The sequence below is a fragment of the Phymastichus coffea genome, unplaced genomic scaffold (genome assembly GCF_024137745.1).
Source record: "Phymastichus coffea isolate CEN01 unplaced genomic scaffold, Cenicafe_Pcof_1.1 PCOF00190, whole genome shotgun sequence".
Taxonomy (NCBI): Eukaryota; Metazoa; Arthropoda; class Insecta; order Hymenoptera; family Eulophidae; genus Phymastichus; species Phymastichus coffea.
In genome coordinates, this window is record NW_026707001.1 from 133044 (window position 1) to 271678 (window position 138635).

Consider the following 138635-nt stretch of genomic DNA (forward strand, 5'->3'; position numbering starts at 1 on the left):
GTGCCGACAGTGGGATCTGACTAAAAATTTTGTTTGTAGAAATTGAAAGCCGCCAATCTGCCTCTGTCATCGAAATTATAATACCATCGAGAAAGAAGCAAAGAACAACATGCTCGTTATATTAAAAGCACGTCAAGCGTACGGCAGTTACAATTACTCTGTTGCACGGACTCATCAAAATGCTGCTAACGAGTGCGCGTTCGAAGAACAACAAAAGCTCACGCGTACGCAACGAATGCAGTGTGCGTGTGCGGAGAAGATATTAGCGATTGATGCATTGCGCATTAACGGCTGCGTCAACAAGTAATTTTGCTTTCGCCTGGCTATCAACGTTCATAATGGGTCAAGAGATCGTTGACGCACGGTAAACATAATTGTCTCTTTTCTTTCTATTTATGACGACCCAAGCGCGCACGCGCACACTTTGAATCCTTTGGCTGCTCATATTATGCGGAAGTTTATATGCTCGCGTGTCGTTCGTGCGGCTTCAACTGGAACAAATGCGAATTGCAAATTAGCAGGCCCGATGCCTAAGGGGACGATGATCCTCACACGACGCATTGTCATTGTAATTTTTGGCATGCGTTATTGGCTACGTCTTCTTCCTCTCTTTTTTCCTTGCGGCTTTGCGGTACGACATTAATGGAATAATCACAACATGGCTGTGCTTTCGTGTTTTTTTATTGCTCATTTCTTTTTATTGATGATTTCAGAGAATGTAATGGTGTGTTGAATATTGAAAAGGAAATTTAATTTACAGTTATCGCACTTTCAAAACGGAATTTACGTAGGTCCGACAAATCTTGATTCTATCAGAAAGACGCGGTACAGTGAGATAAGCGAATATAAGTCGAATGACCTGTGAAACAATAGCTGCTAGATATTGGATTTTCAGCAAAGACAAATGAACAAAGCCGGTTCAATCTTCGTCATTTGCATGTGTAGTACGTATGTGCTGCGCATAGCGTTAACGGTAAGTTCGCCAATGACCTTTCTTTCGCCGTTGACTTTTCCGTCAAATACAATAACATTTTCTAAAACTCAATCCTCCTCGCGCTCGAAGCACCAAAAATGCAAATCGAAATCGAAACACGCATGCTTGTAGGAATTTTACCTAAGTCGATACTTGTTACCATGTCTGGCTCCACGAAAATAAACAACCGTTAATTATGGCCTATTCGGATGTAAACTGTTTTTTTTCGTGCGTGCACCACGATGATTATTAGCATTCGTCGTCGACAGTATATTGCTACCGCAGACAGTTGACTGACTTCTTTGTAGAGCTTTGTGTCATCTTGAAATATTCGTTTAATTTTTTTTCTGAATTTTCGTTGATTTTTGATTGAATACAAATTTTTATGATTATGCGTGATACTCATGGACGGATGAGTGATACGCAAATAGGCGCAGGCATTGTGTTATTTATATATCATAAATTTTTATTGAAGTCAATTGTACTTATATCGTTTTACTTTCCATTAATTTATTCGGCAGTCATAGGCAAAGGGCCGCTAGAATTACTTAAATCCCGCGTGCTGGCTGTGTTATTTCATGATCGCAGATGGAATCATTCCCACAATTAAAAGCCCCGAAATACTGGAACAATTGGAAAGGCATCGCTAAAGTTGATTTTGCGAAGCAATCTTCTGATGAAAAATGTAATGGACTGAAATCAGCGCAATTGGGACTTAATGAAGTGAAAAGTTGAGGTGTGTATTACTTAACGGTAAAGCATTAGGAAGTGTCTTACACGCGGCGAAAACACGCTCGCGCTGATTAAGCGAATTTCCCAAAGACTCCAATCGCGCTCTTTTCTCTCGATTAATTTAGGCCAACTCTATTATACAAAGTGAGAATTTACGCGAGAGAATGTTGTTTACCTATCCCTCGCCAATACTAATTTACAGTTAGACGCGGCTACATCGTTGCTTGCAAAGTTTCGAGAAAGAAGTACGTGTTCAAGAAATAATACTACATTTATCTTGTGATCGAACTCGATCACTGTACCAGGACATCATCATCAATACCTTTGCAACCAACCATTTGCATGACTTGTAGTCATCTAATGAGAATTAGTTTCAGACCAAAATCTACAGTTGTGTCTAATGAAATTTCCATGTAACTGAAATATTGCCTTGTCTGAAAAAGAACTACGGTATCTAAAAATGGTTTTGAAAATAAATTTGAAAGGTTAGATATGAAAATGCACCTTTATCATCGTTTTCTTAAAATACAAAGTTATAAAATTCTAGATACAATAATGAAACACCTTCAGATTGCATGTTATTTTATAATTGCATCCACTATAGCGGTACCAAGTAAAAATATTGATTCTACATTTTATGTTTCTACTATAAATAAAAATAACGGAAAAAAATCATTAATTTACATTTTCCAAGAAAGCTCAATAAATTTTCTAAAGTTGATACTTTATAGGGCTTGTAGTTAAAATTTGAATATGAACCAAAACGTTTTATTACCTGAAATAAAGTAGTTTTATTTTAAATAAATTTATAAAACTGTTTATTTAATTTTGCAAAATAATACTTGGTTTATTCGTAAACTTGTTTAATACGTCTGCAAGATTTCAATAGTAAGTATATTTTTTAGGTCTGAAAAATTTCCTGTAGGATCCTAATTTGCAATAAAAAGTAAGGGTTTCTATTAGAAAGTATTTAATTGGATCCAATTTAGGACCATATTTAGCATTGGGTGCAAAAGCTGAATACTCTATTTGACAGAATGGAAAAAATTACAAAAGAAACATTATTAAAGTTTACAAAACTCTACTTTCCGCACAAAATCTTCAGGTGTTTCCATCTTTGTTTCCCCATCCTGTATGTATGAGTGCGTGTGTGTGTGCGCGCGTGTACACCATGTAGTTTTATTACTACTCGAGGCTGCAAGTGTTTAATAAAATGTCAATCACGATAAATCAACTAATGTTGGCGATTAATTTTTACAAGCTTACAGTGTAGGCAGAATGTGCCTCGTAAAAGACAAAAAGAAAAAACAAAAATGACGCCTTCTTCGATCTTTTTTTTCGGAGGATCTCGTTACGTTGTTATAGCATAACGAGGCTTAAGAATTAATTCGCGCGTGTCGCGTCGCCGGTGAGCTAATAAATTAGCCAATTACGCGTCTTTTATTTTCGCGCCGCACAAGTGGCGGAAAAGGCGGTCTGTATGGGTTCATTAACGCCATTGAATTAGTAACAGTTGCGTGAGTGACCAACCCGGTACGATCGTTTCTTTTTACTATGTGCGTCCATTAGGCGAGTCATAAACGCGTGGTCAATCGACGAGAAAGAATTACGCGCGCGTTATCCATCAGCTTACCGCCGCCACGCATAATCCTACGCAGTTACGGTGTGCGCGCGCGCTCACTTTCGCGCTGAGGCAAGCAAACGACATTATTAATGAACTCGCGCGCTCGAGCCTCTCTCGGGTCAGAGTACAAAAGCCCTATTTGTGCAATAAAAGCTGGGGAGGGAAAGAGCAAGGCGTTAGGCTGTTCTTCAAGCAAACACCGTCCAAACATTTGTCTATTAATCAACGTTGTGCGCCTTCTCTTCTCCAGCGCGGCTGGCATGAATGAACCATCTCGAGTTTTTTCTTCATCTCTTCTTGTTTACGTGTTAATATTTTCTTTTGCGCTTTTCCCGGGCATCCGTTTGGCGGGAATAGCCAGAGATAAGACAATTCGCTGCGTTTCCGGAGGGCTGTTTCGAACGCCGATTTGATTAAATTGTTGGTCTCTCGAGCGTATTCACCATTGGAAATGTCAGATGAAAGGGCGCATCGACGTCGCTTATCAAAAATTGGCACTTGACGCGGTTAGCGCGCTCGGCATGGCAAGTTCTCTCTCTCTCTCTCTCTCTCTCTCTCTCTCTCTCTCTCTCATTCTCTTTCTCTCGCATCGCTTTGCCGACGATATCTCAAAGATTCCATCATGATGTGGTGGACATAAATCGCATAGTCACAGAACAGAGTGCATAGTCGCACAGCGGCAGCGGCGATTTGTCGCTGTGCCGCGCAATAGAGTCATAGGTGGGTCACTGGCTGCTGCTCGTTTTTCCCGGAATTGCTGCTATACGTTCGGCTTGCACCGCTGCGCTATTATATTTCTCTCTCTCTCTCTCTCTCTCTCTCTCTCTCTCTCTCTCTCTCTCTCTCTCTCTCTCCATCGCTTCTTCGCACTCGTTCCAAGAGAGAGAGAGAGAGAGAGAGAGAGAGAGAGAGAGAGAGAGAGAGAGAGAGAGAGAGAGAGAGCACCGCTAACCGGAATGCGACGACGACGACGACGCGGACGCGAACCAGCAGCGCTTATAAGACGAGCTCACGCAGACAACTGAAAAATGCAGGCTTCGATCGTGCGTTCACTCGCTGCTCAAACTCTCCTTTCTTCTTTTTTTGTCTTGCTTTTCGAACGCATGCGTGGGAATTCGCGCGCTCTTGCTCTGGATTTTCAAACCAATTTCTTCTCTCGCCAACTTTTTTTACTTGTTTCTTCCGACGTTGGAAATCGTATGATTGAATTTATGGTCTTTCTTTCGTTATATTTTCATAGAAGTATGTCAAGCTGCAAGATGCGTCGATAAGGCTTTTCAATACGTGAACGAGTAACGAATCACGAATCATCGACACGTCTGACCAAACCGTTCGCACCTACGTACAATCTGAGGGGCAAGCCTCGTGCACACTCGACTGGTTTATCTTGCATCAGTTGGAACGATGACAGGATGCCTAGCTGCGGCTAAATATGCAGCTTGCAGCAAAAGTTCTCAAAGAAACGAGCTGTGCCCCGCGAAAGGGAATCGCCAAACAAATGCAGTTAATTATTTGTTCGAGCAAAGAGATTATCCCTCGTCGTGGTCTGGCGTCGCTGCCGTTGTCGTTTTTCCACGGCGCGCGGGGTCGACAAATGGAATCCTTTGACGCGGCGAGGAGGTCACGATTGTTCTCCGCGATGGATTATGAGATATATTGCTAGACAGGCGAGACGCTGAAAAATTGAAAAAGGCTGGAATTGGCGTCGATTAGACGCGAGAGAGAATCGATTCATAAATCTTATCCGGCGATTGTGCGCGAGACTTGACTCTTGGAGAAAAAGTGATGTAACTGTAAAGAAAAAGCACAATTCGATGTAAGCTTGTATCAGATTTTCTCATCTCTCACACTTCTCCCTTCTTACTCGCGATATATTATACTTTCTCGATCTCACAACCAAAAATTATACCACTCCGCCTCGTAATCTCGACTCGATATCGCTCGGCAACTCGAGAAAAAAGAAACCTGTTCGAGTCTTTTCATGGCCTATTAATGCATTCTCTCGTCGTTTTTCCATGAAAATTGGCGCGTCGTCGCGCACTATTGTATTGTTAAATCGGAATGTCTCTTCGAGATCACACGTGAAATGTAATTAATTGTACTACACGGACTACCTAACTACCTAAGAAGCGAGATCGAGGCTCGTCGATAAGCTTAGGGGAGGCCCCTTCCTTCATTGGGTACACTCGCAGAGGAGATTTATTTCCATATTATACTCAATATGCCCTCGGCGAGTGTTTAGGGCAAAGAGATCGCTCAGCGATACAGGAAGTCTTAGTTCTCACGCTCAATTACATTAGACGGTGCTGCAGTACAGATACATCGTCAAGCAGGAGAAGAAGAAGCCGGTCCCGCCTGCGCGAAATTTCGAGAGACGAGTACCCCGACCACATTCCCTCCCCACCCCTTAATTTCTCTCTCTGCTGCATATCTCGCCGCGGCGTAGCTTCACTCTCGTTCTGCGGAATTTTAGGGCGAAATCTTGCCCCCTGTGCCTTGGATGATTAATCGTCATTGCCGATGAATTAATACCCCGACACAGACGGAGAGCGATGCAATTTGGAGCGCGCGCATGCCATGCGCGCACGCGACTCTTCGGATTTCATTTACGTGGGCAACGCGAAGGATAACCGAGGACAAGTATTGCTTAGGGGTCCCTTGACGTAGGAACTCGACAAGTAGATTGAATCGAAGTTGACTAGCCGCGCGAGATAGAGGTCGATGACCCGATCAAATTTCAAATGACACACGCGAGTGATTTTCCTCCATTGTTCTAATCAAGACGTGTAACGTCCAAATGTCCTTATAAGGTTGTGTAAGGCCTTACAAACTAGCGTCAATCGTTATCCGCGACACCAGAGCTCCACGGAATTATAACCACGTGCGCGCGGCGCGACTCCTCCTTTTTTCGCGCCTTCTGTCGCAGCAGCGCACGTGTGTACCGTTGAACGAGAGGGGAACACAGCCATCCTTGATGAGAAAAACATGAAGCCGACAGCGGGCTTATGAAGCTAATCTTCGCCGGTCATTCACAACTCTAGGCGCGCTCTTTCCCACCTTACTTTTTTGCTCGTGTGTTTATTAGCTGATTATAGTAATTTGCCTTCTTTGTAATGGACACTATGGAAAAAAAGAGTGAGAGAGGAGCGCTCGCTATTGAGTGGATTTTAAGTGATTCAGAAACGGCTGAATAAGCTTCTTTCGATTATGCGCTCGTCGGACTATTATAGGCGCAGCTCAATCTTTTCGTTTGTCAACATTTGATTAAGTTGTATACCCGCGAACGTCGAAAAGCGTGTAGCTACGAGCGCGGCCCTTCGCGGATAAGAATTCAAGCACGATGAAAAAAAAACCTGACATCTGCTTGCTGGTTATTAAAGTCATTAGGGTCCCAATGGAATACATCTAACGCGAAGCGCGGATTCGCGCGAGTTGAACAATCGTGGAAATAATAAGCGTGAAAAGCCTGTTAAAGCACGCGCTCGAGTTCATGGAGCGAAAAAATATTTCTTCTTCTTTTGCTATTTTTCGCCCGCTCTCTGCGCTTATAATTATCCGTGCAGGCACATGCACCTCTAATTGCCGTACTCGCGGATTTATTTAGATCCCGATTGCATCCCCATTGTCTTTGCAATTTTGTGCGTCCGTCTTTTTGTCGTAGAATTAACTAGCTACAGTACCAGCAAAAAAAGTGCTAGCGGTATATAAGTTCGGCCGCGAATTGATATGAAAACACTCGGCATAAATCAGTCACGCATAGAGAGAGAGAGAGAGAGAGAGAGAGAGAGAGAGAGAGAGAGAGAGAGAGAGAGAGAGCTCATTGTTGCACAGGCGCCCGTGTGAAGAACCAAAAGAAGAAGACGTACGCCACTCGCGATGATTCTAATGAGAAATTCCCACGTTACGCTGCAGAGGCATTCCCGCGCGGGGAGGAAAATCATCAACGAGACAACGTGAGCGCCGCGCGGCGACCAGCACAGGAGATTCGGATCAGCTGATCGGCCTGTACATGCATAAGCGTAATGAGAAAAAGCGACGCGGCGGCGCGAGCTTTAACTTTGCGCCGCAGCGCGATACAGGGGATTGATTGCAGCGCGCGCCTTTGCGGCGATGCGGCATTATGCTGCAAAAGCACCGGGAAATCCGTGAAATAATTGGACGCCCGAGGATTCTCGGAGCGGAGCGTGCCGGTCGCCCGAGAAATTGCACAATTGCACTGACCTGGCGATCTAGTCGCGCGCCTCCCTGTGCGTTAGCTGGAGCCGGTGATGGCCTCCTCCTGCGGCATCCCGGCCGCTGGCTCGGTTCAGCAGCAAACCAGAGGCTTCACCAACAAAATTAACAACAAAACCAACCGACCGCTGCTCTGCCCTTTGCCGTGCGTACGCCCTACTATGTGGCTAGTGGCTTCGTACTACACTCAATGAATTTTACAATAGATCAATGATTCACTGCACTGAAAAAAAAAACTTTATCCGGGTGGCACACGTGCCGCGACAAACTGCACTTATTGTACACTGTATATCGGGCGCTCTCTCTCTCTCTCTCTCTCTCTCTCCCTGCTCGGTTTGGCGGCGTCCGCGAGCGAGATGTTGCGTCTACTGATAACCCGTCCACTTAGGCTCTACCGCCGCCGCAGCAGCAGCAGGCAACACGCGCGAGAGAGGGAACAGGTGCCTCCTGCCTCCTTTTTCCCTCTCCTTTTACTTGACTGCCCCTTCCATCTCGCCCTCGTACTTTTCTTGCCAGACAAAACTGCCAGCCGCAGACGAGGCCGCGCACTGTCTGTCGTTGGAAAAAAAAAACGAGCAAGGGTTTCATTCAAATTTCTCGAGAGACGAAAGTGCATTGGCTCTGGCGACCACTCGCTCTGGTCAATTAGCGCCGAGCTGTGGTTTATCGCGCCATGCGATTGCCCGACGCGGCGCGAGCGCGTGTCGAGTAACAGCACTTTTATGGCTTGTAAAAGTCTTCTTTTTTTTCTTCATTCTTTCACCAAGTGAGAGGCTTTAATTCGTGCCTCCGGGCCGAGCACGCTCGACGATATTGTTGTTGCTATGTCCGATGAGTAATGAGCGCCGATTGACGACTTTTTTTCTTCGTCGTTAGCGAATCCTGATGACTTGTCTGCGAACAGAGATAACCATTGGCATTTTCAAGTAAACGTTTATGCGACACTTCGGATTACTCCATTATAGAGTTTTTTCTCCTACACTTTAACCCGATCGCGATCGGCTGTTTTTCATACGCCAAAGAAAAAAAATCATCGTCGTAATCGATGAACAACAATTGCCTCGCGTGCTGTCGTAAACAATCTGCGTACGTGCATCGTTGGAAATCAATGGACATATCTCGTAATAACCGCAGGGCAGTGCGAGATTCCCGAAAAGTCATCGTATAATATATACACATACAACTGACACGCTTACACCGATTCCAATGCGACCGAGAGAGGGCAATGACACCGACAAGCGCCTCTTCTTCTTCGCGTATACACCAAAATCGATTCCGTGCTCTATGTTTTGTTTGTTGTTGCACGCGCGAGTTTTGCATTTTTTAATTTAATATACTCACAGAGCTTAGCCGATTCAGTGCTTAAACTTTGTTAATCTTTTTTTTTACGTTCATGGTCGTTTTTTCTGACTGAAGTAGGGTCTACACTGCAGCGCGGCGAGAAGAGAGAAAATTTGTTGAAAGTTATGATGGAAATACGAGCGAGTGTAAATTGAATGGGCGATCGTTGTGGGGATTTATTATTCCTTCCTGCAGTGTAACGATAATATATAGTGCCGTTTTTCAAAGTTACCAAAACGTTACTTCTTTTTCTAACGATCGCCTTTCAATTTTCTACGCGTCGAAGTCTATTCTTTGCCACGATAGGATTATGTTGTTATACCCGCGTGATAAAAAAGTCAATAGTGTAGTAGCGTTTGAACAACTCATCATAGACGACGTTGAGGTATAAAAAAAGAGCTCGAAGTACACTCATAATTCCCAGGGCCGAAAAAAGGAAGGAGAAAAAAAGAGAAGGAGCGAATCGCTTCGGAATAAAGCCAAAAAGCGACGGTATAAGATAATTGACGAGGCAAAAATGTGGCGCGACGGAGAAACCAATAGTGCGAGTCGCGCTCATGAAGGTGAGCCTTTTAGGGCAAAACCTGCTAGACTCAAGACAGAGGGAGAGGAGAGTTAAACGCTTGACGAGTGACCGACGTACGGACGGATGGACGGACGGACGGACGGACGTATAACTGCGCTGGCTGCTGCTGCCACGGGGAATTCATTTCGGCTTACGTATTTTGTCGGCGATAGATTTATCGCGGCTCTGCGCACGCCTGTTACACTTGGGTGGTATTGTTCCGCCGCCACCGCCGTTGTGTCTGTTTGTGTCGACATTCAATTGATTACATTTAGTTGTATACGACTTAGCCCTGCGATCTGTTTTTATTTCTTCCTGTTGTTGTCAACAGCCTCCGCGAGCTTTTTGCAAGTGTGATTTCGCTTACGTTGACACACACTCTGTCCCGTACCGTTAGTTGCACGATCAACAAGTTGTACGTTTCTTTTCATTGCTATTTTATCCGATTTTTTTTATTCATGTCTTCGGCAGTATGTTTTTTTTAACGTAAGAAGTGTAACAAGGTAATAAATTTCAAGTTGACAAGAAAAAAAATCACCCTCGTGGAAAATTGTAAATTAAAAAACTTGACTGATCATTCTTCCGGAAGCTGAGATAAAGTTGAACCAAATTAAGGCAGAATCACGTATCGGTATACCCCCCACGCGTTTGATTTTCCAGTTGGCCAACTATCAAACGAAACGGACAGAGAACAGCCGATCAGATACCAGCCTCCTCCTGAACGCTCGCAGGATTAAACCTATTGGTTTATAAATGCACGCGCGCGAGGTGGAAAGATGGCAAACAGAGATATACAAGCGTGCGATTATACGTTACGTAATCCTGGCGATTTGCTTTTTTAAAGGGCAGCAGGAGGAAAGGAATATAGTTACGTTGAAGATAATGGACGTAAAGGAATATAGGCAGGACGAAAAATACGCAAGCTGGGAGATACGCAAAAAACAGTGCAGTGCAGCGGACGAGCTCGAGAAGCGAGAAGAGGAGAAGTGACTGTGGCCCCTTCTCAGAAAGGGACTTGCACGGCAGCTTTTTCTCTCTCTCTCTCTCTCTCCCCTCTCTCTCTCTCTCTCTCCGGCTTACTCTGGCCGCTATATCTTGAAAATGGAAAATGTCTTTTTCGATGAGTTGCGGGAGCGAGCATTTCCGCTGTGCCGCTATTTGCAGATACCACCCGATTATCGTGGCTTTTAAAACTGTTATATCCGATGGCCGTTTCCGCAAATTTTCCAACGTATGCTAATGGCAATTTAGGTCAGGTGATTGCTTGACTTTTCACATGCACGTGCAGACGTACGCGCACTCCGTGAAATTAATCAAAGCTCCGGTGAATTAGCTTTGTTGCAAACGCATTTTCAAACGTGAGAGAGCACGCGGCAACAAGCTGCGAAAAATAAAATAAAGCCTCTCAAAGGAAGCTTTTTTATTTTCCTTTTTCGCTCGTAGCTTAAGCCGCACGAAAAACATTGGCATCGTTAGACAATTTCATAATTCGTTTCAAAGTGAACGCCAAGTAATTAGCTTCAAATTTACGCTTGTGTTTGCAAAGGGGACGCACGAGCTTCACTTCAGTTATTACGTAGCTTGGAAGCTACACTCGATTAATATAAGCAGCTAATTTCCTGTTGCATAATTAGAGCTCCCCTTTTAAGAGCAACGCCGTTTACTCGTTAAATTTCCTTTTTGTTCTCAGTTTCATACAGTGCACAACAAAGTGTTTAGTATGTTTCATTTTATATTAATTAATCGATAGTCTTTCATTTTGAGTCGAACAAAACTTTGTGAAAAGCGAATAGCTGTACATTCTGTGAGATTTCACAGGCACATCAATATCAGCGGTTGTCCGCGGATTCGACTAACAATAAAGAGCTAAAAAGATCGATGTAATGAATGACAAATAAATCTTCATCGTACGAGGAAATCCGATGAGTGCTCTCTCGCAAAAAGTCCCATAGCACGCGTGCGAAGAATCGAACACTCATAAACGAAATGAAAAAAGAACAAAACAAAGCCAATCGATCAGGAGAAATATGAAAAACAATTGCAACATTGCGCGGGCCGTGTAATTTAAACGTGCTACTATCGGCTGACATTTACATTGCGAATCTGCGATATACATAAAGTGAGCCACGCAGTAACGCGTCAACTCGGCGAAAACTCATTCGTTAGCTGTATCCAAGGAGAGGAGGGAATGCGCGCACGAATCCGATCGGAATTTCATGCATCGAGCAATCCATTATAAAGCCATCACGCAAATTCTGCCTCACACGAATTCGTTTGCTCGCCGACATCGAGAGAGCGAGAGAGAGTGAGAGAGAGAGAAAGAGAATCAGGAAAAACTCATGCTTGGACAATTAAAGTCTCGTTAATATTTTTTCTCTCGTTCTGGCCCTGTTGATTTCTGCGTGCATTTCATTAGGAAGAGAAACGTGTTCATACGTTTTTTATTGTTATTTGATTAATGTTATCGTTAGTGATTGATTGCCATGAGGATCAATCATTAAGAAGGGAACACTTCGACGAAGAACAATTTCGGGAAAGGTACCATGAAAAACTTACAAACGTCGCGTGCTTGCACTCTCGTACGCAGGTAAGACTTCAAAAGTCTATCAAGATGATTATGCATGTATAATGCCAACGTTTCATATATAACGAGGATGTAATTTTCCTTTGATGCAAAACTGACAGAGAAAAAAAATCTTTCCTTTTCGGCGCTGGATTTTCGGTACTCCGGTATACTCGTTTTTAATATATATAAAGAAGAGCGATGGTAATTATATAATGATCGACTTGGATATCCAAGCGGAAATGAGCGCGAAGAACCTGCACGAGAGCGAGGGAGAATCGAGCCAAGATCGCACGATATGTCGTAATTATGAGTTTCGCTGTGATTCTTCTTAACTAAACAAGCTTTTTTCGGGTAATAATCATGTAACATTATACTTTAATTTCAGCACATTAAAATTTTTAAATCTACGATCAATTTTATATTTTCTTTTTGCAATTTAGTTCTTTATTCGCGTTGATACTTTTTTTTTTTTTAAATATCTTACCTAGAAATGCAATATTATTTAAATGGTTTATGTCCGTACAAAAGAAACAGAAATAATAACATGTGCGAGTATGCGATTCTTCCCTTTAATTCCCATCGCCTGCGGAGGCCACGAGATCGTGCGTTACATTTCCTGTCAAATTGAATTGGATTCTATCACTCGTACATTTTCTTTGCTGCCTTCTTACAGTGCACCTTATCAAAAATTACTTTTTTCCACCCTGGCTCTACTGTTTTCTTGTTATTTTTTGCGTTCTATCATCCGGAACGTCAGGTTGAATGTAGGCGAAAAAATATTGCGATCGTTGTTACAAAAGTGCAAACGCTAATGAACGATGTACAGAAAATGTTTAGAACAATCGCCTCCCCCTCTCTTACATGAAATTTATAATTTGGCTGACTCATCCGGCAAGGTGCAATATATCTCGAACAAACGAAATTAAAATAATCTCTGGAATAGCTCGCGCACGAGAAAATGCATTTTCATCGAGGCACAGCGCACAAGAGCGCAAGATAATTATCGTGCGAGAGCATGCATGCTATATGGCAGCAGCGCATATAGCACTTAACCACCATACGCGAAGATGATGGGTCCGAGAGTGAGAGATGAGCGATGATTGAATAATTGCTCTGAAATTAATCAACGCCGTTATTACTGGATGACGACGCGCGCTCGCACAGCTTGAATTTAATTAAGATGCATCCGGCACTTTCATCTTTCTCCGCGTGGCTTTCAAACTCGCACGCTGACAAACATTTCACGGACTTGTACGTGATTTGCGAGAAAAAGTAACAGCAATGTGGAGCAGGTCGTTAGATTTGTTTTTCACGGAGCGCGCGGTCGACCTCTTCGACTTCTACGCTTCGGCGCCAGTGTCGTTATCGCGGGTCAAGCAAGCGCCCCGACCGCCGCTCAAACTTGACTTACCGGAGACAAAGACGTATACGCGTTGCATTTAATCCGACTGATAAAATATTCATTGAATTGAAGTGTCAGGCTCCTCTTCAGGAAGAAGCGCTTTCCGTAATGCAAGACGAGACAAGGAGAAAAGACCACCGAGAGAACGACCTGGAAAAAAGGAAGCGAGCCTCGGCGTGGTCGAGAAAGAAAATAAAGACGCGGGCAAGACCGGGGATTTCCGTTAAAACAGTCTTTACGTATGCATTTCATTCCCAGACTGTGTAGCTTCTCTCTCATAGTCGCCGCCGCCAGTTCAGTAGTCGCCTAGCCGAACAAGCCGAAACACCTTTTCCTCTCTTGCTATGCCCTCTCTTTCTGACTCTATATTTTTGTCAGCGTTTGTCTTATCTTGCGTATAGCTGCGGGCGAAGGTTTCTTAGACACCGTACGTGGTGTATATGCAAAAAGCTGCCCGTACCGCGTAGCGTATATGCCTTAGAGCCTGTAATAACAAATCTTTGTGCGCGTAAAAATGGAAAACGTGTACGGCGATGATGGCTTGTTAGAATCACGCGTGTGTGCCGCTGGAATTTCAACGAGGGTTAATGCTCTTTGCGAGTACTTTTTTTGCTCCGTGAGCTTGATTGCACAAAGTTACTTTTAAATTTCATTGTATCCGCGACACAAAAATAAAAAAGAAAGAGAGAGAGAGAGAGAGAGAGAGAGACGCACGAAAGATTCGTCGAACGTAATATTCGCTACAAAGAAATCGATCGAAATATAAAATCAAATTAAGGTATGCTGGTGTTAATCGACCAGCAATATAATCGGTCAAATCGTGCTCGTTAACAAATAGGCATATAGTACGTCTACATTGTCCATCAAAGGGGGGAGAGACAGAGAGGTCCGGTCAGCAGTCAGCATAGCGTCCCACTTGACGGATTCATTGTTGCCCGAGTGCAAACACAATCGGACGCTCCGCTCTCGGCCGCACGCGCGTCAGAGTTACTGTTAGTTTCCTACAACTCTGTATGTGTATGGAGTGGAGGTCAGGTATCACAAATTGCTATTTGTTAAGAAACATTTGTTAGTGCTTACTGCGATAGTCGTCGAGATAATCAGGATTGATAAAAAAGGAAAGAAACGCGAGCTGTATTTGTTGTTTGTTACGACGTACGCGCAAGGTGCGCTATTGAAAAACATCAGCGGGTGTTTTGTGTTTTGTCAAAAGATCTTATGTATGCCGGCAGGCAAGCTACTGAAAAACGAATTGTCAAGGGTACGAGCACTGCACGCACCACAAATATATTCACTCGCAACTTTTCTCACCGTCTACGCATGCAGTCCATTGCTTTCGTTTCGCGGATTGAACAAATGCTTAATATAAATAAATAAAATTGTCGGCGATATCAATCTTCTCTTTGTCGATTGACACTAATCACGTACGAGAGCTTAAATTTGATAGGTGAAAAAAATGAAAGTGTCATTGTATCTCACTAGTGACGAAGAAATTATTTCTCGCAGAATATGTATATGTGTCATCGAGATAATTAACGTTCGTTGTACGCGAGAAAAAACAATACTGCACATGATATTATTCGCAATTAAATAGTTCATTTAATATTGAACTCGGATATAAAGCGAAAAACATAGAAATGCAAATTTATCAGTGAAAAAAAATACCACACACCCACCTTACCTTTGTCCCATTAAGCAAACGAGCATGTATGTCTCTCTCTCCCTTAGGAGACATCTAAAGCAGACAGGAGAGAGAGCACGCGAAAAACACACCACCACATTTCTCATGACAAACGCTCGGTTAAATCAGCGTCAAGTTAAGATGAGCTAATTAAACGGTTGACGCCTACATAATTAAGAGTACCTCGCGCGAGCATTGATTACAATTACGTCGATGATTATCTTCTCTCTGTCTTTCTTTTTCTCCGCCTGCTCGCGGGCAGAGAAAGGCAACCCGCGGCTCGCAAATACCAAAGCGATTATCGATTTACGGACGTAACAGATCTTCGGCTTTCTCGGTATGCTCCTTTTCTTCTTCTTTCGTTGATCAATAAAACTGATAAAGTTGGAAGGTGTTATAACCACCGATGTAGACAGCTAATCTTTTCTTTTCTGTGGCAACGTTATAGATGTTCGCCGCGTAATGAATCAGTTACTTTGTTTTACTGTCACATTTATTGTTTTGAACCGTATTTGATTACGCACGGTGAGTTTTACGACAAAGGAGAATGACGTAAACTTTCAATTTGTTATTTATAATTGCAATCAAGAAATATCTGAATTACTGTTATTATATTTATAGATATGGAAAAAATAAATATTCCCATAAAAGTTATCGCAGCAGATCGTGCTATATTATTTTGGTTTGGCAAATAGCTATCGATGTGAAATATAAACCGCTCTGCGCGCGCGCGCGCGTGTGTATGTGTGTGTAACTGCGCTCGCGCGCGCGCGTGTGCGAAGGCTGAAAGAGCACAGTAGAGAGTTAAATGGCAATCGACACTAGCTAAAAGCAGGGTCAGTTAAGATGGGCAAATATACACTCAAGATAGAAAGCTTGGTTGAGTTCTCGGAAAATCGTCTATGAGGTAGAACATAGGTGTGAGCGTAGTCAGTATATCGCTGTGAATATAAAAAAGAATTTAAAAAATAAAAAGAGCGAACGCTTGAGCACAAAATATACACAGTTGTCTCTCCCTTACTTGTAAGAAGGCGAAAAAAATGCAACTGAGCGCGCGGCGCTAAAAGATAATTATTCCATGCGCTGTTTGGGAGCGCTCTCTTCTAAAAGCCGCGCTCGCACCGATTCCGTTATTACAGCTGCCGTCTATGTTTGCTTATTCCTCAGCACGCGCGACTTTTTAACGTCCATCGAGGCGCACATTTTTTTCTATTTTTTCGGTTTCTTTACACTTTAGTCACATGCGATATTTTGGCCAACGTAATGAGAGAACGGTGTGATTTCGTGTTGAGCATTATAATTATCTACTCTACTCAGTGGATTAACATTGCCGAATTATTTTGGAGGAACGCTCGGATTCATTTATAACACACTTATGATTCGCGCGTCAATTATGCAATCGTCTTTTTTTCATTGCCCAAAAGATACATATCGCGCAAGTTAATTAATTACGTACATTTTATTTTCTTCTTGACTGCAACAAAAAATCCGTTCACTCGTGTCACTTCTCTAAATAAATTGTCTTCAATTTTTTATTTTTCCTGTGCTCTCAAAAATGTATTACCTGGCTTCGTTTCAACATATTTTGACAACGTACTTTGTAACGTTCGGTCGATTTTGATTTTTACAAGCTCTTAAGCAAAGAGCTATCTGTCAACATGGCATATCGCGAAAATAAGTTTATTGTAACTGGAGTGCAAAGTCAAATGCAAAGTCGCACAATTAGTCGTCAAAGCTGAATTTCTCGAAGGCAATTAGCTACGCCTGCGTGCGGGCATTTAAAGGATAAACGTCCGGGCGTGCAAGTGCACATCCTGTGCGAAAAACATCTTAAAAGTGCGCCTTTTAAAAGCTACGGGAAAGAGAGAAAACAAAGCGTATTCGAAGTGCAGCTAATTCAATTACCTGCTACATATATACACTGTATATGTGGCCCTAAAACATTGACTTATATATTATGTGTGCACTTGTCGGAAACGCCTACGCCTTTTTCTTTATTCAAACGGCTGAACAGTTCGGCATGGGAACACTCATAATGCGATGAATGCGCGAACACGCCACGAATGCGCTAATTTTCTTTGATAGTTTCGGTTTCACGGAAAAAGTGAGCGGAAATCGTAACTTACTCGCAATCCCACATTCGTCTATACTTAGACATTCAAATTGTAACGAGAAGTCATAGGAATGAAAAATATTTTTATATATACTCATTTTTTTACATAATGTAATTCCAACATCATAGCTTAGTTTCAGTTGAAATGACGTTGCGCTGCAATGCTTTCGTATTTTATCTATTGTTATCGACAAATACATAAAAGTATACGAAACGAAAACGCTGCAGGCCTTAACATCAACAAGTTTCCTTTTACACAAGTCATAAATCATTTCAAAAATAATTAACACGTTGACTGAGTAATGACGTCATGCGGTATAAAGTCGTTGGGAATGGTTTGGTACACACAAAGCTTATGATTGGCACTGCAACGTGATGTAAAATACGAGTTGGTATACGTATAATGTTGATCTTTCTGACAGCTTATGTGAAGTCCCCCTTGGCGCATGACCTTTTCATTATAGAAAGTCCAGAACAGTAAGGTCTCATTGCCATCGCAAAACTGTTGAATACAACCTTGCGATATGATTATATGTATACTTTCACTACACACCGAAAGCGCATAGGAAAGAAGACAACAATCTAATCGCTATGCGCGATCTAAAAAGACCAGTGACCACGGTTAACCGGTTTTTTTTGTTGACCGCTCGCGCAAATAACCTTTGCGTAATTGCAGGAGCTGCAAAATTCGATCGTTGACGAGGACTAAGGATGGTTGGGGTTTAGACTGATATAAAAGAGCCGAGCAACGAGGACTCAACACGGTATTCAGTCTTTCCAACTCGAAGAGATCAAAGCTAGCAAATTACACAAGATGTTCAAATTCGTGATCCTGGTCGCCTTGTGCTTGACTGCCACTAGTGCCGGACACATTGGTTTTCCTCTGGCGTACAGTAGTTACGCCGCTGCACCAGCGGTCACCTACTCCAGCCCAGCTATCGTCAAGACGGCAGCAGTGCCAGCGGCTGTGTCGTACAGCAATTTCGCGTCAGCTCCAGTCGCCTATTCGAGCCCAGCCATCGTCAAGACCGCTGTTCCTGCAGCTTACTCCGCTTTCTCAGCGCATCCAGTTCCTCTGGCTTACAGTGCACCTGCGTGGTAAAGAGCTCGTCGATGATGCCAGATCGATACAATCAATTACTTTTGCATTTTCAAGAGTAACCACGCTGTTCAGTTACCTAAATACAATAAATTCATTTTTACTCATATTTTCTCGTTTTTCAATTACTTCCCACGTACACTCCACACCTTCTTGTCGTATTTTAATTCTTTAACTGGTGACTATTCAGCACGGTCTTAGTTTAGAAAAAAGCGTTAATGAAAGCATTAATGTGTATGAAAACGAATCTTTCGCTTCAAGACTTTCTTATGTTTTGAAATTTTTTTTTATGAATATAAATTTTAATTATATTTATTTCTCAGTCACAATATTTATATAGCAGATATACATATAAATAAATGCAGTCTTATAGTCATTAAGTTTTTGAATCTAATATCTGTGATAACTATAACTCCCTAACATTTTGTAGTAGTTGGAATTGGAGAATAATTTATGCTCTCTTTGATGTTTAACGACGACGAAACATACTTTTACTGCCGCAAACAGATGCATTGGAGCCCAACGAAATAAAAATTATTTGAATGTCAAAATTAGTTATTACTCTACAATTAGAAGTTGAACGTACATATGAATACTAAAAATAGCACTTGCAAAAGTATGACTACAGAAGAATGCCATACACATATCGTGCATACGCAAGTTCATGCGTGTGATCAGATTATACTAATGAACATGAAATGTTTGTTAGTGCTTATTTTAGGCTGTCGTTAAGTGCCTCTAATTATGTAATTAATAAACTATTAATCAATCAATCATTAATTAATAAGCTGTAATCAATAAAATCATGTAATAATAACCTGCAACTTTAACATCAATGCAAATTTAACTTTAACTAAATTTATTCGTCCAACCGTACACATTTTAAATTATTTTGAAGTTGTGTTTCTTGCGATAGGTAGCGTTCATTTTTCAGCAGTCTAATTGTTACTTGAAACTATTATCTGTATAATAGATGGCTTGAATATCATTATTATTCAAATTATAATAACTATAGTATTATATACTTTTGAATAGTTATTACATCCTAAATATTCACATAGAATTTATATAAATTTATTAGACTGAATACAAGTCTTTTTAATTTTGCTAACGTTGCTCAGTTATGATGTGGGACTACATTCATAAACAACTTTAATAAATTTTAATTTTTCCAAGAAAAAATAATGTTAATAAAAATATACGTATTATTGTCATTGCACATGATTGACAAAGTTAATGATTCGCAATGCACGTTAATATGTATGATAAATACAGATTAATGACAAAGACATTGTTTATAGAGGTCTGATCGTCAAATCAATTAGGAATATAAATTGAACAAATAAAGATGAAGTAACTGTTGTCATGAAAAATTGTTTGAACAAATCTTTGATTATTAAACAATGTATGAAAATATTTATACACATATCGTCTTGAAAATTGACGTTTGTAGAATAAAGAAATGAATACAAATAGTGAATGGAGTTCCAATTTTAGCAAAATCATTCCTGCATGTATAAACCCTTTGACGTTATGGTATTGAGTAGGCTTATCAAGGTTATGTCTAGACGCCTATTTGACATTGATAAGATGTTTGTAGAGAGATTGAATATAGTAGCTCACATTCTATGAGCTGCTATTTGGCTTTTGAATTTAAAAATCATAGAGGGAATCTACATACACCGCATGAATACGTCCGTTAGCCATTTTTCATTGATTCTCGAACATGAAATAGCTACTGTAGCTTAGTGTGATACGTGCAATTATGGCATTAGAAATAATTAAAGTAATGGTTTGAATAAATACAATGATCGAATATGTTTATTGATAAAAAAAACAATCTTTTATTAAAGAGATGATGAATTGAACTATGTGTTAAAGTTTTGATACAAGCAATATATAAATTTATTGCTAATGTGATTTTACGGAACATATAAAAATGATTTTTTGCGTATCATCTAATTAATGTATTTTTTCAAAGTTAACTATTCATTTAACGTTATTCAGATCTATTAACGTATTTTTTATAAGTAATGAATATTAAAATTAGACAAGAATAAATTATAACTTGAAAATTTGTGATAAAAAGGGTTTCCATATCGAATAGTCGGATTCTATGCTAAGCAGGATATGAGAATTTCGACACTAAGTGTACAAGAAAAAATATAATCCGAATACGATCTAGAGAAACCCGCATACTTAACAACTTTTTTAGCGCAAGTGACCTTAACTCGGTGTTTTCGTAACTGAAAGAAGTTGGCGTTCGTAGGACGTTTTACCTTGTGCCGAATATGTACTACTTGGTCTCGATTAGTATAAAAGAACCAAGCAGCGGCAAGTCGACACCGCAGTCAGTCTTCTCATTTCAAAGACATCAAAGCTAGGAAATTATCCAAGATGTTCAAATTCGTGATCCTCGTTGCCTCGTGCTTGGCTGCTGCCACTGCCGGACACCTTGGTCTTCCTTTGGCGTACAGCAGTTACGCCGCTGCACCAGCAGTCGCCTACTCAAGCCCAGCAATTGTCAAGACTGCCGTTCCAGCCGTGACCTATGCTGCTGCCGCCCCAGTCGCCTACTCCAGCTCAACAGTTGTCAAGTCTGCTCCTGCGGTGGCCTACGTTGCCGCTCCAGTTGCTCCAGTTGCATACGCGAGCCCAACTGTCGTCAAAACTGCTGCTCCTGTGGCTTACTCCTCTTACTCGGCCCACCCAGCTCCGGTAGCTTACAGTGCACCTGTGTGGTAAATTCGGATGCCGAATTTTATCAGCTCAACGAAACTTAACACAGCAATTGTTAAATTACAGTTTAAGTTTTGTTACAATATTGAATTAATATCACTTCATTAATTCAATTTAATTATTCATTCATTCTTAATTATTACATACAATAAATGTGATTTTCAACTTACCATTCAAATTATGTTTATTATATTTTATTGAAATTTTCCTGTTTCTCGACACATTTTACAGATATACATTAGGAAGTGATATTTAAGATAATATCAATCTGTTGTAATTGACAGGTTATTAGAATAACTTATGCACGTTCATATATACTTTTACGAAGTAAAAGAAAGAGCGCGCAGTGTTTGAAATAGTATATGAATAATTTCATTAATATTTTATACTTTCTGTCACCGAATAAATATTATATCGTTGTTGTCAAAGAACTTCAAATCGTATTGATATTCTAGATAATGTTTTTCAAGCATAGTAAGATATAGTCCTCAAATCCACTTCCTTTGCTAAAATCGGTAATGCAGTCCCACTCTGAGTCATATGTTTCATTGACATTTCCTCGAAATGTTTTTGGTAGTTGACGCTTGGAGCCTTTAGTGATTACTTCGCAGCTTGGCAATTGGATCATATCCAGCAACAAATTTTGAAAGAATTTTGTCGAAAAAATTATGTCTGTTATTTAATAAATGTATTTCTATTAATATTAAGACATAAGATGTGAACAGTTGATGCACATAAAATCAAACCTGAGAATAGAATAGAACGGTCTTGTGATGTAAAGATTGGGTAAGCTAATCAAAACCATAACAGATGTTGACGTTTTACGACGTACTTATACGAAGGATCAATGTGCTTGCTATTTTGAAAAAAATATTACTGCTTTCATTGGCAAAAGGGAACTGGTAGATAGCTCGCACAGAATATGAAAACGTCGGCAGTTGGAGGAACCATCTTGGAGAATAAGTTCACTGCCAATGGGCTACTATGGCCCTTCATACTTGAACTATATTTTTGGAAAAATCTATTATGTACCTGTTTTATATCTCATCTATTTTATCAGCTAAGTAAGGCTACTAGTTAAATTACAGTTTAACTTTTATATTATTAATTCATAATAATTATCAATTCATTCTTAATTACAATGTGCAATGAATTTTGGAATGAATGAATGTGGCAATTGAATTTTCAACTTATCATTTTAATTACGTCTATTATATTGAAATGTTTATTAAAATTTATATATTAAAATGTTCTTATCTCTCGACATACATATGTACATTATATATGTACATTTGAAAGTTATATTTGAAATAATCTCAATCTGCTGTGACTATTAGTTTATTAGGAAAATTTTTAAATGCTCGTATACATTTTGACAAAGTAAAAGAATGAGAAAATAATTTTTGAAAATGTGTATATTAATAAAAATTATTGACGTTATCTTTTACTCTTTTTGTCTTCGGACAAATATTGGCTTGCCATTTTCAAGTAATTTCAAATCGAATTTTCTAAAGTCAGCGAAGTTCCTAAATATATAGTGATACAGTTCCATACTTTTTTCATATAAAGCAGGTAGAGGCTCAAACCTGCCCTGCTTAGCAAGATCAGCACAGTAGTCCCACTCTGGGTCGTGTGTCAGATTTTCATTTCCTCGAGGTGTTTTTGGTGGTGGACGTTTAGATTCCTCCATCATTATCTCATAGCTTGGCAATTTGATTTTGCCTAGCAACAAATTTCGAAAGAATTTTATCTGAAAAAAAATTTATTTTTTTCAATAATAAGAGATGAAAATAGTAGATGTATATGTAGATGTAAATACGTCACCACACCTGAGAATAGTAATACACTCCTTTGACGTAAAAATCGGGTAATCCAATTAAGGCCATCGACAAGTGTTCGACGTTTATGAAGTCCTTATACAAAGGACGCACGTGCTTTCTCTTTTCAAAAAATAGATTACTACTCTCATCCAAAAATGCGAATTCGTAAAGATAGCCTGTGCAAAACATAAAAACGTCGACGGTTATTTTAGAACCATCTTGGAGGGTGAGTTCACTTCCGTTCGCTGCCACGATACCTCGCACTTGAATCAAGTTTTTTGGAAAATCTAATTTATACCTGTTTTATTAAAAAAATCAATTAGAAAAATTAATTAATATTTTTATTCAGTAGAAACGTCATTTTCATCAGTATACTTAGATATGTACATGAGTTAATATTGATGATTATTATTATAAAAATAATTATCATTATTAAAACTAGTATTGCGATTTATACTAACTTGTCGTGTCTATGGCTTAAATAAACCGTTTTGGCATATGAACTGATTTGGATGCCAATATCCATACCAGATGCTGAAGCTCCCAAAAGAACAACTATCTTATCTTTAAACTCTTCTGGATGTCTGTAAGTATGACTGTGTAATATTCGCCCAGAAAAACTTTCTATTCCAGGAATTTTCGGGATGTGTGGTTTAAAAAAGTGCCTTAAACATACAACCCCATTTTAGCACAATTAACTTGTATAACTAGCAACATACAATTTAACAATTTGTGAATCGATCAATCTCACCCATTGCAAATCATGACTGCATCGCAGATAGTTTCATCAGTTTCATTTGTATCCAAGTTTCGCGACATGATGCTCCAATTTTGTTGTTTTGTTGTTTGCCAATTATTATTGTCTGATATTGGTATCACTTTTTCGACAAATGTTTCAAACTATGAAAGAAATTGTAAGTCAATCCTTATTTTCGACTTTTTGTGCAATTCTTTCGATAAGTCTTTATTACCTTAATATTTTCGCGAAGATTAAAGTGTTCTGTGTAATTTCTCAAATACTCTAGAACCATTTCATGAGACACGTAGCTTCGATCCTCTTGGCCAATAAAATCTTGATAATCTGGATATGCCATCAATTCTTTCGGCAAGTTAACTCTTGAAAATCAGTGTCAATTAATATGGAATTGTTGTAAGAATATCTTTCAGATACAAAATAACGGTGTTTCATTGAAAAATACTACCTCAATTCGCGGTACAAACTACTGATTATAGGTATACCGTGTTCATCAACATCAGTGCTGTTGGTATAAATCCACATACCGCCGACATCGGCATTCTTGTCAAAGGCGATTGGTTCAAAATCATGAGGATAATCACGTAACAATTTAATGGCAGCTAATCCAGACATACCCGCGCCAATCACGCACACGCGCTGTTTAGCTTCAGCGACATTGTAAAGCATTACTAAAGAAAGTAAAATAATATTCACCCTGTAACATTGAATTCAAGTGAGTGTGAATAAGCGTCCTGGAAGTAGATTATTATTGGCTAATGTTTTAGAGTCTACGAAATGTACAATGATACAATATAGATACAAAAAGAACGATCTAAATAATAAAAGATTATTATATAAAATTGAAAAAACAAAAATAATATTACGTAAAAAAATAATTATTACATTTTATTACAATTTTATATTGTTGGTATAAAAAAGTTACTATTGATTCATATTTTTATAACGATAAACTTACACGAAAGTGGCCATCATCGATGTTAATTTAATTATTTAATCCTTTGAAATTAAATTCCCAAACCTTCAACGAGATATTTCATATTCAGTACAAAAGGTTATTCTTCTCTCATGCAACGATTTTGAAGAACTGTCGAGTATGCGATAATGAGTAGAATATCAATCGCATCGAAAGATTAGTAATGAGGAGCTAATAAATCTTCATAAGTGAAAGATGCTTTGTTACCAATTATAAATCGCATGTGTGTTTGTATTACTGATAGCATTTGTATACTAGGCCTATGGATTTCCAAAGAGGAATTTTTTTAATGATCTGTATTATTTCAACTGGCATCATACTGATCAGAAAATGATAATGAAATAAAGAAATCTTTTCTTTTTTATGATATTTTTTTATGATAAGAATAGGCCATTTCTTAATGAGAGAGATCATACGTTGTTTTTATTTTTGTTTATGCATCTAATTCATACACTCTATCCTCTCAAAGTAATGAATGAGATATAAATATCTTAGATTTTGTACATACTACTAGTTATAAATAGATCGAATAAATTGACAAATCTCAAATATCGTAGTTTTATCGTACTGGCTGTTTCTACAACGTTTTAGAAACGTTCAGTATAATTACAAAAGTTCACTTTATTCAAAATTTCTCATTTATGAATTAAAAATTTCCGAAGTAAAATTAACATACCGAAATGCAGAAAAGAAACTGCTATCATATTCAATAAGAGTGACTAAATAAGCAATGTGTGTTTAATTCTCAGTAAGTTATTGGTATAAGCACATCAAGTTCATAAAGTTTAAAACGTAAATATTATTTTGTCATTTTCCATTGAAGCTGTGATAATGAGTTTCTTTGAAAATATACACGGACAAGACAGTACGTTAGATTTAGAATTAAATCAATAGACGACGTTAACTCTCTAAGTATATGAATAAATAAATCAAGTTGTACAATTTTATTATCATTGATTATCAAGACAAACATTATTTAATTTATATAATCAAATCATTATCTATAAAAAAAGGTTTTCTATACAAGAAATTACGTAGTTAATTAAATAATGATGAAAAACCAATCTTCAAATGTTCAATACAAATTATTTAAAAAAAAAATAAATCCGACTCTTTTACATTTATAATCGAGAACCAGTACATGGTCCGGATATCATATCTGCTAGCCTAAAAACATCTTTGCAACTCTACATAATCATCTACACCTTTATCCCACGACAGATGAAAACTAAAAATTTTCCCTTATTTTCTGGGGATCGCCTTGCAAAGCCTGGGGAGAAGAGAAGGTTTGTAATCGATCTTGCGTTTAGGAGAAGAGCGTCTAATACCTTCGTAATCGGCTTACGGGACAGCTATTTGATCGAAACGCTCTCAACTGTTGGGAGAGGACTCGCCGTGAGTCAATCTTTTCCCAACGTCAAATGGGTCGTACCGATACGCTTCCTTTTTTAAATTCTTTTTTCAACTCGCTGATGACACTTGGGAGAGCAATCCTTTTTTTCAGGCTCACTTTGACGGACCGTCTCTAAATTGAGAGCGAAAGGTCTACGTACTCTTTGTGGGAATCGCAAGGATTTACGAGCTACTAAGTTGGTTAACATGGCTTTTATTTTGTATCATGCATGGCCGGGGATTCATGACAAAAGCCTGTAAACTTTTGAAAAAATTTTGACAAAGATTTTTCTGGTACAGTATTATTGTCGCAAATGTACGTTATGAAGTGAAGACTCATTTTTGTCACTACAGTCTATGTAGGATCAACGTTGCGACAATTGTGAAATTTATTCAAATTTATTCTATTTTAAGATTACCAGTATTGCAAGATCTATAAAAATAACGTTTTTACATGAAATGTAAGAATTGTCGACTGTACTAAAAAATATGAAGTTTCGAAACAGACACCTTGTCACATCGAGATAGTGTCAACTCGATGCGACATCCCCACGGTTACTGTTACAGCTGAGAATTTTTCGAGATCGCGAAATCGGATAATAGGATTAAACTAGTTATCTCGGAATTGGTAAACTTCAGCCAGACGATTGACACTTTTTATTCTATAGAATTGGACCACGGATTAATATCGCGGAACTGTTTTCCAGTTGTAACATTCGTAGGTCAGTATTTAATTTTTATTTGATACCTGATAAATCAAAGTTAAAATCTCATTTTAAACTAATAACATAAAAGAATGATTCATAATTAGGTTTAGTAGAATCAAACTTAAGTTTAAAATTCAGATCGAGCGTACATCGATAACAAGAATCAACTGCAATTACAGATAGAAGATAAGAATAAAGAGAGTAGGCGAGCGTACTTTTCATCCAACGAAAAAAGGAGAAGTAGGAAAGAAGGGCGATTCGGTGCAGATTGCAAAAAGTTCCTTGAGCACGCAGAGCAGATTAGACTAATCAATAGGCGTGCGGGTAAGGTAGCTCCATTTGCACCTCTATCGCGCAGCAAAAAAAGGGAACAGAATCGCAGCCGAAAAATTTTGGCGCGCATGGTAAAAAGAGCATTCGATTTGCATAAGGGACGATTCCTTTGCAAATGCGCTGCCCGCGTAAAAAGAGAGCTGTTCAGCCGATTATATAATGCGGTAGCGTAGCCACGCAGTCGCCAATTTGACGAGAAAGAGAAAAGGAAATTCTTTTTCCCTCTAGCCTCTCACGGGTAATTGGAAACGGGTATGGGGGGGGGAGGCTGGATTAGCCTTTGAAAGAAAGATATTTTACGCTTTTCTCGTCGAATTAATTCGCGCGGATATTTTCCGTGGCACATGCGTATTTGTTTGTCGACGCGGGCACGAGGCAATGTGGCATAAGCGTTATAATGCGCGGTTAATCGGGCGATAAATTTTCGCGCTTTAAAAGCCCAAAGCTATTTTGTGTGCGAGAGCCAACACATTCCGAAATACGCGCTACATTGTTTTACCGTGTCATTTCTGCCGAGCGTTGGCGCGTCCGTACAAACAGGCATATATTTCAGTTTAATGGCTATTTTTCAAGCTGCAAAATACTTGTACGGGTTGCGCGCTGCGCTATAGTCCAAGCTGCAGCGTGTCGATGACGTAACATTATATTTATTCAATTTTCGTTCTGAAAATCCTCCAAAACGCTTATCATGCATTACAGTTTTGCGTTCCACTCGTGCGACATTACCATACGGATTACAATCCCGAACAATTTTCCGATACTCTCTACTTTGCCGCCGCTCCCTATCTTCCGTAATTTTCCATGAGTTGTCCAAGAAAAGAATGAGTCTGCTGTGATCATCGTGCGCTTCTGGCTAGAGAATTATTGAGTCAACGTGCGCTATCGTGAGCTGCAATTTTTAATTAACTTATCCTATCATCAGTCAATGTTCTCTCTCTCTTTCTGTTGCTCAGCGCTCGCAGCTGTTTTATGTATAGTACGCGCGTCCGTCCTGCGTGTCCCTTCTTCGATCCGCCGCGAGCACGACGCTCGTGTTCACGCTGCAGTATTCGAGCGCTTTGCGTTATTCTTCCATCACATATTGCAAGTATACGCGATCGACTGGACGCGCGCGCCTAGTTTCTCAGAATCTAGTCTGCCGCCCGGCACACCAACGTATAGTGAAGTTTTAGGACGAACGGCTCTTTTTTCTCTACTTGTTTGCGCGCTCGCGCCTTGAACCTAACGGTCGCCGTTTGGTTTTCACTCGCGCAGATGTATACACCGCCCGAGACTTGAAACGTGCCCAAAAGCAAAGTGGCCGCGGCTGAAATGCGAACGTGCTCGAATTCCATCGAAAGCAGCCCGCGACTTTACTCTGCGAATCAAAGAGAAGTCGAAAGTTTTAGTAGAAGAAATCGGCCAATCGGCCTCGTACGGACGTCGAGCCAGAAACCGCGAGCAAAAGCCCCATCCGCAGAGCGCTCGAGATACTCAGCGTTCAATTAAGCAGACATCGGGCAAACACGTCGCCGGCGCATAATCGCAATAATCGATGACGCGCGCGCGCGCATCTTAAAGAGGGGCGCGCGAAGCGCAAACGTCCGCGTACTCAAGACACCTTTAAGAGAGAGAGAGAGAGAGAGAGAGAGAGAGAGAGAGAGAGAGAGAGAAAGAGAGCGCGGCAGATAGCGAGGCAGAGTATGAGTGGTCGCGCGCTCGCGTTTTACCGGGAATTCATTAGCGATGAGCCGTTCGCTGCCTGGCTTAACAAGGCCGCAGCGGCGGCATTCCGCACTCTCTGCCGCTGCTCCTGCTCCTGCTTCTGCTCTTGGTGCGCACGAGTCTGCAAAAATGCAGCTGCGCGTGCGAGTCGAGGGAGCCTCCCTGTATCATCTCCATTCTTTAGATGCGCGCGATTACGTCGAACGCCGATACGTTTATGCCTGGCTGACAAATTGATTTTCTCACGAGGCGACCAGCGCGCCGACGAAAGGCCCTTGCCGCGGAACGTGCGCTCGGCCTGGACGTCTGCGAGGGCCGCTGTGGCTTCTCACCGGAGCGCTCGTCTGTAAATGGACTTTTGTTAATTGTCGTTCCGATCGATCTTCCTCGCAGCCGCTTCAAGTCACGGACGACCGGCGCTGCTGCAGGCGCATAAACACAGAGTCGAACGGGCGCCGTGCGAGGTGTAACGATGCGCCGTCGGCCTCCGATTATTCCTCGCAGTTGCTCTTGTTGCGCATCGCGTCCTCATTACGCAAGCAAATGATCGTCGGGGCGCAAAACAGGAATAAATCAAAGCTGCGTGTGTCGCGACGACGACCGTGCACTCATCGATGCATCATCATGGCTTTAATGCTGCGAAGATTCGGCCTTTGCAGGATCAAATTGAATCCTTGGGAAATCAATTCAATCACGAACCTCTTTGCCTTGAGCGTTGTTGCGTTATTTTATCCTTTCTTATCTCGCTCGCGCGCACATACGTGTCCCGTAAAAGGACATCGATTATACGCGCTCCTCTCTCGCTCACTCTCTCTCTCTCTCTCTCTCTCTCTCTGTCTCGCGAAATAATTTCCAATAAATCCTTCAAAGCGTGCTTGCGCGTACGCGACATTCCTACGCGCGGCGAAAAATCTGCTGTGCTGTGTGTGTGTGCGTGTGTGCGCCGTAGGCGCGTGAGAAAACGAATGCGCGCATCGCCGGCGAGGGACGATGGACGGCTCGACGATTCATGGGCGTGCTATTGTTGTGGGAAGATGACGTATAAGGGAGTAGGCTGTTTTGCTGCTCGCTATGGGCAATCGTGCGCGCGCGCGCGCGCGTCTGCGGACGCGTACGGCATTTGCCGTTTGATTTGACAGCGATTTACGCCGAGGATATCCTCGCGAGAACGCTTTGATATATTATCGGCGAGATAGGCCGCTTTTGTTTTATTTGACCGATATATTTGCGAAACGCTGGTTTTTGTCTCGTCCAAATAGGCACTTGACTCGAGTCCCGTGCGAGGCAGTTAATCAGCCGAGCGTTCGCAGCTCGAGCAATCTTATCGAAAGCAGCTAATGCGATAATCAGCGCGCGGATAATAAATAGCATTAGCAACAGCTGCAGACGCGATAATGCCTGTTTTGGAACGGCAGCGCTTAGACGGGCGCACAGGATAAGAATTGTCTTGAAAATGAGCATGCGCTATATATGTAAGATAGGTATGGCATGCAGCGGCGAGCACGCATCGGTACGCGAGTGCACTTCCTCGGCTTGTGTCTGGCGCACACACGCGCGCTGCCACGGAAAAAGAGACGAGTCGTCGCTGAGGTGCATTGTGGATATGTGCGCGCGTGTGTCGTCTGGCAACGTCTGGCTTTGATTTCTTGCGCGCCTCGGCCAGCAGCAGTAGCAGCACACGTCTCCAGTTTTTCCCGCGTTTCCCCGGACGAGCACTTGAGAGTACGTCGCACCTGCCGACCAACTAGTCGAACCTGATTAAACACACTGACCTCGCTTCCCTGCCGTCTCTTTCTTCGAGCGACCGCATAGAGGCGCAACACACAAAGAGCCGGTCCTTACCCTTCCCGCTCTGCCGCTGCTGCAAAAAATATTATCAGAGAAATTGCGCTCGCGCGCGACTACTGCTCCCTTGACTTTGAGAAACTACGTTCCAAGCTACCTACGCGCGCGCCGCCAATCTTGGCAAAACTCGCGCGCGCACGCGGCGAAAGGAGTTGCGGACGAAAATTCTTTGTATTCCGCGCGCACACGCAACTCGAGACCTCTCTCTCTCTCTCTCTCTCTCTCTCCCTTTTTTTCGACTAACGAGAAACTTTGTAGTTTCTTTTGTACGAGCGCGCGAGTCTTTTTTTTTTGCCTTGCTCGCCTGCTCAGGCGGGAAGTGCAAATTGGCTTTAATGACTGATCTCTTACGCCGAGGTTTGCTGTATGGTGGCAGTGCTTTTTTTGCTCACCTTTGCCTTTTCTTGAAAAGACGTCTGGGATTGTAATTAAATTTCTTGAAATAACGTTCACCTCGACAACTGCCATTGTTGATTCTACGATTGATTGCACTTTCGATGTTGCGCCCGGTATTTAAAAGGATGAAGTATTTTCTTGACTTGAAATATTCCAATTTCCATCGGCTATAAACGATGATAAAAGAACACGAAACAACGATTTGGAGTTTAATAGTCAAAGTACAGATAATAGCCGAGTATATTGGTATAGGAAATTATATTGCGCTCTACAGTATATACACGATTTTACGTCCTTTTTCTAACATTTTTATAAAATCTCTGTCGAAAAACTACGAATTCCTTTCTTAAAAAAATAATGATCTGATATTGTGAAGTCTTTAATGACGTCATGGAAAAAGACGTTTTAAAGTTCAATAAATTATTTCAAACATTGACATTATGTATTAAGACTTTTATAACTACTTGAGATCATTAATTTATTTAACTATACAATTATGATAATAGTTAATTTGAAAACTATTAGAAAAAACTAATTAAAATAATTAAAATATAGTAGAATATAGGCAAGTGTTGCTGACATTTGTTTACAAGTAGTTTTTACTTAAAAGAAAAAGGTTGTATTCTATGTTCTTCAAAAGTGGATGTGATTTATTGTGAAATTTACTGATCCATTTGGTATTATCACAAATAGATTTAAGCGAAGATTTCTTTTATAAATATTGACACAAAGCTGTATATTAACGATTAATAGCAAATATTTTTTATGCACATAATTTTATTCTATTAGATTAGATTTCCAAATAAATTAACATTTGCAATGACTTTTAGCAAGGCGCAAGGTCAAACATTTGATTATGAATAAATCTGGAGAAAGATGTTTTCAATCATAAACAGCTTTACGTTGCAATGTCAAGCATATGATTATGAAATTCATTAAAATTATATTTTAGGAAAACAATCAAAATAACATTGTTAAAAATAATGTTTACAGTGAACTTTATCAAACATACAGTTAGAATTTTTTTAACTTGTCATATAGTTTATTTTTACATAAATTATTTATGTTGTACATGTTCAAATTTTAATCATTACGAAAAACCAGTAGCTTTTTAAGATAATATAACTCTTGAAGTAGTAATACAATATAAAAACATTTGACGCGCGCGTAGCGCGCTGAACGAGTTCTAGTCTTATAAAAAAGAGCACCTGACAAAGTGAAGCCAGTTTATTCGTGATCTGATTGGCTCATGAAAGATAGTCACGTGATCAGGTGCAATGCGGTACAATATATACATTGTATACACTCATAAAAAATTATTGCAGCATACATTAAATATAAATTGATTGATTTTTATTCATACTAACCTTAGAATAAAATCCGATTGATGCATCGATAGAGACATTAATTGAACTCTGCTCTACGTGAAAGTTTAGCTTGGAATAAATAAAATAAGCAATGCAAGCTATAAATCGATAAGATATCATAATAAAATATTGTACAGTGATTCTCACTTTATTCAATTACGTAAGAAGATTTTTTTGAAAAATTCATTATTATTATAACCGTGAACGTTTACGGAAACATATTATTTATATCGTCAAGGATTTGATTATAGAAAATCACGATTTTAGAATACATATTATATATTTTATCGCGTTTTCGAAACTTTATGTTTTTTTTTCAGTGAACTTCGAATGATAAACTTCATTAATAACATTTTAAAATTATGAGTATCAATGTGAATGCCTATTTAGCAATAAATATCACATTACATTTTCAAATTTTCAATTTCATCAATACAAGTTTAGATCTATATTCGTGCATGAAAATGAATGCGGAATAAAAGAAGAAAAAGATAAACGCGCGAGACATCACTATATCACTAGTAAAATAAAAAAAGAAGTCGAGCCCGTTGATACGATTAAAAAAACGGCACCCAATTGATACGATTAAAAAAACGGAACACCGCATCGAGTAGCTTTATTTCTGTTTCAGTATTCGTGTGCGAAAATACGCAGGAAACGTACATGAATTCGAGAGGTAAAAAGCATAAGGGCCGCAATTTTCCACCATACTCGCGTCGGTCATCATAAAAGGACATTGATTCATGTCGATAAAGCTTTCGGCTGGTTGTAAAAGAATACGAGGATCAGGAGAAGCAGAAGAAAAAATGTGATCAAAAATTGTTTCGCTATCATTTCGTGTTGAAGGATCGTGGTGAAAGACTGAAGTATCCTGCGGACAGATGGCTCTACTTGCGATAGACATAGAGTCCGGTGAATCAAGGTCGCAAGGTGACGTAAGTTTAAAACGCAGACGCGCGTACATGTGCGGTTCGATATGTACCGAAGGAGAAAAAGGTTCGACGAACCTCATCCCTATATACCTGTATACGCGCGTACGACTGCACTTTTCGCTCTTCTCTCTCTCTCTCTCTCTCTCTCTCTCTCTCTCTCTCTCTCTCTCTCTCTCTCTCTCTCTCTCTCTCTGGCATCCGGATCGTAGCATAGCTCTTAGTTTTATTGGGCATCGGGCGTGTATTGGAATTGTGCTGAGCTACTGCGGCTGCTGCCGCTGCTGCTGCTGCGCTTTTGAAAAAGAAGAGTACCCACGCCTGAAGCGCTCGCGAAGTTGTGAAGGGAATTTTTCAAATGCGTGCGCTTCTGCCAGTGACATTGAGTGTCGTGTGGTGTTTTTGTATTTCTGTCCTTTTTTTTAGAGAGACACGCTCTCGCGGTAATTTCAAGCATTCTGCGTGGGTTTTTTGTTTGTTAATAGCCAATTGTTGCAAACCGATCACGGTATTTCAAATGTACAGATTGTTGTTATAAGCATAATAGAATGATTTTGACGTTAGCACGGTAATCGGATTGATCTCGTGTATTGAAATTTGATTAATTTGACAAAGGTATAATTTTATTTCGTAAAGTGCACCAGGAATAAAATATTAAATCTCATGGATATTCGGATGTACTGCACAGAGTAATATGAATATCGCTTGTCTGTTATCACTGCTCAATTTATTTCGTAAATGTTATTCGTTGGAAATGATATTCCGCCAAATATGAATGAAACTTATTCACGCAAAAGGGAAAATATAATTAAGAATATTTTACTGTTTTTAGATAATTATTAATAAATGGCTCATATAAATGTAAATTAAATTGATAACGACAATCGCAACGAGATTATATTAACATTTTAATCATTTAAATTTTACATTTTTTTATTCCTTACATCTTTTTATTAATTAATTATTACGGTTTAATGAATTTCTTTGAATATTCTGAAAAATATACGATAGACATACCTTAATTGAGTTTGAGTTCCCTATGCCATTGAAATTTAGCCATGCGAGCGATTTTCCAAATATTAATATAAATTAAAAGTATCGTACTAAGATTGCTAATACAACAAATATATAGAAACAAAAAAGAAACAAGCAATTTGTAAAAATATTTGGATCGATTGTTGAAAAACGAGAACACCGTAAAAGTAGCTCATTATTATTCTAATTATAAGAATACATTTTTTCGAGTCTACATTTTTTCTCGAAAAATTCCTCGACCAGATTCCAGCATCCACTCAACTCGACGCCTAGCCTCAAGTATACTCGGCCATTGTCCTCGTTTGACTAGTTGTCGCTATTTAAGACACGCGCATTTTTTGTCATCTAAATTATTCGTAAAGCTTGTTCTCTTAACTGACTAAAAGCCACTTTTCATGCAGCGAGGGTGTCAGCGGTGCGCGCTCGAATCTCATCTTGCTCCAATTTAATAGTTCAACTGGCCGACGTCGTCAACGACAACGTCTCTCTTTCGCCAGATGACCCGAAAAACCCACCTTAACACGTCTTCTCTCGCTTCGAAGACTTGACTCATATATCCTACCTACATTGTCACCAACGTAGACGTAGGTTATAATAAAGTCAGTATCGATCCAATGCCCCGCGGCGACGGATACCGCCGTAGCTGTGAAATTGCTTTAGGTAATTGATTTCACTTAATTTTTAATAAAGCTTTTCTGTGTTCTCCACCGGGATCAACTAAAATTTACGTTAACTGAATTTATGATTTGATTTATTGATCAAATACACCAGAAATTGAGCCTTTTAAAATTTCCAAATATTTTGATTCGAAATATTTAAATAATAATTGCGTTTATATGTTTCAATCTTTCAATGACGAGATTTCGAATTCTAAAAGCTATTCATTTTAGAAAATTGATATAACGAAGTAATCACATACATTCACGCTCAGACCTTGCATAAATTTAACTTTCCGACAACATGTCAGTAGGTGCTTGGCACTTTTTTCCCTTTAAACTGACTGACGTTAATTCAGCGCGCGCACATTTACTTTTACATGTTCCAACTTTTTCCTTTTCCAACTTTAACTTCGAGCGACCACTTGCTAGGCATTCAGTTTATCAAAAGAGTGGCTGCAAGGCTATCGCAAACGCACGTGGACATTAAAAGAGAACTAAAAACTCTGGCGACATATTGAACGTTCCATTGACTTTGAAAAGAAATCGAAATGTAGTATACGAAAGTGTTTATAGATTAGCGATGAAATTTGGCTGACCAAATGATGTTCACTTACGTAGATAAATTCAGTGAGCAATGTCGCATAGTCTATCACAGGTGTGATTTCCATTTGCGTCGAGATGAAAATGAAGAAACGAGAAGTAGAGGCGTACATTCCAGCCGAACGATACATCAGCGAAGCTCGAGGTAGATCGTTGAGACAAGCGGTGCAGTAGGGAGAAAAATCCTCGTGAGTGTGTGCCGCGAGCGCTTTGTACTCGAGAGACCTCTGGCGTGGCATCAGACTCGAGAACAAAGAAAAGAAAAAAGCGTTCCGATACAATGCACCGATTTGCTCTTATCCGTAAAGCTTCTCTATGTGTCGTTCGGCCGAAAAATCAAGTACATCTGCTACTGCAACGACGCGATGTCGAGCTTGTATTTATCACGTATCCTCTGCGATTGGATTCGACTGGTCGTGTGCTCGTGAAGAAACGTCACGTCAGCGCCTTTGCTCTTCTCTCTCAATTACGAGCTCTCTTCCGTGGTCGGAGGGGAGGCCTTCTTCCCTTCTTCTTCTTCTTCTTCTACCTTCATGGGGGCATTAGCGCCGTTTACCTTAGCGATGACTTTATTTCCGGCGCGGAAATCCAGGTCCGAGGGAGAGAGAACGAGAGGTAATTTATTGTTAGCGGAATAATAGATTTTTACGCTAAAAAAAGAGATCAAGGTTCCTTTCTCGCCTCTCTCGCCCTCTCCTGCGTTTCCTCCTTCGCTCGTTTTTCTCGCCTCCCTTCCCCGACTTATTTCACCGTGACGTGCGCAGAGGCGTGATTCGCTGCGAACTTTGTTCTTTGGATTTGCCGCTCGCTGCGGATCCAGAGGCTACTTCGTCGTTGCGCCCTCGTTACAGTTATGCTTATTAAGTATTTATCATTCGCTCTTTATGGAATATTTAGCAAGTGTGATAAGCAACTGACTCGACTCGAGTGCTTGCAATTTATCTTTATATTTGGCAAACAAAGTTATTTATGAAATGTATAAACCGTAGAAAACTCACGACTGCTTCTGTGCGGAAGAGAAACTTTGCTGGGAAGTAAATTCTTTATTGTACTGGCTTGTCTTTCATTCAGCGGTGGTGCCGCATTTCCAAATTCAAGTGTTCTATATAGTATTACTCAAGAAGAAAAACTTTCCCAAATATCGCAGCCGCGTTTGTTTGGGTTACGTCTTTACGAGATTTTTGCAATGAAATAGTTATGCTCGTGAAACATCGAAAAACAAACATCAGCTTCATTGTTGAGCGAATTAACGGGTAAGACAATGAATCCGTGGTATGATTAATGTACGCACGCTATACACACAAAGTTTTATTTGTCATCTAGTGAGCAGTCCGAACAATCTACTTTAAAATAATTACGTAAAACGACTCTTCTTTCCTACGTACGGCACCGCATTTCATAACTTCTCGCTCATGCGGCGAACTAGCACATACATTTTTAACTTGCCGTCGTCCTTCTTCGGTTTTTTTTTATTTTGGTTTCTACCTGGAAAGTGAGCTGCTGGTCTCGTCGTTGGAAATTTCGCGCAGGGAAAAACAACGCTCGGTAGATACAAAAAGATCGACGAGGGCAAAAAAAAGGGAAAGAAAGCCTCGCCCGAGAAAAAGGCCTAATGACAAGGTAAGCTAGAAAAGAAGAAAAAAGAGAAGCTTTCGTCATCGTTAATTGGATGTTGCGCGCGGGCAGCAAAAGAAGGAAAAAACATACCAAGGTCGCAAGAGAGAGAGAGAGAGAGAGAGAGAGAGAGAGAGAGAGAGAGAGAGAGAGAGCGCAAACGTCGGTCGGCAGGCAGAAAAAGGAATTCTCTTGTTTGTTTTTTTTCTCTCCCTTCTTTTTCAACCCTCCTACGAGCTTTTTCGTCTTTACGCATTTTCTCACCGCACAATGCAGCTGTGGAAGCTCTATGCGAACAATGAAATTTATAAACAATGCCGCCCACTCTGACGTCCAATTATACGCTTCTCTTCTACTACTTGCCCATCAGCAGAGAGAGAGAGAGAGAGAGAGAGAGAGAGAGAGAGAGAGAGAATGCTCTTTATTCATTAAATTTCCATTAGTTTTATTTCCGTTTGTCATTGTGAATATTTATTTCCTTATTATTTCACCCGAATAGTCGTTTTCCTTCCCTCGTTCACAGGTTTCTCGACTAATTTTTTCGGTCAGTAAATTGTCTTTCCTTTTCTCCTAAATTTATTATACAGCAGTTTATTAATTGTACGGTAGCTGGATTATATTAGCATACTAGGAGAATTTGTTACGGACTTTGATTCATTCATTTCCGTTGAAGAATTATTTGAAACTAAGAGTTTCAAAGTATACTTTGTTTCACCAGTCACAGATTTGATCTACTGTATGCATCATGAATGATCAGCTAAATTGTTGATAAATTAAAAATGTCAATCTGCAAATATTCAGTAGAGTAGAGTTAGTTTAGTCCGACATATCAAACATTTACAGTTTGAATAGATTGAATAGATTACTTTAAAAAAATAAATATAAAAATGTATATTTTAAGCATTGCCTTTTTGTTATGTATATCGATTGCTTCCAGTTTAAGGTGCTAAACATTTTTTCTTATTTTCGTATCAGTCTTTATACGCATCATTAAAAATAATATATTCTACGAGTTGTTTTCCACTGTAGTTTGCTTTACTAGTAATCGATATTTATGTATCTCGAAACCGTTATACTAAAAGCTTTAAAAAAACTAAAAAATAGAAGCTAGAAAATAGAAGCTAAAGTTCGTCTATAATTCATCGATAGAAAGATTGATATTTTCTAGCAGACTTGTATTATTTTTCATTTGATAAATGCATGGAACTGTCCGAAAATAAAGATCCACGTTACTCTTAATTAATCCTTCAATCCTCAGTGCATTCTTTATTTTTGTTCTGTAAAAGAACAAACAAGTTAAAACACTAGACTCTAATATTATTATTACAAAAGCATGCCTCAGAAAAAAAAAAAAATTATAGATGAACTTTTTCCGTAATAATATGAAACATACGTGCGTGCCACATAAAGCTATATGTAGTAGAAAGAGAACAAAAAAGAGAACTCATTTCATATATAAAAGATTGATTAATATATGCGTAAGAACAACTTTTATGCGTAAGCCTTAAAAAAGTACACAAGCACTACGTATACATCGAGAATAAATCAAACGATAAAAGTTTCAGTGTCTTCTTGTCTCTCGTTTGGTTTTCAACCACATAAAAATATGTAAATATTTATTCTGAAGAAACGCATCATATTGCCTGTGGATCAATATAAAAAGTACGTTGTGACAAATACTAGACATACATATCCGCGCAAGGATATATAAGAACTCTACACGTTTGCTTTTTCGATGACACATATGGGAGGATCGATTGAGCGCGCCTGAAAAATACGCGGCATTTTCAATATTTCGTCTCGCGCATTTTGAAGCGCTATTTTATCGATTTGTCGTATATCCTTTTCGCGGTTCATGATTGTTCACTTTCTTGTAAAACATAAATTATAAATTTATTTATCAATGTTGTTTGTAGAAACCCCTTTCAATGCGTAAATTTTTGTCTTTCAGCATAGTGCGATACTACGGTAAAATATGCAGAATCATTCCTATTTTTTTCTCACAAAAAGTAAACACCGTTTCATTTATCCGACTTTACAGTCTTCTTTTTTACCTAAAAATTTCTATTATTCATCAACTTCCTTTTCTGGGTGTCTACTTTTTTCTTTTTCCATGCGCCAGTATTTTCATTAAAATAAAACAAGGCCGAGCAAAATCTGTTTAAGCTCATAAGAAATACCAAGAATGAAGAGCTTCGTTGTTCCAAAAAAAAGGAAGTACCAAAAAAATTGTAGGTGATCGCAGTGAGCCAGTACGCGGACAAAATAGCCGGCCGGCGCGCGCAACCCTTGTAGAGGAGTAGTGGGAGGGGTAGCTTGGTAGAATATGAGAGAGCCGGCCGACTCGCTCTCCAAGCAGTAGTAGTATCGCGTTTACCGTCATCCACGGCGCGCGCTACCCCCAAAGCTCGATTTTACCACGTGCTCCTGTCACTGCCTCGTCTTTACTTATTTGTTTGTTCTTTTCAGTTTTTCTCAGCTACAAGTGATTTTCTTTTTTTTATCTCTGCTTAGGTAGGCTAAACGCAGTGAATTTAAAAAATAAAAAGTGTCGTATACGGTACCGCACACTACTACAACTACTACCACTGCTGTTAGGGTTGTGGTGAGGGATACGTGTATGTGTTTGCGCAGTGAAATATTCTCATCACGTGCTAACGGCCTCGCGTTGTTGGAATATCTCACGCTAGATTTATGAGTCAATTTTAAAGCTCGGCAAAATATCAAGCTCGGTAAATTAAAACATCTCTCGACGTTCGGAATAAATTTATTTTAATAACTCATCGTGGTTCTCTCACTTAAGACTGTTGCAAGAGTTAAATTTTCCGAAACTCACTTCTTTTTTCTCGCCAACGTACGCGCTCGTAACCAACTTGCAAATAAATTTCTCAGAAATGCTTATTTGCTGATTGCAGCTTGCTACAAAAAATTCTTAACTTCTAGTCTCAGCAGAGAATGGGCTGCACTCTCGAAGAAACTATGCATTACGTGATTAGCCAAGTAGTAACAGAAAGAGAGAGAGAGAGAGAGAGAGAGAGAGAGAGAGCTGTATCTTCATATCTGACGAGGTTACATCCGAAAAAATCGCCTCGCGTAGCAAATATTTTGATGGAGCAGCCCCTATTCAGCGATATTTCGATAACTAGATCAACAAACGTTTTTACCGAAGTCCCAGCAGAATTTTTAGTGAATGCGTGGTGGCAAAATGAAAAAGAAAGAAATATAGGTCAATGAAGTCTCTACTTGAGGTTCGGAAGAAAAACAAAACTTAATAACGAATTGGTAACGACTAAACTCTCTAAGATCGCAAACTAATCTAGCCGCCAAACAACCTCAGCAGCTACCGTAGTTGTAGTAAGCTCATAACTCGAGCAAACACCACGTGTGCATCATGATATCTAACAAAAATAAACATAAAACGCTCGCGGTTATATTGCGGTACCGCGTGCGAAGTTTTTGGTGTGACGTGCATAAAAGTGTTTTCAATATTCATTATATAATTCTTGCTCTTGCTCGCAGAGCGTGTGATGTCGGCAGAGACGACGAGTAGTAGTAGTAGCATTAGCAATAGCAGCCTTCGTCACTCTTATCAAGGGAGGCCGCTGCTGCTCGAGACACGGCGTCTTTGATGGGACAGCAACTGCTGCGCGATGACCGACGAGCTTGCAAGACCCTGAGGCGATTGCGAGGTGAGTCCTGCTGTTATACACAGGCTGCCGATAGATTGCTGTACTTGTCGATGGGTAATCCTAGCTTTAAAGCCATTTTCATCGCAAAAAAGCAGCTTCTTACACGCCTTTTTTGGTCGGTTCAAGCTCGTGGAAATTGGGTCGTCGGCTCTCCGTGGCTTTGTGCGTGGATATTTTTTTGTTGCGCAGCATTATTACGGCATCAACTATCAATCGCTTAGAAAAATAAAATATATTTTTTTAAGTTTTATGTCACTAATGATATAAATTTAAATATGTAACAGGCTGAAATCAATTAATTTTAGATGAAGCCATTTATCAAGTGGCAAAAATTTCTGACTAATCCCGATTTAAGACATTTTTTTTAAACAAATCAAATTTTTCAGTTTCAGAGACTCACACGTAAAAAAATAAAAAAAATTTTTTCACTCTGAAAATCAAATTGCAAGCAGAGCACAAAAAAAGTAAGTCGATGCTGCACGAGACTTGTAATGTAATGGAAGAACGCCATCGGTGAAGAGTCAGTCGTCGTCACGCGGCTAGGCCATCGATGTATCGCGTTGGGATATCTGAATTCCAGCTGCGGCATCGTGGCTCGTTTTTCAGCCAGTTGGCGCATGTTGCGTGCATAATGCAAGCGCTCGCGCGAAGCAAGCAAGCAAAAGAAGGTAGTTTATTGAGGGCGCTGACGATATGCCTTTTGAGCTTGCGAGCTTTCCGAAAAATTTAAACCACTCAAATATGCATGAAAGAGAAAGAGAGAGAGAGAGAGAGAGAGATACAGAGAGAAAGAGAGAGAGAGAGCAAGAGATAGAGAGCTGTCTTGCTTCGTATATACACATAGTTTTCGCGCCGGCACTTGTTGTTAATGTTAAAAGCGTTACTTCACTATTATTGTTATGACATGCCTTTATTCCTACGCGCACAAAGGAATCTCTCTCTCTCTCTCTCTCAATTTCGCGCCCTCTCTCTCTCACCCAGCAACTCGTTAGATGGAATGGTAAATAGGCTTTTCATATACGGACACGTGCATGACAATTCTCTACCCGCCGACACTCGTAATTTCGGCGCTGCCTCGTTTTGCTTAACTCTTCGCTATGATGCATGCTTTTCGCATGCCGAAAATATTTCGAAGTCTTTATTGACTTTTTGCCTCCTTTTGTTCTGGATATTTCTTTTTTTCTTAATGACTATCTATTAAGCTAAAAGGTATTTATATTATGGCGGTAATTATGAAGTCTGATGAATCTTTTAAAGCAGCAATCGCTGAAGAATCGTGACAAGCGTTATAACAGTAAAAGTCACTCGTCGAGCGAGAGTTTTTTCTAAAATATTTAGCACGTCCCATCGAGAACGATAGTTTTGAAGCTGCAAGCTTTTGAAATTCCCCGAAGGCTTTGCTTGCACGAATTATGCAAGAGAGGAAAATTTTATAATTCGATTGCCATTAGCGATAACTTATTATCGAATTAAGCTTCAGCCTCTCTTTACTTCGTTTCGAATTCCACGCCACTTCGTCAATGGACGCGCGAGCACTCGCGTTAGCAAACGGTTCCTCTCCCGAGAAATAGGCCGCGTGGCGTCGTCGAATTATATAGCTTCACGTGCGCGAGAGCGCTGTAAAACTTTGATGAAGTGCATTGTTTGCAATTGCCGCAGCTAAGAACGTTCTCCTTTGTTATCTCTGTCGGGTTTGTTCGCGCGCGCGCTGGCATTGATAGAATTTTTATGGCCTCGCGCGCACTATCGCAAATTCATTTCGCAGTTGTTTTAACTACCTTTACGCCCGTTGCACATTAATTATTTTAACAAGTCCGGATTTCAAGCTAAGAGAGACAGAGAATCTTAGATGAATTCGTACAGTAACTCGTGGCAATAACGAGCGAGTCTGAGAACGCGGAACTTTATTGTCTTAGAAGTTGTATATTCGTATGCGAATACTGGTGTTCATCCTTTTTTTCTCTTTTTTCTTTTCATTTTCCAAGTTGCTATTATCCAACTTGCATTCAATTTACTGTTGAGTCTCCGATTATATTAGATGAATGAGTAAACGAAGCTGTAACCGCTTGTTCAGTTTACCTTTCTATTGCCTTTTAACAAAAAGTTTCTTTGAAAGAAATAAACTCAATAGAAATTACTCCCAAATTCACCAAATTTTACTGTAATGCTATTTTAAAAGAAAGTAAACAATGATTGATTCAGTGGAAAAAAGCTTCATTTCTATTTTTTTCTTCGCATAAATTGAAAAAATCGATATTGCGCTTCAAGCAGGATCTGCTTTATCTTTCGACAAGTTCAACATTGGCACAAATCGATCAGCAAGTCTAGCAAAGCAAAGAAAAATCAATGTCACTTCGAACGACTATATCAAGCGTGACAATAAAGAAAATCGACGTATTCAGCGAAACGAAGTATAGCGGCGAGTTGCGAAATGAACCAAAAATTAAAAAATCGCAGTATGTGCCCCGCATTGGTTCGCTGAAAAAGTAAATAAAAAAAGGCCTTAATCAATTAAAATAGACGGTTCTTATTTTTCCTTTCAACAGACACTATATACCGGCTTTTCACGCGGGCACCTAATTGCTTTTCGTGAGAGTATAGCTTGCGTCGCTTAACGAGCGGCGCCACGCGACATACTATGGTGGAGGCCCACCTGATCAATGCCACTTGAGTGCTTGGATTATTCAGCGCTTGCAATCACAACGCTCACCTGCTCGTTCGCTCTCGCAACGGAATTTACATCAGTTGCGAGGCTTCGATAAATATACACTGGTCACTCTCCGTCAATAATTACTGCCCCCCCCCCCAACAGCTCTGTTCGTGCGTGTGTTTCTCTCTCTGTTTGCAAGCTTTGAAAGCTATGTCCGCTCGATTGCTATCCTCTATCTTTCTCTCTCTCTTGAGTCGTCAAAGATGTGCCTCTCGTGCTTCAGAGTTGCTTAATTGATTTTTTACCGATTTCAGATATCGCGCATCTACACCTTTGATTGATCGTCCCTCGAACGGATTGGAATAGCAACAGAGATTGATGAAATTAATTTTTTGTCTCAATGTAAATTGACCTCTTTTCTCGCGCGGCTCAATCGCAGTGTCGTGTCGCTTCTCTCTATTATAAATGTATTGAACATTTGATCTGGGCATGGATGATTAAACGCGTCAATTAGTGTGCGTTTCGCGAATGCCGATACGATTATCCTTTCGATCAGTCACTCAAAAGCTATTAGTATTTTAACGTTCGTACTGATCGCCTCATTTCCTTCCGTTGCTTATCCACTCGATTGCACGCTTTCCCCTCTTTCTCAATCCATCAATTCTGATTTTTCTTTCGATGATAAGCATTTGCAACATATATTACACTTAACAACTCCATTAGTTTGCCTGGTAATGGACATTACGAGGGCCATGGCCTGCTTTTCACAGAATAATCGTGATGTACATACGCCAACTAATTTGGAAGCAAACAATCTGTGCGTATAGGTATATGCAGGAGACGGCTCATATAAAGAATAATCTCCGAATACACAGCGACCTTTCATGGACGAAGTGGCCTATCTACTCGCACTTGCACTATTTCACCTCCTCCTGCTTGAATCACGGCCTCCAGTCCTTATCCATTAGCCTATCTTTCTTTATTCTCCAGACCATCCGTCTTTATTTACCACTCGAACGACTACTCGATTCTTCCTTTCTCTTGGCTACGTCAACTGGTCATTCGTTCGTTGTCTTATATACAAGCCAAACTGCAGCTGCAACTGAATTAGATTTTCTTTTCCATGTGAATGTCAAGAATAAGACATTCTCGCATCGTAAATATTTGACGAAAGCTCGAGGAACGGGTCCGTGCACCCGTGACTAATCATTTGTTCCGTGCCCGCGTGCGTATTTATATGAACACGAGTCACGCAGTGAAATCGAACGGACAAGGAAACCGTTTGGCGCTGTAAAGCAACAATTTGCAAAATATCTCTGTCGCCATCAGTTTTTCGATTCCCTTCATCATTTTGATTGTTTCTTATTCTATTATGCACCTTCGCTTTTTACACGTACAGCTTCACTGCAAATCGGGTTTCTTTGGTGCGGATCGATGGAAAGGAAAGAGAGGGGATATCGCTCTCTGATATCTAGTCAGCCACAATTAAGTGTACTTCCGGGTGTTGCTATCTTGGATGAAGCTTTCGACGCTATACGAGAGCCAGCAGTCGCCGTCGACGGCCTTAAATATTGTAATCGCTGAATTATTAGCAAGAGCCGGTCGGTTGACTTTCGCCTTTACACTTTTATCGGCTGCCGGCTGGTTTCCCTACTTAATTCTGACCTCCCTTGGAGAAAAACCTTCTTTTCTTTTCTCTTTCTTTACTCTTCTTTTACTCGCGGATGAGATAGACGAATTTTTCATGAGAAAGGGTGATACCTACCTGTTTTTCATTGTTTTCTTTTTGGGTGAACTCGTTGTGATTGACGTTGTCTTAGAATCGACATTAAAAGCCGAAGGTAAGTTTGTTAGTATCATGGCTGCTCGCAGCTGGTTCAGTGACAAATCGAATTTTCAATTGTGTGAATAGTTCATGATTTTTCGAAAAGATTTAAAAGGCTTTCAACGTGTAAACCGAAGGCTTTACGTTACAGAGAACAATATTGAATTAACCCATTAGGATTAAACAAATGACAGACAATGCCCAAAGCCCCAAAGCATGAGGTGTCAAATTGGCAATTAGTAAGCGAATTATATAAATATTCAATGAACTAATTTGGCAATGGTCTCGGTGCGAATTGATCGTAGGCGACGATACTAAATGGAAATGTAAGGCGTCATGAAAGTTGTCTGAGAAGAGTGGAGAAACAATTAGCGAAAAATATATACGTAATCAGAGGCCAATAAAACGCTTGAATTTCCTATTCGCCATAAATTTGCCAATCAGCGCTCGCTGATTTAAGCTGGTCGTTACGCTGGCGCGGCGACGGTCATGCATTTTTCAGCGGAACAAATAGGCCGGAAAGTCTGCGCACGTGCGATATATGTCCGGATGTGCAGAGCAGTATCCTATAGTTAAAAACTAGCTGCCACCACACACAAGCGCGGATTATAAATTGTCGGTATAGGCTATGTCATTGCTCTTGCATCTTGTGTCTTTTAATTAGTGGAGGGGAGTTGTGCGATTCATTAGAGTTGCAGGCTATATAACACCTACACCGCGTGTTTCTTCTTCGTTTTTTCTCTTTTCTGCGCTCTTTCTTTTTCTGCTAATGCGCTTTGCTCGACGCGTCGGGCTCTTGCTTTCTCTTGGTTACATCTTGAACTCTCTACTCTGCGCACCTACTCTCTTTCTCCCTCTTGTTCGCCGAGTTTACTTCTCGCTTGACTTTTATTTAATTACTTGTGGCTTTGCGAGGGAACCTCGACTGCGATTGCAAAATGAGCAATTTCAGTGTAAGATTTTTTCCTTTTTGCTGCTTGACGTCCAAATGAATATATTGATTGCTTCATGGAAAACTTTCGTACATAGCTGTATGTGTTTCATTTGAGAAAATGTTTGGCAACTCCGACGAAATTTCGCATTTCAAAAAATGCTTGTTGAACTTTTGGACTATGGAGTGCTATAGAATCAAAAATGTACTAAAAGAAAGTTGAACTAGGCAGATTCAGTATCAGTTGGAAAACTCATTGCGAATCCAAATACAAAATGCCAGGTGTTTTTAAATGAAAGCTGTCAGTTATTTGGTATTTGCAAACAAATTTTATTTGGAAACACTTATTTTCCGAAATAGCCTTTACATAAAGTAAAATTGGAGAATTGATTATTAAATCACTTTCACCGGACCAACCGTCAGTTTTTACACGCACGATTAGTTATTCCAATAAATACAATCAAAATTCCAACTCACTCGATCCGTGATCGTACAATCAAATTGCAAAACGAACATGAAGGTGCCCGCATAGCACTACGCAGATGACATATTCATAAAAGTAAACCGTGAGTAAAAGTCGAACGTCATCATCAACGGCATGCAGGTCGAGTATTTTTTATTTTGGCGGCAACGTAACGAAGTTACTCGATTTTAAATCAAAATTCAAATTGGCGCGCGCTCAACACAGCGTCGACAGCTGTTGCAGCACAGTTCTCGTTCTTTCATTTGTTCTCGGCTCGCGAGCAAAACGACGTGCTGCTCATCTGTCCACGTCTATCAAATGCATCGTGCCGCTGCACTCTGTTTTCCTCACAACACTTGCGTCTGTGTACGTGTATACAGGCGCTAATGGTTCCGTCGAAATCGGACGTTGATCGTGGCGCGACAAAGCTCCGCATACCAGATATATACAGACCTTTTTCAATTTCGCCTATGTTACCGCTGCTTGCTTTTTCTCTGGTCGTTTCGCGGCGATTTCGCGCTCGCGCCTAGAGAGTATTTCGCTATCTAATCGCGCGCTCCACAGCTTGTCTGTCGGATACTAGTGCACAGAAGAGAAATGAAGGAACGCACGCTTGTGTACTTTGGACGTACAGCTGTGTAATATCCGCTAGGAAAAAAAACAGGGCCTTTCATTGTCGATCTGTACTTTTTTGCCGTCGTTTGTTTGGATTGTTTTCGGGATTTACGCGCAGTTGGAAAAATGAGCTTTCACTGATTGGGATTCAGCGAGAGACAGTGAAAGCCGAATTGAAAGTGTTTCAACGCCATTGGGTCTTTGGTGCGAATGTGCGGGGAAAAAAGAAAACTGATGAGTTTGTCATTGTTTTAAATGTCATTGTATTTACCGTTTTCTCAGCAAAATGAAGATTCTACCAGACGTACGATTTTGATTTGGAATTCGGTAATGGCTGCGATGGCAGTTTTTCAAACATCTAGCAGCGATTGCTTATTCAATTTTTAATCGTCGTGGAAATTTAATATGTATATTATCGCAATTAAAAACTTTTTACTTGATTATAAACTTTGCTTTTAATTACTATGTCCTACAAGTACTTCATTCGTTATGGCGACAAAAAAGAAATAATGAGAAACGAGATTCGAAAAGAAAAACAAATACGAAACAAATACGGGACGAGAACAAATGAAAGAACGAGAAATGTGCTGCAACAGCTGTCGACATTGAGGGCGCGCCATTGTCATTCAAATGAAGAAAAAATATAATCACCGATAGGATAGCAATGTAAATAGGCAACGATAATTTTATTGAATAACAGAATGCAAAATGGTCTGTAGATCGGAACCATAACGCGGAGAGATGAACCGATACACGACGAGCAACCGAGCATTTCTCGATAACAGGACGAAAAGTTAGAAGTATCTTACATCGGGTATGAGATTGAATTGGAAAAATGAGATAAAAACGCTCATTTGGAATGGAATATATACCAATACATATTCGATAGCAAGATTTTACTCGTAAAATGAGACAAAGGTTATTGAAGTCTCGTAGGTTGGATCAAAGGAATTGATTATGTTCAAATTATATTTTTATTTCATGATTTATGTAAACTCGTATGATCCAATAATTAGCGATTTAAGATCACTCGAATTAATCTTGTAGTAATTAATATTAAAACAACTTAGTAATTAATTATATTCTATTTTCAACTTTTTCAGCTCTGAAAACTCCAGTTGGCTTCTTCACTTTTAAAGGGATGAAAAATTTTAACGTAAAAATTCCGTTCTCAAACAAGTTAATCTTTTAAAGCTTTAGCCCTTTTACAGAAGTCGAAAAACAAAGTTTTTTCTTTCCCTCACAGAGATAATTAATTAATCAAAATACAAACGTTCGCATTCCACAGCCTCGTCATATATAAAAAAAGAGAGAATGCACCATTGAAAAGTATAAAGCTTTGATCCATTGTAAGGATAAAGTTAGGGCAAGCGTCGAGACTCGGCTCAACAATTCCAATTACCGATTTCATTCAAACAGAGAGAGAGAGAGAGAGAAATAGAGAGGGACCTTTCTGTGTTCGTACACTCAAAGATATCCCGTAGCAGTTAGCTATAATTGAAAGGGCCAGTAGCATAGTCGAATCCCTGACAAATCCACGTGCGCGCAGCTCCTAACTTACCCTTGCACGCGAATAATGGCTTCCTCTAGCTTTATCAGTTGATTTTGCTGGAAAAGCCAACACGTTCATTCCATTTCATTGGTCAGTTCTCTCCCTCGTCGTATAATATATACCAGTACGGTAGCCCAAGCGAAATTTAAAGGTTCTCGCATCCTTCCGTTCTCTCCCTGGCATATCGCATGAATTAACCGTACGTCGGACACTGACCCTTTTATTTGCAGCGCTCTAATGAGTCTGTAATGGCGCTAAGCCAAAACGAGCACGAATTTCTTGATTAGCTAATGTTAGCCGCCCACTTACCCTTCATTATAATCCAGCTCGTCCTCCTGTTTTGCATGCTGATGGATCTGTAATAATGCGCTGGCTGAAAAGTAATTGCTCGCGGTCGTTCGTTCGTGTTCTTCTTCGTCGAGACGATCGTAATTGTGCAATTACCAAAGACTGAAATATATTACTCGACTCGTCTGTTCGACGATCAGTTCTAGCGTGAATTTCCAAAACCGCTTCGTATCATTTTTCTCCGCTCTATCATCGTTTACTAATAAATATCAACATTCAACGAACTGTAACAGGACTGTTTCTATTTTGTCATTCAAAGGTTTAAATGCACGCACAGCGTTCAGTGTTTCAGAGAGTATATCGACGCTTTGTCAAACGCATAAATAGCGACAATATGTAAAAAACAAAAAGAAAAAAGGTGATCTCGAATCAATATCCTATCACAGTTTAACCATTCTCTCTCTCTCTCTCTCTCTCTCTCTCTCTCTCTCTCTCTCTTTGTAATTCCCTGGTGTACGCGCGCGCGATATACCTGCCGGTATCCTCCCTCTTTTACACGCTTATAATGCACGGCGGCTCTTTTATTATGATCCTCTCGCAGCAGCTGCCTGTTATCGACGCATCATGCCGGAGCAAACTTTCATCAAACAGAACACGTTTCCTTGGTAAACAGGCGCAAAAAATACGACAGAGGCCGGCATTTGTTAGTTGTAAAGCGTGGTCGTGCGGTGCATGAATATCGGCAAGCTCTTTGACGCACGATCGTGTGCGCATGGGTTAATCAGTGTAAGCGCGCAGCTATTCGCGGGCTCTAGTGGCACATCGATGCCTAAAAGCCAAAGCCGATGCACTCGTGGGACACCCGCACGCGAGCTAGACGATTAGATCGACAAAGTATCAATAGGGAGAACGCACGCATCCGCAAAAGGGGGCAAAGCTATGCGAGGCATGGCTTACATCTAATTATCAAGCTATTCAACGCAATGCTTTAGTCGCGATATTGCCATCGCTAATAGGCCTTCTCTCCGCCTGCGATGCTTATTTATGCATGCTACTGATTACATTACACGCGGACACGGGCAACCTCGCGCTATTCAATAATACTTCGGGAGTCGACTCTATCGTCATTCGACCTGGCCCACGGCTGCTGCGCCGCGCTCTTTTACATTTTACATGACTCTCTCTCTCTCTCTCTCTCTCGCTTTCCTGCTGTCAGTGCATTTTTTAAGAGCTCTCATTGAGAAATCGTGTCCAGAGTACAACTTGAATTGTTTTTCTTTTTTAGTGCAAATGTAGATTCGATGTATTTTTGGTTAGGAGAAAAAGCTACGTTTGAAAATATCATGTTAGCAGTACATTTTTTTTATATTCACAATGCATATTTCTCAGTGAAACCTTTTTTCCTAGATTGATCAAGTGAGAAAGGGAGAGAGAAAATGAATGAAAGAGTTTTATAAACTTATGAAAAAACACTTGTGCATATCTTTTTTCTCTCATTCTATTCACTTTGGTGAAGGTAAATTTTCAATAGCTCCACCAGAAAAAAATGTCTAAGAACTTACTTACACCCTCTTTATGCGAATGCGATGACACTGTATTTTCTCTCGCAGTTAATGGATATTTTATGCAGGAGGGTTTGATTTGAACGGCGTGGCGTTTTATAGAGCACTTGGAAAAGCGAGGCGTAAAATCTGTATGCGCACGCGAAGGAAGAGGAGAGTACTTGGAAAAGATTGACTCGGACCTCTATCTTTCGATCGTTGTTTTATAACTGGCAAAAGATATTCGTCTTAAAGTTTCCATTCCCCGAGAAAGACTTGGAAACATCGTTTATGAAAATGTTTCTTTTGGAAAGAATGATAGAAGTTTTGGCTCTTGTTAAAATATGAGCTACGAGCTTTCTTCATTTTCGTAAGAGTAAAAAATGTGTTTGCAATTCATTTAGATCAGTTTCACCGTGGCTGTCTCACACGCACACCGACTGGTCACTGTGGCTCTTCGAGAATCTGCCCGAGCTTTGCTGAGGACGGAGTTTGAACTTCAAGACGAAATATTCTTCAATTGCTTTTTCGCCAAACTTTGTTAATTATGTGAGAGACTTTCTTGCGGAATTCGCCTTGTTGGCCTTCCTCTCAAGATGTCCCATTCCGTCATTTCATTCTTGAAACGTGAAAAGCTACGTAGGTAGTTTGCGCTGAAAATTTATCGTAGTTTTCAAAGAATAAAGCGCTCGCATGTGCGCCAGAAAACTTTCGTACGTCAGATCAAAGGAAAGAAACAATTAAACGTTAAAGTCACAGTAACCCTTGGCAATAAACATTTGCGTACGGGTGCGAGCAAATATTCACGCAGGCAAATTCAGACTTTATTAAACCAATATTTGCTCGACACACCATTCGTTCCCTTAACAAACACACCATACTACCAAGCAAATCCTTTACAACGCCGAATCGCGGGCCGCCCACGCAATAACGTAAACACGCACACCGCTAGTAGCAGTAGCAGTAAAAAAGTGCTCACAAAAAGTGAGCATTCCTCGACATTGTCTCTCTCTCTCTCTCTCTGCAGCATTTTCGTGTTCAATATTGCATGCTCTCGAGGCCTCATAGACTCGTAGAGTCGCTAAGTTTACGAGCACGTGAAACCTTCAGTAAATATCGGCCGCTTTACGCATTTTTGGTAATGGTGTCACACTTGTGCGACTATATGTGCAGGTAACGGGGCGTTGATTTAATGGGGGGGGGGGGGGGGGGGCTTGAGTAAAAGTGGCTATTGGTGTGCTTCGATGAATGGTGATGCACCCGAACAAAAGCGCATGGATGGTTTATTATATGTCGATCCGCAGCGCCTATATATATTCGCAAGACTTCGCCCCCTACTGAAAGAATTATTATAGGTTTAGATGGAATGTGGAAATAGCGCAGCGATAGCAATGCCTAGATTAGCTGGCGCGAATATGACGTATAGAATGGGTGATATTTTTTGAATTTTATTTTGCATATAGCCATTTTTTTGTTGAGAGAAAAAAGGAATGTTAGGGGGTTTTCAGCCGCACACTGCGCTGTGCTTCTCACTCGGCCTTTTTGCATCCTTTTAGCGCGTTGTTCTCTTTTTTGTTTTCCTTTTTGTTTTAGAGAGCTGACTGAAAATAAAATTTCCGGAGAATTTTTTCATATTACCAGTGAGTGTTGGCATTTTATTTTTTCGAAAAACTGCTTTCAAAATAACTTATGCTTTATAGAAAACAAAAGTAAGTATGGCGTAGAAAAAGTTTCATCGGATAAAGTAGGTGTTTTCAAACAAAAAAAATGTTTCAAAATTGTTGCGTGATATTAGATCCATAAAACAGACATTCATAAGCTTCATTGTGCAAAAGTAAATTAACTAGAATCATGATTCTCGCATAAGCAGTTGAAGAAACACGCGCTCTTGTTTTTCTTTCTGCAAAACCTATCATGCAGATATCGTAAGTAGAAAGAGCGAGATCCGATGAGGCATGCATTTGGAAAACACAGCCATGTAAAATGTATGTACTTCGTATGTAAATTTCTGATTTTCATCTGCATCCTTGTTTGTTTCCCCTCCACATTCGTGCTTATGCGAGTTTAGACTCGGTGCGCTGCGGACTTTCGACCAGAAATTATTCTTCGAAATGCTCAGTGAACAGTAACGTTCTCTTTCCTATTCACTTGTAATAATTAGAAACGTAAATAGAAATCTCAGTAAATAAATTTTGTGCAAAAACACTTAGTCACGCACGTAATATGCAGAGTGCATACGGAAATCTAGAATGACATTATTACTGCGAGAATATAAGTACGGTAGAATGTCACAGCGATACACACGTGTCTCACTTTTTTTGAAGAAGATGGGGAGAAAATTCTATACGGACAGGAAGATGGAAAAAGTTGGAGATGAAATTTGCACGAGGGAAAGAAGAATTAAGAGATACGATAGGAGAGAGAGAGAACAGGCTACTCGGACAAAGTAAGTTTGCTCTCGACTATTGGACGTACAATATCCGATGATTTATTAAGGCCGGACGGACGCCTTTAGCTTTGGCTTTGCTGTTTTAATAGAACTAATGATTTATTTAATTCGCGGTACTTAGCTATGATTTATCGGTGGTTATTACTTTCATCTGAGAACTCGCTTCTTTCTCACTCAGCGGTAAATTATTTCTTAGATTCGTTACATTTATTTGTTATGAAAGTTTTGCTGGCACGCGGGAGGCTTGAATAATTAATATCTTGGTGTTATGCATCGCTTGCACACCTAACTTCTCTTTTGTAAATGATTAAAAATAAAATCAGTATTTATGGGTGAAATTGTTATCAAAGTTTATCAAGACTCGTCAACACTTTGTGTTCTCTGTAGTCCTTTAGACAAAGTATACACAGCCGCCTTAGACTGCAGCGCAATGTTCTCTTTTTGTTTTTGCCTAGAAAACGGCTCGCTCCTTCAACCCCACGGCTTACTCGACGACTTTTAAGCCTTTGACAATGAGTTAATTGCGTACAACGTGCAGCCTCTCTCTTTTCCTTTCACAAGACCAACTGCTATTTCTGCTCTTCCGTATAGATTTTCAAGCGAAAAGCACTTCTCTTAGTAGATGGATAATTGAAGTGCAACGTTATACTTTTATTAATCATCGAAATTATTTTATTTATTTTTGTAAATTTTTTTATCGTTTCACTTTTTAGACCACTAGAGTTGTACTTTTGGAGATTAAAATTGATATCGAAAAACTTTAAAAGATGGAAGGAAATTTCAACTGTGATGTAACTATAAAGAGAGACGTTATACGCAAGGCAGTACTGAAAACGCCTTCGCCGCATGAATAAAATATCATTATGTGAATATTCTAATAACGACAGCATGACAACCTTTCAAGAAGCTCTAATAAGTTCAGCTTAAAGCTTTGTTTTCCCTCTGTTTATCATTCTGTATTTATTTTGACGTGAAAACGATGGAAACGTAGACATTTGGCGTCTTGTAGTCAGTCGACATTAACAATTGCGACCTACGTTTCAGCCGCAATATTAAAATATTCACGAATTACAATCGACACGAGCATTTTTAAAATTACATACGAGCATTAAATTGGCCGAGCTTGTATCGTACACACAAGCCGCGATGAGCAGTATTTTTCGCAGCGATTCAATTATAAAGCCACAAGTAATTCCGGCAATAAAGTGAGGTCAAACCACATAGACGAAAGCACAAGAGATGAACAGCAGCAGCAGTAGAAGCGGCAGCCTCTTTGGATTGCCGTCCAAATATTTCATTGTAGTTTAATTCACTATCGCGTTGACACTAACTCATATTAACGGATAATTTACGTCATCCATGGATTTACGGCTCGTCGACTATTTATGTATAGAAAAGCTGCATGATCCATCTATCTTTCTACGATTTCTGCCATGTATATATGTATAAGTACATCTTGTACAGTCTATCCTTATAATGGGCTAAGAGAGATTTTCCGTCATATCGATAGAATTGAATACTTAATTAAGTAGCTGTCGAGAGAGGAGCTCTGAGTTATTCCTTTAGAATGTTTTCTACTCGACGTCTGCGTTACTGAAATTACACCCTTCACAAGAGTCATTATCGCTTGTCCCTCTCTGTCACGTGTTTTATTTTGCTTTTTGCTGTTTGAATATCTAGTCTTTGTCCCTTTGTTCGCAGGCACGTCATTTGTTTCTTTTATTGTTGAATTGTTGACCGTCGCTGTTTTCCACTTGCCATTCGTCAGCTCACGCTGAAATAAATGTCAGTGTTATATTCATTTACGAATTTGTGTCCACTTCAACAATGTCAATGAATTACGTCTGCCTCTCTAACATTCCACTGCGCAAATCTATATACCAACTGCAATCAAGTTTTTTTTATTTTGTTATATTACACTAACTTATATACCGATGATGCGTGGATTTATGCAGAATCATTGTGAAGTGAATAGTAATCATTGTAAGTAATGATTAGAGCATCTACGCAGAGTTGTCACAGTTAAATAGACGCTAATTTGACGATTGTAATTAAAAGTAACACACACAACGAGTAACACACACAGAACATTAAAGCTCATTTCATCCGCCGACAAAGTATCTGAAGATGCAATCCGTCTTATTGTGAACAATCGCGCAAATTGCGGCTTACTTTCAGGTAGATTGCTATAGTTTTAAGAAATACGCAGACAGACTCGAGCAAATTATCGCTGGTGAGCAGAAGCGCGTCGAGAATCTGAGCAGCTTCCGTCGTATTCCTTAATAAATCAAGGCTTTTTGCCGTGGCGCTTATTTGGCCGTTATATATATGTACGACACGTCGCTTGTAATCCCTAGCTTCTTTGCTTCCAGCTACGCGCGTACTACTACCGACTTATTTGCTCTCGAATCTCGCTGCTTTTTTTTCTCTTTCTCTCCCACGCGAAAGATGTTTTTACAGAGGTAGAGTTCTTGAGGACTAATTTCGGTACGAAATTAACCGCGACCTTCCTTCATTTTACCGCGGCATGTTTGCCTGTGGGTTTTGCCAGTGACAAAGCCAGACTTTCAGGAAAGAGAAAGAGAGAGACTTTATGAGTTTGCTCTGCTATGTTAAGTAACAACGAAAATTTTTCCTATAACTTGCACGCAACTTTGGCTTTAAATCGCCGAGGAATGTAGAACAATTTGGTCATGTTTTTTTCCTTTTTTCATAACTGAGAGAGGGGGAAACTTGAATATCTTGAGTGAAATTACGTATTTCGATGAATATGCAAATATTTGACAGTCAGAAACTAATATTGAGTAATTAATGACATGAAAGAATCTAATATACGTGAAATAGATATCCCATTACTCGGACTTATGTTTTTTATTTCTCTTCCATAGGCTTCCGTAATATAGGTTAAAATTTATAGATAATCTTTGGCTACTATCTTTCAGAACTTTTGTGGGATTCTAAAGAAATAAGTGACGAAAATGCAGAAATTCTACTTAGACAGTCATTAACATGAGAAAACCATACAAATATTTACGCAATTCGCTCAATCACAGCTCCGACAAATAAGTCACATAAATGGCTTTGATACTGACGAAAAGCGTGTTTAATATCGACCGAAAAGGCACTTCGAAATCGTCGCAAAAACAAAAAGCCCATTCCTTCCAGTGAGTCTCACTGTTTTTCTCTGAGCGCACTGTAGTGTCATTGGCCAAGTGCCAGCGACAGCAGCAGCATGCAAGTGATGCCGACGATGGGGAAAGGGAAAGAAGGAGATAGAGGCCAAAACGCCTAGCTTTGACAGAATGCGCCGGTGCTTGGTGGAAAGAGGGTGAGGACAAGATCTCAGGAGTCTTCGGTATTTTCCATCTCGCTTTTGTCCCTTTGCCACGTCCTCGCTGCTCTTCACATGGTTCACGAGCAAAGTTTGCACTGCAATGAAACCTGGACCCTCTCCCTCTCTCTTCTTTGTTAAACTGCTGCACTTTTCATCATTGTTTCCTTGTTAAAATCTACTTGGATGCTTTCTTTTACCCTCTTTCGTCTGTCTACTACGGAGGTGCTTTGCGCGCGCGAAAGCAACTCGGCTAAGTTTGTTGTAAGTTTGTTGAGCGCGCGTAGCTCGGTAAACGAATGTTATCCTCTCTCTCTCTCTCTCTCTCTCTCTCTCTCTCTCTCTCTCTCTCTCTCTCTCTCTCTCTCTCACTCTCCCCGGTGCTATATCACGTTTCTACTGTTAAGCGATAGGACGAGGATTCCGGAAAAACAGATAGAAGAGAGATAGAGAGTAGTGATCCGTCTATTGCGATTTTTTTCCTCAATTCAATTGGCTTGCTTCGATTCTCTCCCGCATTCTTTGATTTTGCAAATGTGATCAGAAACTTTATGTATCTGTGAAACATGAAATCTAGCGAAATAAATAACAAACAAATATTAAGCATGTCGTACTTATAAGACGACGGAAAAAAGTGGTTTGGTACTCGAAATAAGGAACTCTGTGCAAGTCCAACAAGAAAATTAATCATGAAATGTTCATATCTGTTAATCCTCTTTTATGATCGAAGCTTCTTACTTTGATCGATCGTCACCCAAGCTACCTGAGCATGCAACAACATTGGCCTTACATCAAGCTGAATTCTTGATAACTTCGTCCGATCGGCTTCGTTATCGCCATAGCCAGCTTGAACGATTAACGATAACACTTTCAGCAAGCTCCATGAAATTCAAATTGGTATTATCAGCTCTCTCGTATAACCAAGCAATTTTCTTTTCCAACAGTTCGACGCGCATCTTAAACATCATTACCACGGTACTACTGCACTGCGATAAAAGCTTTTCCGTCATATCACTCTTATACATACTTGATATATAGAGACAGAGGCGACAACTATATGAGGTTTCACGCCAGCCATAATCTCGTTGAAAAGCTGGGATCAAAAGCTCACTGTACTTAAGTTTATTAACCGTTGGAAAAATGGACGAGGCACACGTAACTGACCGATTTTTCTGGCCCTCGTTTTTCATCGTGCAGCCGCTACCATTTTTATGTCGTTCATCTTTGCCCACGCGCGCGTACAGGATTTCCAATGTGCAGAGTCCGCAAAAACGTAAATCCATTTTCTGCTCAGAAACTCCCTAACTCCATCTCGCGTCCCTTTGTCGGGACTTCGGGACACGCGCTTTTGTCCATTTTGCTCTGCGCGCGCGCGCCCGCTCTGCCTTTTCACGTAATTATTTTATCGGCAAACCTGCAACAATAGACAAGTATTTTCCGATTCGCTCAAAAGCAGCGCGAGCAATAAATTGATATCGAAAGCTCGAAAGATGAACGAGCGCACGGTATTTTATTGCAGAAATATCAGGCACTCGCATTTTTACCATTTTTCACATTCTGTTGATGTCTTTGAATACTGAATCAAGCGATTACGGGATGTTTTTTTAATTTATTTATTTATTATTGTTTTTATGAATCACATACGCAGCCGAGACGCGCGTTATCTCATGTCACTCGCATAAATAATAAGTTCAGCAGGCGAAAAAACAAAGTGCCAGACGCAAATAAAAATTCACGAGCGAGCAAAAATCAAGTCAATGTAACCAAGCCGTTTATAAACCAGAAGCAGTGCTCTCAGCCAAAATTGCATAAACGTTGGACTTTAAAACAATGCTATAAACTCGAAATTCTCATTCATAAATACGGAAAAGCGGTTTGATCGTTTCTTAAGAAAGTTTTCTTGCAGCGAACGGAAACAGGAACAAACAGCTCGCTTTTGAAGCGTATATCTTTATGAAAAAGAATCGCACGGAAATATCACTTACATAGTGTTAAAGCATTAAATCTTGCGTATCGATTGAATTCTTACTAGTTGGTCAATTTGGATCAATTAGCAAAGCTGTGGATACTATCGGGAGGGAAGAAAACCCGAATTTTTGAACTACTTAAAACACGGTTAACTAATTTGCACAGAGAAATACCTTATAGTTGAAATTCTTCTTGAAGTAATTATGGTGGAATTAAAAACACATATCAATTAGCTTATGTGTAAACGGCAATCTACGAAAAAAATTATCTCGTCGGTGACTTGTTAGATTACTTTCGGATCTGAGGAAAAGCTTCTGAGCGCGATTATTGATTTTTTGTAAATTTGTCAACATAAATGTTGAAGTCCAACGACTCTGCAATTTTTTTTCTCGCAAAGATACACATTCCGAACATGGGGCGCCTATCTTTTTTTAACCGATAGTATCGTATCCGGTAGAGGAGAATTTGCCTCTCCTGATGTACAACCGCCTGCAGGATTTTTGCCTTTTTCTCTTTCAACGTGTACGACGGAATGTACCTATTCCATCATGGAAAGAGGGGCGTGGACTTTTTGGCTGCGTGTCAAGTTGCGAGTATTTCTCCTCTTCCCTCGTAAGCCAGTGGTGCTGATTTCGAATGCCATGGATATTAGACTTCACTACTATAATACAGTCGAAAGGGAACAAAGATTTCACTTTTATTATCGAAATACTTTTAATGAAAGAACGTTCGATATTTTCTCTTCACATGAATGTCCGACTGGCTATGTATGATTTCATCCTGGAATTGTTTTTATTTCACAGGAACTTTACAGACTTATTGAATACCATCATTTCCAGAGCATAAAATTTCACGCGTTTGTCCTGTGTACTATCGCTTTAAATATACTATTGATCATACGCATGGGATGCATATCAGATGACGAAGCGCGAGTTACATATATGTGCTGCTTCGTTTGGCAGCGACCAGCTAATATCGTGACATTCGTAAATGAGTCAATATTTCGAATAACGATACGTAGCGGTGGTTACGATAAAGCCCCTCGATTATTGCAAAGTCTGTGTGTATTTATTGACTTGATTCCGTGCCAAAATGTAGCACGAAAAAATAATGTATACATATTCAACTATCGCTGTATGTAGAGATAATTGTAAGATTCATTATTATACAGCGCTTAAAATTGAATACTTTTATGACGAGGCGAGTGCTGGATTTACGAAAATAAATTAAATTGAAATTTGAACGCGACGGAAAGAGAGAGAGGAGAGAGCAGGTAAATAAAATTGTAAAAGCTTTTGAAAGCTGACCCATTAGCTGAAAAATACTTCTGGATCGTGTGTGTGTTTTCCAATTAAACTGTAGTTACGACACTAACATAGAATATATATATAAAAGTATTTCATGTATGAAATATAAACATGAATTTTCTGCGCTATTGCATCTGCCTCAATAAAAAGCTCATTTTACACGATAAAGTAACGTAACGCTTTATGCAACTGATCTGCGAGATACTTGAATTTACGAGTACAGTCTATATTGTTTAGCGAAAACGAAGTGGCAAAGTCAATGAATTGCAAGGCTCGCAGGAGATCGCGATAGCAGCAGCCAAGGCTGCTGGAGTGTACGCGGCTAGTGTATCGCAGAAGAGACTTTCGGATAAAAGCACGCCGTTCCCTTTTCAAGCCATATTTAATCCCCCAAAGAGTAGAGAACGACGCGCGACGCTAAAGACGCGAAAAAATGCAAACTCCCGTCTGAATTTTATTTGTCAAACAAAAGTCGCACGTGACACTAATTAAAGCAGCCATCGAGACGTGAAATATAATCTGGCCCGTAGGACGTATAGAACATTAAAGAGCTCCAGCGAGTAAATCTCTATTCGCGTCATCCTAGATTCTAGAGCGTCTTTATCTCGCTTTGAAAGTTCACGGCAGGCTAGAGGGATGATATAAGCTTCAACTTTCAGATTAAAATGAATCTTGCTTGTCTTATGGCGGTGGCTCTATCGGCCTTATTTTCTTTCGGCCAGTCAAGCGCTTTATAGAGATGTAAAGGCTCGGGGATTAGAACGCTCTAGCGAAAAGCTTTAGTTTCCTGCTGTTGCTGCTACTGTCTCTGGAATTATAGCTTGAATGAAGGGATTTGCTCGTTTACTTCTTCCACCCTTGCCCACCCCGACTAATGAGAATTAGAATGTTTTACCCTCCGTCGGCTCTTGCACTGAGCTTTTTTTTCTTTTCCTTTATTTCTTTTTGTTTTCTTTTTATTTATTTAGTTTTTTTTTTTTTTTTTTTTTTGTAGATAACGAGCTGGTTTCGGAATATACATTGTTGCGGAGATTTTCAAATTGAAGTGGAGCTTTTTCACGCGAAACTTGATTAAACTAAAACGGGAAATAAAAAAAGAACAGTAGTCTTTCTAATTGTCTCAAATTTATCGAGTTACATTCAGTAGTTTCTGTATTTCTTGTGCAACCTTAAGCGTATAATGTTCTTCCTAGACACACATCACGAGTGAGCTAGTAATTGCGCGGGTGCATCAGCCCTCATGCGTATATACGAGCGTCACTGTGTAGTAATGCGTATAAACGTAACAATGTGGTCTTCGGAGCAAGTTAACGTCTATGTTGCGCTGTGGGTGTTGGTTATAATTTTTTATGATGAATCGCCCCTTCGGATTTATTTACTGGAACCAACTTATCATTGTTAATTAGAACTTGCATGAAAACTTTGAAAAAAGTAGAAGAAGCTGCTACAGGGATGATAACCAGTTGCCCAGCTGAGTTGACAATGCACAGTGACAAGATAAAATATATCCTGCAAACGAAGTAAAGATCCGAACCACCGTCGAAACACGCAAGACAAAAGTGTACAAACGAAGAAAATCGCCTTCGCGGAACAACCTGGCTGCAAATGCACTAGAATATAAGCAACTAAAAGTATCCAAGAGCCATACAGAATAAGGAAGAAAAAGACCGCAATAATAAAAGAACGCACGAGCGTCCCGCGAGCAAAGGACACACTTTAGCGCGCGCAACGCCAAAGGGGCCAATTGCGCGTACAGAAAGAAACAATCTCGCTGGGAATGGGCCATTACCTCCTCTGCTTCTGCTGCGAGTGAGATGCAAATGCCGAAACCCACCCCGACCAGAAATATTCCTCGAGGCTTATTACTAAAAAGAAGAGCATGGGTCAGGATAGGCTAACGTTTAACGAATAATTCATAGAATTATGGCGTCAAATAGTTATATTTATGTATGTATGTCTGTATATATATATATATATATATATATACGTGTGTAGTTAGAAATGACAGTTCCTTTTCAGGGAATGAAACTTTTATTGGCAGTTTTGCCAAAGCTATATATATAACGCTAAGAGAGTAGGACGTATGGATTAGCGATGGGTTCTTTTGCTCGAATTGCTTATTGAAAATCGAAGGGTCTTTCCGTTTGCCTTGTGAGTATGAAATGTGCTTTTCAAGGTAAAAATGAGCTCCATTCAGAGGGGGCTGAAGTAGCAGAGAAAATTGAAAATTTCCCAAAATAAAAATGACAATTTGCAGAAAGCACGTTGAAAAGATACCTTAACATTCGCATTTCGCGCAGTGAAAATGTATACGAAAGCTCATTATAATTGGCAAACAGTCAATATCTAGGCGGCACCGTCAATATTGCACGGCAAACATTGACATTTGCCGCTCTACGACGTTACACTCGATTACGATTGATCCGCACAATGACGACGTAATTCGCTGCCGCGAGAGAATCAACAGCAAAACTTTAGTCGTTCATGAGAGCGAGAAATGTACCTGACAAAAAAAAGCTTTAATTAGATGACCGATCAATCAAGTTAAAAAGTAATCTAAAGCCGCAACGAGGCGTGAAGAGAGCTTTGGCCGTTCGGTGGCTAGTCCTTTTCCTCTGCTCTCTCGTAGCGTCGAAATTTGATAATGAGCGAACTAAAACTGCCGGCGCAGCTGAGAAGCTATGTACGCCTGCAAGTCAAACGGAACAAGAGAGCTCTCCTCTAGCTCGCAGCAGTGCGCCAACTTTGTAAACATTTGCGTTTTCGCGTTAAATCCACCGGTTAACGGGATTAGCGGTCTACTGCCTTTCTTTCGGGCTCACTGCGAGCATAGAAACTGCTTGAGCAAGGATCGAGAGAGAAAGAGAGAGAGAGAGTGCAAAAAGTCATCTGTTCAAACTATACGGATCGATTAGAGAAAGCTTATTTTACGAAGAGAAAATGGCACAGAAGCAATGAAGAGATTATTAGTTGTCGTGTTTGAGAGCAAGCGCGCGTATGCGAGGCTGCTTGGAGACTGATTAACGAGCACTTCCAATCGAAATACTGTTTAGAATGCAGCTAAGAGCGACTTGTCATTTGATTTACCGAGAGCCCGCTAATTAACTACATCCATTGATAAAGCAAATACAAGAGATGTATTCGTGCTTTCTTCGGACAGAAGGAAACAGTTGAACTATTTGCTCCGAAGCGATAGTTATTTTCCATACGTGCAAGCCATCAATGTTGGAAGCGTACACTTTGTGGCGAGCAAGCAAATTATTGGCAGACTGCATCGGTAATCAACATGCAAATCGTATGAATACTAGCGTCCAATAGTTTACGTCGCTCGCGACACACAGCCCTCGGTCCCATGCAAATGGCCGCTTGATATTTTTTTTAACCTACGTATATCTATAAAGCAATGCGAAAGCGCGCACAAGGTTGTTAGTTTGTTCGGAAAATTTATAGACCAATAGTTTGGCGAATACTCTCAGCTTGTTAGTGTAAGACTAACAAGAAGGCCATTCGTGGCTCGTACAATTCGATGCGGTGGTGGCGTTCACTGTGGGAAATACGTATTCAGTGGTAACAAATGATTCTAGCCACTGCTCTGTGTTTCGCTATTTGCTTTCTTTATTATACTAGCAGATGCTACTCTGATGCTCACACTCTTGTCAGTTGTTGTTGTTTCGACTAATAAGCTTCGCGGAGACTATTACTTTTTATCATGCATACTTGTCTTCGTGGACGAAAGCTTTTGTTGACGGGTCTATGCATGTTAGCAGTGGTCACGCAATGGGTTACTTCTTAATATAGTGTATTGATTATTTTTTATTAGAAGTCGCGTTTAATAAAAAACGAAACCTCGTGAATCTTGATTCAAAAGAATATCGAGCTAGTTTTTGATTCATTGCCGTAATTAATTAGAAATCCACGAAAATTAATACAGAATATGATTGCTGGTAAGAGCGAGAGCGTAGATAGAAGTTTTAATTATTCACTCACTCTCTCTCTCTCTCTCTCTCTCTCTCTCTCTCTCTCTCTCTCTCTTTCTCTCTGTCTCAGCAACAAGTCTCGCTTATTTCGCAGTCTTGAAAATTTGAAGCGCAATCAACATAACTTCCCAATTAATTTTCCAACGTCAAAATCTATTTCACATGTAATTAACGTCTTTTTTGTCAACGAAAAATACACAAAAGTCATTATTAGTTTACCAAACTTCAATCTCGAACAAATGGGGTGATATCGACGGTCGAATCGGCAAATAGTTAACGTGAATTTCAACACGTATCCAGAGTTATGCCACTCAAACGCAAGTCTCCGTTAAATGCATTATCCGTTAATCATTGCATCCGCGTAAAAAGCTCGCAGTGGCACGACGGTAGCTTGCTACAACCGACCCAGCTAAAAGCACGAAGGAAAGAGTATACCGCCAAGCGTTCGTTCGCTCTTTCCATTAACTTTCTCTCTCTCTCTCTCTCTCTCTCTCGTCGCGCGTGCTCAAACTATCAGTCACTGGCGCACACTTGCCAGCCAGCCATTGTTTACATCGGTACGGTAGGCTCCACAAATTTTTCGTTTATCGCAGCTTCCTTCCGTGCACGCTCTCTGCCTTTTTCTCTCTTCTTTTCATCCGTAAATTTGGCGAGCTTTGCGAATTTCGTGGGAGACACCCATTTTCGAGAGCTGCGCGTTCAATTTGATTCGCGTTCCGTCATTAAATCGTGCAAGCTCTGAGTTTACGCGCTGTTATAAAGCTTTGTTTTCAGTATATATGTACACTTGGTAGCGGAAAATATGGTTTTAATTTCGTCCGTGCGGGGGAGATGGTTATTTATTCATGCACATTTGAGTGTAGGTAAAACCTATTACACGGTTACGATTGCTTTTAATGGGTTATTACTCTTTCGTATAATGAATAATTTGTTATGAATGCAAGACTGAAGCGAGAATGAGCATTGCGTAGAGCGTAGAAAAACGATAGTTGTTTTGGCGAATTGATAATCAAACCCTTAATTTTTTCAATAATGATACAAAGAAATTTGTTTATTGTGACGGGTGGGTAAATAACGAAATTAGTAGCAATAAAATTGGCGAGGGTTGATTTGCGTTTGCACATAGGTATTGGAGTTTTCAACAACATCTTCATTCATTAAGCCTCCTGATAATTAAACATACAAATTAATTCATGCACTTAACACGTGTGTATTTTTCGGCCCGTGTAAACACAAGTATGTACCTATAGGGCTCGCCAACCAAGTTGGCCACAGGCGAGTGCTACGAGTTGGCGAACTGCAAATACCGTAACAACGTGGAAAAGTCTCTCACTCTCTGGTGGGTCACAGCTGCTGACGATTAAAATAATTACACGGTACTTCCGATTCTAATTGTGTTGGGATAGCGACTTTACTTGACATTCAAAGTGCGCTTTGGAACGTTGTTTTTAGTAGGTTTTTTCTTCAGCCTGATCACTCGGCACGATACACACTGTAATTGGTAAAATAATTCGCATCAGTTGCATCGTAACTTTTGGAAGGTTGCGGCTAAAGTTTTATCGATTCCGAAGCTATAATCATGTGCCCGAGTTTATTGACTTATGCGAGCATCGCCGATATTTCCCAGAAGGCCGTAAATTTCGATTCGGCAAATCTAGTGAGTTGTATATTTGACGAGGTGACCCACTAAAAGTTTCATCCACGTGTAGCAGACGAGAATCCGTTAGCTAGTCTTTCAATAAGACGAGTTATTCCGAAGAAAATGTGCTGAAATGAGGCTTCAACGTAACGGATCAATATTAGCGACTTTTCGATTGCCTTCGGTAGGCGATTAATCAAACGCGGAGCCGTGATTATCCCCCGGCTTGTCTGTGCAAATGGTCGCCGTGTCGTGGCTGCTGCCAAGCGTCGTTTTGTTCTCGCATAAAGTGCTCTCCGCTCGAACGATTTCATGAAATGTACTGGCGCACGATTGCCACGAAAAGCCGAGCTCGCATCTGTCGCCTGCGGAACCGACAATGCCCAACGCCTCTGGCATTGGCAGAGCCCCGGGCAAATCGATCGACGCTCGAAAGGCGAAAAGAAAGGGCCTTAATTTCCTGCACCGAGCGAGTAGTCGCGTTACGGCCGAAGGGCTGCGCGCCACACACTACTCTATTGATGGCCGCATTCTCTTTCTCTCGCCGAGAGCCTGGCTGCAACTCGCGCAGACATTCAATTATTAAGTTGGTTGCAGCGCCAGTAGCGCACCCGGCCTGCTCCGCCAAGACTTGGCCTTAATTATTAATCGCGGAAACTGCTCTGCCGCTGCTGGCTAGCTCGCATCGATCGCCGCCCGCACGTGTCTGTGCAGGCGCCGCACACGCACGCGGCCTGCCGCTGTAATGCTACTCCGTCTGTGCGTTATTCGACTTGACGCCGCCCGTTGCTCCCTGGCTCTTTTCAGATCGCTATTTACTAGCCGCCCGCTAATTGTACCCAAGTGATGGAGTGCCGCCCACGAGCCGAGCGAGTTTTCGCTATATACTTTTAATTGAGCTTAGCGCGCGACCCGCTTTCTCTCTCTCTCTCTCTCTCTCTCTCTCTCTCTCTGTCTCGCCTCGTACATCTGTATGACGAATAGTCGTGCCCTCGCTGCTATTTGTTTCCGAGTGCTACTGGCTCCCGAGTACGTTATTTTTACGTAATTACACGTGGCTGTCAAGTTTAAATGATGCTAGTCGACGCTCAAGAGGACTTTGGATTTTTTGGGGATTCAATACGTCTTAGGCATTTTAGCGACGTTGAGGGGCTGCACGGTGCTACCGTTCAAACTGCCGAGAGCTGTACTGACCATGCCAGTGGCTAGGCGGGTTTCGTCATTCCAAACATCGAACAACTATTTTATAACTACCACTGGTTGAATTGCGCTATTAGATTCGCGGAAAATAAGCGAGACGTATTTGATAGAGCGAGCGCGGGGATTAAAAAAAGTGATATCTACTCGAAATGGCTGCCACTCGGCTTTCGTCACGAGATACTTTTCCGCAATGGCACCGGCATAAAATTAAATCCCGCTCTGCCACCAACGCGAAGGCAATGAAAATTAAAACCGCCATTCACGCTATACCGGCTTACTCTCCTACCAGAGCGATACTTTTCGACTTTCAAAGCGAGAAAAGAAAAAGGTAAAATAGCAATGCACTCAAACGACCAGGTCAATTATCGTGTGCAAAGCTTTTGTATTTCGTCGAGAGTCTTTGGCCGAAGTAAAAATAAAGGCATCGTGCACACATGCTATTCCAGTATTTTTCAGCTCCGTCCATTAGGAGATAAAAAGAGAACAAAGTTTTCAGTTGTCGAAAACTTTCTGTTGACTAGGGCTAACTAAGACAGAGAGAGAGAGAAACAAGCTTCTTGGATTGCATTAACCGACACGTTCGTGTTCGCACCACTGCCACAACTATCTTCTCAGCCGCTAGTGCGCAGAATATTATTGAATGCAATTGCATTTCTCGTTCTTGCGGCGCGAGCGGGTAAACATCAAATATTGCACCACCTCGGGAGGGCTGAACTGCAGTATAGCTTTCTTGTTTACCAGTGGTCCGCAAGACTTTATTGCCTGGCAAAATATTTACTTTGTGCTCGTAATAAAAAGAATAAATATTTATGTGGCCGCCTGCCGTTTTAATAAGTAAAAATCGAGCGCGCATATGAATGGACACTTTGTATATATACCATTTGCAGTTTGTCTACATTTACTTTATTTTCCTCTCGTTTGAGATTTTAATCAAATTTTATCGATGGTAGCGCGATCTTTGAGGGCGCCGTTCACGCCCGATTTACGCGTCTGCCTATAACCTTGCTGGAACTACTGACACGCCAGCCCGCGCATCGCTATATACCAGGCCAAGTTTTATAGTTCGGGCACTTGATTTAACGCGCCGGGAATATCTTTAGTTATCCTATCGCTCGCTCGTTACTACCACATTATTAAACGAGACAGAGAGCCCATTATGTCATGATGCCATTGAGAATAATACGTGCAAAAGTAAGTATCTAATAATTTGTGCCGTTTCCAAATTTTACACCGTAGTAACAAGAGAGTTTTACTTTTGATATTAACAGCGTGTAGCTTCATAAATGCGCTAAATTGAATTTTTGGGATTCGTATTATATACGAGTACATTTGTACTTTGCTGTTACTGGCGAGAGGAGAACAAATACCATGCTCTGAACTTGCGTGATCTGACGGACGGGGCGAAATTTGATTATGGTCGAAAATATAAAATGAACTAATTTAATTCCCTGAATTAAGATATGCAGACCGTTGAGTTTTACATGCCTCAGCGGACGCACCGGTGCGCTTTGCGTAAAAGAACACCGCGCTGAAATGTTTTTTCAACCCGTCCAGTGAAGATCGCTAAATTAATCAAATTTAGAAAAATGAGACGCCCCTCCGCTCTCGCGAAAAGCGCAACGAGCGACTGTAGCTTCCGTTTCCGTTTGGTTCTCTTTAAAAAAGGCCTGCTTTGGCAAGAGAATAAAAAGCCGTAAACAATACCGAAACTCGGAGAACTTCACAGTTCCACTGGCCTCTCTTCCCTCCCGCGCCGACAAACTCATTCTCCCTTGCGTAATCCGGCAAAACATTTCTTTCGCTTTCTCCTTGTGTAGCTAGTTTTTCCAACTCTTTTGCAGCAGTGGTGGCGCTACCGAATTATTAACATTTCAGCAGATAATCCCGGGAATTTTTAATCACAAGGCCACGCGACAACGAGTCGGCCGCAGCGGTATGCAACTTTTAATCTGCCGCAGCCACGAGTTGAGTTGGGCCACGCTGAATGAAAAAAAAGGAACGAAAAAAGAGAAATCGAAAAAAATACACGAGAGACGATGAGAAATGCGTGCAAGCTGGTGCTGTGGATGAGTTGATTTTTTTGCAATGACGTTTTATATAAGTTGGTCGAGAAATGAAAAACGGACGAATATAATTTGACGTCAATATTTGAGTTCAATGGAGCACGCGCGATAAGGCAAATTTAAACTGTCCTTCAGGAATGAACGCCTCGAAATCCGATATTTGACCTTTGCAAACTTTGTTTTTCAGTTGCTGAATTTTTAATGAATTCATGAGAGTTCCGTTTTCTATTTCGTGCCCGGCGCTTCGAACATTTCTTTTATTTGTGTGTGTCAAAGGATATTATCGGCAAGATGATCTGATTGACGGTTGGCGAGCAAAAGCTATATTTACTCTACCAATTTTTATTGATTTCTAACGACTGCACTTCGGTTGGAAAGAAGGGACTAGATTCTGTTCTCGTACAAATATTAATTTCTTTTCCTCCAGTGCGATACTTATCTCCGTCGACATTGAAAAGCAAATCACTTTGATCACTGAATACCTACAACGATAATCAAGAAAGTTTTCCTTGCTTACAAGGAAACTTCAACGCGAGCGATGTGTGCGGAAATAGCGCGAGAGAGGTAAATTACCGGTTATTTTTTCGACGGCTAAATACCGGCGAAGCTGAGTGCACAAAGCAAAGTGGCGTCGCGCGCTATCACCCCTCGTTGTTTTTTTGATTTTCCACTTTCACTCGTTACAACGGCAACGGCGTGAATCATTTGACTGTGCATTCGCCCTCTCTTTTTTCGTTCGTTATGCGTGGCTGCACTTCGATGGCACACCAGAAGCTACGACTACACGACTACGTCTCCTGTGCAGCCCTTTCATCCCGCACGAGCCTTTTCGTTCGAGTGCGCGCAGTAGGCTGCAAAATGGAAGCCTTTACTTTGTCAATTGGGGCGAGAACAGCAGCGCAGAAAGATTGACGGCTGCGCTCGGAATGTGCGGTATAAAAAAGGTGCGATGGGAAAAATTGACGGCGAGAAAAGCGAATACAATGTAAAGGCGAGAAGAATTGACTTTTTTTTCATTTACGCAAATGCAACTTCCTTGTAGCGCTAGGAAATTGTTGACAGAAGGATGATTCCGCGAAAAAGACGTTACGCAAATAAAGTTTTATACATTGCTTTCTGTATTTCTCCCTTTCTGTCAATTAGTTTATGACTGACCTGATAGACCAAAGTAATGAGAATTCATCCGACATTTTTTTAAATTCCTCATTAGTCCGTAACCTGCAGTTTCATATTAAACTTTTATTACGTCGCTGCACGCAAAAAATAATTTTCGTAAGCTTTAAAAGTATAAAATTATTCTTTCACCTTGAATATTTATTGGATTACTAGTATTTATCGATTTACTGCATTACTTAATTAAGAAGCATTGAACTTTAGCAATCTCAAATTTAGCAATTTCTCTGAAAAACCTTTAGAGAAAAATCTCACTATTCCCATGATCAAGACCACTTATAATAACAAAATCCTAATTTTTTTTTAATTGCTCAAAATTGCGGCATACTCAGCCTATCCGACTGTGTGTCGACAATATCTGTGACAAATAAAATTTCAAAGACAGTTACTTGTAACGAATTTCATGTAAAATCATCAGGAAGCGAATGAAAACTTCGATTATAAATGAAATTTCATGTAAACTAGATAAGAAGGGCTAAGCCAATTACTGAAATGCATCAATAAGCTAAAAGCACATGGACGAACACGATCGAAGACACATTCAATTATTGCAGCGAGTGACAAGACATTTTCGCTCAAGTGAACTTGTTGTTGAGCGTTCGCATTGTAAGCGCCGCCAACACTTTCAGTACTGGGGATAACTGTTGAACGGGTAGACAAGCCGGTGTATGCCGCGTACAGCTACTCTCTGTTCGCGACAGTTTGTCCGAAGTAGGATGTGTTACACTCAAAGACGAAGTTTGAGTCGCGCCGACCGGTTGCACTAGACTGGCCGCCCAACCGCAGACTACAGCTATCAGGAAATACGAGGAAGTCCACAAGATTGCTGTATCGATTGTTTTCTCTCTCTCTCTCTCTCTCTCCCTCATTCGCTTTACGACCGCGTATGTACAAATGATCTTCATCGGAAGAAATGATAAGAAAGAGGAGGTGTTAAAACTATCCTGGTATATCCTGATATTCTGGGTTGTGAAAGCTACTTAATTAGTTTTGTTAGGGTGAGAAGGACTGAGAGTGGAGGTTTTAAAATATTTAATATAAAGAACACCGGATTTATTTAATTCACAATAACACTACTTAAAATAATAAATAAACCGGAACGCTCGTAATCAAAGTAAGCTTACAATCAAACTAACAACTAACGATACAAATTACATTTATAAAGGTTCGCCGGCTAAACTAGTTAAAATAAGAAAGGATTAAATTTGTGTCGACACGAGAATCGTAATTCTAAAGAGTATAAAGGTATAATTAACGGAAGTACAATTAATGAAATATAGTTGACGCACGCGTGCTTAAAGATAGGCGAACTGCTTGTTCAAGTACCGGATCTAGAATGATTGAGACGCGTCGCCGCGCCAGCTGAGTCCGATCAAAAAATTTTCTTATCTCAATTCCCTTTCCTCGCACGAAGGTCGAAGGCGTGAACTTCTTGACCTCCTGCCAATGAGGTTTCCTTATTCATGTGTCAACTGCTCCTTTCTCTGTTTGATTGGCTCGAGTCGAAGTCTGTGATGATTCCGACCGTGCGCTAAAGATTGTGCCGTGTTTTGGTGGCTCGTGTTGCGTTGTTTGATATCGCCGGCTTTCGGCTCAAACAACGGGGTGACGGACGCTCAATGTCCGTCGTCGACAATCAGCTTTGAAAGGTAACCTTTCAACCAGTCTGATTGCCACAATGCATTTGCCATCTTTTTTAGCGATGTATGCATTTTTGTGAGTTTGGAGGCAGTGATCGTAGCAATGGTAAATAGTCAAAATTTGATTCTAAATCGTAACTCAGCTTGATGCGGCGCACGCTTCTCTCACACGCTTATCTTAAATTAAACAATATTCGTAGTGTTGCTTAAGTTTCGCGTTTCGAAGAGGCCGTAACTGAACTTAACAACAAAGGAACCAACCGACAAATGTCGGCAGATTAGAGATTCTTTTTAAAAATGAGAGTGTCGATGCCGTTACGCATGGTCACTCGATCTTGTTTTCGAGTTCGACATCGCACGCGCGCATCGATTAGCAAACAGTCCGCGGCGCAATGAAATGATCCAAGCGCAATGTCTTTGTCCAAAAATTCTGTGAGAGCATATTTCAAATTACATCCGTAACAAGTTTTCTTTATCTAATTTTTTTAAGTGGATTAAAGAAAACGTGATAAACATTCGATAGTTACTCAATTTTTTAATAAAATGACATTCTCTTTATTGTATAAAGCAAAGTCACATATAAACTAACCAGACTGTGCAGGGACGGAATTAAAACGTACTTCAATAGTAAAACTCGAGAGAAAAACTCAATAGGGATTGCTTAACAAACAATGCGTGACCAGTTCGACCGTTCAAAGTTTCAATTGAATTCCCTTCGGTATAGTAACGAAATCCCAACAAACGAATAGGCAGGCGAAAAAAGCACACATGCGGAGTCGGTCAAAAGAATTTACCGCCATATAAAAGAAGAACTGCACAATTAAAATACATGTGAAAAATCACTCGGTAATGTATGAGAGAGAGAAAGAGTGACGGGGGGGGGGGGTAGGAAACAGATTATCAATCGATACAGTAGATTTGCTGGATGATAGATGGAGAAAAGGTGGGCCATTGTGAGTTGCGCGTGGTTGCGCTTCCCAGCGATTACACGGCCGTAGGCGCATTTGGTGAGCCGGCCAAGGGGTGAAAGTACCGGTAACATTATCCGATCGCTGTAAACGCTAGCTCAAACGTAAGCAACTGACTAACTGGGGATTTCACTCACGTTTCTTAAAAATAAACATAATCTCTTTCTTTCCTGTTATTGAGTTTGACATATTAACGTGTAGATATGATTGCTGCTAAAAAATTTTAGAATGCTTGAAAAAATGTTAATCGTTAGTTCTTGAAGGAGCTGATTTTCAAATTGAATTACAGGAGTACTATAAAAAAGTTGGAGCTGTAAATGTCGCGAGAGATGGATTTGTTTGAATACGGTACGGCGTGAGAGTGAAGGACAGACATTTGATGGGGCTCGTGTGCAGTCTTATGCGCCGGAGATAGGAAGCTACGCATACTGCAATCTCTTAAGAATATAAATGGCAGTTCGATTCCACATTTTACGCAGGAATACTTAGCAATCATTTTTGAAAAGATATATAACGTCGTCACCGTCATGATTATTTATATTTTCGACAGAATTGAAAAGAAATAAATCCATGTATCCAAATCTGATAAGTATTTTTTATCTTTCAGCAGTAAAATAATCCTCTTTAAATTGTTCAGTGAAAAAACATTTTTCACAAAAATAATCTGCATTTATTTAATGCGATTTGTTAAAATACCTTTTACGAATGAAATTAAAAGAAGATATATTCATAAAATTTTTACATTCCCCGTAAAATACATAAAACATCAAAAATTGCGCTCTATTTTCATAAAATATAGCTTTCTTTGAAAAATTCGACTGGTAAATGTATAGTGCAGTTACTTTGCTAAGAAATAATGTTATTTTCTATGTACGGAAAGACACTAGACACACTATTTTCTGATTCGATCTATATCTCATTCACTGTTGAACAAGCGGAAGGGAAACAAGATTAGACGGAGTTGAGCTAGCAGCAGCGGCAGCAGCAGCGGTAGCAGCGTAAAGTCGAGCAAATATTGCACGGGAGCTTCAATTTTCGCTGTCTCATGTTAAAATGCATGCGAAAAATGACAGAACATAAAAATTGTAACGGAAATATTGCTTTTCATCTGTGAGTGGGTTTTCTTCTTTCGTCACGCGAATGACGTTTTTTCGATAATGTATGAACAACTAATAGTATCTCGAAATAAACAAAATATTTCTATAAAAATGACGTTTCACGTTAGTGACGAAATGCTCAATATTGAAGGACTTGACCTTGCTCATTCATAAAATATGGGAAATCAAGATTGTTCATACAATAATAATACAAAAAAAGCTTAAAAGCTCGATCCACATATATATGTGGATCAATTGGTGAAAAAAAAACGAGCAACGTTCTGCCTGTAGATATTTCGCACAGATATACGTGGGTCGAAAATTAGTTGACCGCCAATCGCAATGCGCAACACTCGAGTCGCACGTGACTTCAATTACAGACTGTCGGGAATCGTGATGCCAGCCACGCGCGCACGCCACTGCCACCACTCGACGACGACACACTGTCAATCGCTCGCACGCTGCTATGTCTCGCCTGTATTTATATGCAGTGGCGCGCGATTTTTATTTCGAAACCTCGCGGCATAAACGGCGACGAGTAACGAAAGCAATTTTTCACGGAAAAGACTATATAGATATCTCCAGCGTAGTCGATGGTAAACAATTTTTATTGACTTTTCTGTTATATGCTCTGAGGCATCGACGATGCGGGGATCTCTGTTTGTTTTTCTTTCAGCCTTTTTTCCCTCACTCGCTCGGAGTGACGCGCTCTATGCGGACCAGAAAAGCTATACGAAGGGAGGAAAAAAATATAAATATCGGCACAGTTTTTACGCCTGAGGCAGAAGTAAATTGTCGAGTGTCAGGTGAACTGCGGGTATAAGCGCGTAAAATGTTTAAGAGCCAAATTGTCGTCAAATCCCTACGAGATCCTCTCTATTGTTGACTGACGCGTTGAAAGACATGAAAATGTGCGGGTTTTCTTAGTTTTTTTTTCTTTCAAACGAGCTCCCGTTATGAGATGTGCAAGTCATTCATCGATGGAATGCTCTTATTATTCGTCTTTTATCGGCAGTGTGAATAACTGAATTTTTCTGGAAAATTGTAAAACTGCAGAAATCGAATTTGTGGCTGCAAAAATTATTTACAAAAATTGATCAAATTTTCAAAGTCGCAATATGGAAACTGTTGTTATGTCTATGCTGCAAAAAAACCATTTTTCACGCTAGTCGAGATTTCCAAATATTTGAACAGCAATGAGAAATTGAGAAAAAGATTAAAAATTCATTATATAAAAGAACTGAATGGTTATTCTGTTTGCAGATGCACAGGAGGCTGCTTTTCTTGTGCTGTTGGCTGCTGTTCCTCGATCTTTGCCGCACAGTCAATCCAGGTAATCAACTATGCTCCACTATCCATTGATAAACACGAAACGCCTCCGAATCTTCTTGATAATTTACCTCCTTTTAGTAAGCTTTGCGCGTCAAAGGATACCATTGAATTCTCACTCTCTCTCTCTTTTTTCTATCGACTGTTGTGTTAAAAGTGAGAAACAGTCAAAAGAGCGGCTGTTTAATTCATGCTCTTGCTTTCTCGATATTACCGAATAATTTAAAACCGATGGAGGCTATCGAGTTTCGTCCTTATTTACGGCCAATAAAGCACCAGCAAAATATCGCTGAGAGAATTTATCTCACACGTGCCACTAAGCGTTCGCGGTGCTGCTTGCTCGCGCATTTTCGATGCTATCCTTTTCTCGATTGACTTTGTTACTAACGATACTAATGACGTGCCTTGCTGTTTATCCATCGCGTGACACTTTTTTTGGATAAGCATACACGTTTTAATAAAAACTTTGAATTAATTTCCGTTTGAAATAAAATTACGTGGTACTATGATACCATACTAAGTCACACTTCTGAATGTCTAATTAAAGAATCTTTAACAAGTCACCTTGCATCTGGGGGGTAAAACTCAGAGAGAAATTCAACTACCTTTTATGATCCTCAAGCGTTTCTTAAAGTAGCAACTTTGGCGTCCGAAAAAGAGAAAAAAAAGAGAGGAGAAGAGCCAGCCGGAGAAATACGCTCGGCCGACCTACACCCGCATAGAGATCAAAAGACGCGAGAGAGAAAGAGACAGAAAGAGAGAGAAAGAGAGAAAAGAACGATGGGGCAGTAGTGGTAATAGCGTATAAGTCGACAAAAGTTTAGCCTGCAATGGTGGAGGAAGGATCTCGTTAAGCGCAAAGTCGTTGTCAAGCCGGCCTTCCTTTTTTTTCCGTTCCACCTTTCTTTTACGCTACTTGCTGACCAGCATTACCAGCGCCACAGCGCCTTTAAATCCAAACTTGTGGCAGAGAAGGAGGGAAAGAGAGAGAGAGAGAGTATACGTCTCTTGCAGCTCGGCTTGGAATTCGATATCATCTCGGGAACACGTGTAAGCAACACGCCACCGCGTGCACGACGAATCTTTATGCTCTTACTTACCTACTGTTTCGCCTTTATCTAATCGCGCGACCCTCGCCCTGCCGAGTTACTTACTTGCTCGCTTGCGTGTTATTCTCTGCTAGCGATTATAATCTTTGTTATACTATTTGTTATAACTTTGCCGACCGAAAAATTATTTTTAGGTTATACGTACAAGCTACTGTACTCATGAATATTGCGATGAACAACTTAAAATTTATACAACAAGCAATAGATCGCAGCATGGAATAATAATTTGAAAGACATTTTGAATATCATGCATTTCGAGTGTTACATTCGGTTGTAGACGCAAGCTATTCGATGCAAGCTATTCGAAGGGTTCCCATAAAATTACCTAGAACTTGTTTTTGTGAGAACTTGCCACCACGAGAACAGAAATAAAATAATGTTCATTTGCGACAAGCATGTGTCAATTTATAACTTTATCCACAGAAAAATCTTATCCGAGCACGTTCAATTAGCACGAAATAAATCTGAAGTCTCGAAGCAGAGGGTGAGAGAGAAAGAGAGATGAGGGAAGGGACAATCGGTCTCTCGCGCGCCATTCACCATTTCCAGGACGCAATCTCACCGCTAAAATCTAGCGCTATCTCTTCTTCCGCTGCGGGTCCTTAAACTAGCTCCGGAGAAAGATTCGTGGAGAGAAGTCGTTCACAACTCTCTCCCTTGCAAACTTTGGAAATAACTGCTAGCCGATCAATGAAGTTCACCTCCACGGATTCTACACCCCAACTATTCGCTTTGGGTAAACTTCCTTGTTGTAAGCCACTGATTGCTGATTAATTTCGTCTTACCTTTTCTCCTTACCATTGGTCCCTGAAAGCTGATTGACTTTCCTTTCTTTCTGTCTTTCTTTCTTCCATTAAGACGATTCATTTAATTTTTTTTTGCCGATTGATCTTTTATTCTTACGCCTGCAAGTATTAAGAGACTTCGCGCAAAGTTTTTTCTCTTCGAGATTACTTGCCTTAGCAACGAGTTATACGACGGCCCGACGCGTTTTTTCACGGTAGACCAAGCTTTCCGGAATTTCAAATTGATTTTCGACAAATCGCGAGGGCGCCTTTTTCCTTTCGCGCTTTCAGGGCGACGGCTTTTGTTCGATTGGAATTTTCCTGTGAACGTCGTGTTTCTGCGACTGTAGAAATGATTTTTTCTTTAAAAATATTAGTTGAAAGGACGTACAATGTGCAATCGTTTTACTCCACGATCAAATGTAATTTCGCCCACTGATTGCATTGCTTTCTAGAACAAATTCTTTTCATAAAACTCAACGATATGTAATATTCTAATTGGACGTTAAATAACGAGCTCCGCGATGTTTATCGAATTTAGAACGAATAAAACTATTGAGTTTACAAGCTAAATTAGTCGAAAACACGACAATCGTACTGTATTGATAATCTTCATAATTGATTGGGCAAAAAGCTGGAAAAATCAATAAAAACTGGAAAACCTGCAAAGTGCGAAAGGTGCTTAACCTGGCCGCTCTCGACATTGTTGACCCCCTGGAGCGTATGGCATCATGGTGTCCTATCGGAAGAGAGTGCAAGCGGCCGCGCACACGTGCACAGCTAGTGTCGTAAATGAGCCTGCTCGTGTGCGTGTCTATATATATTTACGCTGCGAGGCAAAGCGCTTGGCTACTCAGGGCGACACACGATTACACAGCGACACAGCGCGAGGCTTTCGGAGAGATAGCGGGCGAGGGTCGTTGTAGGTACACTCACGCGACTCGCCTATTATGCATGCCGCGAGAGACGGGACTTGCTCAAGAATCAATAGGCTCCGCGCTAAACATGTCACCCTAGCTGATACTCCTCCTCCCACTGCTATCCAACGTGGACAAACGAGTCTTGCGCGTGTGTGCGAGCGAGAGGGGCAGAGGCTGTGCTTGCCGATCACCTCGGGAATTACCGCGTGCGTCGACCTATCGATTCTCCAGATTTGCCTGCGAAATTTCCACCCAAACAGCGCGCCGATGCTTCATGGAATACCGAGAATTGGCTCGCCCGATGCTTTGCTATTTCATTTCGCGTTACTGCGCTTATCGTTCATTCATCATTTCTCTTTCACAGTCTTGGAAAACCATTGTCTTTGTTCTTTTCAAAGTCAACTAGTTTCCGCGTAACTCGGTGCCTGTCTGTAGAAATTAAGAAAACGACATTCGATCAGCTGAACCTGTACAGCCCAAGCGTCCACCAAGCAGTCGCAATGGCTTTGTCAAACTGGGCTGTTTCCGCGCGCGTTTCATATGCGCCGAGACAGATTGGCGCCGACAACAAGGACAGCGACAAAGGCGCGGAAGCGAGTGCGAATTTAGTACCAAACTTGATTAAAGATATAACGTTCCATCGCTAAACTGGCGACTGTGTATGCGAAGAAAATCTGGCGCGGATAGGTACACATGTATGCGTGCTCGCGTCATACAATAGTACATTGCGGCCGAGATTTCCATGCCGTTCACGGGCTACAACTGTGGCGTTATAGCTATACCTGAGGCGAACGTGCACGCTACAACGCCCTTCATGATCACGCTACCTTGAGGCGTACTCCCTTTGTTGGCATACATATACGAAGCGCCGTAGCTCTCTTATGTGCGTATGGCAGACTATCTAAGGCAATGTCCTCGGGTAATTGACTGCCACGGCTCTCGTGCGTATGCGTCTGCGCATCTATCTATAGCTCTATACTTTCCACGAATCAATTTAATTTCGATGCAAATTAATTGTGTCGCAGTCGCTTTGCGCCGTCGGGCTGTTGTCTCTGTTTACTATTGTATTCATAACACTTGTTAAATACTTTTCTTATTTAGCTTCTCGTAACGTTCGCATTTTTAAGCTTTTCAATGTCTTCTAAAATGCTCGGTTGTTGTAAAAAAAATTCACGCTAAATTCTGATAGTGTGTTCCATTTTTATGTATACATATTGAACCCACATTATATCTACAAAAATTATCATAATTTGTACACGGTGCACCTGATTCCCAGAGCAATAAGTACAATCAAAAGCCAAAGGTTATTTCCCAGAAACGATAATAAAAGAAGTTGCGATAATTCCAATATAAAATGTCCACATTTGCTCGAATAAAGCGACGATCGCGCAAGCACACGCAATGAAAGATCAGCGCACAGCGATAGCGACGTGCATGTATGCGCAACACTCGATCCGTATCTCGCAGGTCCGCGTACGCGAGAACATATACTCGTATATACACACACTCGTGACGCGGTTTAATTTGCCGCAGCAACCACTGCGTGCGGCCTTGACGCTCGGTCAAGCTTAACTGGTCTCTCGTCATATTATTTCTCCTTGGGCTCTCGCTTGTTTCTGAGGGCTCGTAATTGAAGCGTCGAAAATGGAAGGGAGAGACAGCAGACTCGAGCGAGCTTAGTGGCGCGAGTTCGATACTTCACGCCCGCGCGAGGTCGCGCTTTATTGAATCATATCGAGAGAGGGAGAAGGGGCAAGAGAAAAGCTGCCGCAACTTTTCCAATTACTCATAATAGCCGTCAAGTGTTTGCCGAGCTTATTGTTTGTGGGATTATATCGACCTGATTTTCTCTTATCGTAGAATTTTCTTGCCTTTGACGATGAGTTATTTTTATTCTTACGCTAGTTTCTCTTATGCACGACAACCGCTGGTGCTGTTTTTCAAAGAACAAAACCGATAAAGTTTCAACAATCAATCAATCTAAAAACACTATCAGTTTTTGCAACAGCTCCATTGGGATTGAAATCGAGAGTAAAGGCTCAAATCGGCTTGGGCTCAGTTTGCAGTATCGAGCAATTCTCAACTCCCACGCTAGCACCTTTTTTTACTATAATCGTTCCGTATTCAATTCACTCAGTTGACGTTATATCGCTCGCAGTATTATAAAATGACTTCGCGTCACCCCATGAACAGTCGCGTCTATCAACTTTCACTCTTCTCAAAGCTTCAAAACTGATAAAAAATTAAGTTATTCATGGAGCTGGATCTCTAGAATCAATCGAAACAAAACTTAATAGTGTGCGTCAATGTTCTAAAAATCACGTCAAAATAGTATATCGACGAGCTTTAATTTCAGTAAGTTTGGATATAACAAATTCTTATCGTTTCCTAAACTTTATTCCCAGTCGATATATGATCCACATCAATTAGTTGTATGCAATACAATATGTTGATCAATTGACCGATGAAATCATCATTATTATCTGAGCCGTGTGTGTTAGTACATTAGCGAAAAGCCGCACCCTGGGTACCCAAACTGACCGCGGCAAATCACCTGTCGGCTTTAGCCTCATTAAAGCGTGTAGTTTACTAATTCAATGAACTTGGATATTAAGCTTTGATCAACCTGATGTGCTATTCTGTAGTGGCGTTATTGGTCATCTTTTATAACAAAAAAGCAATAAATATAAAGCTACTGTTTTCTGATAATTTGGAAATGATTGTTTCATAGCGTACATAAATAAGATAATATCGAAGCAATATAGATTAATCAAAGACGTTCACTAAACGCCATCAAAGTCTGCTTATATATTAATGTATATGTAGTATAGCGTTAGCAGTTAATTACACGCGTATACAGCAGCAAGCCTCATGTATGGGATCTCTAATAATACTTCACACATGTGGCACGTAATTTGCTTAGATTGACGATGATTAGCCTCGTATAATTATCTCGTCATCCTTACAATACATCGAGGTTTGGTTGTTACCGCCGATAATCAGAGAAGGAAAATTATTGATACATATCAACGATCGAATCTCTCTTGGGGGTAGGATTGATGGCGCTGGAAAATAATCAGCGTTAACAGTAATGAAAAGAAGAAGGAGCAATCTTGGAGTTAAAACAAGTATAACCGGTGAATCGGACTAATGAAATCACAGGCGGACATAAGAGCTTTTTAACCCCTCAGGGCGTAAATGATGTTCTCGCTTGGAAGAATTCACGCGGATATCTCGCCGCTTCATTCACTTCTCGACCCCGCCTTCCTTCCGCGATCTCTCTCCCTCTCTCTCTCTCTCTCTCTCTCTCTCTCTCTCTCTCTCTCTCTCTCTCTCTCTCTCTCTCTCCCTTTTCTCGAGGCGCTTTTCTTCCGCTCGGCTATCCACTCGTATTTTCAGTCTTTAACGATGGAGGCGTCCGGCGCTCTAAAAACGTTTCTTCTTCTCTCGTTGGCCTTTCCTGTAATGGGATTTTTCTCTGGGAAAGCTTTGAAATTATTGAATACTCGCTAACTTTCTTTCTTTTTCTAGATAATACACAATCGAGTTTGCAAAGTGGCCGGAGATGATAATTACGTAGGATAGCGCGTCGTAAGGTCAATTCGAACTTACCAATATAACGAGGTCCGCATAGCAAAATGCAGTTCGACAAATAAAAAGCATCTCAGCAAAAACTTACGATCGTCTGACGAATCCCGCGCGGCTGGCTTCAAAATCTATTTTCTACGCAGCACATATTCGCCGGGTAGCAGTGTGTTTTTTCCATTCAAGCCACATCGCGCGCGCAACTTAACTGACGGCCGGTTAAAGTGATGCTGAGCTACCTGATGGACGGTTGCTTCGGTCGCTGCATTTTACAACTCGCACTCTGGCAAGCTTTTCCCAATCTTGAATACGTAATGCCGCGAGCCCTCTCTAGAGAGAAGATGCGAGACGAAGCAAGCTATACACACGCGCGTACTTATATGCGTTGCATTACGCATTATGCTTGCGGTGCCAGCAGCCATCACGTGTACGTGCAAGCTCGGGATCCTTCCTCTTCTTGCTGCTGCCGTAGCGCCGTGAAATTGACTGACGCTAAATTTTTACCTAGGAGTACAACAACTACGACCGGGCTTCTTGCTTCTTGAATCTTTTTTAATTCAAATTTTTCTATAATTTCATGTTGTTCTTTAGCAACTGTAAATCTACTGAAAATCGATACGTACATAAGCCCATACATCGATATGAATCTGTCCGTTTTAATATTATAGGCCGTAATATCAGTGAAGAAGAATAAAATTGCCAGAATGTGGAGAAATGACTTCTTTTTTACACTTAAAGTGATCAATGAATAAAACGCTCGTTTCACGAGCATAACAAATCGAAAAGGATTGAGCGAACAATAGAAAAATGAAAAAAATATTTGAAATATTCATACCAGAATGAAACGGGGCTCATCAATACATGAGCATGTTATAACTATGAAACAATCGCGGATAAACATCGGTAAACGAAGTACTTAATCCAACACTGACAAACTTGACAAAAGAGCAAGCAAACAATAAAAGCTCAGGCCGTTTTGATTTGGAATATTGACGCTGCTCGAGAGAGACAGGTACGTTAGTGCGTGCGAGGGAGTTGGGCGCGGCAGGTGTGTAGGCAGCGGCGATGCGTCGCAGGTGCGACGGCAGCTGATTAATGAAAGACCCGGCTGATAACTCGCGATGATAAATACATCCCGCGTGGCGCGCCACTATGATCACTCTCCTTCTCGGCGGCATCTCCGTTACGTCTTCATAGTATATACGCATCTGTCTCTCGATGTACCCTTTTTCCTCATTCAGCGACAGATTTTCCGGCTGAATAATCTGTTAAACGCTCCTTTTGTGTTACGAGAATGACTCTTGACGCGGTGAATTTTCCGAGGCGTATATATACGTACAGCACTGTGAGCTTAAAGGTGAATAGCGACAGGCTTTTTGAATCTTCGTTCGCACTACGACTTCTTTTTTTTCTCACTTATCTCTTCGCGCGTCGCTCGTCATCTGTAATTTTTACAGACTCCTGCTTTGGCGACGCTTTAGATGGAGCTTCTTCTTTTACTTCTACTTCTTCTTCTTCTTCTTCTTCTTCTTCTTCTTCTTCTTCTTCTTCTTCTTCTTCTTCTTCTTCTTCTTCTTCTTCTTCTTTGTGTCGCTCTCTTTATTTGTTCCTTTGGTAGCGGCGAATGAAGAGTACGTCTTGCACTTTCTCTTTTATAAGAATAATGTGCCACTTTGTGTTAATTAAAGAACGGATTTGTCGTCGAAAATACTTTTTTATCATGACGTAGTATAAAAAGTACATAGACGATAAGTTTGAAAAAGTTCATTTGCCGCACGCAAGCCACCAGACGCATTAAAACCAAGGCGCACGCAAGCTTTATTAAATATAACACGAGGATAACAGCGTGAGCTTGCAAGCATTAAATATGCCTTGCATGCGTCTTACTCGAAACTCTCGGTCTGCATCAGATTTTGTTTGGCTTCTAAAATTCATACAGCATACCTCGGCGTATCTGCAAAGCTTCGAATACGACGAATCAATCACCAAAATGGAACTCACGTCAAATAATAACCTTTCCAAGAACATCTGAAAAATGTAACGCAACTCGACATGAGAAGGAAGAGAAAAAAATCAATCTGAAAGCATCTTCGAAAAAGCAATCAAGCTTGAGATATGCAAGCTGGCGGCAGCCGCAGCGCAGATTACGTAGCCTCTGGCGTAACACGTGGCGTGCGCACACATAGAGGGCACACAAAAGAGAGCGCAGCTTTGGTAAATAGGCGTAAAGGTCTCCCTCGCTTATTAGCATATTTCCCTGACTGTTTGGCTGTACTTGCGCGTGCGCCATTTCACATACTTCACCTAGCGTACTGTAACCCCATTCCTTTTTCATTTTCTCACACTCAAGCACTCCCCGCCTTCGTTTCACCCTTTCTTCTCCCTCTCCTCCTCCCTCACCCTCTCCCTCTCCCTTTCTCTGATTCTTTCTCTGATTTCGCCGCGTGCGTGCATGAGAGAATATATAGGTACGGAAAAGCGTTTTCTCCTTTACCCTTCTGTTCCCGTAAAACTTTTCGTTGGTCTCGTTTTTCCCCTCTCCACCTGGAATTCTCATATCTCCAACAGAGGAGAAGTACACAGACGAAGATGAAGAGCGAACGAAGCCGCAATAACGCACCGTGCGGGGAATTCCTCCCTCCTCGTTCACACAGGAGGAAGAGCGAAAATCACGGATGATTTGTAGAGAGACGTTTTTATTTAGTTAAGAACTTTGTCGCGCCACATTTCCTCTACTGACGCGATCAGCCGTAACAGCGCTACTCTCCTTTTTTTCTTGTTTTTCTCCTCCTAAATTCAGGAATTCTGGGTGCATCGTCCTTTTATCGAATCCAAAATCATTTTCCAGCGCACGCGTGTTTATGGCTGGCCTATGACGTTGGCTAATCCGTCAAGCAGCATCGAATTTTTGGCCGGCGCGATGCGTACTCAAGGGCAATATAGCGGCAGGGCGACGGCATCGAGCGCGAAATTCAATAAAGCACGCGCGGCAGCGCTATCAAACATCGCATTGCTAGCCACGCGACTGTTAGTTAAAGTTCGCAGTGTGCACGGCGCGGATCCGTTTATTCACCTATAGCCCGCATAAATGGCCTCGGCCTCGTATACACGTACACGCGCGAGCAAATAAACGGCGCACAAATTTAAATTCATTGTTCGCGGCTAATGCGATACACGCGCCAGCCGCGTTGCTTAATGATTGTGTTGCTGCTTTGCCCTCTGCGAATAAAAGCTCGACCGTGTGTAATGTATGAATTGTGCAGTGCAGCAGGTTTGCAGCAGGCAGCCTCTATATATCATATCGGGCCAAAAATCACGCGCCAGATTGAACTTGATTAATCCGCTCGGTCGAGCGTGCTTCGTTAAAATCCTGGCGTATGGCTTGCAATGTTTGCGGTCAGTTTGCCGTGCGATGACGGAGGCAAAAAATCAATGTTTATTAACAACATGCACGTTCTCAACGTACCTGAAGCGAGATTGATTGTGACAACGACGAAAGAAAAACACAATGCAAGCATGTTCTAAAATTTTTCGGCAAATAAATTTGACCGAGAGCCCGGTATTTAATTGAAGCAGTTATTCCGTAATGAGGGCCAATAAAATTCTTTCTACATATATATCGAGCAATACTTGCTAGCGACATATGCGAGTGAGTGATATTGTTAAGTATAACGAAGCTGTACGCGCGAAAATCCGAAGTGTAAGATTGGAAGATTTGATTGGTTCGCCAATCGGGCCAATTGAGCAATTAAGCCCTTTCGTCCACTAAGAAATTACCTTGGAACTATTGGATTTCCCAGTGTATTTACCTGCATATATTTACAATTATTATTAATTGTCGTATATAATCATACATTCTTGATTCAAATGTTCCCACGAGAACAGTGTAGTACTCTCAGCTACTATGTCTATTTTCAGAATTTCCAAATGGAATTATTGAACTTGCAATATATGGACAATATTGGTACGGACATTACTGAAATTAAATTCAAACTTCAACATGAAATTATAAGCTTTATGTTATGGAGCTCGATATTGCATTACTTATAAATTATGAAAACAAAATTTTTATTCTTTAAACATAAATATTTTAATAATCGTCCAACTAATTTAAATGAAGAATGACTTCGAGAAAGCTAGTACTTGGATTTACCATTCTATAAAGCCGAAAAAATTTACAGGGAGGATAAATCGCCGCTATAAAAGCTGACAGTATGTTAGATTATGCACTGAATATCGAAGCTTAAATTCAATAAAGTGTTACAAAGAAAAAGTTCGTAGTAAGAATTTATGCACACCTATAAGTCAAAATTTTTTATCTAATGCATAAGTTTTTATAAGTATGAAGTTTCTATTGAGATCTAGAAGGTTTAGGTTATCTAATAAATTATCGTGCAAGTCTGTATCAACATTTTAAGTGTAAACTGTTTAATGGATATTGTGTCATACTTATTGCGTGGATATATAGTGTGTGTCCGGTAGCATAATATACGTCTTGGTATAGCCGTTCATCTGCCTTGAGCAATAGCGTAAACACCATCTAAATTACGTCGTAAACATTTGAAACATGAGTGTCAATGAGTATGCCATTTCGACTGGTTTTTTGCGTTACATCGGATTATTACTCTTTCACTTTTCAAAAATTCAGCTTTCACTGAATTGAATCAATAATTTTATCACTCGTACAATTATAGCTCAATGACAGTCATCTAAGAGCTTGTAAATAAATACCTACATTTTTATTATGTAATTTAAAAATTCAACTCAATGTAATTTCATTACGAATAATTTTAACCTGATTCTCAAGTTCATTAATCAAGTTTTATTTGCAAACGGCGAACACTAATTTTAACAAACGAAAGTTTTAAACTAAAGTACTTGAACGAACTATTTTCCCGAGCAAAAATAAAATTACATGTTTCAAGTCTTCTTATTCACCAGCAAATGCACGATAATGAATTCTCCATTCTCCTACGCCCGAGTAGTCTGATCTAGCAACCACCACAACCACTTCCTTTTCCCTTCCGACCGAACGAACAAAAAAAAAAGAATTCTGACCGACGAAGCTCGTCATCGGGGAAAAGTGGTGAGAACCGAGCGGAAGTGAAAATCCAGCTAGTAATAGATATACCCACACGAAGATATATATGTGCTTGTGCAATAGCCGCAAACGGTCGCATTCGTAAATCGGCACACCTCGGACGATACAATGGCCGAATTATTATTGACGGGGTGTGCGTAATGCATGCATTGCCATTCGTACACGTTAATTATATGGTTGCGCCTACTCTCTCGATCCATTGCGCGCGTTGGCTAGTAGATTAATTATTTCAACGACAGCCAGAATGATTAGTGTTTACCGGGAATTACAATAAAAGTGATTGACGCTGTGCTTGCGATTGTTTCATATACAAAGAAACTTTCTCGCGTGACAACTGACGAAACCGCGCTTGTCGCGCGCGCATATCTTTGATAAGCACGCCGAATACTGTACGTTCTGGTGAAATTTACAAAATGTCAGTTTTTCGATATCAAATTTCAATATTTCGAGGTTGAAATAGGTTTTCACAGAGCGATATATACTGTATATCATACCAGCAGCCATATCCATTGTTTTATTGATATTTTTCATGTAAACTTTAGTGTGGTACGAGCGGATTTTTGAAGTAACAACCGGCTTTATAGGAAAAAAAGAAAAACGTGCAGAAAAATTCAACGTTTTGAATATTAGCAAATATAGAGAAATATTGTATGAACAGAAAAATATAAATGAAAAAGGAATTTTGCAACGATTACATTTTCTGGAATGTACACGCAGCGCAAGAATTGCCCGACAAACTATTGGATTGTCAGTAAAACCTCGTGTGCTCTCAACGTTTGCTAGAGTGGTCGAGCAATCTGTATCTAACCGGAAACTCGTAAATACAAAGCGGATAGCGTTGTTCTCTCCATTTTTTTAACTTTCCTTAGCCTAAGCTATAGTGCGCGAGTTAAATAACAATGCGAGAGCGAGAGTATGTAGCGTTGCAGCATGTCGCGTATCTCGCGACTCCCTGGACTGGCATGCGCCTGTCAACCTACCCTCGAGCAAGTAGTAAGGGGGACGATAAGAATTACACAAAGGAGGCCAACGGCAGCTCGCGGGAAATACATACGCCAAGGAAATAAAACTGCCGCGGGGCAGCGAAAAGAAATGCTACGACGATGCGGCAGCAGCCTCTCAATACGCAGTTGGTACACACGCGCGGTTCACTATTTGATTAAATTTTTTCAAAGAGACAGAATGGACAATTTTATTTATTTGTGTTTTCTTTCAACCGTAATACTCTCGCCTAACGACTCTTTTCTAGTGTTTTACTTTCATGCTGCGCTAATTGCAAAGTCCTTATTCATTGGAGAAACGCATAAATTTTCATTCTCCAGTTGTGATTTATGAGCTTTCAAGATCGCTGCGTTATGTTTCATAAGGCTCAAAACACTTATTTATGTGGAGTTACTGCGGCAATACGCACGCGACCATCGCACCTACCCAAGAGACCCATTGAGAAACTTTTATCCCTCTACTGAAAGTTCAATCGACATTACTACTGATAAATCAATTAAAAAAACTGCTTTATACCGTTGCAAAAAATAGTGTTAATGTACCATAAACAAAGGTACCTGAGAACTACCTCGAAATTGAAATTTAAGTGCTATCTTATTCCAAAATAATAGCATGAAAGCTTTGTGAGTTGGTAAACAAAGTTTATATCGTCGCGACTCGCTTGCGGCAAGAGTCACAAAATTTTGCATGTCGCCCATTAAAAGAAGAAATAAAACAAAGCCAAATCAAGCCACGCGCTCATAGTATTTGTTATTCATGGCTAGCGAGACGGAAGATAAGCCCGATACTTTGCGCTCTTTCGCGTGCGGCCGAGACTTTAGGATGAAGGGTCTGAACGTGCGCCGCTTATGCACCCACGATCTGACGCTAATGCGCCTCGTTTAAATACACGTGTGTGCATTTCCTAGTTTCTCTTTTTCTCTGGCAAACTGCTCATAAAAGTTTATGAAATTAGATAATTTGCTCGAACGATTTTACTCGTAAATCGTAATTTTGATAAAAAGAGGTAGACTTCAATTGTTTTTTTCGAAGGCAAGGAAAAACTCTCTCTCTCTTTCTCTAAATGTTATGTCCGAGTAAAAATGAAGTCCATTCGTCTCCTTGTTACAAGCTGACTGTGGCCCTCGTTACAGTGAAAAATACTGCTTTTAAAGAAAAAATACCAATTAAATCTGTTCAGTCTTTCATCTTCCTTTTCTACTCTGCCGCGTTTCTTTTTTCAACAGGTTGAAGGTTTTATTTTATTTATTCGTTAAGGTGCCAACGAACTATTTAGGTTGGATTTGCAATTAGAGATGCAATTATTTGTTATTTGAACACAAATTTTAATTAAAAGATAAGCCTTAATTCAAATTTTTCGCCTCATTCCCACCTTTCCTTATCCTTATAATAATGTTAAAAGTATCGATCAGCATTCAAATTCGAATTGATCAGAAGTCTAATGTAAATTTCTCCCAATTCAGATAGGCCACTCCCGGAGTATTATAATTAACGAAAATTCAGCGCTAGGAATATTTGTTTCTCTTATAGACTTGGCCATATGTCATGCCGGTCGTGTGCCAATAAATTAATATAAGGACCGCGCGTCGGCGAGTCGCAGAATAGAGGCAGGCACACGGTGGCGGAATTAACGCGAAAAGGAAAGAAAAATGGATAAAATATGGGAAAAGGCAACGGTAGGTAAAAAAAGAGACGAAGGTTTAATTTATCACCAAAGGCCAATATTATCGGCGCCCCGACGTAAATAACGAATCACCGTGCGAATTAAAAGCTCTACGCGTTCACTCAGGGTGGTTACTATTTCCAGAAATTCTCTCGCTATATATATAACTTAAATGACGAAATTGTGTGTTTGCAGGTTGCTCTTGCGTCGTGTACAGCAGCCGCTACAATCCCCAGGGCGGTAGCTTCACGTCGCCCGACTTTCCTAAAAGATACCCAACTAACGTTGACTGCCTACTCTATACCTTTCACGGCCACGAGGATGAGATTGTCGAGCTGACCTTTCACCATTTCAACACCCGCAGCACCTATCCCAAGTGAGTTTATATATATATATATATATATATATATATATATATATATATATATATATATATATATATACACGTATACTCCGTGCTAGATATGATTGATGCTTCTATTCTCTTTCATACATTTTCATTGGGAATGGGTGGATTGAAGCTTGCGTTATATGTTTTTATTCATGAAAAACGTGGAGAGGGTTTCGCGCGTGAAAAAGGGGAGTTTGTTTCATCTCTTTCTTTTATACGTCTGATTGACTATTGTTTGAAATTCAGTTGGGTATAGCGGCAGAAGCGCACTGGCTGAGAGAGGAACGCTGCTCACTACTCTCTTTTTTTATCGCGTGGAAAACGATAAATTTCCGAGCTTATGAGGTGCGATAAAAGTGCATGAGCTGCCCGCAGCTCGAGAGTAACTATAAATTTCGTGTAGTTTACTTGATTCATCATCATAGTGTAGCGTAGCTATGAATGCCCCCTCTGATGTATGAGCTTTTTGGAATTGTTGCTCTATTTTAGCTTCATGCGTACACGACGCTGGCATTGAAAATCGTGATAATTTTTTGCTCGGCTATGCTTTTGAAAGTGGAAAAGAAAGCTATTAAAAAATTATTATGAGAAGAATAACCAAATAAATTCACAAGCAACATTTGTTATTCGCATCTCATCTCTGTACGACCATAACCACGTTCGACCCTTTGTAAGTCTTTCGTTATGAGACAGTCAGATCAGTAGAATATTTATTCATACGATAACAATTATCCAGTAGCCTGTTCATTTTAGTAGCACCCATTTAACTTGTTTCAATGACTGTCCGTTTAACATGACCATCAAGTATTTACCGCAAAGATGTATAAATCAGCTTGCATTGAGAGCTGTTTCTCACTTACACCATTGTAAATCAGTCAAAGCTCAAAAACAGACTATTGCACACGCGTAAAAATATACAATAACAAAAAAGAGGAGAAAGAGAGCGAAAGAGAGTGAAAGAGAGCGAAAGAGAGCACACGGTATTAAATGCCTCGAGATTTCTACCGAGCAATAGTGAAAGGATGTCGAGGAAGGGAGAGTGCCGAATTTCCGGAATCCGAAGTTAAATGCCCAGCCGGGCGAACTTTTGATTTACGGTCGCGCAGAGAAAGATCAACTATTTAGAAATGCGCCACTCGTAAAAGATAGTCTCCATTCCCTCTTTTCTACTAGCCGATAGAGCGACGCTTTGTATGTGTCGTCTGCGCGTTGTCGTCGTTTCTGCTGTTGGCTTTTGATTACATTTGTATGGTTTTTTAAATCGTTTTTCTTGCCCTGTGTAGCTGCGAGAGAAAGGAAAAAATCTGGTTTTTGTCAAGACGTTTATAAATAATGTGCTTTGGTACACTAGAACTCTGTTGTTCCCAGAATTATTTTTACACGTATAGTATTGTCACTAATTGAAAGCATTGCTGCCTGGGGAGCTTGGGAAAAGCTCAATTTCCTAGCGTAAAATCCAACGTTGTGAACACCGACGAGCAAATGAACAAGGGGAAAAAAGTTTCCTTACGGACTCAGAAACAACACACACCTCTATGTCGCAACTCCTTTATCAAAGAGAAACTCGGTGGATAATAAATTCCAGCGAAAAACTTTGTTCGTCTCTCTTCCTCTGAACGAACTTTCCTTTTTTGTCTCTGGCCCTCGGGCGACGGCGACAACGACGGTGGTAACTAGCCACGAAATCCAATCGAGCGCGAAGAGGTCAAAATTGCGCAAATGAAATGAAGGAGCGACGCGGCACGTTAATGCGTACCAAAGTGCGCATGGCAAAAATAAAGAAGAGACCGAGGACGTCATTTATTGACGTCCTTGCTTTATTATCCTATTAAACTGAGACCCGCAACCGTAGTATTGTGTCCGAAATTTTGCGGGGGTAGGTCAGACAACCACCACGAGGATTTGAGTGGGATGGGGGCGGGTTCGCACGAGCGATAAACCTCGCGAGGGTAGGAAGAGACGGCAGGAATGGGCAAGCTGCATGCCTCTTGATATATATTCGACTGCTGTCGGCCCGCGCGGAGTACGACTTGCCTGACAATTAAACCGGAAGGGATGGAACGTCGAATGATACAGTGACGCTTTAAATTTTTCACAAATCTTTTGTCGAGACGAAAGGTGAAGGAGTCGCCTTTTTCAATCTCGAACGTGTAATGATTCCATGTTGGCAAATGATAACGGCTCTTTGATTCGACAATCAGTCCAACGAAGGGAATATTTGATGAAGCAATGACGAGTAAAGACTGAGGTTTGTCGATGCATTTCAAATATGGCTGGAACTGCGCAATTCCAAGGAAGAAATGGGTGGGCTTTATTTGGTGATATAGAGCTGGCCTGCAGCGGATCGTATTTACTTGCAACGCACTCAAGCCGCATTGCTATAGCGAACAAATGTGTAGCCGGTCGTTGAAATAAGTCGGTGGGACAATCCACTTGCGGAAATAAAATTACCGAAATCGCGCCACTGAATACCAAATCTGGGCAAGAGAGTCTCTGTTCGTGAAAACAAGTCGAAACGCGAGCGTGCATTGTGCACCGAAGTAGGAGAGCGCGCCGTCTCTTTTCTCTGGCAAAGCGGAAGTTATTGAAGTGTCGTTTTGACCCGGGTAAAACGCGTCGTGGCATGAGAATCGCGCCACTTGCCACTCCGAGCTTTCCTTTCTCTCGCTGCGCTGTAATATTTTTATGGTAGCTGCGCTCGCTCTCTCGCTCTCGACGCCGACCTGCACTCGAGTTTTGTGATTTCGACGTTCAGATTAGCTTCGCCTTGAGTGTCGTCACTTCTACATTTCTTTTGCGTGCTTGCCGTCTACATAGATCTAGAATTCGTCATTTCTTCATCTTACGCGGATTCTGAATTATACGTGTGAATGCTTTTCTTCTAATTACTTGAGGAGCTTCAAACGTGCGGATCTTTGAGAACAAGTTTCTTTAACGTTTGTCGGAGCTTGAAAAATGAACTCAAAAGGATACATGCGTATCTTCTTGAAGTCAAGCAGATCTGTACATGCAGATGTCTCGCTCGCTCATCTCACCACGTCAAATACACGCATCGATTTTAAAACTAGCGCACTACAGAATATATACATAAAGGAAGTCATTAAAAAACAAATAAACTAATTAGCCTAACTGCACAATTAGTCAAATTAGTCGAAAAACTCAACAGACAATAGGAAGATATCGTAGACTATAAATATTTATATATATACAACACACACACACACACACACACACACACACACACACACACACACACACACACACACACACACATATCAAATGTCTGCGAAATGCAGCTCTTTTCTCTGAACGCGTGTAATTGCTTTTTCGAGAACTCTTTTACGTGCTAATGCAGCGCGCGCTCAAGGAAAGGAAGAGGGCAAAGATAGAGAAAAGAGCATGAGATGGAAAAGTTACGATGGCCTTTTGCTGCGCGAGTCCAAAAGCTTTTTGCCGATGTCAAACATTAATGTATCGCGCTAGCTCACTGCGTTATTATCGTCTACTGGCTTATGTAAATTTTTGGCACGACGCTGATAAAAGTTTGGTGCGCACGTTGGCTGGCTTCCTGCGAAGAGACGCTATCTATTATAATTTAATTCTAGATTAAAGAGAGCATGATTCATTATTCATCCCGATAGTCTTGGCTTTCCGATTAATTTTTCTATGTTTTAGATCTTATGCCAACTGATGAATCTTGATAACAATTATAAAATGTGAAAATTCTACGTATCGAGTTTTGCAAATAATTTAGAAGTAGCTTTTAACGAGCTTTCGATTTATGTCCCAATTTGGCGTAATTCGCGAAAAAAGATCGTTTCTGCATGGCAGGATTGGAACGTTCATTTAAATAATGTCCTCGAATCTGGATTCAACGAATTTTCTCGTATATCGAGTAACATGAGCCACACAGGAAGGCAAAACATTTAAATCGGTAAAACAATTCAATTATTCATTATAAATAAGCGTATTTTTCATGATTGATGTTATGATTTAAGAATTGAAAAGAATTATCGTTGAAAAGAAGTAGGCAGGGAATACAAGGATACGTAGAGAAAGCGAAGAGATTTCTGGCGGGAAGCCTTCGGAATTGCAGCTGTATAAGGGTGCAAAGACATCAGAAGGCAAAGGATGTAGTCGAAAAGTGCGAAGAGTCATCTCTAAGATTGGATTTTTCCATCGCCCGATGTCGGTCGAGATCGAAAACGGATAAAGCTTCTTTCTCTCCCCATCGGCTTTAAAATCCGCTGATACTCGTTTTTTTTTTGTCTCCCAAGCCAGCTGATACTTTGTTTGCAACTTTAACCTGCCGATCCACTTATGCAACTTATTACGAAACTTGAGAGATCGAACCCTTTTGCGCTTTCATTTCGTCCCGACTAATTGAAACGGCGGGGTTTCGGTGCACGATAGCTCGAGTCCAATCGAATCGCCAGTTTTCCATGATGAAGGTAATATGAATGCAGATTCGGATTATATGTAGGTCAATTATTACTCCCGTGATCAAGGATGAAATATACTATCGATGGCGATGAATATTTATTGGATCCTTAATATCTTCAACGGATAATAGGCCCAATGCACAGGCTTACTCTATAATCTCAGGAACGCTAATAGAATTCTCTTTATCATCGTATTACCTTATGCTTCACTAAATATTTTCCACAAACAGACTCGCTTTATTATTAGTCGACTTGGTGACTAATAATACATGTCAAAGCGTGATTTCGTGAATGCGTTGTACTTTGTTGTTGCAAGCTTGATGCAGTTAACTTTTATAATGTTAATGATCTAAACAAGTTTGTTAAGTGTAACTATATTCCAAAAATCACATGATAATTAAGAAAACAATAGTCAGCATCAAACTACAGTCTCTATAAAGTTAGGTGAAGTGATTCAATGTCATGCTATCGAAAGTTTAGCTGTCCTTCCAAGTCCGAAAATTCAAGCCGATGTTTAGCCTTGCAGAAATTGAACGTCCGAAAGCGTTACAACCGGCGACCACGACTGTACTATGCGCAACGTATAGAGAAACTAGCCCTAGCACAATCCGTGACTGTGTGCGCGGATTCTGGTTAGTTAGCCAATTTAAATGTATCGCCTGACTGTTCAATCTCCGTACACCAGAATCTCCAGTGGCGTAGTAGAGATTATTACACGGAACGTATTTTCGCATAATCGCAATCCCTTTTTGGTCCTTCTGTTTTATATTATAATTTTCAACTCAACATGTGCGTGACTTGTGAGCTTAAAATTTTATTCTAAAACACTCTGCGAATGGAAGCTATTGAAACAAATAAAAAACAGTCTTTCTGGATTATGTTGTAAAAGGAGATGGTCGTTAAATGATCTCAAGTTAGATATTTTGACACTTTCTTAATTTCCTTAACTTTCTTTTAGTCGCACATGGTGAGAACGGCCATAGTTACCTGTCGAAAGTTGAAACTAAACTAAGACGTGGCGGAGAGAAGTCCCTCGCATAGAAGAGACAGCAACGTTGACGGCCCCCACTTCTGACACATGACGTGATTTGGCCCCTTTGTCCCAACACACTCTCTCTCTCTCTATCTACCTATCTAAACAGCGAGATTCGCTGTTACACGCTGACTAAAGCCAACGTCATAGAGGGGATTTTATTTTACTTTATGTGCCATGCGTTACGTAAACGGAATTGGTTGCGCGGCAGTTTGTGCCGCGGGTTGCGGGAACGCTGAAATGCTTTTCGTTCAAAACGAGAGATAGAGAAAGAGCGAGAGGTAAAGAGAAAGTTTGCGTAACGAAAATTGAGAACGTCTTCGTGAAATAAATATTTATCGTTGAATATTTTCATAAAAATAATTGAAAGCTTTCAGAAATTTCGGTTTATTTAAAAATTGAGTTTCCTTTGTATTAACGAGTGAAATACTGAGTTAAATTCTGATAAATTTTACTTTGCTTCGATAAGCCGATAGCTTAATGTACACGATTGTAGTGGATTCATATTTTAATATTTATCCAATTGCTAACATACAAATACGTATTTTTGAAGAACATTTCAAAATCAGTCAACGAACAATTGGCTATAGGAAACCCGTCAAACTTACAAGCTGGCGTGCGCACGCGGCGAGCGTACACAAGAAGCATTAGCCAGACAGTATAGAAAAGGTACATCAGCGAAAAGATAAGAAACAAAGAGCAACAAGGAAAAAAGCCTCGTTTCAGAGACATAGAATAGTATCAAAACTGTTATTCCTCGTTTCTAGTTTCCTCTCCCATTAATCTTGCCGGGTGAGAGAAAGACATTTCTCCTTCTCCCAATTCTCATGTGGTTAGTATACTTTTGCAAACTTTTTCACTATGAGCTTTTTTTGTTTTACAGCTGTGCCCGAGGCGACTACCTAAAGGTATTTCTTCACTTGGAGCCAGAAGTACGTGGTGTTTCAGAATACACGCCTTGGTCAGGACTACTATGTGGTAACCTAGCTGACGTGCCTCGAGTCCTTTACAGTTCGGGCCCAACTCTTATTTTTGAGTTTCATACCGAGGCTGAACGTGCCGCTGGTTGGCCTGCCAATCTCACTGGCTTCTCTGGAACTTTTCGATTCATCGATAGACGTGAGTATATATATACACTCAAGCGACAAAACTTTTAAATTTCTTTTCGGTTTTGCCTGTTGACCTCTTCTTCTTTGTTTGTTTGCGAGCTTTACGTTGAGTTGAACGCAATAAGTAAATGCCATAGAATTATATGTACCCGGGGATCCGAATGAATATTTAAGAAAAAAAAAGAGAGTATACTTTGCCTTTGTATGCGCGGATTTTTCAATATTTTCATATAGCAAAGATTTTTCTTATCGTAATTTCTGCATACTATTGCTTGGTTTTTATTTTTATCGAGTTTTATAGCGGGTTGATTTCCGGATTATTATATGAAAAATACTTTTGTCTTTCAAAAGATTTTCAAAAATTCCAATTATATATATTGTGCAAATCCATATAAGTAACGTAACTATCACTAAAATTAATGCGATTCTATAAATAGCAATAGTTTTGGGTAGAAGCCAATTATTTCAAAATTATATTATTTAAATTCAATATAACAAGAGAAATCATCGAAATAATATTAAAACAAGCAATAGACTCATTATCTCTGATCTATCCGCAAATATCAATTATCTTAGATAATATCAAACACATAATATCAACAAAAACAACAACTGCAATAAATATCCCCATGGGCATTATCCTTTTTTTATCAAATTTTTATAAAAAAGAGATGGATCTGAAAGCTATTTTATTCGTGATCTGATTGTCTGAACCATGGTCAGGTGGGTTATTATTTGTATTACATAAAGTTCTATGAAGTTACTCTGGTTAATATGGTGCTGTGTAATTTCTTGAAACATTTTCAGAAATTAAATTTATAAATATAAATATAATGTGGAAAATGTGATGGATGAATAAATAAAAAGTGACACAGTATAACTTTGATTAAAAGTGAAGATTTTGAAATTTAGTTTGTGAGAAGCACTGCTCCAAAAGAGCTGAAATTAATTTCCAGTATTTTTGTCAATAAAATACATCTTTTGATATGGGGATATCATACAAAAAGTTTAGAACCGTGGAAAAATATATGTTAAAAAAGAAAATATAATTTTCAAGCACAGCTCACTGTTCGATATATTTAAAAAATATAAAAGGAGAAACGAACTTAGTGCACTTCCCATTATCTATAACTAAACACCTAAAATTCTGTTAAATAAATTATTCGATTTGAAATTACAACTAAACCTACAAATTTTAATTGAATTTGAATTGATAATTATTATCAACGGATGTTATCATATCAAAGCATAGAATCTTTTGATGACGTGGTGTATTTTAGAATTATTAATTTCGTTTATAAATAATTATAATTTGATTCAAACACATAAAACTGAATATTAGTACAAATGAAAGACGAGTGCGCGGAGCGCGCTTGACGACACTAGTGACGTAAATTTCAGAAAGTAAAACGCATTCGTTTGAAAAAAAATAAAGTAAAAGACAGCGAGAGTCTGTCAAATGAAATATGAAAGGCCGTATCGAGTGAAACGAAAACAAAAAAAGAGCGGTTGGACAGTTCGCCAGCGAGAACAACTTTGCCGCTATATCTCCATTATTTCGAAAACGTCCGCGATATTAGTTTCGTCAATCGGCACTGGCAGAAAGGCAATTTCGCGCGACTAGCTTTTATTTTATTTCATTTTTTGTGATATTTATCGCTCGGCTGCGTACATGCTATGCGATACGCGTTTTCACGCGCAACCGAAAAAACAAAAAAAAATAGCAAGAGGAAGCAACAAAAACACGCGTACGTGACACAAATGAATGCGCGCAAACCAAGCTCAATCACAAAGTCATCTTGATTCGTATATGTGCGAATGCACGAGCGCGATGAGCCGTACGAAAATATGAAACGTGCTCGCTGAGCGCACGCTCGGAAATCTGATGATCTTGTGCGATGAAAGTGTGATTTCATTGTATTGGGTGTATTTTTTCCTCTTCATACGTAGAAATATACGTTACCGACTGTGCTCTTTGATAGTCTGACAATAGTCATTTTATAAATAGTACATTACGACACTAGGCCAGAAAGTTGGATTTCCGGGGCGTGCGTAAGTGATATTACGCACGCCTGGGCATCCAACTATCTGGCCGTGTGTCGTATACTATTTTTCCTTATCCCTGGCCGAAAGTGCCGTGTACACGGAGAGAATAAAAATTATGGTGATCGTTCTGTAAAGTTGAAATACCTAAACTTTTAGAGGCTAACCGAGTGTGCGGGAATGACAGCTGCGCATGCGCGTCGCGCGTCTAATGCCGCTGCTCTATAGCGTACAGAAAAAACATTTGGGGAAAATCCGGGGAAACCCCAAGTCGTCATACTTTATGATTGAAAATTTTACTGGGCGTCACTGAAATTTTTACTAAGCTATCTTAGTCATTTCAACATGAAATTCTTTCCATGTAGCTGCGCGTGCTTTTTACTTTCCGCTTAAATCATGTTAAGCTGGTCTAGCTGCAGTACGGTTAGGTGTCTCCAAGCCCGCCTGACTTTTGTAAAAACGAGGCGAAGCCGAGGTTTTACTGGTCAGGGCGGGCATGAAAAACAAAGGTCACTTGCACAACACTATGTACGGAGATCAAACTCTACGTCTTTACCGGCGTACAGTAGCAAAAGCTTTGGTTTGACTGGTAAGAAAATCTTTCAGCCAACCCCCGCATTTTTACAGACGCCGTAAAAAGCGCTCTTTTCTTAGCCTTTCGGTCAAAAGATAAAAAAAAAACTCTAATTTTGCCTATCAAGGGTCTACATTTTTTAAAAACGCCGCAAAGGACACTCTTTCCGAAGCCTTTCCGCGCCTGGATAGAAAAAAGCATTTCAGCCAATCAGCGCCGCGTTTCCCAAACAGCCAATCAGCGCCGCTTTTCCCAAACAGGCCGCAAAAGTCCCTCTTCCCGGAGCGAAATCAGGCCGGGAAATAGGCACTTTCGGCCAAGGGATAAGGAAAAATTATTTAGTAAGACTACGAGCTATGTCCATACTATCACTTGTATTGAACCAACATCGCGTTTCTGTTGGAGTAATGTGATCGTATCGAATTAAATTTTCAACTCAAGTAGTATTCAAGTTCGACTAGTTGATCGATATAACTCAATTTGATCAATCATAAAAATTCCAGATTAAACGTCGTACAGTCAACTATTATACTACCACACGTTTGAAAAAGTATGCTTTCTACGAGATAAGTGTATCAAGCGTTCACTGAAAATATTCGTTCGCGCGTATATCAGAAACGATGGTTGACAATTGCATGAATCGTTACAAATAAGTTGGCTTATTTAAGCAGCAAACAATCAAGACACAGACTGAAAATATATTTAATAGCCTTGAACATTCACAATCAGAAATTTTCTCGAGCAACCCCCATACCCGAATAACCAACAGGCTTGTTGAGCTTGAGGAGTTGAAAGTTCTGTACACGTGAATTATGCGTGAATAATTGCTTTGTCGATGCACTTTCCCGCACGGGAAGGTGTTCGAAAGCCATACTACTGCCACTGGTTGCGGTTAGGGTATTCTTTTAGCTCAGACCTGTCGTCCACTTTCCACTTTACCATCCATTCATTACGTCCAAAGCCTATATGACAAGCAGGATACACGTTACTGTCTGTATTTATTGAAATGTCCTTGCAGGCGAGATACCATGTGAAAACGCATTAGGCGAGCGCGATTTCGGAACTTTGCGTCGATTTCGAATAGTCGGCAATAGTAATTTGATATTATAACGTCAGCGGATATTACACGGTTGAGCTTAGCGTAGGCTAATTCGTCGGTTTTGCGCGAGGAATATTACGGAATAATAACGCTGCGTCAAATATCTCGGATGCGTGCATACAGTGATACTGGATTTCGCGGATAGTTTGACATTAATATCACAATAATTCAGTCGATATGCTTCGGGCGCTATTAATCCATCGAGGCTACTCAATATTCCTGAGCGAAATTAGATGCAGCGATGTCGAATAAAAGCTGCACATTACACGTTGGCATTCAATGAGCCCACTTCAAATGGCAGCCGTTCGCCCTGTGCCGGCTAAGCGTTTCTTTAGAATATGCTATCCCTTGCATTTTCCAATTCAAAATAATCAATTCGCCAACAAGATAACGTTGAAACTGTCGACATGATTAAATGCGAAGCCGTCACTACGTCGACTTTTCACTGGAATCAAATTATTCGTCTATATGTAACACCGAAAGTTCTCTCGTCGTTGGGTTCGTTAAGCACGCCAGACTGCAGACATTTGCAACGGAATATCGTGGAGCATGGGCGATAAGCAAATATAATCTAACAGACTCTCATAATGTCTTTTCTCTCTTTGGCCTCCGCCTTGCTAAAGCCCTACTCGTCTCACTCTGCCTCCCCCCGGAGTTTACGTCAACGTAATTGACTTTGCGCGTCAAACAATGAGAAACTTTAGTTTGCGAGCAATAAAGAGCTTTATCATGCAAAATACCTTTCTTTTTTCTTTTGGTTGTCTTTTGCTCGTCCATTCCACACATCTGCCTAAGCTAGAATCTATTGACGGGAGAATGAAAAGGCAAGTTGATAGATCGAAGATTGTAACACATAGATAAGCTTCTTACATGTTCCCCATGTGAAATTTCATTCCAATAAAGTTTCCATGGAATATTCGCTAGAGCAGTTCTAGTACGACGATGAACCGCTAAGTCTTTCCACTTGAATTACAGAAATAATTGCTTTTAGCTATCCAATATTCCGCGCATCAGTGGATTGTATGAGCAGCATGAGAGAGGAAGCTATTTTCAACATCGGAGCTTCGTGTGATACGGATAATAATTGAATTTCTACCGAGCGATGGCTTTTACGCTTATCTCATATCCTTCAGTTTGACAACCTATTTTTGCTTCGTAAGGAAGTCTTCTTCTTTCGAGCAGTTCGATGAAAATAACCATGAAATTTCAATTCATAACGTCTATACTCGCCAAGGTAAATAAAGAGACGGAAAATGTAGAGCTTGATCAGAATTTAATCTCGAAATAGCAAAATGTATATAATTCCGTGGATGCAGCTTCGCCAAATTACTCGCGCGGCGTGTGTGTGTGTGTGTTTGGCCTGGTCCGTTAAACTAGCAAGCCGTTTTAGCTTGATTCCTCGTTTCTTGCATAATTTTAGCAGACAATGTCGGGCGAATTCGGCGCCAAGTTAGTCTGGATAAGAGTATTAATTTTTAACGATATCGCCCAAGTTCGGCACTCAGTGTATTTTGGAGTGCGAGAATGGAGGTCGTCAACGTAATCCAGGCAAGCGCCAGGAAAAGCCAAAAACGGCTATCTTCTACTTATTGAATTCAGTGCCGCGCACATGTCACATACGTGCCAAGCCTATAGGAGCTTACAAGCGGCCACGGGAAATACTAGAAATACAGTCGATAATCCAGCCAGATTTGTCGCTAGACAGCGACGCTCGTTTGCCCAACCAGAAATATCGATGGCCGCAAGAAAACCGAGAGGAGAGAAAAGGGGAAAAGGCTAACGAGCTTTATGTCACGCGGGAGGGCTGTTGACGATTCGTTTATTATCACTTTGAGGGTGAAAATTGGATTATTTTCGGACTGCCACGCGAGGCCTCGCTTCCTCTCTTTCTTTTTCTCTCCCTCTTGTCGTTCCTGCTTCCCTGCCACCGTGACTATCAGCGGCTTATTGTGCTTTGTGTCACCGAATGATTGATGCCGCCTGAAAAATTATCCGCAGCCATGAGAAGTCTCTTGCTGGGAATATATGCGCAAATTAATGCTTCACAGGCTTTCCCTCTTTCTTAACCCTCTTGTGCTTCCTTGATATTCGTCTGTCGATTTTATACCTGACGCTGTATGGACAATATGGTAAGGTGGACGCGAGATTGCGGCATGACTGATTAGTTGGCTTATTTTTAGATTTTAGAGTACTCAGAGATGATTCCGGGCTGCTTTTGACAACGTCAAGGATATTACAACGGTGCAACCTCAGTTATGGAGGTTGTTTACAATTCTACTTGTCAGGTTCACTGAAATGTCGAGCTTGTCGTATCGAGTTGCAGTAACGTGAATATGAGTAAAACTGAAAGTACAATCGAAGATCGATGTATCAAAATGATCGACATCAAAGCTTGCACTTCTACACCAATAAACCAATCGATCTATATTAATTCTGTCGACGCCATACAAGCTTGCAACCAATACAAAGACCTATCTTATCTACAGCTTCCCTTTATTTCATAACTAACATATACTACGTAGAGTCGACAGATTAATTTTGGATAAAATTGGCAAAGTCTCTTCCTTTTTAGGGTACTGCTCCAACGAAATTTATGACACGCATTTACCAGCGTATATAACGTTAATAAATGACGAAGAAGAAAGCAGCGGAAGAGGTTATTAGAGTGGAGAGTTTGTCGCTCGCACAAGTCGGGGATTATTTTGAGTTGAGGTTTGAATCGATCACGTTCTATCTCGAAACTTTCGAGTCGGTAAAACTATTCACGGGCTGGAGTTACCGGCGCCTGTGACTGATCGATTCGTGAATTTGTTGACGCATGACCCTTTGACAGTCGGTGCATACTTTCGTGCGGCGTGTTCCGGATGCCTGATACGCGTTCAAGAGAGCTACTGGGCTTGTTCGCTGTCATACACCTTTCGGCAGTTTCTACCTACAGCCTGCAAATTGCTTGTTGATTCCAGTCTCAAGGATACCTTGTGAATTCTTTTGCATTCGTGATATACGCTGATAATAAAATATTCTCGAATGAATCTGTTGGACTGTTCTTCGATAAGACTGATGCTTAGAACGTTGCGATACTCGCTTAATGTAAACATATCTTAATTTGACATTACGAACTTAGCTTTACGAGTTTTATAATGAAGCTTTGTAGAAACGATAGAAATCAAGTTAGATAATGCAATCAGATGATTTTCAATTCTAAAAAACTTTATAAACTTTGGCTTGTCGGATAAAATTTCGTGCTAACTCTGAATGAAATGCTTTTTCGTTGATTTTATACTTGAATTTCACGTCGTATTATCCTACTAGAATTTTTCACATAATCTATCCAGCTTCAACTTCTCTGGAATGAAAATATTAACCAACGTGAGTATTATATACATTATATTCAAACATAAAATATAATGTAGTTAATTCCATATCATAAATCAAAACCCTGTCAATTACACGGCAAAATAATGGCGTCATTCAGCAAAGTAAAAAATACAGGATTTCCAACAAAAGAAAAAAAAGGAAAAAGCGAAAGAAAGTCGAGCAAACAAAAGCGTATTGGAGTAAGCAAACGTCAACGTGGAGGAACGCCAAATTCAAGCGTCAGCCCAGTAAATCACTTTATCAAAAGCGTCGTTTCAAGCGCGTCCATAAATAGAACGTCGCGCGATAAATCCCCGAGCTCCCAGAGCAGCATATACATGGCGAAGAGGAGGAGGTGGGGTGTACTTTGACAGGAAGATGAAGCTGGTCCGGAAAAGAAATCTCCGGATAATTCGGTTTGAGTTCAGGAGGCCACACCACCACACCTCATTCTCTCAGTTAATTAACTTGGCGGCTAACGTCGAAGAGTAGTAATCTCTTGATTTGGAAGATGAGCGTGTGCTTGTCGCTATTCGACATTTATTAAGTCCAAAGATTTACTTAGACGCCCGTCAAAAGTACTGCGGACGTGACTGTCACTGCTTGTATTCGATTAGAGAGTTTGAAGGATATATGTAGGTATATCTGTGTAATTTATAGAAACGATCTATATTTCAATTCTTTACCCGCTGTTTTTAGGTCATCAGTGCTAAATTTAAATCCTAAGGTAAAAGTTTCCGGTCGACATTTTTTTTTCCGAGAATTTTCAGAAATAAATCTTTCATTATTACATTCCTCGAATATAATAGAACGATTTCTAAATTTATAACGGGCACTGACGTATCGTTCTACTTTATCGAATTATAAAAAGGAAACGTTTTTATTCAAGCGGAGATGTCAATTCACGGCCTCAATATTCGATTGAAAAAGGGGTCTCTTCTAGAAAATGTTTATTGATTTTAATTGAGAAGTCCGCAGAATCACGTAACATCTAAATAATAAATATTTCATGAACGTCCGTCAGAGTAAGTAATATTACCTCCATGTCGAGTGAAAAAAATGCGTCATTGAGTAATAATCTACATCTAAAACTGTCGTGCAATACGATATTTCTTGGCGGACAATACATTTGCATCACGCGCGGATCAATGTGAAGAATGACGTACAACGAAATAGGAAAACGAGGATACTCAATCATACACTTGACGATAGGATGGGACAAGAAAATGTTCGGTGGGTCCAGCTCAACTTAAATTGCAAAACTTGGCCGAAAAATGGCGCAACGAAGTTTGCAGCGGACGGATTTACGATTAAAATCAAGGGACCGACACACAGTACAGCAGCAACCAAGGGAGACGCAGAGACAAAGCACCTCGCCGTCGTTGCACACCGATGCAAACTAGCCTATAAAGAGACAGACGGATGCAAAAAGAGAAAGAGTGGAACTTGAATGGCTAAGTAAAGCTCCTTGAAAAGTATAACGATAAAGTACTCATCAACGGACGACGACCAAAGCTCCACTCGTCGAGACGTTATAATTCCCTCTATTTTCGCCCTCCCCCTTATATTCTTCTTTTTCTCTCTCTCTCTCTCTCTCTCTTTCTCTCTCTCTCTCTCTCTCTCTCTCTCTCGCCCTCTTTCTCGCTTCGCTTTCATTATTCATTTTTATTACGCCCGCGGGGAGACTCTCCCACAGTGAGAGAGTACTTAACCGCGAAATCCGCCTTCTCTTTTCTTCGGCGGTGCAATTCTTTCATCCCCTAACTATTTTTCTCAGTTAGGCCTGCCATGTAAATAAAGCGGCTCGTTCATTAAATGTAAAGGTTTCTGTTAGGTAACGTAAACCCCTCTTTTCTCTTCCCCATGAGATATACCACGTTATACCAATATGCGATAAAAATGAAAATGTGCGTGTTTTCATTAATTTTTTTTCTTTGAGCTTTTTTATTTCTCAAATATTAATTTTTTTCTCTTTAACAAGTGTGTCTGCTTTTCAACGAAGTTTATATAACGAAATACAAGACGAACTTTTTGAAGAAATATTTTTCGTTTTCGTCTAACGAACGAAATATTATTTATTTATTGAACTATGTAATTTCTATTTGTTAGTTGAATCTTCTGAGTTATTAAATAAAATTTAATATTCACGTTTAATCTTTTTCAAATCTGAAAAATAAAAAATGTAATGTTTCAAACAAGAAAGAAAGTGTCGTCTTTCAGAAATTCATTTGCATACACCGTTTTTACTAGCGTACAAGGTATGAAAAGACATTCAAACGTGTGTGAAGCTTTTCATACACTAGCATCAGCTAAATATGTAAAATTCGCGGTGTTGAATACACTATGTCACGTGAATTGTCGAATGGAAAGTACAAGTTTTGAAAAACTGAAATATAACAGGATTTTCCAAGTGTTAAAAATTAGCGTCTTCTCAAACGGAAAAGCCGAAATGCCTTTCCTCTCTACGTCTATCTGGATGCAGCACAGTGTGCAATATCCGTAGATCGTGGAGCCAACATAACGAGTTTTTCAGTCTGCCCATCAGCCAATCCCATCGCGCGATGAACATCTTTCTCAGCGCTCGCAAGCGCGTCTGGCCCAGTCGAACAAGTTCGACGTTTGATATGCGACGCTCGCGGGCTTTTTTCCCTCCTCCTATCGTTTCGCTTTTATTTTTGTTGCGCCAAACTTTTATCGCCGAATGGATTGTTGCCCTTTCTGCCGCTCTTTTTCTCTCTCTTTCTCTCTCTGCCTTTTTTGCGAGACGCGACTAGGCTGAAAATGCCATTGCCCTATTTTAGTTTTCGTTTGGCCGAGCTATGAGCCGTATACTCACAGTCGATATGGTTGATTATGATCCGCCTAATAAATTTCGTTTGGACTTGCCTGCTAGGAATGATGGTGTTTTCCTTGCAAGTATTGAATATTTTGGCTAGTAGTTTAGGTGGAAGGTACCATCGCTAACTATATAGTTGATTTGACTCGTATAACAACAAGAAGCCACTTTGACGAAGTGAGAGACGGCGTACGCATAGTTCGTCGCGTAAGGAATTTCCCACTGGCTGTCCAAGTGTCCCGCATGTCTCCTAAAGCTCCTGACTCCTTAATTGTTTCCTCGACAAGTGGCGCTCTCGCGATATGGCTTGCAGTTTCTAATGCTGCCGCGCATAACGCGTTTATGGCTTTCTCTCTCCGCTCTCTTGGTATGCGCGCACTGCCAACCTGAGGATAATATTAGTCTTTGCCACGGTCATAATTCACTTGGCCGAGCTTAGCAATACACTTGCCGAGCGATACGCTAGACTATTCTCTATAGCCTTTACGATAATCCTGTGTTATACATATATATATACATTCATGAGTGCTCTGTTGTAACTACTCCCGCTTGTATACCTACTCTGCTTATTTTTTCAAGCTTTACGCTCATTTTTCAAGTGCTCTTGACTTTTGTCTTGTGATTTTTCTCAACAATCTGTATTTCATTTCAAGCTTTGTAAACCAAATATTTAATATGTACAGACTTAGATAAAAATTCGATATTTCTAGAAGATTCTTCACGAGATATACAATAAATCATCGTTTAATAACAATTTCAAAATTAATATCAAATTTCATAAGAGTCCATGAGCGCGAGTCGTTTTGTACACATGGAAAATCAATTTCCGGCGCAATCGAGTATCGTGGAGGTGCAGCGCGTTTACAAAACCGCACGAAAGCTGACGTTCAAACCTAGCCGAATTAAAAGACAACACCATTGTATTTTCTATTGGTAGACCGTCTTCGTAACAGCTTTACAGAATTTACTAACATAATATTTCGCAAAATTACTATTTTTGCTATTTTTCATCCTAAATTACATTTCTATTAATCAAGATTTTTTGAATTTTTAAGTAAATGATTCGTGCAAGTAAAAACTTGTTGAGTTTCTGCTAAAAAATTAAATAATTTATAAGTACACGTTACTTTTTTTATAGATTTATGTAAAATACAAATTAATATTTTAATGAAGACTTGCTCAATTCAATTTTTTCCTTATTATCTTATTACAAGCCGAAATCGAAGAAAAATTGAAACTATACCTGCTTAACTAAACAAACGCCATCGAATAATGAAATGGCCAGATCAATAAAAATCGCGATTCGGCGCAGCATACGCTGGTCGAAGCTGGTTTTTCCTATACCTGTAAATAATGTTCTATTGCGGTCAGTCGACAGCGGGAATAGCCCGACCGTTACAATTAAGGTCGAAAGTTGTGTCGAGCGAACTTTCTCCCTCCACAGCGCAAGTTCACCGCACTCAGCCACATTTATAAATTAAACGAATTGCGAGCACGTTAATTTTACACGACTACGTGTACATCGACAGCAGAAGCCGTACACGTTACGTGTGCTGGATTGAATTTCCGCGGCTACTGCTACTGCCAAGTGACGCATTCGCTTTTTTAGCGAGAACGAGGACGCCAATCAAACATAAACGGGCTTTATGGTCCTACAACCATCCCTAGTCTACCCTGTACGTAACCGCGTAAGCGCTTTTACGGTAAATGAACATGTAAGCACCTCTCATAAATGTAAATTAAGCTCTGTGGCAGTTGTATTGCACATGTAGCTTCAAATGCCACTCTCTATATATAAACTCTCGCAACTCACCTTTTTTCTCTTTGGATTTTATAGCACGTGTAGCTTTTCCAAGAATAGCTTTAATTTTTTAGAAGGTTTACAGAATTTTACTTCTTAGCTTTGCTGCGTGCCACATATTTTTTCAAGATCACTGAATGTACATGCTCACTTCGCTTCAAACGCAATGTAATCGTTTTCGTGCCAACAGATGAATTATGCAATAATTATCTGGTTCAATGCTCTTTTTCAAAGCTAAACTGTCACGTTTCGCATTCTTCAAATCATTACTATTCACCTTAAATCAATATTAGTCATTTTTCTTCGGTGATTTAATCATTTTTATCGTTGACACTCTTCTCTTATACCAGAAAAGTATTTCATGGCGCGCAAACACCATAAAAAATCCTTTCCATTCAACAAAACAAATTTCAATTCCTCTCTTACTTAGAATAAGTTATAAACGTTATATAATCACAAATTCATTCCGCAAGTTAATAATTGGAAGAGCATTGCTGTAATGATCTTAAAAAAATTATGGAAGCCGATTAGCTCGAGAGAGAGAGAGAGAGAGAAAGAGAGAGAAAGAGAGAGGAAGCAGAGTCGAACTCCTCGTAACAATAAGCATTAGCAATAGCATGAGCTGTTCATCTCGTCCTAAGGCACGTAGCGTTATTGTATCCCTATACATAAAGGGAAACCCACTTACAGGCAGGCAGCAGATTGTCGAAAGTAGTTGGCCTGCACAAGCCATTGATCGGCAAGAGAGAGAGAGAGAGAGAGAGAGAGAGAGAGAGAGAGAGAGAGAGAGAGAGAGAGAGCTAAAAGAGAAAAGAAATAGGTCGATTGACGACTGACCGGGAGTATCGAATGCAATTTTAACTTTTTTCCAAAGAGGCTTGAGAATTGCCGATGAGGAAAGTTTCATTGTTAAAGACTTTTGCGTATTTCATATACCATTTTATACATGCTCAAGTAGAAAATGTCTTGATACAGTCAGACATGCTAATCGAATTTCATTACACGACGATTTCTTTTCCATTCTCAACTCTCTAGTTTTAAATATATAACGATTGCTTTGTAGCTGTAATAGAGGAATAACTCGAAATTTTACAATGTGTTTGAAACAACTGAACAAATGAAGCGCCTCCTTTGAACATTTACCACTAACAATTAGCGTCGAAAGAAAGGACACTTCAATTACCTCAATGAACAAACACACTGCTCTTTCACGCAATTACTAACGAATCTTCGCGAAAACTTCAGTCGTTACGTAACCAGGCGCCTGGCATTCTCGTGTCATGCTAATTAACAAAATATATACGCAAGTGCGTTGATACCGAATCTCACTTGAAATTTGGTCGTAACATAATTAAACAAGAGCTCAAAGTAGTCGACAGGGTGATGTAAAGGAGATTTCACACATACACACACAAAGGCAATGTGTGACGAAGAAAATTGGTAAGCGAAAAGAGATAAAGCACAAGGAAATAAAACAGCTGGAGAGGCAAAAGAGAGGAATGAGCATGAAGCCAGAGGTCATACGCATGGCGAAAGGAGATTGTCGCTGTGCTCTCCCCCCTTCAACCTTCAAGAAAAGCCTCGTGCTTATGAGATACGATATATATAGTTAGGCGGCAGAGCTGTATAGATATAGCATGACGTCTGGCTTTACGGTTGGAGCTGGCCTCTATTATGCACTTGGGCTCTGTGTATGCGCTCGCGCTCAAGAGAAAGAGCTTTATTAGCTCAATAAAGTAGGATTACTACTTAGTTCCGTTTTATAAGAATTCTCTCCCTAACCTTTCTTTTTCTTGCTTTTCTGCTACATGCCTATAAAACGAAAAGATCACCTATCAATCTGTCGCCGTATAAACTTCGACGGCGGACCTATTATATAGCTTACTCAGATGGGAAAATTCGTATCCACTCTATGTTGGGCTTATTACGTGCGTGCATGTCGACAGGCTGCTCGATCATTCGTTTAGCCAATTTTATCATTATCATGCAGTCGACGTTAATTTTGATCGAGCGTACAAGCCCAAGACTTTCATGTGCAGCTAGTTTATAGTATGTAAAAGCTCCATTTCGAATAGAACAATGAGTGCGATATTATACGACGTATTAAATTTTTAAATGCTTATTGCACCTGATACTCTCTATGATGGAGGACTCCAATAATTTGATTGCAGTGGCTCAAACAAATAATAATTCATCCGCCGTTCTGTAAGTATGGATATCTCTGGAAAATCCTCTTTGCCTCACAAGGGACGTTCAAAACAATAATTGCTATCTTCTTGTTGTACATCGATATGTGGTATAACAGATACTTTCAACTAAAAATGTACTTTGTAGCGTTGGATTACGTAGAAAAACGTAAGTGTACCTTTCCAATTCCGTGTATTAAAGTTTGTTTCGGAAACTCACGTAGCACAATAAAAGCTATTATTTGCCAAGTTTTTACTCCTAAATAAGCTGCCAATCGATCGATAGAGAGAAAAAGAAAAAAAAACTTGCGGTACATCGTGGTAAATACTTTCTTCTCTTTCAGTCATCGATAAGGCTTTTTGCAAGGCGAGTGCGATTGAAAAGAATCATAAAGCAAAAGCAATTGGCACGCGTACAACCGAAAAAATGTTCTATTCCTTGCAGAAAACTTTGCTACAAAGCAGATGCTCTTCAAACTATGTACGCTGTGTGTATATCTTCAGTACACAATGCGAACTGTGTGCCACGTCTCCGCAGGCATTTTCCGATGAGAAGCTCTCGCGCGCTTGCATTGAATCTCAGCGAATTCTATATCTCACGTGCATTGATACAAATATTGACATTAGTTAAAATTTGAGCCTTTTGAGAGATAATGTGGCCTTATAAAGATTTCAGTCAGATTATCAATGTTTTACTGTCGTGATGTTTAGTGTTTTAATATATAAAGCTATTATAATAGCAAGACAACGTGTGGAAAAAGACTGTTATTGAATTTTCGTGGGACAAGTAATTGTGTGATGGAATTCCAAAAATTTACACTCACACACACACACACTCACTCACTCACTTACTTACTCACTCACGTACTCACTCACTCACACACGCACACACACATATATAAGAAACTAATACCCCATATAGCAAAGCGGTAACTTATTTACTGCTAGCCATCAAATTTTTTTATTTCTAGTGGCGATGTCTTTTACTACCAATCCCGATATACTTTTATATTTTCCGTTCGTAGTCTTGAAACTGCTGGTTTATGACCTATTATTGGACATTCGACATAAGAAGTTGTTTCAAGTGTGATAATCAGAATTTTTACAACTTGATAATAAACAACTTAAAAGACTCCAACATTTCTTTCTTACTTCAGAGTATAGTGAATAATATCAAGTTTACTAAGTATATGCTTAATAATGTATTTTTCATTATCCATTGTTTAGGATGTCTGGCCTAAATAAGATATAGCTCATCAGGAAAAGTAAAGCAAGATAACATTTTCAAAGTAAAACTAACTAAGGGAAGTGCAAAGTTGCTAAAATTCCGCACGAGTACAGCCTTATCAAGGCATCATCTGCCAGGTCATGTAAAAAGACGTAGGAAAAGATGGAGAGTTTGAAGAGCGTCGTGGCGCAAGTGGGGAGATCTTTTTGCCTCCTCCGATAATTAAACGCTTGCCTCTTTGCAGGTATCTTCGAGACTGACGGCCAGCTCGTGCCTAACAAGATGTGCGATTATCAGTTCGTCAGCTCGCAATTCACACCGCAGCACGGACACTTCTACTCGCCTCGATACCCAGCCCCATACCCGGAGAACATCCACTGCCAATATCACTTTCGAGCGAGGTAAGCTATCCGATTAATCAACGAGCTTTCACACTTTCTACGACGCTATTATCGCGATATATTTTTTTCTGAGCAAATTCACGTTGAAATTAGTGTATTTTTGACATTTTGATCATTCTAAGAGGTATTTTGCCACGATAGAGCCTGGTACTCTCGAAAATGAAAGATTTTTTATTCACAGCCAGATATTTTTTCTGGTAAAAGAAGCACAAAATTGAATCAAGAAGAGGCAAAAGAGTAACGTCAGACGTAAGAGTAAAGTTGGATGGAAAATAATAGAGTTTATGCTTTGCCGTGTCCTTCCTTTATTCTTTCAACGTGTCTCCTTTATAATGGATCGGATAAAACCAACGTATATCTTTAATTAAAGATAGAATAAGTGGCTCTGAAAGCTTCATGCTCTTCAAAACAAATAATACATAGACAGGATCTTTTATTTTTCTTCTTTATTCAATTTAATTTGAATGGACATTTTTGCTTGAAATTGATTTCATGAAACTAAGTGGAGTGGTTGTAAACGAAACGAAAAATCGAGCGAAATTTCATTTTATGACCTCACGAGGGCAGCGACGAGGACGACAAATAGCTAACTCAATTTTCACCTGACTACCGCCATACTATTCAACGAGTTTACGACAAAAGTCGGATAATTTTATCCATGAAGTTTCTAATGCCAGTTACCAACTCAATTGATTGTTCGAAGCTCAACTATTCTCAACGAACATTATTTCATCGAAACATTTGATTTGTTTTAAAATTTTGTTTCAAAACAGTGAAAAAATAGGCACTCAATATGTGAGGAATCGTAATTGAAAAATTAGAGGAGCTGTACACATAATGTTAATGTATTTTCCTTCGATATAAGTTCATTAAATACTTAAAACGAAAATCTTTCGCATAGTCACTTTTTTCCCCTGTTTAGTACGGAAACGCCAACAATAGTAAAAATAATTGGCTTCCGCGCGAGGGCAGCACAAGATAGGTAAAAAAAGGCGACTTCAGAAAGAGTAGCAGTCGTGTGAATGCAAAATGCCGTGGTAATTTATAACGAAGGCAATGCTTGCGTGCATATATGTGTTCGAAAAAACGAGGGGTGAGGCTCGGTAGTAGTGGCCGACACAATCACGTCCAACGAATCTATTCCATTTTATCTAGCTACTATGTGCTTTCTCTGGACTTACTACTCGCCTTTTCGCGAAAGTCTAGCTGCTCTTAGTTTTCTTTATCTTCTTATTTGTGAGGTTTGACATGCAACAAATACGGCATTCGAATTTGATTTACTGACTGATAGCTCTCCTTTCCATTTTTTATTCCTTTCTTTCTGTGCGCAGGTTGAAAGAGCGGATACGAGTAGTCTTCGAGGAGTTATTGCTCGAAAAAGGTGATGCAAGGTAAGTTACTTTTTAAACTCTTTCTTTTGTTTCTGTGTGACACAAGCATTTTTTCGCAGAACAAACGATTTTTTCTTTACTTGACATGCAAAAATTAAAAAAATTATTGAAGAAGAGGCTAACCATAGCTTGCATTTTTTTTATCATTCTTAATATACTTTCTAAATATGTTCTTGTTCAAGTTTCTGTGGCTATTATTCGTACGCGCAACATTTTCAAAAATGTACTTGCCCGTGAATATCAAATGAGCTCGAGATGCAAAGTTTCTTAATTACGTGAAACTCTGTTCTCTTCTCACAGTGTTGGCGGATACGTAAATCGCTTGTAATGTCTTTGTACAATATCTAATTAGAAAAAAATTTAAACAGAATATTACGTAAAATAAGCAAGATTTCTGCTAAAAGTCATCTGAATTTTCACTCGATAAAACCGATACAAGAATAATTACTCAAGCGTCCAAAGTAGCATCGACGTTAACGTCCTTTCTGACAGAACTCCGCTGCTCGATTCGAGCTCTTCAAGTATCTTCCGTCGCTCTAGAAACTTAAAAGCGGCCAAGAGATACGGTAGAGAAGAAGAAGAAGAAGAGAGAGAGAGAGAGAGAGAGAGAGTGAATGAGCAGGAACAAAATTTCAGACTCACCGATGGTAAGTTTGCCATCTTGAGAATGAATATGCAGCTATCCCTCATACATACGTACTTGCATATAAGGAAGGAAAAGTGAAGAAAATATCAAAAGACAATTTTTCCGTTGCAATAGTGCGTCACTGAATGAAATTACCGGAGAGAGAGAAAGAGAGAGAGAGAGAGAGAGAGAGAGAGAGAGAGAGAGAGAGAGAGAGAGAGAGAGAGAGGACTCGATGGAAGGGACTTCCAAAGGGATTTATCAAGGATTAAGCTACCGCGCCACGCCAAGCTCGCTTTCTTTTTCTTTTCTTTTCTTTTCTTTCTTGCTGCTTGCCGCGTACTCACTCGATGGCAGGAGAATGCTTAATCAGGATTACTAAATGCGACACTGACTATCGCAGAAGCCTGCGCCCAACTTTCAATATTTCTCTTTTAACAGATCCATTCTATTTTTTTTATTTTTTACACGACTGATGATGCTAGGTTAGCCAAGTTATTGATTAACATCGAGTAATACCTTCGGATGGGCAGAATTCTCTCTAACAAACTTCTTTCGCGATGCTTTGTGAAAGTTGGCTCGAGTTTTGTTTATTGGATGCCGATAAAACGCCTTTCGCGAATGATTCGTTTGAAAAAACTTATCTCAGTACAAAATCCGTATTCGCGCCTTCGCAAGTGGGAAAAGAGATAAAAAAAACATCTTTTTTTATTTGCTGAAAGTTGCATATTCGAGTTTGAACACGTAGTGCCTCTCGAGATCCTCTGCAGCTTTCATATTCTCTACCACCGAGAGGAAGGAGCAAAAGGCTATTTGACAAAGACGAATCTTCATTCGTATTCAATTCCATTTTCAAGAGCGCGCCCGCGATATTCCACGAATAGAATGATACCTGTATTTTTGTTTTCGTTGCTTTTACGCAAAGCCATGCTTAATTATAGTCGTGACTTTGTCAAAGAATTTTGCGAGGCACCACTATTAAATAACCGACATCGCGCCTTTTCGCTACCGCTTCGAGCGCAAAATTCTGTTTCTGTGCTTGAAAGCTACGCACAATGAAGAGGGAAAGAAACACGTTGTGCATAATTTTCATTAGTTGTTTTTTCTCGCGAAGACGTTGTTGTGACAAGTATGCTTCATTATAAATTATTGAAGCTTCCTCTTCAGAGCAAACTCGTGACTCGTTGTTTTCGGTTATCGTAAGTCTGCTTGTTAATTTGTAACAAGCGAGCTTGAAATTTGCAGTAAGATAAAGCCCTTTTTGGAATTCAATTTAACAATACGATCAGATATCTTTTATGTGGAATGTACTGAAATATCAGCAGTGGAATATTCGCACTTTACTGAGACAGCCATGATGCAAATTAAAGTGATATGTCGAAGATACATTTCCTTTGCAATTTGCATGTAGGCTTTATATTTGCAGCAGGAAACGGGCCGACGAGGAAAAATACTGGATGGCTTATATGTATATAAAAGGCAAGTTAGAATAGCAGTCAAAGAGCGAAAGAAAGAGTGTCTGAGAAGTCTGATCGCGGCTCAGCATCAGTGAGACTAGTTCTCCCATCCGCAGGGGCACTTCGTCAAGTTGCAATGCTGGGAGGCCTGCATATAGGGCAAAGTCGGCTTCTTTCGCACTCTCGCGTATATAGGCGCAACTCCTTTTTGTTGCTGCTGCGCGTCGGCTTCCGTTTCGCGGGAACGTCAGTTTTCCATCATAGCAAAGCCTATCTCCTTCTTCTTCTTATGTACTGACAGCCGGGGCTTTCGGCGAAAGTATCGGGTTCGCAGACACACCGGAAGCTACTGCTGTGTATGTAAGCTTAGTTTCCTTTCTTTCTTTTTTTCTTTTTTATCGTCTGACTGCAGGTGAACAAGGCGATTATTGAATAATTTTCATGACTACGCTAACATTTGACTCTGTTTCTTTTTTCGACTGATACGGGCTTTGGATTTTCCAAGTCGAGTACGTTTGCTTGAGACACAGTTCGCATAGCATAGCGCTTCCGGTTTCCCGATGAAATCATCGTGCTACTCTCGCGCTCGAACTTAGCTATGAAGAGTAAAAATGCAGTTTGCAATCAGAATAAAAATACATTTATTATTGTGCGCAGTCGCGTTGTTTCAATATTAATGTGAAATCTTTAAAAAAAATGAAAATAACGACTGGAACTAACTTTGTTTTAAAAAACTTCAAGCGTAAATATCCAGACCTGACATTCCTCGCAACGAATATATCCAACCGATCCTTAACCCACCCTCAATTCCACCGCAAATCAAGCTGTAGCGAGAGCGGGCGCGCAAGAAACTCTGACAGCAACCATCAGTGAGATTGAAACTCGTAACGAGATGAAAGCATTACTCTCACGCTAGTTTTTAATTAGTCACACAACAAAACAATACGTAAAAAAAATCTTTATTTTCTCCTCTTTCAGTTGCCTGAATCGAGCTGACCTAATAAGGATACACGACGGTGGTGATACAGATCGTCCGACAATATCAGTGCTATGCAATCAAGATACCGAAGTAGAAGTGCTGAGTACTGGGCCTGAGTTACTCATTGACTTCGTTGCCAATTCCAAGTGGCCTGGACAAGGATTCAAGGCTACTTTTCAGTTCCAACCCATTGATGACCACCTCGCAGGTATACTATGTCTGGTTTGCTTGTTTGCTCCGTTGCACACGCGGCGCGTATAATGCCAATAGTATATATAGCAAGCAGCGCATTATACGCACACGCTTCGATTGGGAGAGAGAGCAGCTCGAGCTTTGCAGAAGCGTATATCGCACTGATAATGGCGATGGCCTATATTGCTATACATGTGCATTGATTCAATTTTCTAAGTTTACTGTTTCTTGCTTTATAGTGAGCTTCTGTAAGAGTTTCGCGATTTTCATAAATAATCATGAAATATGATTTGATTGAAATTTGAGAAATTTAAACGGGTTTACCATCGTTAAAATCTAAAGGCATAAGCTCGCAAATAACCATTCTGATATTATATTGCCGATTCAGTATTAAGATTGTTAGTAATCCTTCTGATAAATATTCATGAATTTCAATAGATTTCTACCGATAATCTGCCGTATCATTTGATTTTTGTTCCAAATTTTGTAAAGGAATTTACGCGAGATTAAAAATAATGCTCATGCGTACGTATATTGCACGGTATAACGTATGGATTCTAGTTACGAATTTTATAAAATACCGTATGGAATATTACATAATGAATAATACCAGATATTTCAGTATATCGATAAATACAATTTAGAAAATTTTACCGATGTATAACAGGATTTTGTTGCTTGACCACTCTTCGTGATTACAAAGTATGTTATCAATGTAGTTCATCGTTGTTCAATGATCGAGTGATTCGAAATAAAAAAAATAGAGTAGACGCGATAAAAAAAACACTCACTATAAAGCGAGGTAACTTTTCGTTGTATTTTTCGTAACATATGTACTATTGCAACGATAACAGAGGAAATATTTAACAATTTCGTTTGTATATAACGAAACAACCAATAATTTTATTCACAAAGCAGCTATCCTTGCAAATAAGCTACTCGAAGCGAAGTCCGTAATGCAAGCTGTGGTGGTGTCGCCACAAGTTCCTATCGGGGTCGGAAGCTAATTTCAATCGAGGATTCGAGAGAGAGAGAGAGAGAGAGAGAGAGAGAGAGAGAGAGAGAGAGAGAGAGAGAGAGAGAGGAACGAGGTTTCTTCCATCGTTCTAGTCGTCGTCTGTATCTGTATAGATGTTGATCTACGGTAAACCATGTAGGAGATGGTATTTGCTTGGCTGCTCATTGAAATGAATTGGTGACATGTCTCGCATTTCCAAAGCAATTTGCTGGTTTCTTTAATTGAAAATACATTTTGAATTTTGAAAATGCTTACATAGTATTAAAGATTTGGAATACATTCTAAATTTATTGACTGTTTTTGGAGCAGAAGCTAATTTTTAAGAGTGAATGAAGATTGACACGGTTAATACCAATGGTCTTATTAGAAGTCACGATTTTCCATGATTTTCTTTTGTATTCACAGCTTTACGTTTATCAAACATGTCTTAGAGCATTTAAAAATAGTACAATTTCTTTAGAATTAGATGTTTTATCAATCTTAATAATTTCTAGATATTAAACTATAGATGAAATAATTCAAATTGATCTAATTGCATTTGTCATCCATGTTTTAAGTGTGTTAAGCACGAAAGATTCAAAAATTCTAATTGTCTTTACAGGACACGCTATAATTCTTAAAATATAATTTTTTAAATAATAACTTTTAACGTAATTTATTGGAAAATAATTAGAGATCAATAATGTCGGTACTGCAGAAACTTTTGTTTGAATTTATCTAACGCAACGTTGAGCTCTACAGTCGGATAGACGGTAAGGTAGAAAACTCTAGTGAACAAGCTAGCTTTACCGAGTGGTTGGTTGGTCGACCAGCTGATAAGAATCTAAACTACGAACGGTAATAATACATCAGCCATATCTGTCGTTGATAGTAGCTAAAAAGGGTTTCTGTATAAATCAATTTTTCCGTTGCAACTTTTGCAATAAAATCTATAGATGCGCTCCCATTACGTTTTTGCACATTGAATTACTGCACGATAGAACAAGCAAATATGAATGTTATTATTTACATTCAATTATTACCATTAAAAAAAATGATGTTTCGCAGTCAAAAGAAGCGTTACTCACTTAAGAGATAGCTTAACAGATAGCTAAATGAAAAATCAATGGCCAATTATATAAAATCGTTCAGTTGATAATTCTCACGTGCGTCCATTTTACGTGTCGTAATAAACAATATTCTGGTGAATGTTCAATTGAAAATAAAGAGGAAAAAAAGGCGTTTGAGTGAAATCTAGATAACTCAGAGTAAAGGTATAATTAAGCGTCGGCGAATCGCTGGGCAAAGTATATAGTGGAGTATATATAGACAATGACCGTCTCTCGGAGCCCAGCGAAAAGTAAGATAAACAAGCAACGGGAAACGCTTCGGACGTTAATATCGGAGCTCGGTCGTTCGCTCGCGCTTAGTAGGCGAATTTATAATGCAATGAATCATAGAGGCGGCTCAGTATTAAGGTAGATTGGACCGTGTAACGTAGGCTTGGTAATTAACGAGCATTCTCCGCGCACCTATGTGTGTACGTACCGCAGGATAATTACAATAATGTGTTGCAGAGCCGGACAAGCTCGTCCCCAGCGGCAGCAGGCGCTCGCTCATCGGGCCAGCAGTCAGCGCTACTAGTGAGTATCAACAGCCGCCTGCATATACTTACGTGCCAAGAAGTATACCGCTATTCCCCGGCTCTCCTTTCCTGCTCTCCAGCTCTACGCTCAAAGAACATTCAGATTTACGACGCTCGACTCTCTCGCGTAAACATTCGCCCTTTCGCCATGTGAACTCACTACGCTCGCTTTCTTGGCTCCTCCGAGATACTTGAATTTTCCTCCCCCCCCCCCCCTCCCCCCGGCTCCTTCTTCCACCTTTTACTCTTTTTCCCGTGCTCGCTAGGAATTGACTCTGCCCTTGCCTTGAGTCTTTTGCGACAGTTGATCACGGCTTTATAAGCTCGCTGATATCGATACATTGATATTGAAACCCAACCCTTTTGCCGGCGTTTTCTTAAAAGAGATGCTAATGTTGATTGGCAGCGTTGATTGCTAATGGCTAGATTAAAAATCCTTGTAAATACTGAAATTAATTGGTCGTCCGATTCAAGCGTGTATAAATGACATATCCAATTAATTTTGTCTTTTATTACGTCATCTTATTAATATGAATTTTCGAAAGGAAATTAACGCAGGTAAGTGAACACGCTTAATGTTATTAATTAAACAATAGTATAAATCAGCTCCCTTCAATTTAATCAATGAAATAAGTATAAATTAAATGGATTTAAAATTATAGGTTAATTGAAATTGGGCAGCTTTTTGTAATATCGTTCTTCCACAAACTCGACCGAAGTAGCAGCTTTACCTTTCACAATATTTTTCATTCCGCAAACAAACTCTTTGCACGAGATATTCATAATCTTTCGTAAAAGAAGCAACCTTGGCTTGCGAGGCATAGTTCGAAGAATCCAGCGCGATAAAACAACCTTATTTTTCGAATTATTTTACAATTACGTGAACACGCGAGAAAAAAGGTTGCTGTAGCCGTGGCAAAGTTTTCCATTTTTTCGTTCTATTCCGCTTCGGCCGCAACTTGCCACGTGCTGAAAAAGTCGTTATATTTATTCATGCAACTTATTTCGGGGCAATTATGCGCTGGGAGGTACTTTAATTTTCCAGGCTTATCTTGGCCTTGCATTTTATATCATTATGTTTACCTTGCTCACGAGTCTCCTCTGTTCTTTGTTTTCTTCCATTTTTTTCTTTTTGCCGCACATTCCACGAAGAAAAAGTTTTTCACGCCAGGATCAAGAGATAAAAAAAGAGGAGGAAGTAAGCTATATCTCAACTTCTCGCTGTGTTTATCTTGGATTTTGACGGACACCAAAAAGAGACGTATTCTCTTGATGGTTGTCTCAGCACAACCGAACTTTTTATCATGCAAATGAATTCATTATATTTCAGTGAAAATATCGGGATTCGTTCAGACAGAGGATATGCGCTATACACGTATGGCAGCGCTCACCGTCGCGCGCCGCATAGCCTCAAGCGAATGCAAATAGATGCATGAAGTTCGCTGAGCAACCTACATCACAGCGCGGGGAGTTGGCTTAATACCATTTGTACAAACATTTATTCCAATCATCGCTTATGTTATTCAATCGTTTTGTTGTTGCCGTCACTCGTTTGCCCAGTATATTTTACTTGTGCAAAGGAGAGAAAAAAAACGCCATAGCGTGCCGTCGCTCTCCAATTTGCCGCTTGCATCACGCGCCCTGCAAATCTCGAACCGAAATAAGCTTTAGCCTGTTAGCCATTTTTGTCGTGCACGCATCGCTGCAGAGAGGTAGAAGAGCGCGCAAAAAAGTTCGCTCGCATCAACTGCATAATAATGAGGACGCTTAGCTTCTCTCGGCCTTGTGCTCGCAAACTTTATTTTCTCCTGGACACAGGGGTGCAACGCGTCATTGTTTGTCACAAACTTCGCTGGCAGATAAATTCCGTTGAGAAGTAATATCGGCGGTATAGCATCAAAGTTTGTTCTCTGTCTGTCTCTCTCTCTCTCTCTCCCTCTCTCTCGCTCTCTTTTGAACTATCCAATTTCTCGGGAGCGTGCGCGCGGCAAGAATGACGCGAGCGACGGAAAACAATATGCTGCAGATGCCGTCAGTCAAGTTTTATTCCTTTGTCGGGTCACGTCGCGCCATGGCGGCAAGTATAGCGTTACCACCCCCCCTCCCCCCGCCCCCTCCCCATCTCCCTTACACACTATAAATAATTTGTAATCTGGCTGCACTTACACAGCGTCTGCTCACGCTCTTTCGCTCGCTCGCGCAAAACTTGCCGAACTATCAGTCTAGCACGACATAACTTTTACCATTTTCGTTTTCTTATCCGTTTACTACGTTGCAGCTGCTGTTATACAATACGCTGTTATGAATTCTTCAAAGATTCTCTTTTTTCGTTATTCTTCTTCTTCACTGCGGCTGTTACCCCCTCGACGCTTTTTCACTTGCCTTCGAATTGCGATTTTATAGTTTTTCTCGGGATCACGACTTACACTGTTAACGAGTTCTTCTAGATTCTACGTGAACTGTAGTACGTAGTTCCGGTCGAATATTACAGATATTTGTCTCAAAATTTTTTTTCACGAATCCATAAAGCAATCTATTACAAGCTCAAAGCGTAATGACAAACTAGGGAATTCTGTTTTGCCACATCAGAATAATGAATTTTTTTCATTGCTGATGCTCAAAGGGATTACATTTTAATTAACCTCGTGATTCTCGAATTTGTAAGAAATGTTCAGTTAGTTGTAATACTTTTTTTCAGCGAAAATATTTTTTCTATTCAAAACCACACATAAAAATGTATTTTTGCTCAGTTGCCGAATAAACTGCGCGTATGTATCCGCACCCTAGAATAAAAAGAACGGTTATATTTATTTATTTATTTTTATCTGTTCAAACGAAAACGACCAAACAGTGCCATCAATTTTTAATTTAAATAATGGTATTGCTTTCGTGTACTATAACAACATAGCAATCCAAAATTGAATTTCGCTCTCTCGCAAGAAGCGCATAAGCTGCTGGGGCGTCTTCAATAATTCAGTGTTGCCAAACCATTTCGGAAAATTCCGAACGCCGTGACTAAGCGTGCTCGCGTTGACTAGTGTATGAATAAATGATATAGAAAAGTAACGTGTGACAAAAAGATATAAAGAGCAAGGTAACCGGGGAAAAAATAATGAAGAGCGCACGCGAGAATATTCGATAGACTCATCATTTCATTTCTCTATGATGGCGAAAAGCTGAGAATGCTTACTTCGATGAATTTTGTTAAAAGCGAATACTTACGGCTGAACTTTATATTGACGGTAATATTGGAGAGACCATGCTTACTTATAGCACACAGTAAAGTTTTGTGTTCGTTGTTGTAAGTGCGATATAACGAAAATAAAAAAAGTCGTTTCATCAGCGGAACGGCAGGATCTGATGAATTTATAATGTTAAGTAATGCGACTAAAAATTGAGATTGTAATTTCCGCGAGAATAACGAGTGCGGAAAAGTTGAAAGAAAAGTTAAGTTTGCTGTTGGCTGCAGGCGAGGTACGGCTAATGAATACCTGATTTTCATAAATAACGAATGATAGGAGTGACCGAATATAGTGATGATTGCATTACCCCCTTGGGTAGCGTTGACCTAGAAAGAAGGTAACTGTTTGAGGTATGCGGGCATTATCTTCTTCATCGATTTGCCGTAAAACAATAATTGCTATCGAATAATTCATCATCTTGAATAGATAAACTGCTTTCAAAATACAAACACATAAATGTGCGCTCTCATTATACATATATACATATATATATTGATCCGATTGAAACGTTATCTAAAGTTCATGTTAACGACCGACAAATCTTTACGTAAGCGTATACGCCTGACCAGACGTAGAGTTATCTACTGCGCTGTGGGGGATTCATCAAGTTTTCCAAATGTAAGCGAGCTTCACTATGTGGATTTACTGGGTACCGTCGAGTTTGCGAATGAAATATTTAAAAATACTAAACGTTCTTTCAAATGTGTATATCTTATAACAATGAAAAGTTTCAATTTAACGAGAACTGGATTGAGCTTTCGTTTCAGCGAATAACTAGGATAATTATAAAGCTGAATTAATCCAATAAAAGACAATTAATCCAACTCACAGCATTCATAAATTGAGCTATAACTTACAAATTTGTCGCAAGCTTCAAACGATATAATTATAAAACTTATAACCATTACAAAAATAGATAGATCTAATGTAATTGTACATTGTATACGAAAAAATACGTACGAGTCATTAAAATATAACAGCCATTCAGAAAGTACATTGTCAAAATACTTAAAACTAATATCACAATTAATATTATACTAGTACGCTATTACAGTGTTTAGTAAATTAATTGAACTGTACACTTGTAACTGAAAGCGATAAACAATATATCTACCATATCGAATATTAAAACTATATATGCATGAAGGCGTTCCATTATAAAAATATTACAACATACCTATGTCACTGTACATATGTGTATAAATATGAATATTTGGTACTAAGACTGAAGTGTTGCTTAGGCTGGAGTGACAAACAATAGGTTACCGACCAGTAGGTTACACAAAACAATAGGTTACACTTGACGAGAGTAAAATTTTTCAGGTAATATTTACAACTGTGGGTGACACTCAATTTATTGAGAAAATATTCATTCAAGCATTTTTACATCTTATATTTGAAGGCATATTGCTTACAATTGATGGTAAAGGTTCGAGAATCTGGAGTCCTGAATTTTAAAAAACCTCAACCCCATCTCAGTACACGCAAAGGGAACAAGTATCACTTTTTATCATCATAACATTACAAATCATCTCAAGATTACATCTGCCAATTGCAGACCCTCTCCCGCGAAATTACCTCCGGTATTTTTTCTTCGTCTACAAAACCCTCTTTGCTTTTGTCTTGGTCGACATATATAATCGTGCGGCAACTGCCTGATACGTTTGCGCACATATGCAATGCCCTCGGACTAAGTGCTTCGTGCAGGTGCGCTACGGTAAACCTTTATATGCTCGCGCGTATAAACTTAGCACGATGTTACCTCGCTATCCTTGCAGCGCATCTTTATATATATCCACCTTCTACGCACTACTTATCTCGAATGGGTTTTTACATCTTATCCGAGTGCGAGTTTGTTTGCTTGCACGATGCTCTTTGAGGGTTGTGTGCGTGCGTATGTGTGTATGTGTTCCCCACCACTCCCTCGCCTTAGTTTTTTTTACTTGTAGATGGATGAATTCCGTTGATATGAAGAGATGAGAAGAGCAGAAAAGATATATCTGGCGAATGACTTTTCATTCCAGTTGTAGATTCTGACTTGAATTTATGCTTGAAATAATGTGTGCGGGGGTATTGATAGACAACAATACCTTATTTTTTACAATATTTCACATGTACGTTTTCTTGTTTGTAGGAAAAATATTCTATGCTTAATACAGATGAATTTTCATAGTAGAGCATTATTATGAACTTCGTAATAAGACGTAGAAAGTTTGCGCATTATACATATATCCGACGTCAGATAGCTCGAATGAATAAAATAAAGCTCGGAAAAGATCAGCTTTTTATTAAACCAGTTCTTAACGTATCCTTTCAAAAGTAAAAGAAAAAAAATCAGCTTGAATAAGATGATTCTTTTTCTTTCATTTTAAAATTCAATCACGACGTAATAAAGACGTTCAATATTTGAAGCTAAAATTTCAATTGAGTATAGAAGTCGGTCGGAGGAGAAAATGATATAGGTGTTATCGTGATAAACAAACATTCATCGAGCGTGTAAAAGCTTTTAAATCCATTAGGTAGAAGCTTCTCAGTATATAAACCAAGGGAAAAATGCCAAACGTACTAGGCGTGCGCGACAAACTGGAAGAATTGGCATTCTATAGTGGAGCTAAAACATTGGTTTCAATTTGCGCGTTGAATACTTGGATCGCTCTGAAATCTGAAACTTAATAAACTTTAATGTTTGGCAACTCTCTTAATTTATAGGACTATTATTTTTTTCTGTCTTTTAACGAAGAAATGGACAACAAAGGACTTTCTTTTAAGCTTCCGCCCGTTTCGTCAGTCGAAACTCAGTTATGCTAACTCACTTTCCTATAAAATCACTTTTCTGTTTCCTAGAAACTCACTGCAGTTATATCTTTTTGCAAAATCCATACCATGGGTAACCAGTGGAAAATAGGGAGAGAGGAGAGAGAGAGAGAAAGAGAGAAACGTCGAAAACTAGTCTGCCAATAAAAAATCCATCCATCAGCTGGAAAACCTCAACACGCCATTCGCTAAAAAATTTATCCACAAAAAAAGAAGGAAAGAGAAGTCCCAAGCACAAAAAAAATGGCGCAGCCGCGCGCACGCGTCCCTTTTTACAGGCCATGCTTGGAAAATCTAATAGACCACCAGCGTAGATGAGATATTGGTTTTAAAGGAGATCAATTCAATCGTAGACAGCGAACCCGAGCTAGTAGCCTACCCAATAGGAAAGGAACATATCTAGTTTAATGGGTTTCACATATACGCACAAGTGAATCCTTTGACAAGTAGCTTTCTAATTAATCGACCGACGACTTTTCTCGAGTCAAAGCGTTGCTACTGCTGTGTGTACTTCTTTTTTGTTCTATTACTACTCGCAGCCCCGTAGGGGATTCGTCTTCACAACTCTAGTTTCTTTTTACTCTGGCTTCCCCCCCCCCCCTCTCTCTCTCTCGCTCTCTCTCTCTCCGCAACTGGGGAGTTCTACAGAAGTAAATTGTCGTTGAAAATAAAAAATCGTTGAGTTCACTTTTTTTCCATTCTACCGAGAATGAAATACCGACTACGATTCCTAACTAAAAATTATACGATTACGAATAAAAAAATTTCATGCTTCGCCGGACTTGTTTGAAGAAGATGTTTTGAAATACAATTTTGCGACGTGATAATCGAGAGCCAATGTTTATACGAGTACGTTGTATTCGATAGGAAACACGATTTTTCCGTTGCAGGTACATTAATTATTAAACTGTGACCAAGGTCATTATACGTTGACGTTATGAAAATGTTTACAAAAGAATGTTCGTTGTTCGTTAAAAAGAGCCATTACCTTGAAAAAATAAATTTCCGTGAACAAAAGATTGGAATACTATGATGCACAAACATGACGAGAGTTGAGGAATAACATTTAAAAATACGATAACAACATGCATATTCACATCGGAAACTGCGTAAACAAAAAAATCAACCATTTTCTGTATCTTTCCATCGGATTTTCATTTTTATTTTTATTTAACTTTGCTATTTATTGACAAAAGGCGAGATGAAATATGATATAGATACATGGCGCGGGTACACGCAATATTCCAAGAAAAGAGAAAATAAAAAAATGCCAAAGTTCTAAAGGTCTTTCCACGTTGGCGAATAAAAAGAAAAAAAAAGAAAGACAGGTGCGGTAGAGAAAGAGTGAAGGGAGAGGGGAAGGGGAGTTCTCCAGATTATTCCGATTGATGTTACACGAGAGACTCGGCGCTTGCACCGCCCCGTCGCGTTTAAATATTACTCGAGCGGATGATTATTTTATGTCGTCGCAGCAGCTACGCGCACTTGCAATTTGTACGCGGGGCAGTGCAGAAACTTTCAGCCGAAAAATTTCAGCCGAAGAAAAAGAAGAGTTCACGGGAAAGAAGAAGGGCAGGGACCACGGACATCGACGATGAAGGTTTTAAAAGGATGAGTCCGCGACAGTCTACATAGTAGATCTGTCGAGGGATTTAGATTTACTCAGGCATGTGATGCAGGTAGTTAATGTTTGATGAGAGTGGATGATAAGCGAGCTATCAAGTCTGATCGGCTTTGAAAAATGTATTTTGGTTCGCTTTGAAGATTCACTCGTACGTCGCGGCTCTGCCCGAGAGTTTCAATTTGAAGTCAATACGTGAATTAATTAATACGTGAATTAATCATAGCGAATGAGTTGAAAAGCTTTTTTTACATCGAAAAAAAAAATTTCGGGTTTTAGCGAGAAACCCTCTTCTGCGTGGTAATAACCGTATTTCGAAAATAATTTAAAACGCTCGCGGAAAATCTTGTAATAATATGTTATTCGATGCCGAGATAACTCTTTCATGAAAGAAGCCCTTTATGTTCGATTATAAAGTAATTAATTTGTTATGGTAGAGAAAGGAAGCATCGGTGAAAAATAATTCGTCGCTCGAATGACATACCAATTTTTAAAAAAATCCTTATGCCTTTTCGTTATCCTCGACGTACAAATAATTGTTTTCTTTGATCATCGCAGATACGTATGAAAATGGTACTCGACAAACAGATAGATCTGTAGAGCTCGTTATAACTTTCATAGAAAGATTGCGCGCATATTATGGGCGAAATCGGTAAATCAATAATCATCATCATGACTAATGACAATACATATTTGCACAGCCCTATATACGGCAATCGCGGCAATTAATCGGTTCGCTACGCTTTCGAATAAAATGTCATCGCTGATCAAACGATACATGCGTACGCTTGTGCATGCGTAAAGATAACATTGAACAATAGTCATTAGCCGGAACAAACTGCCTTGGCAATGAATATTTAATTAAATTTCATTATCAATCAAGTAAGGTTTAAAGCACGTGTTAGCGAAATGAGCCAATTCGTCTACATATACCTACGTGAGAGCGCATGTATCGTAATGAATTAATCGCGTGATTAACAAGTGAAATTGCATTGTTACGAGAGAGACAGATAGACAGAGGGAGAGAGAGAGAGAGCCAAATCCAATTGTCGCACGATTCTAAACATTCGACGGGTCATTGGCTTATTTCAGGATCGCGAGTTTCGCTGTGCGTTATTGATTCTCTCTCCTATACGGTTTTGCTATTTCAGAATTAGTTGGGAACTATATACCAATGTAATTTCGATTTGCAATTTGATAATTATATGTGTTTGTGTGTATTTACATGTAATTTGCAAGTTTCGCCACGTTTCTATTGGATTTTTTCTATTTATTTTTACCATTTAAATTTTCATCAGACGTGCGCGTGAATTTATAATGAAAATTATACGACTTTCCGGCGAATACATTTCGAAAAGTAGTTTGAAAGAGAAACTAATTCAGCCACGGTCGTTTTATTATGCAGACCGTAGAGCAAGTTTGAAAATCGCATCACAAGCTAATGAAATAAATACTACCTTATCGCTCTGCGGCGCAATGCGGACTCGCTCAAGTTTTGACCATTTCCGAGAGCTTAATCCGCGCATCAAACAGTCTATCGAACGAGAGCTTTTAGGGAGAGCCGCAAAAATTCATCTCTGTAAAACTGGAATAGAAACGTCGAAATTGAATCTCATTAAAGCGAACTTTCCAATAAAAAAAGGATTATATTGCACACTCGTCTAGTAAACGAGCCAGCAATCTATCGGCGAGCGCGTGGTATTCAATCTCAGCACCTGCACAACGCAATGCCAGCGCAGTGCATCCTGCACAGATATATATTGAGGGTCCTTTCAGCGCGCTCTCGCGCGTCAGCAATGCAGCTAGCGGCAAAGTAGTCGGTCAGTACGTACGGCGATCGGTCTCCGTTCGCGTGCTTCATTATTCCGAGCGAACGCACGCCGCGCGCTTCTGCCTCTGCGAAATTCCTCGACGTATCTTGCTTCCCAGAACCAAAACGCGCTCGCCACAGAATCAGCTGTTCTCGGCCAGCTGCTGTACTGCCGTCTTCTCGTGGATTCGACGAAAATTACGTTATAATATTCGCGTTTCATACAAGTAAACGTGTACGCGCGACTGGCATAAACGAACAATTCCATGAAAACAAGTAACGCAAATAGTGCTGAATTCATCGAATACTTCGTATAATTAGGCAAGTTTCATATCCCTCGTTTTAACCAAGACTCAAACATTTGCAGTGTGCGTACCATGCGAGGGATAATTAATAATGCACCTAATTATTTCGTAATTGCGCGAGTTAGTTAGCCAGAGGGTAAATTGTGTAAAGGAAAGTTCGAATATCAATAGGACAGCGCGATGCTGTCTCTTCCTCTCTCTGAACATTTGATATAATCAATACATGCTCCAATTCCAACATACGCCTCTCAACAGGCAATAAATATTCCATGCGTCAATCAAATAAACACAAGTACACTACTCCCTGATCTCCATTTCGTTGCCGGTGAATAATTCAATTCGCTATTACGAAACGCGCGTACTTGCTACACATTCAATTCCAGAGTGTGTCGTCGCCGTCGCGCGAAGGAAGCAATTCGCGATAGAATAGCCCAAAAGCTAACCTTCAAGATACACTGACAGTATATATGTTTCGCTCGTTAATTCTCCGAAGGACTATATATGCAAGAGCCGATCTCTCTCTCTCTCTCTCCGTAGCAGAAGCTATCATCATCCTAGTAGCTGTTACGCATATTATTCGTCCGGGGACGTAATTGCCGAGCGTGCACGTGTATCCGCGCGCCTATGTACAGAGAAGCCTAGGCAGAGCAATCATTCGATATAGGGAAGCAGGCGAGACAGAGAATAGAAACCTATGCCATACTCGTAAGTCATTGTAAATACGATCTCCTGAATAATCGATCGATCGTCCCTTCAATTCGTTACAGTTGTTATCTAGATCCACAATAAAATTGACGACATAAACAACGGATGTTTTATATTTTATCCATAGGGGGGGGGGGGGGGCGTGAAAAATATATGGCGATAAAGGGACAGGTGTGTGTGTATGTGAGATGCTTTTATGATTTACATGTACTTTCCATTAGAATGCTCACAAAGAAAATGTCAATGAAAAGTTTACGACGAGTGAGGGGATTTTCTCTCGAGGTTGTTCTCGAATAAAGAACGCTCGCTCAGAATGAATCCTTTGCTGTTGAGTAGAACTTGAAACGAAAATCAAATAAGTATTTTCAAACTTTTCATATACCACCAAACGACAGCATATATTTCCAAAGTCAAAAGCATCGTCTTTGCCACCGTCGCATAATTCGCCAAGTGCTCGATGCTGAAAACCAAGAGGAAAGAGTGCTTTCGGTACTAGCAGTTCGGTCATTACTTTGGCTCGATTTCCGGTGCCACCCCGGCAATAACAGTCGCGCGTGTGGAGCTAAGAATATTTCGGCGGTTTTCGCCATTGAAAAAAGAAAGAACGCGACGAATGATAAGTCGCGTAGCGAATGCCGGAAAATAAAGAAAGAGAGCGAACGCGCTCACGTACGCATACATATATAACGCCGTCCACGAAAATAGCCCCGTAGCAAAAGACGTGGGCGAAACGCATTTGTAACGTCGCCTGCGCGCGCTCAAATGTAATTTCCTTTTGCTGCCCACATTCACCTCGTCGGCATTTTTACACGGGCGCAACTTATCATCGAGCGGGCGGAAATCTTTCTTCTACGAGCTTCGTACATGGATGTTCAAGCGATTAAACGAAATCTGCAGAATAAATGTTTAGCGTCTGGCTTTTTTATGTTCTCGGTTTTACAATGGCATATGCGGTTTTATGGCGACAGCACGCCAGAACGTATACACGCTGAGTAAATGTTCGAATAATATGATTCGATCACAAACTCAACGATTGTTTCTTCTATGAATTATCGTTCGTCAATTAACTTTCAATGGCGATCAATCCAGTTAATCATTCATTTTTTACTGACTTTTTCATTTAATTTCCTTTTTTTGAGCTGCAATTATTCCGATAATCAGCGGTAAATTTATCTCTCAAATATTTTGGCCGCCGTTAAGAGTAAATTTTAAAAGTGAACATTTTACGTTATTTCATATCTGATATAACAGTCGAGTATTTCCAAGAAATAGAAAGAAATTTATGCGAGAATTTAAAATGAGCATGTAAACGTACTGGTCGAAGGTACATGTACGAGAGATAATGAATATTTGCAAAATTCAGAAACTTGCCACGGATCGGTGCATTGACTGAGAGTTATGAAATTGCAACGAGTGTATATCCAGAGTAAGGTGAATTAAACGGTTAATCAATTTTCGTTAAAGTAACTGTCGACGAAAGCGCGTACTCTGCACTAAGTGTGCGGGTATATATAGGAAGTAGGTAGATTTTGTGCGCGCGCGACCTCCATATCGATCAGAAACTTGGAAATTTCCAATCAAAATGTTCTTGATTGAAAACTTGTAAATCATAACTGCGAGCAGCAGCACAGTTACGGGAACCGCATTGTTTCTGGGAAAACGAGTTTCGAACTTCGATTCAACTACATCAAATTGTCCGTTCGACCTTTCAATGGTAAAGTTTCATTCGACTTTTCAATACATTTTCAAAACAATAAAGTCTGATTTTGGAAAGATAAATTTTCACGCTATAAGCCAAAAACAAAGGCCAAGATGAGAATAGAAAAAGTAGCGAGGCAAGCAAAAACAGCGCAATATATAACGCAACTGTTCTCCCGTGAAATCCCTCAGGTGGCGGAAATTCAGACGGGGGGTCGTTATAACCGGTATCCAATTGCGCGCGTTATACGATATGTAATGCGCGAATGAGATTTTTACTCGCTTGAGCTTGGGACAGTCAAAGTTTATCGGGTGAATGCGGCAATTATCATTAGCCGCGAGGCTATGAGCCACGACGTTAGCTAGAGGAAAGCACGATCATTCGTTTCTTGCAACTACCGCGGTTCAGCATCTAAAATCCGCCAGAAGAAATCACGGAATAAGTAAATGTAAGATTCCACCTTCTCTCCCGTATAGAGCTTTTTGCCTAAAAACGCTGACGTGACGGATGGCCTGAGGATTGTGATATCACTGTGGAATATTTACTTGGCAATAATTTATAATTGAGCATAATTATAGCTTGGCAATAATATCTATAATTGAGGCCTACAGCGTACACTTTCATTAGTTGTAAGCATTGCTCGTATCTTATAAATCTTACATGTGTCGTCAATTATTATTTTATCATAAATTCATACAGTTGTTTCTCATTTTTTTATTGTGTATTTACATAATGTAAGAATGATAAAGTGAGGTTTCACGTGTAACAATAAAATTTCACCACGTAGTAATTGTCCAAAATTATCGAGCAATGAGTTTAAATTAAACAAGCACATCTATATCTCAAACGTTCATAATCATCATGTCCGACGAAAGGTCAGGCATATCAATATGAAAACTATCCAACTCACTTGCTTCATTTATCTATTCGAATGAATTTCAAGTGAACCGGCTCAGACGGTCGCAATATTATATCAGCGATTAATTTCATATCGGCAATCGGCTCGACTGGCTCCAAATGGAAATGATATAGAATTTTGCCAATCAAAGACTTGAGCTCGTTCATGGCAAACTTTTGACCTGAAACAAAACAATCATGTATGCATTAATTTAATTCACGAGGATGTTGTATTAACAAGTTAATTGTTACCTATGCAATTACGTGGACCAGCACTCATAGGTAAATATGCGAATGGATGTCGATTTTGTGAATTTTCAGCTAAAAATCTCTCGGGATTAAACTTTTCAGGATTTAACCAAAAGTTGGCATCTCTGTGAAGATCGAAAATTTGACAAATCACGTGAGCTCCATCAGGAATCAACGCGTGTTCTTAAAACATTAATCGCTTGAAGTGGCAATATTAAATAGTATCATAATTTGATTAAATTAGGTGTTTTACTTAGTTGTATATCACCGCCTTGTATTTGACGGAAAACTGTGCTCACTGGTGGATACAGACGCATAGATTCCTTGATACAACATTCAAGATAATTAAACTCCTGGATTTCCCTCATTCCAATTTTCCCATTGGTATTTTTCAATACGGCTGTCACTTCAGCTCTGGCTGCATCCTTCGATAAACGCAATATTAATGTACAATCTTAATAATCTTAATACATCCTAAGTTTTTCTTTTTATTAAGTTATAATGAATGCCATGGAGGAAATACCTGAGCATCTTTGTTTTCGGCTAACAGCATCAGAGTATAACTTATGGCGGCTGCGGTCGTATCGTGACCCTGCAATATGTTTTTTTTTTATATGAACCATACATTTATGTATTAATTTTCAAATACGTGAAAAATACTTGCCTCGAATGTAAAGGTATCGACTTCTTCTCGAATGCCTTCATCGTCAATCAAACCGTCTTTTTCTAACGCCAAAAGCAAATCAAGCATAGCTAATTTTTTCTTACGACCTGCAATATTTACGAATATGTTTTTTTTCCTCTGAAAATTTTGTTTTGATATTTACCAATATATATATTTTTTTCCGAGTGTTGAGCTTCATCGGAAAAATCTTGTAAATAGTTATAACCATTTTCTTCATGGTACTTTCGACGTTCTTGCACTACCTAACATTAAAAATCAACCATTTTAAAATGAGAAATTGATTATTGGTCATTGGTAAAATACATTACCTTATTAGTAAAATCGTGAAGTACTGACAAAGCATTTTTCATATCTCGATTAAATTTCAGAAAGGGGGTTAATCTTAACATCCAATCGTGGATGTAAGGCCTTGGCATTCTTGATTTGTAAATAAAAGAAAATAATAATTTGTGTAAAAATATCATGCATCTAATTAGCATATTAGTCTTACCTCCAAACGACAAAGTTTCCGATCGTATGAATCGTTTCTTTGTATTTTTTCGTGATCTTTTGATCTATTTTACTCAAATCCAAACCCATTGCAGCTTCTACAAAACGTAATCAAAAGTGAACTCATCTTGCCGCTTATCGCTGCAACATTGAATACTTATCTCACCACAAATAATATTTAAAGTATATTGTGAGATAAGCGGGAATATAGACTCGACCGTTTCTTTTCCAGAGGAACTGAGATACTGGATGAGTTGTTCTCCTTGTTCTACTGTAATATCCATGTACCTAGGTAGAATGTTGAAGTGAAATGCCGGTGTTAACATTCTTCGTCGTTTTCTCCATTTTTCGCCTGAATGTCAATAATTTTTCTATTCAATTTTAATATCAATTGAAACGTTAATAAATTCAATGTTAAAAAAGGTACCTGTACTTGTTAGAAGACCAGTTCGTAGCCAACAATGTAAATGATTATACGTAAAGCCTTTTGTAATAGCTCTTTGGCTAGTAAATAAAATCTGCGTTCAAAAATAATTAGCTTGTAAGCTTAAAACAATCTCGGTGAAATTTTTGAGCCACAATAAAAATTAACAAAATTGATTGGACTGTAAAAACATTTCACCTCGAAATCATCGGGATGTCGAATACTAAATAGAGCTTCCGTTGTCATCCACACGCGCGTTACTGGATACCACTTGTGACTGATACTGCGTATTACTTCCCATAATTTTACTGCATCGTTAAATTTAATTTTTATCGATATTTAATACACAATTACTAATATGTTTGAAAAATTTACCTGGATTTCCTATATCAAATGATAACATATTCCCAATAAATGGATAAGGAGAAGGTCCTGGTATTATATTAGCTAATCTGCCTTTCCTTCTGTACCGCACAAAAATATTGAACGCGGTCATCAAAACAATTACTGTGAACGATAGAACGTAAATCATGGTAATCGTTTGCGAGTAAATAATGCCCAAATACGAAAATAAATAAAAATGCTTGTAAACCGGACGACTGCGAATCACTGACTGATTCTTGAACGCACGACGAATATCGTTGATATGCATTAAAAGTAAATAAAAAATCATGAGCGTTATGCAAAAGTCATGACCTATTATTTCTTAAATGTATCTCTTACAGCTTGGAAGTTCAGAAAAAATTGATTTAAATAACGCCACTGCTCTGCACATTCTTTTTCCGCAATGTTGTCAATCGAACGATATTATTGCTTTTTCACTGACATTCAGTTTTTTTCTCATAATCAATATTCTACAACTATTAAATACGCGTGATTATGTTGAATTGTCGAGGTGTATATAAGCTAGACATTCAATAAACTATTGATGCTAATGTAGAGTTCTATATGCACAATTCTTAATCGCAGTAACTACGTTGGTTTTATCTGAACTTTTGTATCTAAAAAATATTATATCTCGTATACTTCCGACAACAAGCAGACAAACGTCGCCGGTTTCGAAATCCATGCTAATTTACCGATATCCTAATCCGACGATATTAATTTAATCAATTTGAAAGGAATCCATCGTGGAAGCGCATAATATACGCAGATAGAGTAGCGTAGAGAAAAATAAAGGCATTAAGCGCGCAAAATTCATAGCTGTTGAAGCGTTATGCAACGTCAACCCTGCAAATCAATAGGAGCAAAGTAGCTCATCAGCATACGGCACACGCAAGCAAAAAGCAGGAGCAGTGAAATTCCAAGGGATAGGTAATGTATGTATACAGCGAGAAGTAAGACATTATCGTGAGGGAGACTTGGGCTCAGGTATAGGTTGGCTTGCATCAGAGCGACTCAACGACCTGTACATCGGCTCGTCCCTGGAGGAAGACCTATTGGCAAATGCATTATTCATGGCTCGGTTCATTGAGCGCGAGCATGCGTCGCCGCGCAATATTGAAAAAGCCCGCAGTAGCAGCACCAGCAGGAGGAGCAGCGCACATCGTCACCGCAAAACCGGTTTTGATAAATTGAGCGTCATAATGCACACCAGATGCATCCGACCTAAGCAGCTGATTATATCTCTAGGCCGAGGGTCAACAAGGGAACTACAAATAGAAGCACAAAAGAAGGGCCAGAATGCCAGCCCTCCAATTAAACGCGCTGGTGCGCAGCGAGCGAGAAGTAGATGCGTGTAGCGCCAGCGGCAAAGCGTGAAAGAGAGAGAGAGAGAGAGAGAGAGAGAGAGAGAACTTGCCATTAAGCTTTCATGAGGCCGTACTCGCGGAGAGTAGCTGCAGATTCGATCAATCACTTCCGGACCGTCGACGAGCTAGCCCTGAATTTGTGGCTGGAATTATGAATCCCCGGCCAACGAAAAAGGCTCGACGCGCACGCATGCATGAGCGTCGTAAAATTATTTGCCGTAGTTTGAGCGCTCGTCGTGCGGAACACGCTCAATTAGTTAAAGAAAGAAGAGAGATTTCTCAAGTTCAGCCAAGTGCTTGTTACCAACTTGAACAATGTCTGAAATGGTCTTCTTTGCAAGAACGGCTATTTACCCTTGCTAATCAACGATCTTTCTGCGATTGTAAACACAGCGAATGGTAAATAATGCTTTTCCTTCTAGTGTGATACCTAATAGAAATACGAGGTTTACAATTGCTCGGTAGGCGAAAGTAAGAAAGAAGAAAACGAAGCAAAAGTCTTGTCAATGCTTCTTGCTAAGTGATTTAGTAAATCGGAGGAATGATAGCGCGCAGTGATCATTCCCGAAGCCGGTTTAAAACTCGTTACTGAACTTTCGTCTCTCTTTTTCTCTCTCTCTCACTCTCTCACTCTAGCATGGGTATTCTGGTATTGCAGAAAACTTATTCTATAACGTCGAATCGAGCGACTCTCCTCCTTTTAGTTGGTCTGATCCACCAAAGGTGCTCATGCTGATTTCTTCAATACCTTCCAAGATGTCTGTGGCACAAAATTATTGAGGGTGATCTAAATGCGCACTCGTTAAGCGCCTTGCAGAAGACCTCTCTCTCTCTCTCTCTATCTATCTCTCTCTCTCTCTCTCTCTCTCTGCAGAGTATCTCTGCAAACGTAATATCCTTCATTTCCTCCAGACTAATTTCAAGAAAGATCGTCGCACACAGACGACATGCGCACGCCTATTGACACAAAGATGACGTTACTACCACTTGTTGATTTCAGGAAAGCGTTCGCTATTACATCACCTTTTAAATATATATAGATATAAATTGTTATTGTTTTTATCATTGCTAAATAAGTGCTTAAAATTAATCGATCAATCTATGTGTGTCTCTTAGAAACAGAAGAGAAGAAGCGTGCTGCACTCCGGAGAAGGGAATTACATAAAGCAAAGCACACCTGAATGTTCTTAAAATCAAGCCATTACTCTTTGGCTTCTTCTTTACTGCTTCGTTTCTCCTTGCTCTTTTCGAGGGAATCGGGTCAATTTTATGCATTTGCCAGGATAGTTACGTGTCAGCAGTCATCGCTAATTTACGGCCGTTCTAATTTCACACAGCCTATTTTACACTCTCGCTCCACCGAACAATCTGTTGATTTGATCCTCTTTTATTTAAACTTTTTAATCAAATTTTACGCCACGACTTTAAAACAATCTGATGGGAGCACGTGTTTTATTTACCAATTTAATGAATTGCCAAGCTGCTGCCGAGAATTTGATTTTGTTCATTTCATTTACAAGAAATTCTGTCAGATGTTTAATTGAAAACAGCAATCAAAATTTTTTTCAATTTTAACTTCGATGTTAACTTTCAATTATTTTTCGATGCGTGAGAAATTTTGACCGAAAGCTAGTCGTGGCTGACGAAACGAACTTCAACCAATGCTTGCAAAATATTTGCAACAAAAAGAAATCAATAATAAAAAGAAGAAGACTTAAGCGATGATAGCCAAGGTAACGGAAGAACGAGTAGATCGAATAAGCGCTGCAACCACCTACAGGCGCGTTTATCCATCAATAAGTAGAACTGGTAATGAATAAAACAATTTACATCAACAGCGACGATAGCTAGTAACAGTGGCAGCGGCAGTAGAAAATAGATAAAAGCGTCCCTTTCGCGCCACTTCTTACATCCTTTTTGTGCGTCAGTGTTGCGCCTTCGCCTTCACCTTTTGACCTGCGACGCAGCAACAGCAGTAGCGATGGCAAGCAGCAGTAGGAAGGGATGAATGTACCTGGGACCCGATTTGCTTTTGTAATTAGACTCACGAGCGTTCACTGCTTCCCCTGCCACTCTCTCTTTCTCTCTGTCTGTCTCTCTCTCTCTCTCTCTCTCTCTCTCTCTTTCTTTCTCTCTTTTCTCTGCGGAGTAAGGCTCCTGTGCAGCTGGATTACCTTATTGCGACCAAAGAAACTGCAGGTGCAATTACACGGGACGTGTAGTCTTGTTAAGGCAACTCCAGACAAAAGAGCGTGTTTGCACGACCTGAATGCTCAAGCTTTTTCGCTTTTTTTTGCCATGTTATCGGAACTCTGTGTATGTTGCGATTGTTTCTCGCGCTTATTCTTCTTTAAGGTTTAGATTAAAATTCAATAGAATATTGTTGAGCGTTTATTGATTGATAAACCACATAGACCAGCCACCAATGAACCACCTCCAAATAGATCAACGTTGTTGAAATAACTGAATTTAAAAACAAATGCAAATTTGTACTTTCTTTTGTTCAAAACGAAGTAACGACCGAAAGCTTGAAGTGAGCGAATCTGTTTACCATACTAAGAGAGTCAGCTACATATATTTTGTTTACCGTTGTAAATATGCTAGAATTCGATGCTGTGCTCAAGATGAACGAATAATAACAACGACTAGGACATATAGCAACAGTTCGCATATAGATAGATCACGAGAGTTGTGTAAAGAACAACATAGACAGGCGAGAGTGGGTCCAGTGTATGGAAACGCAGCCTCTGAAACTGACCTACATCCCCAACCAGTCACGAATTTATCTAAAAACCAGAGCATACGGAGTAGAAGAAGGTAAACAAACAAAACAAAAAATAGGAAAGAGTTGAAAGTAAGCTTAAAGGCCAAAAAGCTAGCACGAAGGCAAAAGAAGAAGAAGCCGCACACGCTTTGCGAGAGACTAAACTCGGCTCTTGCAAGCTTTTTCAGCGAAACAGCGAAAAGCCGAAGGGGAAAGCTTCGGCTGTATGTTATTTATTTATTTCTCTGTTTATTCGGCTATGTGCGGGTGTGTGTGTGTGCAGGCGCGCTTATTTCCTTGGGCCACACACGTCGTGAGAGAGGCTTTTGCGGCGT

General features: G+C 39.9%; 5 protein-coding genes across 6 annotated transcripts; 3 read left to right on the top strand and 2 right to left on the bottom strand.

Annotated features, from left to right (window-relative positions):
- Positions 1–18044: 18044 nt before the first annotated feature.
- Positions 18045–18332, top strand: LOC131673682 (vitelline membrane protein Vm26Ab-like). The gene has a single exon (XM_058951869.1). It carries the CDS (start codon positions 18045–18047, stop codon positions 18330–18332), a length of 288 nt encoding a protein of 95 aa, XP_058807852.1.
- A 2394-nt stretch (positions 18333–20726) lies between these two features.
- LOC131673683 (cuticle protein 16.5-like) lies at positions 20727–21074 on the top strand. The gene has a single exon (XM_058951870.1). The coding sequence runs from the start codon at positions 20727–20729 to the stop codon at positions 21072–21074; it is 348 nt and encodes a 115-aa protein (XP_058807853.1).
- A 1438-nt stretch (positions 21075–22512) lies between these two features.
- On the bottom strand, positions 22513–24311 carry LOC131673684 (uncharacterized). Its single transcript, XM_058951871.1, has 6 exons — positions 24091–24311; positions 23860–24004; positions 23640–23788; positions 23350–23553; positions 22898–23186; positions 22513–22818 (listed from the first exon to the last, which is right to left on the bottom strand). The coding sequence occupies exons 1-6, from the start codon at positions 24309–24311 to the stop codon at positions 22513–22515; spliced, it is 1314 nt and encodes a 437-aa protein (XP_058807854.1).
- Positions 24312–40759: 16448 nt separating this feature from the next.
- On the top strand, positions 40760–119512 carry LOC131673685 (dorsal-ventral patterning protein tolloid-like). Its single transcript, XM_058951872.1, has 9 exons — positions 40760–40888; positions 74829–74898; positions 89255–89435; positions 95809–96044; positions 111403–111559; positions 112891–112950; positions 116011–116219; positions 118778–118972; positions 119508–119512. Exons 2-9 carry the CDS (start codon positions 74829–74831, stop codon positions 119510–119512), a joined length of 1113 nt encoding a protein of 370 aa, XP_058807855.1. The 5' UTR covers positions 40760–40888.
- Positions 119513–131652: 12140 nt separating this feature from the next.
- LOC131673686 (cytochrome P450 4C1-like) lies at positions 131653–134372 on the bottom strand. 2 transcript variants are annotated; one of them, XM_058951873.1, is made up of 12 exons: positions 134161–134372; positions 133984–134093; positions 133789–133879; positions 133528–133713; positions 133363–133459; positions 133181–133289; positions 133015–133114; positions 132852–132958; positions 132711–132779; positions 132441–132612; positions 132191–132370; positions 131653–132120 (listed from the first exon to the last, which is right to left on the bottom strand). In XM_058951873.1, exons 1-12 carry the CDS (start codon positions 134315–134317, stop codon positions 131957–131959), a joined length of 1542 nt encoding a protein of 513 aa, XP_058807856.1. In that variant the 5' UTR covers positions 134318–134372; the 3' UTR covers positions 131653–131956. The 2 variants fall into 2 exon arrangements, 1 of the variants encoding a protein (XP_058807856.1); XR_009302735.1 differs by having other exon boundaries at positions 131982–132120; positions 132191–132312.
- Between the last annotated feature and the right edge of the window lie 4263 nt (positions 134373–138635).

Bases quoted from the DNA above. Each gene is read 5' to 3' on its own strand.
- LOC131673682 (XM_058951869.1), top strand. From the start codon at position 18,045: ATGTTCAAATTCGTGATCCTGGTCGCCTTGTGCTTGACTGCCACTAGT.
- LOC131673683 (XM_058951870.1), top strand. From the start codon at position 20,727: ATGTTCAAATTCGTGATCCTCGTTGCCTCGTGCTTGGCTGCTGCCACT.
- LOC131673684 (XM_058951871.1), bottom strand. From the start codon at position 24,311: ATGCTTTACAATGTCGCTGAAGCTAAACAGCGCGTGTGCGTGATTGGC. The intron at 23,789-23,859 runs GTAATAAAGACT...TTTCTTTCATAG, and splicing joins ATCTTCGCGAAAATATTAAG to TTTGAAACATTTGTCGAAAA. The intron at 23,554-23,639 runs GTGAGATTGATC...TGTATGTTTAAG, and splicing joins GCAGTCATGATTTGCAATGG to GCACTTTTTTAAACCACACA.
- LOC131673685 (XM_058951872.1), top strand. From the start codon at position 74,829: ATGCACAGGAGGCTGCTTTTCTTGTGCTGTTGGCTGCTGTTCCTCGAT. The intron at 89,436-95,808 runs GTGAGTTTATAT...TTTGTTTTACAG, and splicing joins ACCCGCAGCACCTATCCCAA to CTGTGCCCGAGGCGACTACC. The intron at 96,045-111,402 runs GTGAGTATATAT...GCCTCTTTGCAG, and splicing joins TTTTCGATTCATCGATAGAC to GTATCTTCGAGACTGACGGC.
- LOC131673686 (XM_058951873.1), bottom strand. From the start codon at position 134,317: ATGATTTACGTTCTATCGTTCACAGTAATTGTTTTGATGACCGCGTTC. The intron at 133,880-133,983 runs GTGAAATGTTTT...TTTTGAACGCAG, and splicing joins GACATCCCGATGATTTCGAG to ATTTTATTTACTAGCCAAAG. The intron at 132,959-133,014 runs GTAAATATCAAA...TAAATATTGCAG, and splicing joins GGAAAAAAATATATATATTG to GTCGTAAGAAAAAATTAGCT.